The sequence below is a fragment of the Drosophila grimshawi genome, unplaced genomic scaffold (genome assembly GCF_018153295.1).
Source record: "Drosophila grimshawi isolate 15287-2541.00 unplaced genomic scaffold, ASM1815329v1 contig_1377, whole genome shotgun sequence".
NCBI classification, from domain to species: Eukaryota; Metazoa; Arthropoda; class Insecta; order Diptera; family Drosophilidae; genus Drosophila; species Drosophila grimshawi.
Window position 1 is genome coordinate 7,185,962 of NW_025062900.1, and position 127,605 is coordinate 7,313,566.

At 41.2% G+C, this 127,605-nt stretch overlaps 9 protein-coding genes and 1 long non-coding RNA gene across 15 annotated transcripts; 5 read left to right on the forward strand and 5 right to left on the reverse strand.

Annotated features, from left to right (window-relative positions):
* Positions 1–9,063: 9,063 nt before the first annotated feature.
* LOC6562788 (pneumococcal serine-rich repeat protein) lies at positions 9,064–51,522 on the forward strand. 3 transcript variants are annotated; one of them, XM_032736384.1, is made up of 9 exons: positions 9,064–9,136; positions 21,588–21,630; positions 41,810–43,567; positions 43,758–44,520; positions 45,001–45,782; positions 45,858–46,405; positions 46,480–47,165; positions 48,895–49,368; positions 49,414–51,522. In XM_032736384.1, exons 3-9 carry the CDS (start codon positions 41,871–41,873, stop codon positions 51,091–51,093), a joined length of 6,630 nt encoding a protein of 2,209 aa, XP_032592275.1. In that variant the 5' UTR covers positions 9,064–9,136; positions 21,588–21,630; positions 41,810–41,870; the 3' UTR covers positions 51,094–51,522. The 3 variants fall into 3 exon arrangements, with proteins under 3 accessions (XP_032592275.1, XP_032592273.1, XP_032592274.1); XM_032736382.1 differs by lacking the exons at positions 46,480–47,165; positions 49,414–51,522 and having other exon boundaries at positions 45,858–46,417; positions 48,895–49,011; XM_032736383.1 differs by lacking the exons at positions 46,480–47,165; positions 49,414–51,522 and having other exon boundaries at positions 45,013–45,782; positions 45,858–46,417; positions 48,895–49,011.
* A 1,552-nt stretch (positions 51,523–53,074) lies between these two features.
* LOC116805302 lies at positions 53,075–53,955 on the reverse strand. Its single transcript, XR_004365110.1, has 2 exons — positions 53,891–53,955; positions 53,075–53,835 (listed from the first exon to the last, which is right to left on the reverse strand). It is a non-coding gene; the product is annotated as an uncharacterized LOC116805302 (long non-coding RNA).
* A 145-nt stretch (positions 53,956–54,100) lies between these two features.
* LOC6562787 (nucleomorphin) lies at positions 54,101–55,475 on the forward strand. Its single transcript, XM_001988816.2, has 3 exons — positions 54,101–55,061; positions 55,125–55,253; positions 55,320–55,475. The coding sequence occupies exons 1-3, from the start codon at positions 54,204–54,206 to the stop codon at positions 55,371–55,373; spliced, it is 1,041 nt and encodes a 346-aa protein (XP_001988852.1). The 5' UTR covers positions 54,101–54,203; the 3' UTR covers positions 55,374–55,475.
* A 285-nt stretch (positions 55,476–55,760) lies between these two features.
* LOC6562100 (ubiquitin conjugation factor E4 B) lies at positions 55,761–61,684 on the forward strand. 2 transcript variants are annotated; one of them, XM_001988815.3, is made up of 9 exons: positions 55,761–56,118; positions 57,369–57,618; positions 57,696–59,168; positions 59,233–59,804; positions 59,880–60,276; positions 60,338–60,450; positions 60,514–60,838; positions 60,907–61,249; positions 61,320–61,684. In XM_001988815.3, exons 2-9 carry the CDS (start codon positions 57,460–57,462, stop codon positions 61,589–61,591), a joined length of 3,654 nt encoding a protein of 1,217 aa, XP_001988851.1. In that variant the 5' UTR covers positions 55,761–56,118; positions 57,369–57,459; the 3' UTR covers positions 61,592–61,684. The 2 variants fall into 2 exon arrangements, with proteins under 2 accessions (XP_001988851.1, XP_032592262.1); XM_032736371.2 differs by lacking the exon at positions 55,761–56,118 and adding an exon at positions 57,028–57,083.
* A 223-nt stretch (positions 61,685–61,907) lies between these two features.
* On the reverse strand, positions 61,908–70,513 carry LOC6562099 (serine/threonine-protein kinase Tor). Its single transcript, XM_001988814.3, has 5 exons — positions 70,009–70,513; positions 69,725–69,942; positions 68,950–69,516; positions 68,077–68,813; positions 61,908–67,970 (listed from the first exon to the last, which is right to left on the reverse strand). The coding sequence occupies exons 1-5, from the start codon at positions 70,232–70,234 to the stop codon at positions 62,345–62,347; spliced, it is 7,374 nt and encodes a 2,457-aa protein (XP_001988850.1). The 5' UTR covers positions 70,235–70,513; the 3' UTR covers positions 61,908–62,344.
* Positions 70,514–71,116: 603 nt separating this feature from the next.
* On the forward strand, positions 71,117–73,755 carry LOC6562098 (V-type proton ATPase catalytic subunit A). Its single transcript, XM_001988813.2, has 5 exons — positions 71,117–71,134; positions 71,506–71,616; positions 71,696–72,393; positions 72,453–73,430; positions 73,501–73,755. Exons 2-5 carry the CDS (start codon positions 71,541–71,543, stop codon positions 73,591–73,593), a joined length of 1,845 nt encoding a protein of 614 aa, XP_001988849.1. The 5' UTR covers positions 71,117–71,134; positions 71,506–71,540; the 3' UTR covers positions 73,594–73,755.
* Positions 73,756–74,513: 758 nt separating this feature from the next.
* On the forward strand, positions 74,514–81,797 carry LOC6562097 (protein YIPF5). Its single transcript, XM_001988812.3, has 6 exons — positions 74,514–74,710; positions 74,797–75,008; positions 75,100–75,134; positions 77,266–77,376; positions 77,491–77,675; positions 81,072–81,797. Exons 1-6 carry the CDS (start codon positions 74,616–74,618, stop codon positions 81,232–81,234), a joined length of 801 nt encoding a protein of 266 aa, XP_001988848.1. The 5' UTR covers positions 74,514–74,615; the 3' UTR covers positions 81,235–81,797.
* An 11,553-nt stretch (positions 81,798–93,350) lies between these two features.
* LOC6562096 (V-type proton ATPase catalytic subunit A) lies at positions 93,351–96,184 on the reverse strand. The gene is made up of 2 exons (XM_001988811.3): positions 94,987–96,184; positions 93,351–94,484 (listed from the first exon to the last, which is right to left on the reverse strand). Exons 1-2 carry the CDS (start codon positions 96,145–96,147, stop codon positions 93,399–93,401), a joined length of 2,247 nt encoding a protein of 748 aa, XP_001988847.1. The 5' UTR covers positions 96,148–96,184; the 3' UTR covers positions 93,351–93,398.
* An 81-nt stretch (positions 96,185–96,265) lies between these two features.
* LOC6562797 (V-type proton ATPase catalytic subunit A) lies at positions 96,266–100,915 on the reverse strand. Of its 3 annotated transcripts, none has more exons than XM_032736319.2 (5): positions 100,678–100,915; positions 99,170–99,268; positions 98,412–99,109; positions 97,375–98,352; positions 96,266–97,313 (listed from the first exon to the last, which is right to left on the reverse strand). In XM_032736319.2, exons 2-5 carry the CDS (start codon positions 99,243–99,245, stop codon positions 97,221–97,223), a joined length of 1,845 nt encoding a protein of 614 aa, XP_032592210.1. In that variant the 5' UTR covers positions 99,246–99,268; positions 100,678–100,915; the 3' UTR covers positions 96,266–97,220. The 3 variants fall into 3 exon arrangements, with proteins under 3 accessions (XP_032592210.1, XP_001988846.1, XP_032592211.1); XM_001988810.2 differs by lacking the exon at positions 100,678–100,915 and adding an exon at positions 99,876–100,006; XM_032736320.1 differs by lacking the exon at positions 100,678–100,915 and adding an exon at positions 99,662–99,798.
* Positions 100,916–107,156: 6,241 nt separating this feature from the next.
* Positions 107,157–108,187, reverse strand: LOC6562796 (cylicin-2). Its single transcript, XM_001988809.2, has one exon. It carries the CDS (start codon positions 108,032–108,034, stop codon positions 107,162–107,164), a length of 873 nt encoding a protein of 290 aa, XP_001988845.2. The 5' UTR covers positions 108,035–108,187; the 3' UTR covers positions 107,157–107,161.
* Between the last annotated feature and the right edge of the window lie 19,418 nt (positions 108,188–127,605).

A 127,605-nucleotide genomic window follows, 5' to 3' on the forward strand; every position in this document is an offset into this window, starting at 1 on the left:
TTTTATGCAGACAACGACGATGATGAGGTTGATGATGATGACAGTGGCTGGCCACATAAATAAAAGCTGTGCAGAAGGGGTAGAAGGGGCTGAGTTTGGAGCACTTCAAGACGCTGGCTGGCTGACTTTGCTGACTCGTTTCGTTGTCAGTCCAACGTTTGTTTAATTTGTCTGCTTTGGTTTTTTTTTTTTTTTTTTTTGGGTCAGAAGACGAGCAGCAAAATTGAACGCAGGCTACGCAAAAAAAAAAAAAAAAATTATTCAAATAAAAATTAGGAAAAAAAGTAGATTTTTTAGACAGTTTCATAAACGCTCTGCACACTGGCCCAAGTATCTCTCTTAGCCAAGGCGCTACAATTTCTGATACAATATTTGCATTGTGTATCTGCTGGCAGTGGCTGCTTATGCGATAAGCGAAACGAGACGACCGAGTTATCAAATCAGGCCGCAAATCTAAAAGCGCAAAGCCCAAATTTAGATAGCAGACAGCAATCATTTGGCACTCTTGTACGGTCTGGCTGCAGGTTTACAAGAAGCGAACAAAAAGGGCTGCCAGCTATTAGCCATAATTTGTGTTTGCACACGGGCTGTGGCTGTGCAACCAAAAGAGGCCTTGCTTCAAACTGGTTGGCTATCACGAGCACCTGGAGTGATGATAACAGAATATATACCAACCTGCTCCAGGCAGGGGGCCCTCTGCTAGATAGTACTTGTGGTATTTGCTTGTTTGTGGACAAAGTTAAGGGCAATACTCTTTGCTCTATATGCCATTTCCAAATGTGAATTAAAGAATATATTTTATGATATACCATAACATAGGCAAGTAAGACCAGCTAATATATACATATCTGCTGGCATTTAAATTTCTCTTTTATCGATTCAGAGTCTTAAAAAATAACTACTCTCTTAGATAAATAATTGAGCTTTGTATTGATGGAGCATACATATTTTTCATTCCATGCATGTTTTTTATTAAAAGAAAACAACCTGCGCTTTTATTTATATGATTTTATCAGTTTAATTCAGCAACCGGACGTATGCAAAATGTATATTTAATGACTGCAAAACTAATTGGAAATATTTTGCTCATATTTTTATAATTTAAACTTACCTTTTTTTTTATGCATATATAAAAATTCCATAATTTTATGGCATTTACATTTTCCTCAATTCTCTCCGGTGTTGGCCATCAAAAGTACTTATTTAATTAGCCACGACTTTGTCCGTAAATCCACCACGAATCCATTGTTCCCAGTTTCAAGTCAAGCAATTAGTACTTAGTAACTAGCCGACATGCCCAGTTTGCCGCCCACCACTTTGGCCAGTTTCCCATTGTGAGATTGTTGTTGTTGTTAGTTGCTACTATTTGTTGGCTTCTTGATGGCATCGTTGATGTCAACGCCGAAGTCGCCGTCAATGTTGACGTCGTCCAGCAATTAGTCTACGCGCATGCGTCGCCGGCTTCATTGTCAACTTCATCGACGTCGACGACGACGACGACGACGCTTTCCCATATTCAAAGTATCGGGCGTAGTAAAAAAGTTAATTAAATTCAATTAAAATGCGTGGCGAGTCTTCGATAAAATGTTATTCGCATTTCAAGGTTAATTTGACAGACGCTTTGACGCTTTGAAGAAGTGCCAACTTGCTCAAGGTACCCCGGAGCGAGGGGAAGGAATGGGGAGGGGATTCCATTTGGTCAGCTCATTTGTTCCGCAACATTAATGATTAATCTATGCTATAGGTTTCTGTCTTTAAGTCACAAGGTGAAGTACACAAATCGAGACCTTTTCTGTACAGCACAACAATGAATTTTAATGCCAACTACTCTTCCTACTCCACTCCCCGCCTATCCAATCACTTCCTAAAGTCGAGAAATTCAGCCAGAATATCAAACAAAATTCATCGTTGTTACACTTTAATAATTTTGCTGTGCAGCATGTAGCATAAATATGAAATTAATTTTTCGTACTAGCCCAAAAATCATAAAAGCCGAAACCAATGTAATAAAAATTATGTTGCTGCCACAAAATGTCCAGACAGCTGCCACTTCATCTACAGCCACAATTCCCTTACTCTTCTCCTGCCCCTCCTCTTATTCTACAGCGTCGACATCGTCCCGCCTCAGTGGACCGCATGCGGCGTCAGCTGCGATGGCTGCCGCTTGATGAGTGAATGAATGAATGGCCAGCACGTTGCACGATGTGTTTTTCTGGCTAGAGGGTGTGCCATGAGCATGGGGCATGAGCAGAGTGGAGCCACTAACAAAGCATTTAATGCTTTTATTTGCGGGTAGTAGGCCTGAAACTGACGACGTGGCCCAAACAGAACAGAGCTAGAGAGAAACGGTGGTGACGGGAGCGACGGGGGCGACGGCTGTTTGACTGTGCAACATGTTGCTGCGGGTTAGCATTTTTTCTGGTTGGCACTTCAAACAACAAATATTTCATTTAATTAAAGTTATAATTAAATTGTTTAGAAATGCTTCAAAATCTGCGCTAGTTAGTAATTGTATAAGCACTCTGAATAAAGCAGTTAGTTGCTCACAAAATATCACAGCATATGGCTTTCAGAACCTGCTATTTAAGCCAGCTTTAAGGACCTGCTGTTGAAACTGTGCGCCTGGCCAAATAACAAAAAGTTTTCAAAACTCTTTCATTTGCAGAGATGTTTGTTTTTGGTTAAGTGAAGTCTTTTCCGTTTTTCCAGGATGCCAGGATGGCAGGTTCTTAGGTTTTTTTTGCCTAGTAGAATATGTTTTAGGTATTGCAACTAACCTCAATAAAGAGAATAAAGAAATTAACTAAATCGAGTTGTTCACCATACTTGATATAAGCAAATTCTGAGACGAAAGACCTGGTAACTAGTGCTCTTATAATTTAACCATTTCTTTAATAATTAAACAATAAACTGGGTAATGTTTGAGGTTGTTAACTAAATATATAAAAGCCATTGAAATGTTGTGGTCTAAACTCATATAAAGGCGGTTTCTGGTTAAAGAAATATAATTATTTATAATTTTACTGAAAACTGTAGAATCGATCATTCTATTTAAACTGAGCCATATTGATAAAACCTTATACGTATTTATAGTATTATTTAGTCAATTTTAAATTGTTCTGTTCGAAAAGTATCTGTTGTGTAACAGTTTAGCTGCATAAAACGTTTTTTAATAGTTGCCTGCATTAAACAAAGAGAATATTAAGTATCACAAATTCATCAATATATTATGAGTTTGGAACGGGAAACATTAGCTTAATAACTTCCTTAATCGCTTCATAATCCTTCGCTCGGTACACAGACAATTCGCCTAATAATGTTATCAATAGCTCATTCAGAACGATGCCACAGCATACTTTTCTCCTCCCTCGTCTGCAACCCCTTCATTTGACCTGACAATCAGTTTGATTTATGGTTCAACACAGAAACTGCAGTCGAGTCAATATTTTTCGTCCAATCCACATATTCAATTTCAATGTGCTTTAGAGAGCAGCCAGCAGCGATGATACCTCAAGCTGCAATGTACGCTATCAGACAATGGAGGGTGGTGGTGGACGGGTGTAGTAGCAAAGGGAGAGAGGGTGAAAGAGAGAGAGAGAGGAGGGTGACACACACAAGCAGCACACATAGTAGACAGCAAGCAGCAAGCAGCAAACAGCGCACAGCACACAAAGTTGACCTTTGTGGCCAATGCAAGCAACTCGAATCCGATAACGGGGCGACGAACGGCAGCCAAGTGAAAGACAAACCAAATCCAAATGAATTAAGTTATGGTTATTGACATTTAATGCACACAGTCACACAGACAGACACAGACACACACATACAAACGCTTGGGCTCTCGACCATAGAAGCAGACACTCGCAATCGGAACCAGAATCGCTATCGATATCGAAGTGGAGCGCTGCTGTTGACAGATGAGAATTTTGGCCACGCTGTGAAAGTCAAATATGGTTGAATAGGGGGCGGGGGGTGGCGGTGCAACGAGTGGCAAGGAGTGTTTGGCATTAAATATGATCAGAATCGCCGAAACGACACCTGGCATTCTGTCAGTGACTTTTCTCTGCAATATTGTCTTACATATTTGTTTGCGTGATTTTGACTGCTGACAGCATTTTTCATGCCGTTTAAGTCTCAAAGCTCGAATATTATTGGAAATAAGACCCAAAATAGCGCACATTTCTCAGAGATGTTTCAACTATGCGCAGAAGTCGTAATTTAATATCAATAAAAGTGATAACGAAATATTGAAAAACCTTATAGATTAGCATCATCATATAACAAATGCTATAAATACGTTGCCCAGAACTTGGTAGCATGGCAACTAAAAGCATGTTTACTAACTGAAAATTGTGCCTAAAAATAGATGCAGTAAATACGAAAATAGTAAATAAGACGTCTTTTGCAATGTTTGGTATATTATTGCCATGTTAATCAGTGGCTTGTGATTTTATAATTGTTTTGGTCTAAGTCGCAAATATTATATGCATTTGTTAATTATTTGATATATATAGGTGACTACCTAGTTTATTTATACGATTTTATGCGTGTTAAACATAATTTCGAAATACATTTTAAAGAAAGATTTTCAGATTGCTCAAGACAACTATGAAAACTTTATACAAAATAATACATTGTTAAATATTATCAAGAAGATCTTGAGTAAGTTAAGTTACTTTCATCAATAAGATGCCGCAAGTTAAAGTTTCAGTAGCGCCACAGAAATTCCCAATTGGCTGCGAGTAAACTCGATAAATATGCTCCACATGCCAGACACCAGTCCAGGCAGCAGGTAACTAACAGTAGAATGTAATGTATTAACGGTATATAATCCTTGGGGAACATGCAGCTGAAGTTCGCAACTATGCAACACATCGAAGGTAAAATCGAGACCACAGGGGCAAGTAGCCTGGCAACTAAGCAATAAAAACGAGACCATCTCCGAAAATGAAATACCACAGGTGACTGACGCATGCCCCCACACAAACACACACTCACTGACACACACACACACACACATGCAATCTCATGGTTAGTTTTTTTATTCTTCTTTTTTTGTTTGCAACCATAATTTACATATTTTTTGCCAGGCGACCTGAAAAGTAACCGAAGAAAAAAATAAAATGTGGCAGATAAAAACGAACAACAAAAAGCAAACAGAACTTTTTACGTATTTTGCGTTTTTACTTTTGTTTTTTGGGATGCACCTTTTTTCTGTGGAGGGGGTTTGTTGAAATTGAAAACGGCGTTGATTATAATGTCAATACTCATAAAAAAAATAAAATAAACGCTCGCGACTCACAAGCGGACAGCAAAATATGTGCCTTGTTGAGCTGGTGGGTCTCTTCTCTGATTTCGGCTCTTGGGTGCGGTCAAAAAATTGGGCTTATTTTGTTTTGCTTTCTTGCTGGCAATTGGTGTTTGCATTTTTTTTTGTTTTTCAATTTTTTTTATTTTTGTTTTTTTTTGGGTGTTCTCTCGTTGAGATACAGATACAAATGCAAGCAAATGTATGTTTCGTGTTATTCATTGGCACTTTCATGGACATTACTAATGTTTTTGTTGCTTTGCTTTTGTTGCTTTAATATGCCCTAACAATGGGTATAATGATTTTCACAGAATTTGTGAACAGTCTGTTATATATTAAGGATGAGCTAAGGATGAACAAATATTAAAATAATTAAATAATCAACGTTTTTAATTTGTGTGAACACATTTTCTTGGCTTGGTTTTAAAACAATCAAAAAAACATTATTTTATAATAATTTATTATTTATTTATGTATATGTATGTGTATATATATGACATTATATCTATAGAGAGATTTTCAATGTTTTAATTATCTTATTATTTATATATTGGGCATTATATCTCTAGCAAAATTACAAAGGATTTAGTTACTTCTTATAAACTGTCTAAGACGAGCAGTATATTTTAGTAAGTTTATAAGTCTTAAGAAAATGTTTAAATTCTTTTGAACCGCATCCATTTAACAGAGACTGTAAAATTTAGTAAACTTATTCGTTTTTTACAAAAAAAATGGCAAACAAGTTGGGCAAATAAAATCATGTAATGCGTTTGCAACAAAACCTATCCAACAATTTTTTGATATCCAGCAAAGAAAGAGTATGAAGTGTTCGTCCCTTTCAGGATAAGCCTTCAACTACTACCTGTTGTTGTTGTTGTTGCTATTGTTGTGTTGTCCTGTGGCTGTCTGTCTGCTTACCTGCTTTGCTGCGCCAAGAGCCAAAGTCAAAAACTTAATGCGCTTTGGCATGCTTTTAGGCAATAATTCATGGATTAACGCCATTTGGCTTAAGCTGATTTCTTGGCCGCTTTTAGCGCATTTGATTTTTGGAGGAACCTCACCTTTTGGGGTGCCAAAGCATCTTTCTTCTTTTTTTCTTTATTTTTTTTTTTTAATTTTTTCAGTCTTTGGCATTCTTTGGACGTGACTAATCAACTTAGTCGTTGTCGTCGTTGTCTTTTGGGTCTCAATCTGTCTCTATCTCTGTTCCTCTAATGATCTCTCGGTCGCAATTTGTATGGCGATTTGTTGACCACAACAAATTGCATTCTGAGGCGCCCATAAATAACTTCTTCTTTTTTTATTTTGCTTGCCAGGCGTTTGTGTTGTCCTTGTACCTGAATTTGATCCCCGGCAGCACGTGCTAAGTGCCAAGCAATGTGCAACTGCTCAAGACTCATTAATCAATATGCGACTAGCGACAGCGAATGAAAGAGATAGACCCATTCAGAGAGAGATAGAGAGAGAAAGATACATTTGATTTATGCATTAGAACTTAATATTATATTTTATAACTGCCCTTAAATGGTATTGTGCTGAATTTTATACCCTTTGCGCTTGAACAATTCATAACTTTTTGATGGGTGGAGGTTGTGGTGCTACCGAAAACTTACGCTGGCAACCCAATTAGATCAGCGTAAGCCGGCCACTGTTGTCACGCCTGCCACCCCACCCACTGCCCCAATAGCGTAACATTATACGCTCGCTTTGTTTTCAGCAGGCCCCAATGAAAATGACTTACAAGGGATGGGCGGCTGGCATTTTATTTTATTTTATTTTTTTTTTTGTGGGTGACTGACGGCTCCCAAGTGGCAACAAGCGTCGCGTCGCGTCGCATCGTTTGGTTTCCGCAATGCGAATTCCCCGCCATTGTTTTTCAATGCTCGCGATGCTCATCGCCGTCGCTGTCGGCGTCGCCGTCAGCGTCGTCGTCCTTACGGTCGCCATTTTCTATTTGGCTAAAAGTTTATTCGCATTCAGCACATTTAATAAGCGCTTATTGTACTTAAGTTTTGCATTGTTGCCTGTCAGTGGCTTCGTTCGGGGCTTTTGTTATTGTTGTTGCAACTTATGTTGCCGCTATCACAGTTGCTGCTGTTGTTCTCGTTTTTTTTATTAATTATATTTTTTTTGTGATTTTAATGAACAAAATTCGCTTGCGGCCATTTTGTGTTGAGTGACCCGCCCGCCCGTTTGTCAAACTTTGTGATGAAATAATTATAACTGCCAGGCTATTAGTGATGACAATTCCAGCTAATTAAATGCGACACTCAATTCGAAATGGCTCAAAGCTTAGTTGACCACCACATGGCTTTATGGCCACACAACAGCGCTGTTAACCGTCTAACAGTGCTGCCAAATAAGCAGAATACAGAATGTACACTTCTCATATGTATGCAATTTGACTTGGCTTAGCCGCTGTTGGTGTCTCTGGCTCTGTCTCTGCTGCGGCTGGGGCTGCGGCTGCCTCTGCCGTTGGCTCTGCTGTCACATATTTGGCTCGTGCGCTCCACACTGTTAGCTGTTAGTTAGTCACTGCTTAAGTAATCATGGCGCTCTTCGCCCGCGCACGAAGCTGCCCGCCACTCACGAATCGTATTACAATTCGTCTGACTTCGGCTTCGGCTGCTGCTGTTGCTGTTGCTGTTGCTGTTGCTGTTGCTGGTCGGTTCGGCTAGCCAGTGCTTCAGTTCTTCAGTAGCCAACAGCGCAGCACGCGGATGCTACGCTTCGTTGTTATTTTTTTCTTTCTTGTGGCTTGCCTGCGTTTACAAAAGCACAAGCAGCGGCGCTCTCTTGCGTTGGCTCTTTAACTTTGAATTATACTCTCTGGCGCTCTTGACTCACACACACACACATACACACAGCGACGACTGTTGCTGTTGTTGTTGCTGCTGCTGTTGTGTGTTCTTGAGTTGGCGCTGTCGTTGGCTGCTGCTGCTGCTGCTGTTATTGTTGTTGCTGTTGTGTGGTGGTCTCGGTCTCGGTCTCTGTTTCGGTTTCGGTTTCGTTTGTCTGCCTGCTGCTGCTGCTGCTGGTTTGATTTTTGTGCGCTCCGCAGCGTCGTCGTCGCCGTTGCCGTCGTTGCCGTCGTTGCTCTGCAGCTGCGTTCGTGCGCTTTTTGAAAATAGTTACAAGATGTTCATCGAAGTGAGTAGAACGCCGGAGCGGTGAATTGGACAAATACAAAAGTCAGCCGCCATAGAAGAACTGTAACTGAAACTCAATTTCAATATCAGACTGAAACAAACACACAAAAAGAAAATAAAAAAAAATATATATATAAATACCAAACATAAAAGAAAAAGAGTGTGAAAGCTGATAAAAACGAAAACACTGAGCACATGTTTTCCAAGAACCCAAGCACAAGTTCCAAAAAATAATGCGATCCAATTTTTTGTGGCGCGAGTTTTCAAGTTTTAAGTTCTCGCTTGGAGTTATCAACATCTCATCTGCTGATGAAGCATCAGCTTTAAAGTCCATGTCCAACTAAAGTGCAATCCATGCGGAGCTGCTATTGTTATTTTTAAATCGCTGACCGCAGAGAATTTAAACGCTAAAAATAAAACGGACCAAAAAGCAACAGCAAAACACAACAAAATAAAAATAAAAATTATATCGCAACGCGTTGAGTTTTTCCTTTGGCGGTCTATAAAAATACCCCCAAATGCAAAGGGTAAAAACTCGAAAGTGACAAACACCAGCAACTGCAAAAATAACAAAAACAACTGCAACAACAACAACAACAACACCAACTAAATCCAACAACCAATCGAAAACCAACAACAACAAAAATACAAAAAGTGTGTGCAGCGGCATTTTCCACAAGTGAGTGAAAATTTGTAGTTTCATTGCCCGATTCTAAAAATAACGCAGCAAACATTTTTGCTAAAATTTTTACAGACTCCCAAAAAAAAAAAAAAATGGGAAAAATACAAAATGTATTCAAATAAAATTTGAAACTATCAACAAATTGTGAATAGTGTCAAAGTGAAGTGCGAAATGTAAATTGCAAAAATCAAACAAGCAAAAATCGCACACAAACATAAATATAAATATACTATGTGTTTGGAAAAACATAAACAATGCAATCGGATTTTAAAATTTCCATACTGCAATTTTAATTGAAAATTTCTGCTGCACTTTCCGTCACTCTGTAGAAAAAAGCATACATTATTTTTATTTCCTCCTGTGCATTTTCTCTTCGCGCGTTGAGTTTTTTCACGCAACCTTTCGGCATTCGTTACTTTCGAGGGCGTCTCTTGGATATATATACACACACACACACACACACTATATAAATACATATATATATATATATATATATACTTTTTGTATATGTATTTATAACAGGTGACAGTTTTGTGGATTAGTTTCGCATTAAAGTGCATTGAGTGCTAACTTCTTGGACTCTTCTTCTAGACAAAAAGTTTTTCTGTGCTGCGTTTCTGTTTTCTATGGATTATTTTTGGATACATGTGCAGTAGCAGAGAAAAGGCTTACACTCTTTGCCAAAACAAAGAACACTTCGTAAAAAGGTTCGTAATTTACAACTTGAGTGCTGTAAAAATGTTCTTTTCATTCATAAGTGCTTGGCCAAGTTTTTAATGGCGAAAATTATCAAAAATTACGTATACTTTATTACGCATACGTACCGCTTGTTTATTTTGCAAAGGTCTGAAGAAGCCTCGAGTGCTCAACAATTTGATTATCAGATATATAAAATGAGCGTATTTCATTTTTAATGTACTTTTCTTTGGCATTTTGATTTTTATAACAAGAAAATATTTACGACTGAGAACGTATCAAAATTGTCCATTTAAATTTGTGGTCACACATTTTTAAACATGTTTAATTCTAGTAAATTATTAATTATTAAAAAGATATGAAAGAATTTTGTTAGTCTCAGATCAAAGTTATATCTTCTATTAACTGAAAAGAAAAATATATTTAAAGTAGTTTTCTTTTAAAATAACATATTTTCTCAAAGATAAAACATATTCATGCACATATTTAGATAAATTGCAATTACCAGTTTCAATTTTCCAGAGCGACAACTTACAAATCTTAATTCCACAAATCTGCTTCACTTAAATTAAGTGGTGTTTAGCATTTATATATAGTACTATAAGCACAAAATCATAGGCTCTTATTAGAAATTGCCTCTTCAGTCAAATATACAAATAAAAACAAGAATAATAGACAGAAGCACACCTGTGTGCGAGTAACAAAGAAACCTAAAAAATACAAGTATCTATATATATAAATATATATATATATATAAATATATATATATATATAAATATATGTGTGTATAAATGAAATGCTGCTTAGCGGAGTGCCTGAGCATATCTTATTACAAACCCAAGGATCATCGTAATCATCATCAAGACTTTTGTCTTGGTTGCAACAGCACAAAGAAAACATGCGAAATAATGGAAAAAGAACTGTGCAAAAATATAAAAGAACTTTTCTCATTATCAACGCAAGTGTTTTTAAACTTTGTTGCCTTGTCGTGGACAGCACTGCTGACTGTGTAAGGGGGGGGAGGGAACTGATGGGCAGAGGGGATGTGGGATGAGGGCGGCGGTTGGCATGCACAAAGCTCGCCTGTCGCTAACCAGTCAGTCAGGGCCATGGATATGGCCAGCTGGTCACTCATCGGATATGCTCTTCAGACTTCAGTCAAGCGTCAAAAACGTGGGCCATAAAAAGTGCTGACAATTTTTACATCTGTCATAAATTTGCGAGACTCGTAAATCTATTTTCTGCATTTTATTTGTTTATTTCAAAATTCTTGAACAACGAGAACAACGACGAGCGGCAAGTGGGCGCCTGATTGATGTGACAATTTCTTAATTAATTTGGGAAGCGAGAGCCTGAGCATAAAGTACGTAATTAAGTAGATCTGCTGCTGCACTGATCTCTACGGGTAATACATCAAAGTGCCACAGTTTATTCACATTCGACTGTTTGGCCTTTGTCGAACTCGATTTGCCCGCTTATCACTTTGGGCGCATTAACCTTTGCAAAACTGGCCAACAGGTAAAACTGTAATTTTTCCCACGCCTCAGCTAGTTATCAAAATCAGCTAAAATATTTATTTAATTATTTATTAATTTATTTTTTGTTTTTTGGCAATTATTTAGACACGGCACAAATCTACTGATAAGCATGTAAACAGTACATATAAATATATGTTTCTGTGTGTGTGTGTGTGTTGAATGTCTGGGCGTATTTATTGAGAGTTCAGTGACTTGCTTTATCATTTCGCTCTACTGAAATGTTGAAACATTTGGCTCAACATTCCTCATCTTTAGCGCTCTTCGCTGCTGCTGCTGCTGCTGCTTCAAGTTTGATAAGAATAAGACTTTAAAAGACTTTAAATGCCTTTCAAAAACATTTTCTTTTTCTTTTGTTTTTTTTTTTTTTCGTGTGTATTGTCAAGAAGTTTCCGCTCTTTATTATGGTAGATAGGATGAGCTGAAGAATGTGAAGACTCTTGTTTGCGTGTTACTTCTTTTTTTTTGCCGTCTGACTAAACCAGGTTAAGCAAATATGCAGCTGAATTCAGTTGCAAGACGCTTGTTATTCGTTAACTGTAAACAGTATTGAAAAATAAGTGCATATAAATATTAGCTCTTAACTCAAAAACAAAGAGGAGCTACTGTTACGGTTAGGTTAAGTAAGATAGGATTGATTGTCGACTATAAAGCCGACGTACAGATTTGGTCCATTGTGTTACGGTAATTTAGATGCTTTGCAATTCTTTGATAAATCAAAAGTGGGTCCAGCCAAATTTCGCAATCTCACTTGTGTGATATGTGGTTAGACGAGAGCATCCCATGGTGCTTAATCAGAAGTGTTCTGGAAATTCTTCTTCTTCGTCCTCACAAGTGTTCATATGAGTCTTCCAAAGTTAAATACAAGCACATTTTGATTGCCCAAATCTCCTCAAACATCGAATATCATTTACTGATTGCGCAATCCTCAGTAACAAATATGTTCAGATTAAGTTTAATAATAGAAAACACATACGATAAAAGTATTTGAAGTTTAAGTGAGTCTCCGTCGAAACTATCTTTACAAAGAATATGAACACTTCTTCTGCCATTTCTTCCTTTGCTGGAAGAGAACTAAAATACCTTGGACATATCGGAACGATCCGATATCCAGCCAAGGCAGCTGATATGTCTCTACAATCTACAATCCTTAGTATACAAAATCATACTTATATATTTATATAGAACTATCGATATTTTCGACATTTCAAAAACATCACACATCCCTTGGATAAATCAAAAGTGTGCATAATTTTTGTTTTAGCGCAGCAAAATATATTTTATCTTTAATATGCAGAGAATATTGCATCTCTGGGTGTTCTGGGTGCCGCTGCTGCCCACCCACCCAATTAGCTTTTCGCTGTTCTTTTTTGGCATTGTTGTTGTTGTTGTTGTAGACTGCAGTAAATAAGCAAACAAAAATTGTGCGCCATATTTTGCAGCCAACGCACATAAATAAGCTTTAGTCCAAAGCCAACTTGGCCGAGGTTGAGGAGATGGATACAAGGGGCTCTTCTTCTTTTTCTGCCTCTTGTTGGGCGGCAGCCACCAAAAAGTAGCTGGCAAATGGCCAAAAAGGCATGGCCAAATATGCCGCCTGTTGTTGTTGCTGCGGCTGCTGTTGCCATCTTTGAATTTGTTTTCATTCTTGGCTACTGTTGAGGCCAATTTTCCTGCCGCTGTACTTGAAGATGGCAAACTCGAGCAGCAACAGCAGCAGCACCAGCACCAGCAGCATCGTCGCACTAATAAATAATTTTAATTGTATTCATTTGTTGTTGCCCGTTTGGTGCCTGCTCCACTTTATTGCACAGCAAAAAGGCGGTCAAGAATATGCCAAAGATACCAATTTAAAAATGTTCATTGTTTTACAGCACTCTAACACGCAGCACACACACACACACAGCAAATTTGTTGTGTTCGGAAATTGAAAAACGTGTTCAACGACCAAAAATTGCTTGCCATTCCTTGACTTGGCCAGAAACGTTGACTTGCCCTACCCTGCCTAGCCCCACCCCTTTTCCCCTTTTCCACCCGCCCCAGCTTATCGACGCGACGCGTTCAAGCCCTCAAACAAAACGAAAAAAAAAAGCAGACCAGAAAAAAAAAATAGCAGCCAATTTCAGTTTCATTTACAGTTTGGCTCTCGGTTTTCATGTTCATGTTTACAGGTGCCTCGGCTTGAGCAAACTTTGTCACTGATAAGCAGCGATTCAGTGACTGCCCCCCTCGCCCATTCCTCACGCCGTCTGTCTCTTTGTCTGCCCACAGTTTTGAGTCATCGAACACGTCTTGCGTCGACTGCGACGCCTTATGCTGTCATACAGATATGAACAGTGTTGCTGACCAACTGCAAGCATATTGCGCATACGCCACGTTAAACGTCGCTCTTCATTTCTGCTTTGTGGCGTCTTGGTCACGTCTTTAGTATGCACTTTGTGCTCGCGTTTGCCCCATTTGCTGTTGCAGTCAACCGACAGCTGACAATGACGCCAACGCCAACGGCGACGTCAACGCTGACGCCAACAGCGACTGCAACGGCGACTGCATTATACATTTGGAACGTGCAAATCAGGGAACAAAAGCGAAACTATTTATTTAACTTGCTTGCTACGCTCTCTGATTTCATGTGTGCCGTTTACTTTTCAACAATTTTCCACAGCTACAGGCAAACTTCTTTATACTATAAACATTAACTTAAGGCAAAACTATTTAAGACTTGTCTGTGCCATTACATAATGCATAGCATATCAAGCGATCCGTACTTGGTTCAAATTCCAAGAAAGCGAAATAAAAGTAATACATTTTCTTTGAATTATAGACTAGTATAAAGAACACCTTCGCTCTCACTTAGCTTGAAAACTTATTATTTCAATTTAGTTTTAAATAAATGCTGATTTGAAATTTGCTCTTTCAAATGATTCACAATCAAATCATTCTTTTTTTTTAGAAGTGAGGCTAAACAAATTATATTGAAGAAAAATGCATTTCAAACCAAAGTTCGCGCTGGGCGAATAATGAAGGCGCTTTTCTTTTGCCCTTGCAACGTGCACCTCATCGCCGGCAATACACTAGGGAATGTGGAGGGGGTTAGTGGGTGGGGAGGAGGTTGGGTGGCAGCGACGACAATAGCGACATCGTCGTCGTCATTTATTGTTGCTTGTTATTGCGGCTGTTGTTGTTGCTGTTGTTGCAGTGAGCTCAATGCGCTCAATATCTGCTGCCAATACAAGCACACACACACACACACAGACAGATGGACACACCCACACATACAGGCACATACACATATACTGGCAATATAGGTGCGTTGTATTTATTCGCCTCAATTCTGGGCCAAGGTAGTTTTTATCTTTCTACTCTTTTTGTTGTTGTTGCTGTTGCTGTTGCTGTTGCTGTTGCAATTTGCTGTTGTTGCTGGCGTTGTCTGGCAGCTTTAGCTGGCTTGTTTGCTTGCTGTTTGTTGTTGTTGCAATCCTTGAAAAATTGTTTTCACACAGACAAGCATACGCGCAATTACAAACACAAATAAAGCACTCGGAACACTTTTGACCGCCATTTATGCTGTCACGTCTTCAATGCCTGTAACGCCTGCTCCGCAATGCCCCCTTCCCGCATGCCCCCTATGCCCACACACTCACTCACACACACACACACCTACCTCATGCATGCACAATTTGCGCTCTCACTTTACACACATTTATTTATTTAATTTTGGTTTTTCGTTTTATTTCTGTTATTGTTGCTTTTATCTGTGCAAATCGTCGGCCGCTGCACGTTTTCTTCTCTATTAGTCACATATTTTTTGGGAGCTTTCTGTTTACAGAAACACAGCAGCAAACACTGAAAGAAAGAAAACGAACAAAAAAAACCAATGGGATATGTATACAAATTGTATATATGGGCATATGGCACGGCACACAATAATACGTACTTGCCACAAATGATGATATCATATTCTGCTGTTACAAGTGCCAATACAAACATGTCTTTTTTTTCTGATTTGTGCACTGAGCTCTGTAGCGGAATATTATAATGCCAGACTAATTCCGATGCTTTACTGCTACTAATAATTCTTGCTTATATCATCTGAAGTTTAATTTATTTAGAAAAAGAAAACAATCGCAGATGTGATTAAAAGCCACTTATATAACTACAAATTAAGTCTTAGCTAAGCCTTTGCTCTTGATTGCATTTTTATATGGGCAATAAATAAATAAAAAGCAAATGCAAACTAAGCCACAGCAATAAATATTAAGTGATTAAAGATTTTTCAACAGCCTTGTCTGCGGAAAAGAAAGAAAATAATGTGTATAAAATGTTTACATTGAATACGATTTCTAATTTCAACATTTGCAATTGAACTTTGTGCATTTTAAATTTGCATGGTTTGCTCGGCTTTTATTTGAAGACGCCTGCTGCGAATTTCCATTACAACAATTGCCACTTGCAACAATTGGTTGCCAAGTCAAATGAATACAATTGCCATTTCCCCGCCGCTACGTTGCACCCCTCTGACAGCTTTTTCGCATTTGTTCTCTGCACACACACACTCACACTTACACACACACACACACACACTTACACACACACAAAGCCGACTGTCAATGACATTGATTTGAGTGTGCGACTTATGTTTGCCAGCTGAACGCCTTTCAGTTCACAATCCTCTAGCTCCCACTCCCTCCCTCCCCCCCTCGCTAGCTCGCTCCCTGCCTTATTTAGTCGATTTTGCTGCACATCGTCTTAGTCCTTTGGGTATCCTTCGGCCTTCTCTCACACTCACTCAGCCCTTCCTTTAGCTGGTGAAATCAATGGCTTTGCCTCTGTTTCTGCCTCTGCTTCACTCCACTCCTCTCTGGTCTGCCACAACGTTGCCTTTGTCTCTGTCGTTAGTCGCATTCTGCAGAGACGTCAGTCACACACACACACACACACACACACACACTGACACATTCACATACATTCACATCGCGTTCCGCCTGCATCCCAAAAAGTAAAACTGCAAAGTAGCGCAAGAAAAATGTATGCAGCACAAACTTTGTTTGGCAGCTTGTTTTACTTAAATTTGTATTTGTTAGGAACATACGTGTCGCAAGCCACAGCTCCTCTGAACCCACCGCCATCCACCCACTCAAATCTAACCACTCTCCACTCTTTTGCTAACAATTTGATAAGCCTAAGTCAGTCAAGCTAACACGTGTTCAACTTGTAGTTATTTCATAGTGCTTTTTGTTTGGTTTCAGTTTTTTAGCCATAATAAGTCTCCACACAGATTTACTGAGAGGTGAGAGCTATTTTTGCCACTTATTTTCCTACTGCTGAATATATATTCAATTTGTTTTTGGCCATGCATCCAAAGCTGGATATGCAATAGCAAAATGAATAAAAATGAATTTTATGGTTTTACTTGCATATACGCATAATTTAAATCTGTCTAGCTTTGCTCTATCTCTTTACCTGTCTCTCTCTCTCTCTTTCCATCGCCCTCAATATCCATCTCTTTCGCTCTCTCTCTCTATATATATATGCACATATAACTCACATTCAAAGCTTGTTTTGTAGTCCTGTTTGGTAGATCTGCCCGAGTCTCTTGGGGCCTTGTTTAGATTTATTGCTTTTTCGTTCTATTCTCGGGGCTCTTTTCACTTGATAATTGATGAATGCTTTGCGAGTGCTGCATGCGCCCACCGTACACTTACCAAAACTGTCAAACACACATACATATATATATATATACACACACATGTTCAAGGATTTACTCTTCGTTGCTGAATGTGCAAGTTTTGCTTTTAGCTTTTGTTTATTTGCATGACAAATGCTCACAGATCAGCCAAAAATAAACAACGACTTGCCAATCACTGATTCAATTAAGTCAAGTGCAGCTAACACACATACACACACACACACACACAGAGAATCTAATGTCAGCTTAAAGGGAATTGCGTCAGTTTCAATTGCCCTCAGCCTTAAACTGTCATCATTGTGCAGGTGGTGTTGGAGCGTGTGTTCATTGGGCACCCAATGGGTAAGGGGTAGAGATGGAAATCGAGCTCCTGCTGACAACGCGCTCCATAAAAAGCTTGGCAAGAATACGTGCGTGCCAAGTTGGCAGCTAAGTAGGCAACTGAAAATCAAATCCTGTCACAAATGAACGCAACAAAAGCAAACAATTAAAAAGTCTTGTACTGAAAATGGCTCGAAGAAAATATACCCTTTATTAAATATTTATAACAAACATTTTACTTTTTATTCAAGGAAGTAGATAGTCAGAACTTGACATCAGTTGTCTTCAGTTGTCTAACTATTATCTAATAAATTAATTTGACAAGTGATTGAAAGCCCAGTTCATGAAGCAGCTATCTTAGACTGTTTTATTTTATTAATTTTGTAATAAAAATAATAAATATATAAAAATGTTGTATACCTTTTTGAGAGCTTGCTTGCAGGGTATATAAGCAACAGCAAGAAATGGCGACACTTTAATAAAGCCAGCAAAAAAAAACAAAAAAAAAAAAACCAAGAGACGTCTACCAAATGCTGCTCAAAGTCACAGGCAGCTGTTTATTGTTTATGTGTGTGTGTGTGTCTGTGTCTGTGTGTGTTGATGTTGTGCGTGTGTAAGTGTGTTGGTGCGTGAATGATTGCCGGCGCCTGCTGATGACAAGTGTTGCGTGTTTTGAATATAGGAATATGGGACTTATACTTACTTACGCACTTACACAAAAGGCAGACACACACTTATACCCATACTCATAGCCATACTCATTGCGATACTCATACATATGTGTACATATGTTGTCTACTTATACAGTGCTTGTTTGAGCACGCCCCTTCTAATGACAAGCCATGTGAACTTCTCAAGTTGTGGCTTGATTATAATGTGATACTCGTAATACTTTGTGTGATTATGTGTCACTGCAAGAGTCCTCTGCCAGCGCGTCACTTGGCTTTGAGCAACAGCTAAAAATCACCTTAAGAGTGTGTGGAATAAGCGACAATTTGCCAAAATCTTCAAACTTGTACTTTCTATACTTACAACAATATGTTGTATTGTTGCTGTTCGAATTTTTTGGCACTTAAAGTTTGCATTTATTTTTACTTAATTCAATGAAATTGAGTTTCAATTTGAGTTTGAATTTGCCGTTCGTTAAAGCTTTCAATGCCCACAAAAGGAATTATTGTTGTCGAAAAATTGCGTTTCGCCCTTTTAATGGAATTTTCTTTTACGTTGTATTCGCATCAAAATTCCGCTCATTTGTTGCATATCCCAGAAAGGGGGAGTAAATTTGATCAGTTCTGCTTCCCCATTCAGTCATCAATCATCTGCCAAGCAGCCACGCCCCCTAATCAAAGCGAGCGAAATGTGTCGAACAGCAAATATGCAAAAACGGGCAAACCAATTTGGAGGTTATAGCCACCATATGCTAACTGTGCGCCTAAAAGGCTGCAGCAATTTTGTTGATTAGTCCGGTGTCTGCGGGAATTTCCCTCCGGTTTCCTCTTTCACATAACAGACTTTCTCACACGTCCTCTCCCTCTCACACTCCCTGTCGCTCTACATGCGGCCAAACATAAAAACTAAAAGCCATACACCCACAAGGACACACCCAAATACGCATACACACATACACACACACACACACACACACAGAGACACACACACACACAGGCAAACACATAATTGATACAGCAAACACAGCGTTACGTACAATAAAGGCGTACGCCGTTTTTGGAGTTTCTTTCGTTTCTGGAAAACCGATTTTTTTTATACACTCAGAATATGCAAAAAAAAAAAAAGAAAAAAATATGTTGCAAGACTCAAAATAGTTTTACATTTCTATCAATTCGAGCGAATTTCAACCAATGGCCAAAAAGTAAATATTATTGCTCTTAGTTAACACGAATTCTATTTAAATATTTATTGGCATTAGCCAGTCCGATTCTCATTGGTTTGCGAATAAAAGCCTTTAATATCCTTTGAATGACCAAACAGTGCTCCCTTGCTGAAACCATTTGAATTATTTATAAGTGACTGGAACGATTTGGCTTTAAGTTATCCAACTGATTTTGATGTAAAAAAGTGGCATTAATTACTACAGCCATTTTTCAACATATATCGATTAGTTTTTTACTTAACTTTAAAGATTCTTTTTCATTATTTATCTGTAGCAAATTGCATAGCAAAGAGCATTCATGAAACGTTGCCAACACGGTGTCTCTGGCCATTTCACTGTGTGTGTCTTTTTGCAGCTGCAGGATTTTATTATTGCTTAACTGGCTTTAAGGCAACGCAGTGGTGACTCAGGCAAACACACACAGGCACACACACACACACACAGCAGAGCAGCCTTTAGATGATGGCCACCTTTTTAGCACAGGTGCTCTCCTGCTGATGTATGCTGCTGGGGCCAAAGTCGTTTTGTGCTTGGGTCGTCTGATATATGTGGCCACGTGGTGGTGACCGACAGACTGCCAGGTCGAGCTGGCATGTTCCAACCAGCGAGATAGCATCAGCCAAACACCTGCCACTCTCCTCCTCCTCCTCCTAGATTCTCTCTCTTTTTCTCTGCCTGGGTATTTTGGCAGGCGTAGATTTGCGTTTCTAATCAAGGTTATTTTATGTTTGCCAAGCGCGCTCTTAATGCCCAAAATAACATTTTTAGTTATATATTTGCTGTTGTTGTCGGATTTGTTGTGGATGCTGTTGTGGCTGGTGTGGCTGGGCCCTACATTTGGCAGGCATTCGGTATGCTGATTCCAATCCAAGCTGTTTTTTGGCTAGCGTGTCGCATGCGTGATAAATTCAAGTCAAGTTTCGTTTTAGCCTTAATGCAGACACATTTCGGGCAACAGCTCAGCGTCCTCTGGCTAATTAGACCATAGCAGCGGGTGGCTCGTTGTGCATCCTGTGGCGAGGCGACTGCCTTCTAACAAAAGCAAACATTAACAATGCCAATTGTTTGCCAAGACAGCACCATTATCGTTAGCCACGTAGGCACTGGATGGGGGATGAACAGCAGCACAATGAAGCGCGGCACTTGAGGCCGCATTTGGTTGCCTTGACTTGTTGGCTAGACAAATTCCCTGCTATTGCCAGTTGTGGGGCTGCAAATGCATGTTGATGGCTTTCTATAGTCCCTGTCCAAAAATCATCATCATCATCATCATCAACAGTATGTCAGATGTTTTTGTTCTTCAGTTAGCCTGCCTTTTGCAGCTTGTTTGTTGTGTCTCATGGAAATTGCTTGGTTCAACAACAGCGTTAATTTAAATGGCCGCGTTGAAAAGTATGCTACACTAAACATATATTTATATTAATGTATGTGTGTGTATTTGTGTGTGTGTGTGAATTTGTGTGTCACTGTATAATAGACAACTCAATGATACGATTCATTCATCAATCAATACGAGCAATGCGCTGCTGGCTTTGGGTCAAAAGAGTTTGTCAATCGACTGAGGCTGCAAACAGCATGCAATGCATGTCTGTAATATCTGTCTCTGTATGTGTGTGTGTGTGTGTGTTGCCTGTAGAGCACTTAATGCGGCAATAATCGAGGATACGAGAACATGACAACATATGCATATCTGGGTTGCTGGCATTAAAGGCTTGTCAATTTGCATTGATTTGACACTCTTTCGATTATACAAATGATGCATGTGAATGAACCAGCGATTGTTTGGGAGAAAACAAATTGTATCTGAATGATGATAGATTTGGATATATGATAATAATTGCAAGGGTTAAGGATGTTTGCTTTAACCTAGACAGCCAATTTGAAAACAACTTAAATCTTCTTAGATCTATTTTGTATTCAATATGGATCTTCATCATGTAAGGCATCAGAAGTCTGAGCCGATTTAAATGACAGAAATTACCTGTTTTTATTTTATAAAATTTTCCAGGAAGCTTTGATCTGACCAAAATATTGTTCATATACTATTTCCGTTTAATTTACTTTATCAAGAATTCTTAACAGTTATTGACAATTTTTAAAAAAATTCAAGTCATTAAAAATGTAATAAACTACATCATGACTTATTTATGTTTAATTAACAAACCAAAAAAAAAGAGAAATTCTTTTTCGCTGACAAAATACAAATTGCCATAATAAATAATAATTTACTTTCTACTTTCTATATATATATATATATATATATATATATATATTGTGTTTTGTATCTGGGCTCACGTTTTGCTCTCTATCTTTTTGCAGGCTGACATGTTCAAGGCCAACGAGCGCTCCACTTTATGTTTAGGTAAGTTCAGCTCGATAAATAATACATATACTATGTATGTATGAATAAGCAAACAGAAACTCATTAAAAATGAATGTGCTCTGACAATTTAAACTTTGAGGCAACCAAATGGCAGCTACTGAGCAATAACGTGGTAAATGTTTTGGTTGCCCCACACAGCCACCCAGCCAGATGCAGACTTTTAAATAGCTAATCAAAAATACATATAGACAGCAGCAGAAGAAGAAGAAGCATGACCAGGGATTCACTGGATTCACTTACAGGGGTAGTCTGACACAAACCCAAACACAAACAAAACATTACCAAGTGTGTAAAATGAAGAAAATTCATATGTGCATATATAAAAGGACCAACAAGATTTTGTATAGATGGGTGTGTGAGTGTGTCTGTGTGTGAGTGTGTGTGTGTATTTGTGCTTGTGTATCTGTAAATTTGATAAAGTTAACGAGATACGGAAACCGACTGCGGCAAAGCTTAAATTAATCATACGCCATGTCATGTTTAATACAAATTTATTTTACACATATTCGCAAAACTTTACGGCTTACATGGAAATTTCATTAAATTTCAAGCCCTTCGGCAAATGTTGGCCTCAAGTGTTAATGTTGTAATTGTTGTTGTTTCTGCGGATGCTGCTACTGTCCTTGATGATGATCTTGGTAAGAGCACATAACGCCCCTAAACTGTCATTAGTTAAAATCACATATCATTGACAGTGCAAATTGACCCCAAAGCTCCACAAAATAGGCTTTCGTAGGTATGTATGCCAGCTACAGTAGTTGCTCGATAATTGAAACTACTCAAGCTAGAAGTAGCTAGAAGGAAATTCTAATATTTGTTGTGCTCCTTATTTATTATATTTCTATATGTCTATAAAAAATAATTCTTATATTTTTAGTAAATTCCATACACCAATTTTTGAAAAACTTTAAATTTTTTTAATTGAAATTAAGTACACTTAACTCACGAGTCTCAACCGTTGGCAACTCAATTTATTTATGTTCCGAATTCTATTGCAATTTTATGTATGGATATAAAAATGTTTGAAAACAAAAGTTGATCGGAAACTGCTTAAATGCTTTTGCCATCTCCAAATGACCACTGTATATGTGAAGGCATCAAGCATATGAAAACATAATCTATCTATATTCACACTTATGTGTCTGTGTGTGTGTGTGTAGGTTGCTTTCAAGTGTGAACTGCTGTTGTTGCAGATGTTGATTGTTGTTGTCGTTTGTTGGGCGCTTAAATGTTTGCCTACGTGTCAGCTACTGTCAGAGACAGTCGCCTCTGCCTCCTTGTGCCATCCATCCACCAGGCCATCCCCCAGTCCCAGTTAGCTTATCTCTCGCATATGTCGGCGCCAGTTTTATGTCAGTTCATTGATATTCATTTGGTTGTGTGTGTCTTTGTTTATGTGTTTTTCTGTGTGTGTGTGTGTGTGTGTGTGCGCTGAACCCTTTGTACCTCACTTGACTGCCGCTTCAGCTGCCTGAATGGTTGCTAGACAACAAAAGTGAGCCCGCCATACCCCAGGAAATTCAATTAAAAACGCAAATGACGGTGCGCTCAGTGCCACAAATCGGCTTACGTGTCCTGTCCAGCAATTGTTGGCAAAATTGTCCTCAAGTGGCAACCAGCAGCAAACAGTTGGGCAGCAACCAGCTGCAAAGTCAATTTCAGCTGAAGTTGGATTTGCTCTGCGAGCGGTTTCCCCTTTTTTATTGCATACTTTGCTGCGACACCCATTTTCTCGTCTCTCTTCGTGTCTTCCAATCAATATGGCCTTTAGATTCGTTATGGATTCATATCCGGCAGTCCTTCCATTCATTTTTTGTTATTGCTTGCTTTGCATGAATGGTTGTGCTCGTCCATAGATAGATCAACTGCACTTCTTATGCAATTTTTTTCCATGCACACCTCTTTTGCAAGCTAAAGTTTTTTGTGGCAACCGCAACTCGCACAACTTTTGACTCTAGTCCTCGGATATATATGTTTTATATCGTTTGCGGCATCTGCTTTGCCTCGCAGCCATCAAGCCGCAGCTTACTCGACTCATTTTGGACTTTAAAGTTCAAGAGTCTGGCAAAAGTTGTAAGAGCACAAAGCGCACTAAATCTCATCAATTTTTCAATGCTCACCTGAGAGCGTTACGCCCAAATATGGTGGCAGCAACCAAATTAGCCAAGTTTCTGGCCAACTTTCAAGCGAAGCGTAAATTTCATCCTGCCCCCAAAAGTACATTGATATACATCTCTATACACATCTTTCTCTCCTGCTCTATCTCCTTCTCTCTCTCTCTCTCTCTCTCTCTCTCTTGCGCTATCTATCTATCTATTTCTCTCTCGGCTGGGGCCTAGCTGACAGCAAGACACTTAATCCGAACGTTTACACCTCAACGCACACAAAGTGAGAGTGTAGATAGAAAAGGGGCGGCATATGGGGCGTATCCTGTGGCTGAAGTCGCAATAAATTCGTGTATCTACTTAATAATTAACTGGCAAAAGTTTTTGGCGCCACAACAAAGAAGCTCCTCAGTCATTGCTATACACAACAAGTATAAGAATCTGACCCCAAACTGATGTCAAGGCATCAATAGGCAATGGTTGTTTGTGCTGTTTGTATATGTGTGTGTGCGAGTGTGTTTGTATATATATATATGTGTGTGTGTGTGTGTTTAATTTAATGAATTTAAGGAATTCGCTGAAATGGTTTTGTAAACGGCACTAACTGAATTATCGATAGCCCAACAAGTTAATAAATAGTTATCAAACTTAATTAAATCCAACACTTATTGTTAATAAAATTGTTACGAAAAGTTTTATAGGACATAAACTCAGTTAATTTGGTTGTGTTTTTGTGATTGACATTTTCTTAAATTCGAATTGATTGTTAAGCTGTGTACATTTTATTTCTAATTAGAAATAAATTCTGATCAATGAAATATGTTTGGCATTCTATGCGAATAACTCAGGAGTATAGTTAAAATAAAACTTTAAAACATATTATGCATTAATTAAAATACAAATATCTCTTGATAATAACTTATTTTCAGTTTGGCTACACTCAAAAAATAAGAATCGCAGTGAATTTTATCCGAAGAGATAGAAATCAGCATATTTTCAGTTTGCCCAGTTCGAATTTCATGGGAGTTTTGCGTTCTCAGTGGCATTCAAGGATTTTTCCATGACTATTGCGGTTTTTGTTTTGGGGCGAGTGAGTGGAGGAGAAAAAAGTGAAACGATTACAAGCAAAATGCGGCGTTGCTTTAATTGCACTTGAACTCACCTTAAGTTGGACACCCTGCGGACCGACACAGCGCGATGCGGTGAACCCTCGGCTAACCCTTGGCGACCCTCAGCAGTTCAGGTTAATTTGTTCAGCGTCGGCTCGACGATGTTCCAGTTGCTCATTAATTACAGCTAAGTCGTCGTCGGCCCCTAATGATTTACCTGCAGATGTTTGCTGTTGTTGTTGGTGTTGCTACAAGTTTATGTATGTTGTTATTGTTGTTGCTGTTGTTGATGGTGCAAGTTTTGCGTTTTATTATTTCTTGATTCCATTCCTTTCACTGAGCTCGTGCGAATTCTCGCTTTGGCTTGTTATCCTTGCTCGGGGTCCACTATCCTTCTTATAAATGCTTTGCAATCAAATACAACCAGCGACTTTTGCCCATTCACTTCTCAATTTTTTTCTCTCTTTTTTGCTTCTCTCTACTTTTCTTCTTGTCTTCCTTCGGTTGATTATTTTAAGCGCTATCTGACCGTTCTTTTTTTTTGTATTTTTATTATTATTATTTTTTTTTTTTTTGTTGATTACGCCCGCCCTCTTATGGCGCATTTAATTAAGCAAATAGCAACGCAGCTGAGCTTAGTATTTTTTTTATTATATTTTCTTTACTTTTTTCCTTTTTTATTATTTTTTGTATGCTTTTTTATGCTTTTCTTTTGGGGGTTTCGCACTTGTTGCCCATTTTGTGGCATATTTTAGGAGCAATTTTTGACGTCCTTTTGTGTAATTTCGTTTCTGTGGAAGGAAGGTGAAAGTGTGCCTAGACCAAAACAGTTACGATTAGGATTTCAGATTAAATACACAAATTCAAGATAACTTTGGCGTAAATTTTCATTTTCAATATTTTCCAGTGTGCTAGTTTGGCAATTGTAGCTTCACATTAGCGCATCTGGCGCTACCTTTGGCAACTTGTCGCCTGTCGCCTGTCGCTTTCAACTACACTCTATGCCAATTTGCAACTAAATTGCAGAGTTGTCATTCGTGCAACCGTGCGACAGCCAACTAGTAAGAATATTGCACTCGACAGAGCAATACTCTTTACTAACAATAGCAAGAAAAAAATATCAAAATTAAACTCAGTTGTTGCATTTTAAATACTCAATTTTGTACACAAAAAAGAGTCTCACACGAGCAGACAAAGGGGTAAAGCACACAACTAATATACTCCATTTACGCCAAGGAGAGCAGTGTATAATAAACTGACTCACGTTGCCAGCAACAATCTAATACGGAATATTCTACTGCGCGACGTGACAACTGGGAACTGGTAACTGGGGACTGCGAATTGAGAGCCACGCAGGAAGAGGACACCACAAAACCGTTTTCATGTGCAGACAGTGTTGAAGTTAAGTAAATGCCACGCGCGGCTGCAGCAGGCGCTCAACCAGACTCCGAGAGACTCCTGGCTGGGAAAAAACCTTTAGCAAAAGCAGCCGCAAATCTAATTGGAATTGTAATAAAAATGTAAAATCAATTAACTTGAGAGTGCGAACGCTTGTTGCGTCTGCTCCTCCTCCAGCAACTAATTTGCAACAATTAATAATGCATTAAGGAGAAACTGACACTAAGAGAGGGAGAGAGAGAAAGAGACTGCGACTGAGAGAGAAAGAGAGTGAGAGAGAGAGAGGCAATAAGCATAGCTTGAGCCAAAATGTCAAGACTGCATACATGCAGCAAAAGCCAAGCGAGACGATGGCAATAACAAGGTCGCCATGCACACACGGCCAAAGACAACTTAATTAACCTCGACCTTCTCGAGGCGGCCAATACGCCAATACGCGCTGACGTCAGCCACAGTCACAGACACAGCCACAGCCACAGTCAGAGTCCCTCCGCCCCCACCTACCCCCTCCCACTCTCCCGCACAGTGCGGTTTTTTTTTGTTTTTGCCAAACAAGCCACGTTCAATGCCGCTGTGTGTGTGTCTCCAGTCCAGTCCAGTCCCAGGCTAGTTGACCATCGCCACTGCCACATTAAGACATCAATAATAAAAATAGTTGTATATATATATGTAGAGTTAATAATGCGTGTGCGTGCAATGTAAATATGAGCATAAAAAATGACGACGACGACGACGGCTGCTAATTGCCAATTCACTAAAGCGACCAACTTAAATTGGGAGTGCAAGTGCAAGTGGGATGGCAATTTCCACGTTTCATATGCATGCATGTATGAATTGTAGTCGTCATTTTAACAATTTGCGCATGCGCAACACGACTACGAAAATGACTTGTTCGATCTGCTGCGCGCTCTCTTGCTCTCTCTTTGTTACTCTCCCGCTCTCTTTAGTTGTCTACTTTAGCCGGCAGCCAAGCAAATGCAAAAAAAAAAACCCGTTTACCAGGCTCTCTCCCTCTCTCTCTCTCTTTCTCTCTCTCTCTCGCTCTTAATGTTGCACAAGTGACGACAGCTGCTGCTGCTGCAGTTGCCATTGCAGTTTCAAGAACCGGGTCAAGGTTGCTGCTACAGCCGCCGTCGACGACGGCGACGATCATAGCCAGCGGCAAAGTCAACGTCAGCGTCGACGACGACGCCGACATCGCTTTCGCCTTGTTCGCTTTACATTGAAAGTCAAGTTCGTGCACATGTTTGATTGGCATTGGACATGCTAGAGATAGAGGCTTTGGCGTGGACGCTGGACAGCTTGCCATCAAACATGTTTGATAAGTTTGCATTTGTGTGTGAAACATGTTTGCACATCTTAAAACGGCTGATCAAATTTGATTAAATGCATAGCTTAATTAAAGGGACGCAAAGTTGAGCTTCAATTAACAAAAGTGTGCTCATTGGATAAATACAATTCTAAGTTACAAATCAATGAGCTAACCGTAAAGTAAACTAATTTTATCCTCGTCACATGCATTTTTAATCGATTTTTTTAAGCTGCCTTCATCCAGCTAGCTTTTAACTGCATAAGTAAAAATTGTTAGTTCTTCTTTGGCTATAAGAACTGCCATATTAAATACCTTAATCATATTGTTGATTCACATAAAATTATGAAGAACCAATGCAGGCCTTTAACTCTTTGAGTGCAACCTCATTTTAAGGCTATTCTATTACCAGTTTCTTTGGTCAGACAATTAATATAAATGACATACTATAAAGCAATATATTGTGCACTCAAAGGCACCTTTATATAGATGTGTTATATAATATGTATATAGCATTGTAAGTGCGCCATACGCACATCAATTTTCCTTTTACTTATGAAAATTAATAGCATTTCTGTAAAAGTTGCTGAGAAAATAAGCAAAATGAGAAAATGTGATAGCTGGATGGGGGCAACTCAGCGCCCGAGGAAACTCGACCATTAATCAAGCGTTTCACATGGCAACGAAATGAAACTAAAGGTCTGACAGAGCCATTTCATGTACTTGATTTCGCACAGCTTAATTTCAAATAAATAATGATATTTTATTTATATCATTATAGTTGGCCATTGCATGTGCAACGTATACAAAAAAAAAAATAAATGAAAAAATTGCTGTACATTATTTTTATTGTAAATGCATGAAAATTATACAAAATGAATTTCATGTAATTGGATTTTTTTCAATCAAAAGCACTCACAGGCAACAAAAAAATTAATTGCAATTTATAATCGAGCAAGAAATGATAAAATTACGCGCAAAATAAAAATACGGATGAAGGAAACCTTTTGAAATTTAAATTTGACATGTTTGCCAGCTATGCAAAAGTTGAAAATGTCAAAGAAATGTTTTGACATATTGATAAGTTATTATTCATAATTTCAAAACAGTACTGCCGACTGCCTATTATTATTCATTTCACAGACTGTGTAATTGTTTTCGAGGCTGTCAAGAACAAAAAGTGTGTGTTCAAAGTCAGAAAAGCACACCATGTGGCCATGTATGTGCACAACATACATTGTGTGTGTGTGTGTGTGTGTGTGTGTGTATTATATGTGTGTATACTCTATACGCACATTAGTATGTTGATTTAGTATAAAATACTCGAATGCGTTGATTTAGATGCGCAAACTTAGATTTGACCCTGAAAACTGCAGTGACTGAAAGAGTCAGCTGCAAAGTTAGGTCGGAAAAGAGAGAAAGAGAGAGAGAGAGAGGGAGTGAGATGTTGTAAATCAGAGAGAGAGAGAGAGAGAGAGCGGCAGAATTGAGCTTGAACAAGTTGACAGCCTCGATGCGCACTCATCGACACTCGCAATGTTGTTGTTGTTGTCTTCTACGGACTCTGGTTCTAATGTTGATGTTGATTTTATTGTTGTTGATGCTGATTATTATACACATCAAATAGCCAAGTGCAACCACAATTGTGAACAATGCCAAACAGCGACTCAAATGACTCAAAATGTGGGGACGGACAGACTGTAAGAAAATAGTATGCAGCTTACTGCCTTATCAGAGCAACAGTTTTGCAAGAATACAAAACTTATGACTAAGTTGAACGAGTCGCCGCAAATCGCAAATCGCCAATCGCAAATTGCGATTCGAGTCGAGTCGTGAATCGAGAATCGAGTGAATCGAGTGAATCGAGCAACCGCAAACTTTATTGCTTCTAAAGTAGTTCACTTGCCGTTGCGCTCTCTGAGCAGAAATAAATTGTCACAAGGTTAGCCAATGGACAGTCGGACGCAACGACGCCACATTTTAATGCCACACAGCCTGAGCAGAGCAGAGCAGAGCGGATCAGAGCAGAGCACGCAATGCTGCAAAGCTGAAAAACTGAAAAACCGAAAACTGAAAACTGAAAACTGAAAACCAATTCGTGTGCGCTGCTGATCTTGAACCAATTGCAATTGCTAAATGTTGTGCCAGGGTCACAGCAGCCAGCAGACAGCAGCCGATTGGATCAAAGATGCATAAATACATGGGTAAATACAAGCGTATATGCATAAACTACACTCAGCGAAAAATCATATGCAAAATTAAAGTCCAGCTGGCTTAGATTTAGCACAATTTGTTTAACAGGTTGAACCTTAATGTTCCAAAAAATTTAAATACTGCTAAAAACCTAAAATATCTAGATCTTGATCTTTAAACATAATCACTTGATTCTAGCAGATTTAGTTTTATTCTATGGGTACATAGTTCAATAGCTTAGCATATAACTTAATTAATAAACTTTTTAACCTATTCGCATTCATCTTAGAACATTTATATTCTTGATTCTAGCAGCAATAATAGTATTTTATCATAATATTTTAGGTTCGTAAGTTAGTAGCTCAACCAAGTAATAAAGTTCTTAGCCAATTCCTCAGTCTTACAATTAGGGAATTAAAAAAAACCGTTGTTAAATTAAGAACTGTGTTTTTTACTTGATTTGGGTACAGAGTTCATAAATCTTTTTGTCTGAGTGTAGTATATATTAGGACCATGACACTGACATGACAGTCACATAAATTTGAAATGTGTGTGCGTAAGTGCACTTGAACTTGCTGCAATTGCAACTGTTGCAGCTGCGTTGGCCAACGCTGCGTATGCGCAATTTAATGCTCGAACACACACACACAAACACTTTGCCTTATTTGCACATTGCGCATACGCAACGTTGTTGACCTTAAACAGTGCACCTAATTAGACATCGCCGGGCCTGGCCTGGCCTGGCCTGGTCCGTGCTCTCAAGTACAGTCAGCTCCTCAGTTTACTGTTTACTGGCTATCAATTAGGTGCCAGTAACTGGCAGTAAAAGCCAGCGCACAGAATGATGAGCGTTCTCTCAACCTCCCCTCCCATTTGTTGTTGCTGTTGCAACATATCAAGCCAATGTCAAACAAATACAAGCAAACACATTCACACGCGGCTTTCTGCATCTGTTGAGCAATGAGTGAATAAAAAACTGTATTCGCGTTATCTTTTTTTTATATTTATATTCTCTGCGTGCATTTAACGCTTCAAATCTCTCACTTGTGTATATATATAAATAGTGGACACGCTATATATACTCTATATATAGTTGTTTTATGGTCGTTGCTTAGTCATTGCTAATTCTGCATGACAACTTTCGTTGTGTAATTAAAAAAAAAAATAGTTTGCTTTGCTAATAATTTTTCAAACAAGTTTAATGCTTAAAATTGTAATAAATTGCAGATGATAATCAGGACGAACTATTGTGAAATATTTGTTCACATCAAATGTTAGCAATATAGAAATAAAAGCCAAAACAATTTCCGAAAATTCGTTTGTTTTCGCTAGAATTTTTGATGTTCAATACTTTTGTGCTCACATTGGCGGGCTTCATCATTTATCTTGTTGCAGCGCATAACTTATATATTCTACAGAGAGCTGATCTGAGTCATATGTTTCAAGGACTGTGCACCCTCCTTCTGTTGCTCCTCCTGCAACTGGCTGCGTCGGCTGCTCTCTGTTCTCTGCTGTCTGCTGTCTGCTGTCGGGGCACGTTCGCTGGTGGCGCACGTTTTTTGATGTTTTGGGGGCGTTCGGCTGGCTGCCAGAAATTGTCGGCACATTAATCATAATTTAATGATTAGCGCAAGTTTTGTTTATTAAATATTTTGCCAGCCAAAGTGCTGCTTGTTATTGTTATTTACGAGTGCTGATGCCACGCGTCGATTGCTCCCAACTTCAACTTTAGCTTCAACATCGTAAATTGCAATTATTTGAGCCAATTTTCAACGAACGCCTTTCGGCTATGCACAGCTCAATTTATGGCTTACTCTGCATAGAGCACAATTGCAGACATCTCTTTACTCAAAATCGAATATATGAATTCTTATGCCGTATATCGTATGTGCCACACAATTTACCGAATCACGCGCCTCTTTCTGATTGTGTCCTTTGAGTGGCTTCTCCTTTGAGTCTTGCTTCCAGTTACAATTGCGCCTCCCATTTTGGTTGTAAGTATTTATTTATTTATTTATTTTTTTGCAGCCGATGGGGCTTTGAAAGCTTCAGCTGCGACTCATATGTGGCCCAATTTGGGGCAAGGTTTCGCCTTTACAGTGCCACCTGCACCAACTGCTCCCATATGCCACCAAGAGTGTGATATAAATAGGACTTTAATATTCGAGAGAAGTGTTTAATTTATGGATGTGCTGTTTTTCTTGTGCCCTTTTTAAGTTTTACAAATTCAAGGCAATGAAACATTTGAAGCTGTTCCCAGGTTCGTCTTTTTTGGGTAATTTTAACTCGAGTAAAAATTAGGCTTTCAACTTTAAATGTAGTATTGATGTAGAGATCAAACCATTCTTAAAAAGTCCTGGTTTTTGGATGTGGAAAGTTTTAACTCGACCTGAAACTCACTTTTTGAGGATATCAACTGCTTTTTCAGAATATGTATAGAACTCGATGTAGTTTTAATATATTATCATGGATTTGGGGTGAATATACTTTATCCAAATTTAAATTGAACACTTTGTGCGCCATTTTAAATACTCTTCTGTCTTTAAAATTCATTTTCACTATACACCAGACGCTGCCAAAACATACATACTTCAAAATATGTGCACATATTTAAAGGATTTTATATATTTCCTTTTTTTTCGCTTTTGAGGCGTAGCTTAGCCAAGTTTAATGTCGGAGCCAAAGTCAGCTTATTTAATATTAAAGCACTACTATGACTGGGGACCGCTAAATCCTGTGGCTGTCACGGCACGCAGCAAACTCAATTCAAAAGCTTGTCACACATCCTGTCAGCTCAGCTCAGCAATGCCGCAGATGCCTCCTTGAGTTGCTGCTGCTGCGGCTGCTGTGGCTGCCCCTGCTTATGGCGCTGGTGCTGCTGCTGCTGCTGTTGCTGCTGCTGATGCTTTCACCTGCAGCAACTGAATTCAATTTCTCTTCTTCTGCTCCTTCTGCGGCTGCTGCTACTGCTACTGCTACTGCTGCTGCTGTGTCTGCTGCTGCTTTATTCCATTTGCGGAGCGCACAAAGCCAAAGCAAACTTGGCAAGTTAAGTTGCAAGCAAGAAAGAGAGCACTAAATACAAGAAACGCCTGAACAAAAAAGAAAGAAAAAAACAAAAGAAAGAAGAAAAAGAAAATCAAAATCAACTACTACCAAAAGTATTACAATTGCTGTTGCTTGCAGCACCTGCAGGTGGTTTACTTTACTTTGTCACGGATATGTTTTCTCTCAACTTTCCATGTCAGCAGGCGCGCATGACATGGGGTTTCTAAGGTCCTGTTTGTGGGCGCCTCTGTTTGTATGAGTTGTGTGTGTGTGTGTGTGAAACATGCCGGAAGTTAAATAGGAAATTTTATATGCTTTTATAACTGTGAACGTGTTTACAAGGACGCGCCCGCCCACTTGCAAAATTTGCACAAAGCAATATATATACAAATACATATATATATATATACTTGTAGTTGTTGCCCTGCTTTCTTTCAGTGTGTGTGTGTGTTGGTTACCTAGCAGCAAACTTGTTCATTCCTTTTTTCTCCTTTTGATGAAGTGCCGTTCATGGCTTTGTGGCTTTGGCCGCGACTTTGAAGTAATATTTTGATTGCCTACTGCAACAGTGCCTACAAAATTAATCAAATTTTTCGATCGGTTAGCGAAGAAAGTCGTTGCTCGTCTTCAGTCGAATGCCAACTTTACAGCAGTTCAACAGTTCATTATGTTCCTCAAAATCTCAATTATAGCTCCGAATTGGCAATCAGTTAACACTAATTGTAAGATTTGATTGTATGATTTTCTATGAAATAAAAAAAATAGTATTATATAATATGAAAATATTCAAAGCTCTCTTAAGAACAATATAATAATTTTTTCCACTGTACAAATAAAAGTCATAAGTTAGTTTTTGTATGCAAACTTAAACCAAATATTTATTTTGGCTAGCTTCTCTAAATTTTATATTCATAGTTCACTTGCCACTTGTTTTTGTAGCATATTTTGACACTTGCTTAAACATTCAATAGGAATTTATATTCACAGTTGTGGTAATAATAATCCCGGCAAGTGCATTAAATTCAGTGTAAATTTGTGCAGCTTCATTACGCTGCAATCATTTACATCCTTTGGGCAAGAACCCTTCCAGGCCTCATTCATACACACACATAAGCATTATACGTATCAGCTCAGCTCAGAGGATTGACCAGCTCTCCTGTTGCTGTTGCTATTGCTGAGTATCCTAGTTGAGCTCATGTGGCACATGCCTCATCTTTGCCTCACACCCTTTGCGTTGCACTCGAGCAACTTTGCTGTGGCCAAATCGAGCGGCTTCATTTACCAGATAAGCAGGGGCTCAACGGGGGTGGTTTCCGGAGGGGTTTGGGGACTGCAGCAATTTCTCGTCAGTTGGCCCAAACGAAGCAACAAGCAAACAAACAAGTTGAGCTTTGGCTGTAGTTGAACATGCATAGTAGCATATACAATCACATCAAAAACACTCAAGCCACACACATAAAACAAATAATCGACTAGCATATACCCTGTACAGACAGATACGAATTGTACTAATGGATCCGAGTAAAGCTGCTAATGAGGCAATATATATTTTACATATTTAATTTGTGTTTGTTATTGATAAACTTGTTGAGTTCAGTTTAATTTCTAATTAACATCGCTTCGATTTCATATTTTCATGCGCTCATTAAACCCATTTTGTATGTGTACAGGGTATACTGGTGCTGGGTGGTTGATTGTACATTAGTTTTTAGCGGCGTCAACGGGGCAAAATGTTTGATTAGAAAACTTTTGGATGGCGTACGCCGGAAGTACCCAGTCAAAAAGATTTGGCTAGAAACTTAGCTTGTTTTCGTGGTCAATATTTATGGAGGATACGTGTCCGGCAAATTCTCACGTGTGCCACCTAATTGCTATTAAAATCCGGCTATCCAATCTGAAATTCTTGCAAACTGTTTTTCCCTGGGCTATTTTTGCGCATACTTAAGTTAAGTCTGCATTTTGTATCGTGTTGATTTGCTATTTCTATTTATTTGAGAGTCGAGTAAATATATCAAATAACTAAACACACACATACAAACGTGTGGCATAGCCACACAAAAGTATTAGAATGCTTTTGGTCTGTGTCTGTCTCTGTGTGTTTTGTGACACTTTTGAAAATGCTCCTTTTGACAGTCTCAGAATGTCAAGCGATTATGGGTGTGCCTGTGTTGTGGTGACGGCGTGTGTTGGTCTCTGTTTGTGTGTGTGTGTGTGTGTGTGTGTGTGTCTGTCTGGCTTCACAATGTGCGTTGGCTGTTTCCGGGCCACGTCCTGGCCATGGTCCTGAGCCTGTTCCATGGCCTGAACATGATGCCCTGATGTCCTTGCCCGCACGTTTAGCTCGGCTCCCAGACTAAAACGTATAAAAATGCATGACCGCAACACATTTTTCAGCCGGCCATTCAACAAACCCTTCTATCAACCACCACCCACCCTTTCCACCCACACACACACACACACACCCACACACACACACATCCAAGCTTATTTCACGGCTTCGCCTCTCAAGTGTTAAAATGTTGATTGTCCTTTTTTGCCTCTATGCATGTGTGAGTGCGTGTGTGAGTTTGTGTGTGAGTGTGTGTGTGCGTGTGTGTGGGCTAAGTGTTTGTGCTTTGCAACGCCTCAGTCTCGGATATACGGGTATCTCTGACACTCTGGCTAACTCTTTCATATGCCAGCAGCCGCCCTAAACCCCTGTCTCCGGTTCCCTCTCTTTCACTCGTTGGTCTCGTGCGTGTCGCAAATAAATTTTTAAGTAGCATTTGTGTTGATTGCGTTGAAGGAGGACACGAAATCAACTTTATGCCCGTTTGCTTCTTTACTTTTTTTTTTTTGTTGAGGGTTTTTGAATTTAACATTTATCAAGTGGATTTCTTTTTTAGCTGCTTGGTTAACAAATTAAGTACGGTAAATGACGGGCGAATTTGAAAAATAAAAAAACGAATAAGGAATTCGAAATAGACAAAGAAATCACTTAGCTCAAGAGTTATGGATAATAAATAAGGTTCAGCTTAAACCGAAAAATGACCTAAAATAAAATTATTTCAATGAAATATGAACTATTAGTTAAGCGAACGGAAATTGGAATATAAATGCTTGCGTTATTTAACTAATCTGCAAATAGCCATAGCAATATTTTACGATATATAGACTATTTAATTTTCTAACGAACCTTAGAACTTCAGTTTAAGTTAATAAAATCGATCAGCAATTTAATTTGTCAAGCTGCCTTTCACATTAAGGGTCCTTAACAGCAGCAGGCAGTAACAGAACACAACAGAACAGAAGCTGTTGCATGGACAACATAGTCTCTGGCCACTCTTATTTAAGAGAGCGTTAACATAACAGTCTTCATCTGCAATTTAACAACAGATGCTGCCTGAAGAGGACAGCCTACAGCAGCAGCGGTAAACAAATAGCAGAATCACCACGGCGGCCACTTCTTTTGGGCTGCGTCGCTCAGTTGTTGTTGGACCGCAAGAGCATTGCGTTGTGTGGCGGCAGAAAACAAGTGTAAAAAAAAATCGCAGAGATCGAACATAACGGCAAGTGCAAGAGAGTGGTACACGTACAAGAGAGTGTATTGTGTACAGTGTAGCATTGGCTAGAGCAGGCAAGCGTTAGCATTAAGCTTCTTCTTTTTTTTGCTTCGACTGCTGTAAGGGGCGACAGTCTTTGTGTGCGAGTGTATGTGAGTGTGAGTGAATTGCCGATGGCTTTGTTAACGGCCATATGCACTTTGTGCAGACAATGTTAGAGCAGTGCATCAGCAGCTCTGCCAATGGGACGCCGCCTGTTAATTTGCATTTGTGGGTGAAGATTTTTACTGCTTTTGCTGCTGTTGTTGTTGGCTGCATCTTGTGGTTGCCTACTAGAACAATAAGTGCTGATGCTGCTGCCACCGGACATGTACAGCTATTGTTATTGTGGTTAGTGGTTGCTTGTTGGTTTTTTTCTTCTGTTTTTTTTTATTATTACGATTTTGCGTTAGTCACAGCGTTTTTTTTTGTTTTTTGTTTAACGACTGTCGAACTACGAAGCAAACATTCAGCGTATGCTGGCCAGTCATCTCAGTTGTGTGTGTGTGTGTGGTAATTAAGGGTCTGTGTGTGTGTGTGTGTCTATGAGCTTGTCTCGCTGTTTTATATTTTGGCTTCTTGTTGCCAGCATGGCGTATGAGTAATGTCCACGACAACATGTACAAATACATATACACATACATATACATATACATATACATATGTATTGATGTGTGTGTTGTGAGTGTGAATTGTTATTCATGGACGAGGCACAGCAGGTGGATGTATGCCAGTTGCCACTTGGCAACCAAACATATGCTAACATATGTTAATGGCCCGGCAGGACTCGACGGGATGCGGAAGTAATGCAAAGGCGATGTTCTTGTAATCGAAGCTTCCTTCCTTTTTTTTTTTTATTTGTTTTTGCAACTCTATTTTCTAATTGCAGCCATTGGAAATGTAGAAAATGTGCTTGCAGTTGTCCATTAAAGTTTAATAAAAAACGGAACTTCCACACACAGCTTCCGGCCAACGTTTTTGCCAAGCAAATAAGCAGCAGCAACAGCTGCGGAAGAGCTCCTTAGAGTCGAAACGTGCTGTTGCCGTTAGTGGCAGGAGTCACGCAGCCAAATGCCAAAGTGTTCAGGCACGGCGCAAAAATTTCAATTTCCAGACATGTTTCATAGGCGTAAATAGGGGGTGGTGAGGAGAAGCCAGACAGCATATTCAAAAGTCCCGAAATCAAAGTAAAGCATTCAAGAAATTGTTAAAGTAAAGTTCAGTGCTTTTTTTTTTGCTTTTCTGGTGTCTAGAGGAAATACAGTTGTCATTTAGCTTGCAACAGCATGAAAAAATATACGTGACAAATTTTTATTTAATTTTCGAAATACCAAATAAACTTTGACATTTGTTGCGATTTATGTGAAACCAATAGAAGTGTGCACTTCCGCTTCCCATACACACACACACACACACTTACACACATATTTATGACCTGTAGAAAAGAGCAAAAGTTTTTCAGAGCAATGCTAAAAGTTGGAACAGCAAAATGCTAAGCTTAAATTTAATACAATCGAATTGTTTTACAGCCAGTGTTGTTGGCGAAAAGTTTTGACTATCTGGCAATTTGGCTGAGAAAATCTTCAACAAATCTAGGCAAAATTGACAATAATAAGAAGCCACTTTAGTCAGCGTTGGGAAAAGTGCCTGAAATAAACAGAAAAGTTAACCGACGCTTATTAATCTGTTCCTATACCTACGACACTTTCTATCAAATATGCAGAAGGGCTCTATAATGAAAAAACTTTTGATCAAACTCTTCAAACTTCAAGTTTTACTGTGATTTCAACATTTTAAGGCAAATTGTCACAATAAAATCGAAGATATTTTCAAATAAACATGCAAGTGGCTGGAAATTAACTTATTTTATAATATTAAGTATACGCAATCAAAATTGAATAGTTTTCTGTGCATCTAACGAGCTACAGTATTTTTCGGTCAGCACATAAACATGGCGAATTAACAACGCTTAATGGCATTTGTGCAACTTACTTAAAAAGTTGACTGCTTCTGCAACAAAAAAGCAACAAACAAATTGATGATGAATAAACATTTTGTTGAGCACTGAAGCACTGAGTTGCAATTCGCATTCACTCTTCAAACACGCCATTAAGGGCAGCAAAAATTGCGCCACGGGACCGTTAACTGAAATGTTGGGGGGGCGACGAAGTTTTTTGCGTATTTAGCTGTGTACTTTTTGCCCCTGTTGCAATTGCAGTGTTGCCATTGCAGTTAATTTTATAGCAACACATTTTTAATTTTGTGCCGGCGGACAAACGGGCAGCAGTCAGCCAGGATGCGCATCCCAGCGCAGAAATTGGCTTGGCCAAGTGGCCAAAAAAAACAGGCAACGATTTTGTCAACGCTTCTCCCCAAAACGGAAATGGCACAGGACATAGAGTCGCAGTGCGTGTCCTTGGTTACAGCAAGCGCTAATTTGGCTTAAAGATTGTGCCAATTTTCTATTAAAGAACTTGCTTTATTTTAAAATATTAGAAAACAAAATTAACATAAATTTCATATTTATATTTTCTACAATTTCTTATCGTCGCTTTGCTTGTTTGTGACGGTTGCGATGTCTATTTTTTTAAGAAATTGAATTTTAATTAAATGCGAAAAGTCACAAAGAAAAAGGCATTACGCCCATCAATCACAAAGCCGGTTCTGTCCACACTTCTTGGACCATTTTTATTATTTCCGCTCATTAAAAGGCGGCAGAGACAGCCGGCAAGAGTCAACACTGACGAAAAAAGGATAAGCAGCAGACACAAAATTGCAAAAGTACGGCAAAAAAGATATAAAGTAACACGGAACGGAACAGGACAACCAGAACAAACAGGACAACCAGCTCGACGTGCTAAGCCCACGGCAAGATTAATTAAGTCCGCGTAGGCAGCAACAGCTGCATCAACATAAAATAAAAAAAAAGACGTTCGAGTTGAAAATAACCAACTTTGCCATACTCTGCTCAAATGGCAAGCAAGTCTCCATGGTTTTTCTTATGTCCCTCTCATGTGCCACTCTTTATAACACTAATGCTAGCATACTGCAGCAGGAATATATACAGATTTTAGTGCGAATTTTAAACAGCAGAGCAAAATATATCCTTCTATTTCGCTTAGGAACAGAGTATGACATACAAACAAACAAGCAAACAAAGGCAACTTGAGTCGCTGCGGCAACGGATGTTGCGACGCGTCTTGATGTCGTGGCATCGTGGCATCGCACCCGCCAAGTGCGTGTTAATTTTTCATTCTGGCGCTTTTCTTTTCACGTACTTTTAGGCGTCGCGTGAAAAATTAAAATTTCAAAGCACCACCAAACGTATGGCGGCTGCACCGTGGCAAGTTATTGTTCTAGCAAGACATACAAGCAAGTAACAACAACCACAAACGAACATAAACAAAAGAAAATAAGCAGGAAGCATCCAAGTCCTCATACTCCTAATAAGCATATTTTAAATGAGCCTAACACGCGGCTTCAACAATGCTAAAGGATATGTGCTTTTCCCCCTGTTTCCCACCATCTTTTCACACTTCTGCAATCTATTCGCACACGTTGAAGATGCGACAAACAGTCTGGCTGTGATCACAACGTGTGTTTTGTTATTAGTTTGTTAACTAGGCTCTTTAGGAGTCATTTGCAGATAATTTTAAAACGCTTTAATTTAAACCACAAAGTTTTGTCAATCATTTGGAATGTAAATTGTATAAGAGAAAACTGACCCTTAACAAACAGGCTTTGCAAATGAGTATACACATTTCTGCAGGCTGCTACAAAAATAATTGAGCTCAATCTCGAGCGGTTAAGAGTCCACATTAGTTGTTCATTGTATTAAATTTATGCACATCCTCAATAAAAACGACTTAAAAGATAAAATGGTGTAGCAGTTGCTAAAGGGAGAGAGAGAGAGCAAAAACAACGCCCAAAGGATTAAGCGCACTTGACATGCGAGTGGTAGTCTCCTCAGTCGACTGTCAGCACATTTTAACCAATTGTTCACTCATGCAAAATGGCCAACACTGGAGCAAAGACCCGACCCAAAGCCACGACCCCATTTTGATTTTTTATTTATCTGTTTTTTTTTTTTTTGTACTTTTATATATGTGTTAGCATTGGCATTTGCGGATGTCAGGCAAGCAGCAGCAGCAGCAGCAGCAGCAGCAGCAGCAGCAGCCTCCAATTAGCCCTTAAATGGATTTGTGTTACACATTTGGGACAGCCCAGCACATAGCACACATAACAGCTATATAACAATACATTCGCCCGGGAGATTTGTGGCTGACTCTCAAATTTACATTGCTTGCACAATTTACTGTCGACGCCCGACGCCCGGCGCCCAAAGCATTGTCAGCTTTTGTCGAGCACGCAGGCGTTTGGGCAACGGACATTAAAAACGACACATACATTTCATTTTAATATCCTTTTTCGGTCGTCGCAAGCGGAAGGCACGAATGCGACACACACACACACACACACTAATACACATACACACAGACACACAATAAACGCAGAACTCAAATGTTCCTTCGCGTCTCGGAGATGATCATTCGGGCGTTGCTTCTGTTATTCCGATGTGCCGGAACATTAAGCGTTGAAATATTTATGAGCACACAAACACACACACACATGCTTCCATACACACATTCAAGTGCAGAGCAAATGATTGCGTGTGTGTGTGTGTGAGTGCGTGTCCTTAATGAGTATTTGCATTGTGCCAAAATCTGCATTTAAGGCTTCTTTAAGTCTTAATGGGACACTTTGAAATGCGCTTCTTTTCCAGACACTCTTCGCCTGAAATACGCTTCAGTTTTTGTAGCATACTTTTTGGAGCCTTAAATTTGTCCCTCCCTTAAATTCATAACTGTTGTTCAAATAAAAGGAAATTATGTGCAGCTCATAGACAACAAAACTGAATTTTAAATTACATTTTTAATAATATATAAAGGCAAATGAATTGCAAACAACTTAAAAATATATATTTACTTGTCCATATTTAATTAGCAGTTTTTATTTCTAGTCTTACATTTTCCCAAAATCAGTTTTTGAAAATCGATGTGCAGAAAGCACTTTTTGTTAGCGCATTTTTCAAGCTAAGTAAATCACGTAATCAATACATTTTTTTTTATAAAGATGTGTTTAAGACCTTGACACCCAATTTATTACCTCAGGGGGTGGATTCTCGCGAAAGGAAGTAAATCAGGACTTCAATAATTTTTCGCAAAGCTATTTGAAAATCAATTTAAGGCAGGCGGCATAAAAATCGTAAATCATTAGCATTCCACCAACTGGGAATTGAATTTATTTAGTGCTCATTTACAGGCTAAAAGCAAGCAACTTTCCAATCAACCAAAAACAGAAAATAAAATTGAACATTCCTCTAACTAATTTGTAACTTCATCTGATTTCTTGCAGTTAAACAATAATCAATCGACCAGTGAAAGAGACCAATTGTAAGCGGACAAAAGCACCCATCATGGATCTGCCATCGATGGTTCAGCGATCCGGCGATACGCTAATCGTGCGCAGCGTTGTAAGTGGCAATCAGCTCTACATGGAACCGGGCGTGCACAAGGCTGGCAACAACAACAGCAACAATAGCAACAAGATTAGCAACAATTTGCATGGGAACAACAACAGCAATAACAACAACAACACAACGCCACCGTTGGAAACGACAACGTCGCCAACGGCAACAGCTGCCAGTGGACTGGAGCAGCAACTGGAAAGATATCGACTGCAACAGTTGTTGCAGCAACAGCAACAAGCGGCAGCAGCAGCTGTTGCTGTTGTCAACAGCGTGCAGCAGCAGCAGCAACAGCAACAACAGCAGCAGCAGCAACAGCAGCAGCCCCATGTGACGCTGTCGCTGGACGCCAAAGAGGAGGGTCTGCCACAATGCAAAATTAAGCGTAATTATAGCTGCAATCAGTGTGCGTATTTCACGCAGAATCCGCGTTATCATTTGACGCATCTGCGCGACGTGCACGGCGAGAAGATTGTGATAAATAAGTGCAAGTTGTGCCTGTACGCCTCGCGCCACTTCCAGAAGCTGGTGCGCCACATGAAGATGGTGCACGGTTGCACCGATGGCATACCCAGCGGGCATGGACAGGCGCGCGGCAAGCGCGGCATGAGTCGCGAGGCACGCAAGCGGCGACTCGAGGAGAGTGTCGGCGTGATGGGTGGCCAATCGTTGGCCATGTCTGTGCCGGATATGCCCACGCTGGAGCAGGTGAAGCGTGAGCTGCAGCTGCAGGAGCAGAAATTGCAGCGCGACATCGAGGCCTACAATCAGCGGCAGCGCGAGGAGCTGCAGCAGCGCGAACAGCAGCTGGAGCTCGTCTCCAGCTATGGCCGACAATTGCAGGCGACGCTGCGCGATCTGGATGTGCAGGATGCGTACGAGCGTCAATCGTCGCCAGCGGAACCGCCAACGCCATCGCCGAGCGGATCGGCAACACCGCCACCCGCCACATTCTCATCGGGCGGCGAGGAGCCGCAGAATCGTTTGCTCAAGTGCAGCGCCTGCGAGTTCACCACCCTCTATCGCAACCAGTTGCGTGCCCATGAGCTGGCCGAGCATGGCAAGACGAAGTTCTTCCGCTGTGACAAGTGCAGCTATGTGACGCACATCAAGGCGCGCTTCAGCAAACATGTCAAATACCATTCGATGCCGATGATCAAGTGCGTCACTTGTGATTTTCGCACGCCGTACAAATGGAATCTGGATAGGCATATGAAGAATCATGGAGGCGCTGGCGCTTTCAAGTGTGCCGCCTGTGATTTTACGGCAGACATTAAACAGTCGCTGACAGTCCACGAGATGAATCATCATGTGCCGCCAGTGGGCAATGCGGGCTCCATTTGGCCGCGACGTCAGAATAAAGTTGGCGCTAGCGAAATGTGCGATGATTTCCTGAGCGATTCGGCTGAGCTGGAGGATCAGTATAATAACAACAATCTGGATGATGATCTGGAGGATGGCGATGGTGGCGCCTTGAGCGGTGAGGAGCACTACGGCAAACGCAGCAAGTACGAGGATGATGAGGAGCCAACGGATCTCTCACAGAAGGGCGGCTGCTCCTCGGACACATCCAGCGTGGGTACGGCCACACCGCGTGACCTGCGTCCGTTGCCCAACCTGATACCCATCACAAAAAGCCCCAAGGAGTAAGTAGAAACGATGCATAATCATTTAATTCTTAATATACTTTAATTAAATATAAGAGTTACAACAAACATGTAAGCAAGTTTTCTCTTAGCCTTAGTTGAAAACATAATCACAATTTTCATATTCAACTTTTGCACTGCTCTTTCATAAATGTTCTATTTAACATTATTAACTATTTGTTGTTTGCAGCGTGCTAAACTTATCAAAGGATACGAATGCCTCGCGAAGTTCCCTGACCGAGATAGCGTCGATGTTCTTTAACGAGAAACAAATCTCCGAGATGCTGGACAAGTCGGATGTGCCACAGCTCTCGCCAGCGACGACCATCGCCTCAATAGCCTCCTCGCGCAGTCTACTGGCCAAGAAGAGCGGCTCATTCTTCGACAAGCTGAAGACGGGGGCACAGCATGATAATCTCATTTGCCAATGTGGCTATGTGGCCAAATGTCTGTCCGAATCGATTATACACGGCAAGAGCTGTCAGTCCTCGGCGGTGGTGCTGGACGAAGATGATGCCGCCCTGCATGAGGATGATGCCGACGATCGGCTGGAGATTGATGAAGATGACGAAGATCGTCAATCGCATTCGGCGCTCAATTTGAGTGTTTCGGGTTCGACACGCTGCCAGCACTGTCGACATCGCTGCAAATCCTCCACAGATCTGCTGCATCATCTGTCCCAGTGCGCGGAGGCGATTCGCTGCGCTCACGAAATGTACGACTCCAACTCCGGGGAGAGCAGCGAGCGTCGCAACGACGCCCATTCGCTGCAGCAGCAGGCAGCGGTCCAACGACAGCGTGTTTGCATATGGAACAAGGAGGCCAAGCAGATTGCTGCTGCCGTGTTTAAGGATAAGGCCATGCTGCTCAACAAATCACCGAATGGCAGCCAAGCGGCCAGCAACGAGGAGAACAGTTACTATGGCGTGGAGACAGCACCCGGCTACGGCGAGGTAAGTACAACAAATTTAAAACCAACTTCAAGAAAAACGCACCAAAAACACATTCAACTTTTTCTACGAACTTCTTTGTAGTTTTTATTAGAAAAAGAACTAATGTTAAGATTTCATTTCGTTTTTTCCTAGATTCAAAAACAAAATAGACAAACTTTTTGATTTATATCTGCGAATAATTATTCTATTAAATTTGAATTTAAATTAAGTCTATTTTACATTCCTATGAGAGTTCAAAACTGTTCAGCAACTATTTGATTACTTATTTCTTTGACACTGTCAGTAGAATTGTTTAATTTTGATAATTATTAATATCAAAAATCAATTTATTTCTTTAAATACAACAAACGAAATGAAACAGAGCACACACTTACACACACACATATATATATATATATATATACACACATACACACACAGAATGCAACCCACGCACGACAAATGCGTCAAAATGAAATTTGACTCTCTCATGCACTGCAGGTAACCAAAAAGATGACGCCCGAAGAGGAGGCAGCCAACTCGTCACTGAAAAAGGTCTACAAGTGTCCGCATTGCAGCTTCTGGGCATCGACTGCATCCCGTTTCCATGTCCACATTGTTGGCCATCTCAATAAGAAGCCGTTCGAGTGCTCATTGTGCTCGTATCGCTCCAACTGGCGCTGGGATATCACAAAGCATATCCGTCTGAAGACCATTAGGGATCCCTCGCATAAGACCGCCAAGGTGCTGATGAACGATGAGACCGGTCGTCGAAACTACACCAAGTATAACAAGTATATAACGCTGATGAAGGTCACCGAGGAGGATGGTGATCCCAAGCTGATGAAATCTGGCGAAATGACACCCAATCAAGTCGCTTCGCTGGCCTTCCTCAAGGACTATCAGAAAGTGGGCGTTGGTCATGACATCACGGTCGAGCCCGTCTTATCCAATAAATCGAATGCATTGGATGATGCACAGCTGGCCGATAATCTCATACGTTTGCCACTGCTTGCGACCTTTGTGAATGCTGCAATGGCCAAGCAGCAGCACCAGCAAAATCAGCAACTGGAACAGCAGCAGCAGCAGCAACAGCAGCAGCAGCAGCAAGAGCAACAGCATAAACATCACTCCACAATGATAACGCCATCGGTGACCATATCGCCAGTGAAGCGCACACATCAAACGCCGCCTGGCAAGCCCAGCGATGATCTCATCACTGAGGTGCATCAGGAAGGCAGCGAAAAGAAGACATTCTACAGATGCCGCAAGTGCAACTTCCGGTGAGCAAGACAATCAGTCAATCTTTCCTGCACTAGTCAAATACTAAATCACAACTTTCTACTATTCATTTGTAGACATCATAACCGCGACGCTGTGCTGGCCCACGTGAAGATTCACTACCAGGAATCGAGCTTCCCCAAGTCATCAGCGTCGGGCAGCAGCACATCGCCGTTGCAGGTGTCCGTCAGTTCGAATCAACAGCTCTACATGAACAAAGTATTCGCTGCCATGTGCCTATCGCAGCCATCGCCCACATCGGGCGCCACCTCATCCTCCACGGGCAGCAATGGCCAGCAGCAGCAGCAACAACAACAACATTCCCTCATCTCGGCTGGTCTGCTGCAGCGTGCCATACAAGAGGCACAGCATTCACCCACACCGAATGCGAATGCGCTGAGCGGTTTAGCCTTGGCGCTGGCCACCGGTGCTAGCAAATGTCCAACGGGTAGCACAACGACAACGACGACCATGCCCAAAGCTAATGCCGCCTCCATTTTAGAGCACGGTGAGCAGAAAGCGAGTCAAAATGAGGCAAGTGCCGACAGTCTGACGTCGCCCACAATCACCCCAAGCGCGGCCAGATCATTGCAAGATCTGCTCACGTCACCACGAACCAGACACGGTCCACAATATGGTGCGGGTGCAACAACAACCACAACAACAACAACAACATCATCAGCAAGCTCTAATCCTTAGGGGGGGAGTTAATCAATAGTGGTTATGGATACCGCCGGATAAACCACAAGAAGACGCCCAGCGCAATCGCCGCCGTCGATAACGTTGCATCATCAAATACACCCACCACCACCACCACCAATACATCGCATATGCCAGTAACTACCACTCCTATTCCTATTTCTACTTTTCCAACTGGTGCCAAGTCCTTGATTCATACTACTGGTAATTGTAACAGTAACAGTAACAGTAACATCACATCCAATCTCATCGATACACATTATAATAATAATAATCTACAACATAATAATAATCAACTGATCATCACTGGTGATGGGGTCTATGCGGCAACGGGTCTAACCCATGCCATACACAATACTAATCTCAAATCCACGCCAGCCTCGTCCATGTCGTCGTCGTCGACTTCATCGCTATCGGCTTCGGCATCGGCTTCGGCATCCGCATCGGCATCGTCATCATCAGCATCGCCGGCTTCGGTTGCGTCATCGCCGCACTCGTCGCCGCCATCTTCGTCGTCGTATTTGCCACAGAGCCACATGCCACACGGCCACACGGGGACACATTTCCATAACCATAGTCCAGGTAGTCCCAGTCTCTTAACGATGAACGACGCCGATCGGCGAGATCCGTCGCCATATCGTTGTGGCCACTGCCATCAGGTGTCAAATTGGAAGCATGTGATTCAGGTATTTGTTTAAATGCATTTTAATAGTTTGTGTTTTGTCCCAATTCAAAACGAAACGAGTCCCGAAACCCAAAAACAACAAAAATAACACCGCTATTTAGAAAAAGAAAAAAAAAACGAAAACAAAAACAATCCACCAAAGATCCGTCCTTTGCAGCAACATCAGAATCGGAAACCTGACAAGCAAATAATGAGATGGTTGAATCTCGTCAGACTCATATATATATATATATAAGGAACAGTGCTCACTCGCCAGCAAGAAAGTTTACTTAGCAGATTTTAGTTTAATAATTATAACAATTCAATCAGCAGATATTTGTATATTTATGTTTCTATTCAAGTAATCACAATCTGTCATATTCAGAGAAGCGAACTTCTTGTTTTAACTCCCTGCAAACTTCTGAGTTTCTTCAATTTAAGAAATATAACAACAACAAAATACATGTTTCAATTAACATTTTCTCGAGAGCAAGTAAACTTGATGGCTTGTCAACAAAATAAAATGAATTTAAAATATATTTTTTACAAACGTAAAACTAAACATTAATGAATGAAAAGTTTTCCCAAATTACAAAAAACCTTCTCCTTCTGCTCGCCGAGTGATCCACTCCTGTCCGTTAAACCATATCGAGTCGTAGTGTAAACCCCTATTTAGAGTCAGCCTAGAACATTTGTATGTCTCCATCCGCTCAGAAAATCATCTTTGTCTGTAGTCGCTAAGTACCGCTGGTAAATATGCAAAAAACATATTTTATGTAATTTCTCTTTATGACAAGCTCTAATGCTAAATGTTACATGTGTGGTGTCTGGTCTTGCTTTTTGTTGATATGTACGTCTATATACAATACTCGTGTTACACTTACGTTTATTTATAAGAACTCATTGGTGACAGTTATTTATTTTTTTTTTTCTTGTTATTTTGCTTGCTCTCGAAACTAATGTAAAACATTTATGGCGATTCAATGTCAAACCATTTACCCAACGCAATAAGCTAACCCCCCAAGGCAGGGGCTCTTTAAGATCATTTGGTGCGCGAGTTTCAATTGGGTTACCCATGCAATAAATATATACACATACACATACAAACACACTCATATACAAACATACACATACACTTTGCGCACATTCATTCAGGGGTATTTCATAACTCAAGCAAATTATCAGATAAGATTGCCATGTCGATATACATATATGGGTATTTCCACTACTCCAGCATAAATAAAAAGGAAGACAACTTAAAATATATATATTTTTTATGCAAACTTTTGAAAATACTTTTGTTTTCTAATACAACTCATTTTTATATAATTTTGCAGATTGAAATTTTATATTCCTATTTGTGTTGCTCTAAAATTATCTTCGGTTTTTTTTATTATTTATTTAACTTACAACTAACTTGTTTAATATTTAATGGTATTTTTATTTAATTATGGTAATCCATGCATCAAAAAGAAATTCAGGTATTTTTTTTTCATGATTAGGAACATTTTAGTTTGTGGAAATGCCCATCTGTGTCTTTAATCTATTAATGCATAATGATAAACTGCAATTTCGGTGGAATTACAAAAGACTGTCTCATCAACATACACATAAATAAGCACAAACACACATGCAATAATCAATATTCAAATGATCAACAACAATATGCTAATTTGAGCAACATATCTCTCTCTTTCTCTCTCTCTATCTCTTTGTCTCTGCTTCTGGTCTTCTGCACGTGGCAACAACAGCGGCATTGTCGCTTAAAGCATTCCGGGGATATTCGGATCGAGACCCTTGAGCGGAGCAGCAGCAACAACAGCAGCGCCGCCCCAAATGCCCCGCCTATTTACCGTCCACAGGGCGCCGGCGCCAGCAATGAGTCCCACACTCACAGCAACAGCCACAACAACAACAACAACAATAACAACAACAGCAACAACTACAATAACAACACCAACAAGCCCAATAATAACAACAATAATTCAGTGCTGAGCAGCAAGCAACTGGAGCAATTGTTGCATTCACCGCTCTCTGCCAGTGCCGCTGCTGTGGTGAATGCCGCAAATACGCAACAGGATTTGCAGGCAGCTGCTGCATATTGGGCCGCTGCCTGCAAAGCAGCAAGCGTCGTCGTAAGCTCCGGCAGCGCCGAGGAGCTGTTGCAACTGCAGCAGAACGATCAAATTGAAATCACCCGCTTGCCAGCAGCGGCAGCAGCAGCAGCGGCGGCAGCAGCAGCAGCAGCAACAGTTGGTGGCAACAGTGAGCTGCCCAGCAGCAACAGCAACACGAAAAGCAAACAGCAAAAGTGTCCCGTTTGCCCGTACATCTCTGAGAGTAAATCCCAGATGAACTACCATGTCTCGCTGCACAAACCCACACAGTACGAGTGTCGTCTGTGCACCTTTGTCTGCGCCAAGAAGCAACATCTGAGCAGCCACATGCGCAGCGTGCATCAACAGCAGCTGGGTGGTGGTGGTGGTGGAAGTGGTGCAGCAACTGCAGCAGCAGCAGCAGCAGCAGCTGGCTTGGACTTTAGTGTGGCACTGCAGCTGGCTGCTGCCAAGCAGGTGCAACAGCAACTGCCCGCCATCGATTTGAGTCAGCTGCAGCTGGATCCGGCAGTCAACGCGGAACTGCCACCGGAATACCAATACAAGCTAATCAGTTATTGTCCACGGTGTCCCGCCCGCTTCGCCCAGAAGCACAACGATGAGCGCAATGCAAAGTTGGAGCTGGAGCAGCATTTGGCTGCCCATGCGCCCAGCGACATGGATCTGGACGCTGAATTGCTGCACGTTCATGTGTGCGCCTATTGTGAATATCGTGCGGAGGCGGAGACACTGCTCCAGCTGCATCGTGCCGTGCACATGTCGCACTACCAGGAGAAATGCCAACAGCTGTATCGCAACTGCAAGGAGGATGTCGAATATCCATCGCCCAAGTTGCTGCAAATCAATGGCGGACCTGAAACCATTTGGGTGGTGGACAATGAATTCGTTGCACATTCGTTGCGTCAGAGCGCCATCAGTGCGTCCAGCAGCTATAATGGACAAAATTCGCTGCTGAAGAAGCAACTGGAGTCGGCGATTCCGCGTGAGCCAGCCAAGCACACCAAGGAGCCCGATGCTGAAGCCCAGCCTGAGGCTGAGGCTGATACCGAGCCGCAACAGCAACCGGAGCTCGAGGAGGATGATGAGCGTCAGAGCAGCTCAACAACGCCATCGACTAGCGCCTCGGTGGCCACCAGTGATTTGGCAGTGGATGCCAGCAGCGATGCCGGCTCCATGGATATGCCGCAATCAGCATCGGCTCCACAGCGCTGCCAACATTGTCCGTTCGAGACACAGCTGTACGAGCAACTTCAGCAGCATCTGCGGCAACATGCATGCGTTAAACAGCCGCCGGTGGAGGCACAACAGTGTGCCCACTGTGACTATAGCGTCGTGGACGAGGCCGAACTCGAGGAGCACACTGCGGTGCATTTCAATGCCAGTGAGAAGCTGAAAGCTGTTGATTTTTACACCTGCTATGACAAACTGGAAATCAGTGTGGAACAGGAAGCGGAAGCGGATCCAGATAAGCAACAGGCGGAGCACAATAACAACCAGGATAATGTCATCAATGCCAATGTCCAATTGGAGCAGCAGCAGCAGCAGCAGCTTGAAGCAGATGTGGCGCCTGAGGCGTCTAGGAAGCCCAGCACAAAGATCATTCTGTACAAGAACGATGGCGCACTCAGCGTCAAGCCCACCTCCATGGAGGAGGATCTGTTGTCGTCGCCGCGCAGCGAGAATATCAGCGATCGACTGCGAAGGCGTAGTTTGCGTGGCAACGCCTCTGCCACGCCCCCACCAGCATCGCCGACGTCCACGCAGACAACGGAAGCAGGCGATAAAATGATACTGGTCAATGCCAAGACGGGCAAAGTCATTTCCCGCAAGTAGGCGTGGTCCGCAAGTCCAACGCCCTTTTCTCTTACTATTGTATTTTACATAGACATAGTATATAAATTTATTATTATTCTAATTATTATTTTTTGGGGTTGTTAATGTTTTGTTGTTTTTTTTTATATATAAATTTTGGGTAACTAGTTGTCAAGTTTTGTTTTAAGCACCAATTATTATTTAAACTGTTACTAACAAACACACACACACCGTTTGGAACATGTTCCTGCACTTTGAATCTTAACTTTAAGTTGTTCTTTTATATGGAAAAAAAAAAAACACATTAATTAATTACCAGTGGGTAATTGCAAGCATGTCAGCTCTTAATTTCTTGTTATGTTTCAAACAAAAAAATACCCGAGTGCGGTGCAAAATATTATTAACTATAATTTATAGAAACGATGGAATCAAAACTTATATATATATATATATATATATATATATATATATATATTTAAAATTTAAATCGGATGAACAAAAGCATTAGTTTTAGATGCATAATGTGACAAATTGAAAGGTATCCAAAAACGTTTCAAGTAAATCAAAAACAAAAAACAAAAAACAAATTCAAAATTTTAATCTTGCTGCAAACAATTTGTTTTTGAATGGGAACTGTGATTATTAAATATTGTAAATTACAAAAAAAAAAAAAAAAAACAATATATATATATATATATGTATTCAAAAACAAACCAACCTAAATTTAAATATAAAATGGTAAACATTACAAGATATCATTCAATGAATATGGTACTATATACATAGTATAAACATACATATTTACATCAGCTGCTACAAGTAACAAATTTGGAAAAACTAAAAAATTGAATGGAAAATACTGTGTAATAATTTGCAATATTTGCAATATGATTTTGTACAACTGCAGCAAACCGTTAAATAAGTACTTTAGTAATAAATTTGTAGCTTAAATTATAGTTAACGTGGTTTTCTTTTACTATACATCATTGTTTTTTGTAGCACAGTGTAAACTCGTGTTAGCACTAAAAATCAATTGAAAACAACAACAAAAATAATACTAAAACGTTATCATAAAATCTAAGGAAACGAAATGAACACATGTGGAATAGCGGGGCCATATTTAAATAGTTTAAAGCAAACATTTAAACAAACAAAAACAAACAAGTAACAAAACAGAGAATGTAACAAATATAAAGCAAAAAAAAAGCAAATACAGAAATGAAAAAGTATACAGAAACTTATTTGAATATAAACGCAACCGCCTTTGATATACATATACATATACATACATATATGTATCTATATCTACATATAAATAGTCTTTAATAATGAAACACGTCTAATTAGAATAGTGTAAATAACTTAGTTTTGTTTACTACGCACATACTTATATATAAACACACACACACACATACACTCACACATACAGACACAAGCCAACACAAACACACACATTTACGGCATAAATTTAAACAAAGAAAATGTACAAAACAAGAATTGTTAATAAAAAAAAAAATCAAAAATAATAAAAATTCACAAGTTGCATTTACAATTTGCAGATTTTTTTATCGTTGACAAATAAAGCGTTTTTCCATTATCTCAAGCTGATTTAGTGGCAGTTTTTCTGTTCAATACTTGAATAATGCTTCAAAAATTTGGTTTTTTAGTCTTAATCTCTCTCGATAGGCTCAATTCTTTGTCGTTTGTCCTATTGATAACCGGACATCTCCTTGATGCTTTGAAGATTCCTAACTTAAAAGAAGTAGAGAGCTATAACTTATTGTGTCAAACAGTTATAAATCATTTAAAAATCATTATCATAGGTGGCCTTGAATTTCTGAAAATTCTATTCACACCTCTAGAATACAAATACCTAATGTGTATATTCATTCTGATTTTGGTCTTGTAGTGTGCACAACAAAAATTTGTCTCCAATATTGAAATCTTTTGGAGCTCAGTCAGTTCTAGCTGCGAATTCATGTAAATTGTGATTTATTGTTTGTTAGCAGAACTAGTTCGGATTCGAGTCTGGCAGCAGTGCAACACTCAGGCAAAAAAAAAACTTTGCATAACATCGATTCCTTGGTCAACTTACCTCTATCCGTAAGCTCTCAACATGTGCTGGACTCCAGGTGGCTGCTGTGGCGCTCCTGCGGGCGTTCAATGCACCAACTTTTGTTTCAACTACTGGACAGGATGCCCAAGCGCCCTCTGCTGCCGGATCAGCTGTTCAACTGCTTGCCCGCCGTACCGTGGCTGCTGCGGTGGACCTCGTTGCGCGTCCTGCTAGGACATAGCTTAGAAGGATATGAGCCCAGGACCTGACCATGGAAAGTGCCCACCACTAAATCAAATTCAAAATTGTTTCTTCAGACAGTATAGGGTATATCCCAATCGTTAACACTGAAAAATATAATGTAGCTATTATAAGGATACAAATCATTCTACATAATTTGCCTCTTCTGGCATGTTTACTCCACCATGTACACGCACCAGTAACATAATTTAGGTTGCTGCATTGACTAAATGAAATGCTGTAATTTTAATGGCATGTGAGCAACGGAAAAAGAAGAATATTATGCGTTAGAATCGCAAGGGTCTACTCTATCGAACTGGTTTGATCGAATATAAGTTTATTTAAAGCACAAACAATTAAAATTTTCTTTTTTTTGTGAGTCACAATCACAATCTTCTGGTTTTCTCGGAAACTACAATGACGATTTGTACAACATTTCATCAGTTGATAACCCTAGTCAACAGAATCTGAAATAAAATGGCTGGGTTATCTGTAATTTTTCTATCTCGTCAAAATTCTTACAGATTTTTATTGATACGGTGCATTAGAATCACAAGGACGAACTCCATCGAACTGCGTATAAGAATTATCTTGGTGTAGTTATTTTAGCTAGCAGTGACACCCACTGTACATATTAAATCATAACAATAAGCCGATAAATATTTCGACTGCTGCTCCATATCGCAATCGATTTCGAAAAATAAGTTGGCAGAGCCATTTGATAATTATAATAAATACGAATCGATGAAACTATCGGAATGGCAATGCAAGAATTGCTCCACAACTGATTTGTTTGCAATAAAATTTTTGTTAGGACGCATTTAACCTGCCGCCCATGGATACGAAGTCCAACGATGATTCCGGCAGCGACTCTCTCGACAAATCAATGCAGAGCAAGTGCGTAATGGTCGACACCAGCAGCGCCGCATCGTCGGAGCCCGCAGCGGGGACAGACGACTGCAGCAGGGATTCCGCTGCACTGCGAGAGACGCCTCCGCCGCCAAGTGAACCAAAGACTGAGGAGTCCAATACCTGCAGCAGCAGCACCAGCAGCAGTAACAACAACAACAGCAACATAAGTTCAGCAAGCGCCGCTTTCGAATCGAAAGTAAAACTTATTTCCCAGAACCTCAAAGAGACAACGTTAGCCGAAATAGAAACGCCAGCGTCAGCAGATGCCGTCACAGGAGCCGAAGAGCCAAATTCCACGGACGACAGCGATCAGCGTGTGAAAAAGGTGCGCTTCCATCCGGATGTCAAAGAGAACGATGGCGGTAATCGTGTGAAAAAGAAACGACGATCAACGCGAAGCAATGCAAATCACAGCTGTGATGGCATGGATCTAGACGAGGATGATGATGACGACGATGATGAAGAAGAGGATGAGTTTGAGAATGATGAGCAGGATCAGCAGCAGGAGGAGGTTGAAGAGGAGGAAGAGTTCAATCTGGCCAAGACAATTGCCGAAGCGGAGGACTACTTAAAGCAGCATCCACTCACATTTGTCCGCCGCATCGAACAAAATGGCGAACGGATGCGTGACGGCCTCCACAATGTTGAGGAGATGCCACAGCCACAGATGCACCACCGTCGCCTGAGAAAGGAGCATGACAACGAAGATAATTTCTATAAGCGAACCAGGCCAGAGAATGGCATTGAACGTATTTTGGGCAAGGAGACAAAGGCTGGCAAGGTAAGTAAAATTAAATAGTAAATTGGAATAAAAACACCAAATGAATTCAAATTTATTAACCAGGTGGAATTTCTGTTGCGCTACGAGAATCAAGGCGGTCTCTTTTGGGAGCCAGAGGAATACATACGACACATGTGTCCAACGCTCTTAAAGTCCTACGAGAAAAATCGGGAGAGGCGCCAGCAACGTTTGGTAAGCGACTCTCATTGTTAAATGGATGCAGTAATTTAATTGATAACTTCAAATTGTACATTTCAGATGCATCATGTTGCCAAGCGTCAGAGCATGCGACAACGCTACACGGATTTCTAGTAACATAAACAACATCTAGCTTTTAGGTCTTGTATTAGGTTCCCGCAAGTAATTGTAACATTTTTGTAATATGAAGTAAAATAATTTTCTTTTGTTGAACAACTGTCAAGTATGATTTGTCATTCTGCATGTACAAAGCTATCGATAGGTGCTTTTAGTATCGCTCTCGTTCGATGCACAAACGCCTGCCATTATTTTTGGATTGATACGACATATTTGTTGCTATTTTCATGCTCAGTTGTCTGCTTATTTTCATTGCTGGCATAATTAACATTCGCGTGTCAGCGCAAGCATCGATTATTGTTGTATCACATATCGATAAGTCACTCAATCGATATAACATCAACAATCCTAGTTCTAGTTTGACGGACGCAGTCTTAAAAATTAAATGAAATAATTGAAAACTGTGTGCGAACGTGTTAAAAATCCCGCTAAACCCAATTCTCTGTGATTATAAGCGATAAACACGTTTGGTTAGCCACTTGAAAACTGTAAACGTTGGCGCTGTGAGGCCAACAAAAAAAAGTGTTCGACCAGAACAAAAGAGAAATTTTTGTGCGTGTCACCGTCCGTCATCCGCCACCCTCTTGAAAGGCCTGCGCTGCGCTGCGCAGTGCTGCGATCGGCAAGGAAACAACACAAACGGTAAAGGTAAACGTTGTCAAAATGCAATAGACTTTGCCCGATTTTCATGAGTTTCCCATTGTGACGGACGGCAGGTGAAAGTGTCAATATTATTTTAGAGGTAAGCAAGCATCACATAAGTGTATAGGTTAGTGCGTATTTATTTTCACCCTACATCGGCCGTGACTATGCGTTGTGCATGTCTGTCTATGTCCCACATTGTTTGCTTTTGCTCTTGTTTTGCGAGACTTATCAAGGAATTGCGCAGATAGCATCTATTTTCATAAATATGTCAACAAATTGAAAACAACATTTGGCCAGTCAACATATATTTAGGTCTCACACAATGCTATCGATGAATGCCAAAAACTTGCTTTATAAAATGAACAGCAGCTTGAAACCGCATAAGAAACAACCACCAAAATGCAATAGTTACAATTAAAATTTAGATCTAAAAAAATGTAAAAGTACTTTTTGATAAGATTGAAATCATTGTTTACAGAAATCTTTTGATTTATAATCCCATTCTTATGGGCGAGAAAGCTTTCTTAATAATTCGACTTATTGTTAACTCTTGGCGCCTTCATTTGTTTATATATTTGAAATCAGGTCCTTCAACTTTTTGAGATGACTATTCATTTAATTTGTCATGCACGTTTCTATTTAAAAATGCGATATTTTCCCACATTGGGCATAACCAATTTTAACATACCTCTTAATGACTGTTTAAATAGAAAATATATTAAAAGTGAAGTGTAAAATAAGATATAGTTGCGCAATATTTATTATCTGATATATATTTCCTTATTTTGGAAATTTGTAACAATATGGTATAAGGCGATGCCCTCAATTGGTGGGTGCTATGTAATGTGTATCTATGTGTTATCGATGTTGACTTGTCACTTGTTATGATATCGCTTATTGCACTCAATCTGCAGTTGTTCGCCTTTGCCTTCGCCTTTTGCACCCCGTCGCATGTCAATCAGATAACGTATGATTTTGCCTGAGACTATAAATAGTCGCTGCCCGTGCGGATTAGTTGTCTCCTTTTGCTTTTGTCATAGGTCAGCAATCATCTGGCTGCTGGTGCGTAGTAAATCTTAAGATCACAAAGAACAAAAAACGAAATATCCGTCTGCTATATGGCTGTACGGGGATGCTGCGCAGTCAAACGAATCATTGTCTTCTGTACGTGAACTTGACGTTGACCGCTGGAATTTTGTTTATTTGTTAAATGCGCGTGGCAAATTCACTCAAGTCGCTCGCTCGCTCTCATTCTCTTACACATTACTTCTCTCACACGGTCAGTCTCTCAATCACTGTCTCTCTCTCTCTGTATTTTCCTTGTTTGGTTCGTTCACCCGGGAGCAGAAGAACTACGCAACAAGCAAACAACATACGGCAACTGCCAAAAAGATAGCGAGAATAATATACGTAAGAGCTGCCAAACTGAGTGAGAGATATGCCTGAAGGAGATCAGCCACAGAAGGCCATGGATGAGCAACAGGAGCAGTCACAGCCGCCCAGTGATGCCAGCACAGAGGAGGAGCCACTGCAGAACCAGTCCCAGCAGCATACCACATCACCAGAATTAATTGTCACAGAACTTTCCGCCGAAGAGGCAAGCCAAATCACAATTTAAAAAAAACTAACCCTCAGCTGTTTCTTGTCTAACGATTGCCAAATTATTTTATTTAGATACGTGCACGTCGCTTGCGCACTTTGGCGGCTAGAAGCAACGTGTCCCAACCAACTGCCACGGCCCCTTTAGCAGAAGAGAAGGCACCACGCAATCCGCCCAGCGAATCGCGATTGGTGCGCGAGGTGTCGGCCAGCTCGAAGGCAGTGCCCATAACATGGCCAGAACTGGGCAGCAGCAACAACAACAGCAGCAGCAAGGCCGACATGGATGTCGAAATGAAATCGGTTGTATCAACGCCCATACAGGATGTAGAAATGACAGCTGCACCCGTCGCATCAGCATTGTGCTTACCACCCATCGCCGTACAGAACAATTCGGCGGAACCGCCCCAGACGCCGCAGGCCGTGTCTAACACGGAGCCGTCGCGACTGAAGAGCTTGGATGAGCGCAGTGAGCAGCTGTTGTCCAAGCTGTTAAATGCAACGTGGAATGAATATGGTAGTGGATCGATTATTTGTGCACAGACAGCTAGCTTTTTGGAACTGTATCCGGCGCTGCGCTTCAATTTTGAGCCAATCATATCGAGTGTGCTGCTAGAGACGGCCTACAAGTTCTACAATGATGAGGTGGACGATAGCTTCAAGGTCGAGGGCGAGGCGACATTGACGGCCACCGGTCTGGGCGATGCCAATGGTGATGACAAGGAATTCTCCTCAGCCAAAAAGATCAAAAGCGACGATACCGAAGTCCAGGAAATACTCGCCAATGCTGTTGCTTCCAGTGCCACCGCCGAAGAGGATCCCCGCGCCAGCGCCAGTGCCACGCCCAGCCAGACCGAGATGCCGTCGGGCGATACGGGTGTTGCTTGTGTGGTTCCCACACCTCTGAACATCGTGACCACCTCCAAGCACAATGCAATGCTCCACTTGTTGCGCTGCTATCAAAACTATCACACTGAGCGCGAGAGGGGCAACAGAGCTCAAATGGATCCCGACGAGCAACGCATTCAGCAGGTGTTGCGGCTAGCCTTTGATAATATTATGCGGATGGCGGTGCTGATTTTGACGGATCGCATACAGCACAATCTCAACTATCAGCTGGATCAGTCCACACTCCTGGAGCTGATGTATATGGATCGTGTGAGCGAGGCGTTTCTCATCGATCTGGTGGCCGAAACACATCAACAGACCGGCGTGTTTGACACTATTTTTGGCCAATTGCTGCGTGGCCTTTTCAGTGGCATGCAACGCAACATTTGCAACTCGAAGATCAACACCCAACAGATCGAATGGCTGGCCAAACTGATGGTCATCAAGGTGGGCAATGTGCGACCCATAGCCGATTTGTTATCCCGCCAGCCCAACTATATACCGCCCATATGTACCAAGATACCGGGGCGTGAAATCGTCAAATGTAGCTTCCTCGGACCCTTTCTGTCCGTTTCACTGTTTGCCGAGGAGAATGTCAAGTTCGCGGAGTTCAGCACCAAAAACAAACTCGAGGATACGGCCACCTCGCGGCTGCGTTGGGTGAGTAGCCTGATCCACATTTAAACTCCAGTTATTGTTGCTAATTTATTCATTTTATAAATAGGAGCTGCACTCGATGCGCAATCACATGCACACCGTTTTCCATTCGCTGTGCGTTAACGCCAGTAGCCGTCCCAAGACACTGGAGTACATCTCCCAGATCCTGCGATACAACGATCGCCGCGTGCAGTTCGCCAGCGATGAGAAGCTACTCGCTCGCGATGGTTTCGTTATCAATTTGATGAATGTGCTGCAGCAGTTGTCGGTCAAGATCAAACTGGATCGCATCGAGCCGAATTTCCACTATTATAGCAACTCACTGGTCAACATTGAACAGGACACAAAGATCCGTTACAGCGAGGAGGAGTACAAGAGCTTTTTGGCTCGTGATTTTGCAACACCAGTATCGAATGTGAACTTCCAGACACAATGCTGGTTCCTCACACTGCAGGCGCATCATCTTGGCTATCTGCCGGCCATACAGCGCTATCGCCAAAAGGTGCGCGCCATAAAGGAGCTGCAGAAGCTAATTGACGAACTGGATCGCACCAAGCCGCATTGGGTCAACTCTCGTTATGCCAATCGCAACAATCAGTTCAAGGAGCGTTGGGAAAAGCAGCTGCGCAAACTAAATCGGTGAATCACTGAATCACTTGGCAATAATAAATTTTAACTCTTTCCTATTAATATCAATAATTATTTATATTGCAGCTCAAAGACGTGCAGTGAGATAACGCTGCTTGATCCAGCGCTGCTGCAGCGCTGCACCGAATTCTATTCGACGGTGTGCGAGTTTATGCTTTACCAATTTGAGGGGCGTGCCATTGAGGGACCGTTTATCTCGAAGCTGCCGGTGCAGCAACTGAAACCGACTGACGCATTTTCCGCACTGCCCGAGTGGTATATCGATGATATTGCCGAGTTCATATTGTTTGCCATGCAGCATGCCAATGTGGACATAAGGCAGGGCATCGATCATTCGATCATCACGTGGCTGCTGACTTGTGTCTGCGCTTCGCATCTCATCAAGAATCCCTATGTAACTGCCAAGTTAGTTGAGGTCATGTTTGTCTTCTCGCTGAAGCCGGCCAATTCGGTAAATACAGCGGTAAGCAAAAAACAGTATCCCAAATGAAAACCGTTACTGACTATATTCTTGTTGTTGACAGATGTGGAATCATGAGCTGGCACAGAATGCACTGGTCAGCGCACTAATGCGATTTTATGTGGACGTAGAGACAACTGGCCAAAGCACTGAGTTTTACGATAAGTTTACTATAAGGTAAAATGGCGCACTTCAATTATATATAATTTTAAATACTAATTATTATTGCTGCCTCAACAGATACCACATTAGCCATCTGTTCAAATCCATGTGGGAGAATCCCATACATCGACAGGCTGTTATCTGTGAGTCGAGGCAGGGCAATCAGTTTGTCAAGTTTGTCAATATGCTAATGAATGACACAACCTTCCTGCTGGACGAATGCCTTGAAAATCTAAAGCGCATTCATCTAACGCAACAGCTGATGTCCGACGTGCAGAACTGGAGCGGCATGAGTGCCGAGCAGCAGCAGAGTCGCCTCACCCAGCTGGCAACGGATGAACGACAATGCCGTTCATATTTAACGCTTGCCCGCGAGACTGTTGATCTATTTCATTATCTAACTGTAAGTTGGCCTATTGCGCATTTGCTAAACATTTGGATATTAATTGTTTTCTGTTGTTGCACACGCAGAGCGATATCAAGGAACCGTTTATGCGCGCCGAGCTGGTTGATCGCCTGAGCTCAATGCTTAACTTTAATTTAAAACAATTAGCTGGACCCAAGTGCAACGATCTGAAAGTGAAGAACCCAACCAAATATGGCTGGGAGCCGCGCAGCTTGTTGGCCCAAATCTTTGACATATATCTCCACCTGGACTGTGATAGATTCGCGCAGGCTTTGGCCGCCGACGAGCGCTCATTCGATGTGCACATTTGCAACGAGGCGGCGTCCCGCATCAAACGCCTAGCACTACGCTCCGGCGTGGAGGTGGAGCGCTTCAAAGCGCTCACCCAGAGAGCTCATGAGATTTACGGTGCGTCCTCCACGTTAGCCTGATTCTCTTGCAGCAAATAACTAATGGATTTTGTAAATTTGTATTGCAGTTTCAAATCAACAGACTGAGGATGAATGCGCCGATGCGCCCGATGAGTTTAAGGATCCGCTAATGGATACACTGATGTCGGATCCGGTTGTATTGCCCTCTGGCACCATTATGGATCGTGCAATTATCACACGTCATCTGCTCAATAGCTGCACGGATCCGTTCAATCGGCAACATCTCACCGAAGACATGCTGGTGCCCAATATTGAGCTGAAGCAGCGCATCGATGCATGGCGCAAGGAGCAGCGCGGCAAGCGGCAGAACAATAGCTAAGCTAATCTACAGGCATACGACGTAGTAGTTTAATGTGCAGTTTTAGTGTCTACCTATATCTCTATACAAATATATATGCTATTATTAACTGAATGTATATGCGAATTAACAGCAGCTAAGATTTAGTTGATTTCCTTTTGTTTTGAGGGGGGGATAGTCGCAGTCGTTTCTAAATATTCTCTGTCAGAACTCTTTGTATGTTTGGAAGAATGCAATAATTGATAAAAGTGCAAGATGTTATTATTGCTTAATTAATATTATTATTATCATTTCGTTTTTTTTTTTTTTTGTATAATTTCATAAAAACCAATTTCACTGCATAAATTCACGTTCACACTTTGCTTTAGTTATTATAATAAATATATATACTTTGTAATTTGAATTTCATGTGGCTGGTGGTTTTCTGCTTCAGATGCTCGATGTTCCGAGCCACGGCTACGCCAGAAAGTGTTTTTTGTTTTATAAATGTTTAGATAGATGCCAGTGCTTGGCTCGGGCTTAACAAAAAGTTTGGAATTTAATTGCAACTTGGAATTTACAATAAAGTTTTAATGAAGCGTATCTCTAATATAAATTATACATACATATACATAATATAAATGTGTGTGTATTTGTAACTGTAACTGTAACTGCATGCATGTATTTGTTGTCTCGCTCAGTCTCAGATGGGTGCATGGGCCTGGAGATTTGGATTGATTGGGAGGAGGAAGAGGAGGAGGAGGTGGCGGATGGAGGAGGGGACAGTCAGGACAGTTACCAGAAGGGGCACCAGCCAATATAGCACTGGCAGAGGTTCTCATTGTTCGTCGCCTGCTGTATGAGCAGCTCCACCTGCTGCTGCTCCGTCATCTTGCTCATTTGGAAATCGGTGCCGGTCAATTTGCGATTGACCCGCTGTATGACCATGCTGGCCTTGCCGCTGGTCACATCCGCCACATTGGATAGGGCGCCGTGCGGCAACTGTGGCTCATACGTCTTGGACTTGGCCATCGGATTGCCCTGCAGCAGAGACTCCTGTTCATTGGAGTTGCTCGGACTGCCGCCACTTCCGACAGCTGCCGCCGACGACGTCGTCGTCGTCTCATTCGCCTTCTTGTCCACATCGAGGAGTCGCCAGTTGAGCAACGGATCGTAGACGAATGCCTCAAGCACGGCCATCAGTGAGTCCTTGTTGCGTCGCAGCACGAGCATCACACTCTCGCAAGTGCGTCGATAGGTGCCCTCAATGCCCGTCACCTCCATCGCCTTGATCAGCATCCGTGTCAGCCGGAACGGTATTTTCTCCGGAAACTTTTCACGTGTCATTGCCACCTCGAAACAATCACCGAAATCGATGTGTAGAATTTTACCACTCATGCGATCCAACATCAAATTGGATGGATGTCGATCCCCCAGGCCGAGTATATAGCCCACCATGGACATGACCGCCAAGGAGCGTGTGTAATTGTTGCGTCGCTCGAACCACAATTCCGATGACGGTGACTTTAGCCAGAGCAGCATGGCCAGATCATCGCCTTGCGTCTGTCCCAAAGCATATTCGAAGACCTCAACCTTTTGCATGAGCGTCAGATGATCGTAGTCGGGCGCATAGTTGAGCATGGTGCGATGCTCCTGATTAAGCGGCACCTTCTTCTTGTCGCGATAATCACGGATCAACGTGTGCAGCGTATCACAGTGCGGCACCCAGCCAATCAGTCCGGAATTGGTGCTCAGCGGAATGACCGCATAGCGTTGAATGGCCAGATTGCGCCGGAACGTATCCGGATCGTCGAGCAGCAGTGTGTTGACCAGCGAGAATAGCTGCATTACACGCTCATCCTGCCGCAGATCCTCGTGCCCCTTCAACAGATACATATAGTCCTTGCCGTTGGAGCCACGTATGCAAAGTTTGCGCGGCCGCTGCTTGGACGTGATCACCTGCAGATTGGTCTTGATATGGCTAATGCGTATCAGCTCCTGGCCGGGATTATATGAGCCCGGCACAGCCAATTCCAGATTCTTGCACGTCATCAGCTTGGGCGACACATAAGGCAACTCCAGCGATGTCAGCTGCGGCAGCTGTCGCGAAATCTTCTGAAACACATGATAATAGATATCCCAGGCACGATCCAGATCCATGAGCACCGCTGAAGTCTTGTAGCGTTGCGTCCACTCGTACGCCTCGGTCAGTTCACGGCCGTACGCCTGCGAGAAGGATGTCTCCTTGAGGGTTTGCGGTCCGCGGTCCAGCATTGCGTGCAACGGTTCCAGAATCTCGAACATGCCCTTCACATTGCGATCCCCAAAGTAGAGACGTGATGCCTCCTCCAATCCTTCGTGCCACTGCTCGTGCCACAGTATGGCCACACGAATCAGCTCCTCGCTGCACATGACCGCCTGCTCGACGAGAGTCGGTGAATGTTTGCGCATCGAATCGAGCACTTTGAAGGCGGCATTTTTACGCGATAGCGATGCCGACTTGGAGGCAACGGTCAGGGGATAAACGAGCGCCTGCGGATGATTCTTGCCAACGTCGATGAGCAGCGTATGGATGAGTTGGCCGACCAGTCGCCGATGTGTATCGATGCGTGCAATTAACTGTGGTATCACCTGCAGCCAGGTATTGATCTCGATCACCTTCATGCCAGAGTCGAGCGCATGAAAAACCTCAGCATGATGGCCATAGTCAAACCACAGGGTCAACAGACGCAGCGTATCCTGCAGCGAATTGCCTTGGATCAGGCTAATCGAACGGAAGAAACCCTGCACCGCCGGCACCGCATATTTCTGGATGATGGAACGATCGCTGTCCAGACCAGAGGGCGATTTCTCGCGCACCACCTTGAAGTTCATGTAGGCCCACAGATGCCAGGCCTTGTACCAGTTGGGATCATAGGATGTCGCCTGGGCAAAGCACTCGAGAGCACCCTTCACCGCGTCCTGATTGGAACGATTCTCGTGCTGTTTGTTCTGCCACGTGGCCAGGCGCAGATAGCAGCGAGCCATCAGACGCTGATCCTGCGGCTTGCGTGCCTCTGGCGGCAGGCAAGTCAGTTGGGCACTATACGTATTAACAAAGTCATCCAGCTGCTTGTAGGCCAGCTCGGGCTCGCCGGACCCAGCCAGATATTTGGTATATGCATACGTGACCTGGGGCAGATTGCAGGGCAACGGTTCATCCGGCGCCAGCTGCGGATCGGTGCCCAGCAGCATGACCAACGTCTTGTGCGACAAATACAGAGAGCCGCTCTTGCGACAGAGACTGGCATACTTTAGCCAGGTGTGTATATCCTCGTGCGGCTTGACGACCAGCGAATGCACCTGGATGATGCGACGCCAATCCTCAACCAGACGCTGACCGCCCTGCAAACGTTTCCACCACATCGCTTTCAGCGGTTCGCGACGATCCGGTATGAGTTTGTATTGGATAACCTCCTCCAGTTCGGCAAGCATTTGGACACAGACCATGGCGCCATAGGCACGTTCATAGGATTCACCCGCCATGGAGGTCAGTTCGGTGTCCAGCAAATCTCGCGTCTCATCGATCAAACGCTGTGCCGTCTCGTACTCCTCGCGGTGAACGGCCAGCACGGCGCGATAATAGCTGCCATCCTGGGTGTCGACGGGAATGCAGCGCACATACTCCTGCATACCCTCCCAATCCTGTAGGCCCCAGGCGGCAACGGCGGCCAATGGACTCGCCCTGGCCTTGTCCTCGGTACTGAATTTGGGCCATTCCTCTTTGCACTTGCTACTCAGCTGCGACCAATCGCCGAGCGCCTCCAGGCAACGCATGTGACCCAGACGCGCCTCCAGATCATTTGTGTCCGCATTCAAATTGAGCTGATAGTGATGCAGAGCCTGATCCCAATTGTGTAGCTTCTCGTACCAGCGTCCGTGGACATTGCCCTTGTTCGCCGAATTGCGATAGGTGGTGAGCAATCCCTCGGCTGCCTCGCGCTGCTGCAGCTTGTTATTGATGAGGATTAGCGATTCGAAGACGGGCGCCTCCTGGCGCTCCACAAACTCCTTCTCCTTGTAGCGCAGGGCTTTCGCATAGGCACGACACGCCATCGCCCGGGTGCCCAGCAGTTGGGTCTCAAACGGAATGGGATCACGATCACAGTGCTCCATAAATTCGGCCAGATTGAGAATGGTCTGTGTGATCTCTGGCATGTCTGTGATCTTCAGTGCCTGGATCAGCGATTGGGTTAGTTCGTCTTTATGCTCTTTCGACAGTTTCGTCCAGCAGGAGATGAAGGCGGCATTAAAGAGATCCCGCAGCAGGGTATCGTAATCCTGGGCGAGGACACAGCAGGCGCGCAACGCATGTGACGGCGACTCCTTGAGCAAACCGACGGACAGACGCTTCAGCCACTCGACCCAGTCATCCTTGGAGACGCGACGCGACACTTGCCACGCAGTGCGCAACGCTGTCGTTGAAACCTTTAGATTCTTACTGCTGCTATTGCTGTCCAGGACAAAGGGTTCATTGTATTTGGCTTGGCGCTGGCCAAAATGAATGCCAATGCCAAAACTAATGCCGCACGGATCGGCCAGGGTGCTATTGGATTGGATGCGGGTAAGTAGCTTCTCATATTCGGGGTCCACGATCCGATGACGACTCATGGTGCGTTGCACCATGGGCACAAATACCAGATACTTTTTGCCCAGCTGTTTGACTAGGGAACGCAACGTGGTCATTGCCTGTTCCCGCAGCTCTGGTTCGGTTTCGAGCACACGCACCAACGGATGAATGATGCGTGACGAGTAATCGGAGAAATCCAATTGACCGGCCAGCACACTAATGGTCTCCAGGGCAACCAGCGAGACCTGCTGCGGCACATAGGGTGAATCAAAGAACTTAATTATGGGCGGCAGAATCAATGGTAAATAGTAGCCCAGAGTGCTGCCAAATTTCTGCAGTGCCTGGAGCAGTCGACGTGTGTCCATGCGATCCTTGGAGCTATCCTGTTGCAGACCACGCAAAATTTGTGGTATTAACTGCGCCAGATAATCCCGAAACTCGCAGCCCAACGCGAGGGCAATCTGTTCAATCAGATTGATCAGCGTGGAGTGCAGCGGCGTATTGATTGTCCAGAATTCCTTGATCAGCTTGAAGATGTCATCCATGTAGCTGATGATGTGCAGCTTGACAAAGGCCACAAGGATGGCCAGCTGCTGGAAGAGGAACTCGCGCAGATTATTGTCAGCCGTGCGCACATTGTCCAACAGATTGGGCAGCACCTGGGCCAAATAAGGCACACATTTGATGCCCAGCGTGTGAAAGATAAAGGTGACGGCCTGCACAACACTGGTGTGACGGGTGCTCAGCGTGGGATCGCGTAGGATGCGCATGAGTGCGGCAATTGCCACGGCCGGATAGTATTCATCTAGGGCATTGCCCATATTGACGAGCAGTTCGGCCGACGAGATGTCCTGGCTCTCATCCGATTTGCCATCGGAGTAGGCAATTAGCACATTATCCTTTTGGCTATCGATCAGACCCTTGTTCATCTTGTGCTTGTACGGATCCATAGCGCCAAGCAGACCCAACACACGAATCGTCTCACGTCGTATGGAGCGACGCTGTTCGGTCTTCAGAAAATTGATGAGTATATCGATGAGAACCGGATATTTGTGATAGGGGCTAACCACACGACCTGTGGCGCTAATCAGCTGACCCAGTGTCCAGAGGGCCACGCCCCGTTTGTCTGGACTGCCCGCATCCCCGAGCATCTCGAGCAGTATAGAGAGCAACTCGTCTGCCCACAATTCCATTTCATTGGAGCCACCATTGACCTCGGCCAAATCACCAATTGTACGCAGCACATTGAGCACCACGCCCGGATTCGATTCCGGTTCGTGCAGCTTGGGCACTAGTGCCTTCAGTATAGGATTCATGTAGGATGAAATGAGACGCGGTGTGCTAATGACTAGATGATCCAGCATTCGTGCGCTCTGCTCCTTGTTGCGACTCATACCCGAGTACTTCAGATCCGTGAGCAGCTCGATCATTGTGGTGCGCAATTTGGGCATCACATAGGCGGGATTCATGGACGACAGTCGTCCAATGGTGACCATGGCCAGTTCACGTATCTCAAAGATCTCATCGTGCAGCGTAATGAAGAGCGCATTAAGCGATTCCGGCTGCGCCAGTTTCGCATCGAATGTCTCATCCAGCGAGCGGAGAATGCGGATGCGCACATTGTAATCCATATCCGTGATGGCCACCGTCAGCAGGCGTTCAATCACATGCGACACCGTATCGCTCAACGTCTTGGAGTTCTCCATGCTCTCCGCCGAATCTTTTACGGCCAGCTTGAGCAGACGCGTGCACGTTTGCACCGCTTCCAGGCGAATCTCCTGCTGCTCGTGCACAATGAAAAAGTCCGCACAGCTGCAAAGGATCGAGTTAATTATATATATTAGTCAATGTTATCATTTATATATTATATATAATCTAATAATATGCAATCTACAAAATAATCTTTAACTTTACTCACCGTTGCACAAAGTCCAGCATATTCTGCTCCTGGAAATTGAAGGTGCCCAGCGTGCGGAGAGCGAGGACAATGGTTGGACTATCGGCACTCTGCAGCATCAGGGAGGCATCAATGCTAATGGGTGGCATGGTGGCATACGGAATGGCCGCCGGCTTATTCATCAGCACCTGGAAGAGCACACCAATCAGACCTTCGGTAATGGCCGACTTCAGTTCCGACACATTCTCCGCCAGTTCGCGCAGGCAAACGGTCAACGCCGGCGACAGACCCGTGTGGAACATCTGCTCAAGTATTTCTCGTACATCCTCCGCGATTTGGGATTTGACAGCATGCGCCAGGAGCGTGATGCACGCAAAGACTGTCGCATCGACGGGCACTTTACGTTTGCTGGCTAATTCCTTGAGTGGCAGCGCCTGCTTAATGTTGCTCATGATGGGCTTGAGCAGATTCTCAATGTCGCTCTCGACAGCGACGGCTATGTAGCCAATTGTGATGTAGGCCACATTGCGATCCTTTTCCTTGCCACGCAATATCGCCATTAAATGTGCCACACACCTATTTAGATATTGCTCCACGAACACCTCACGATTAAAAGCGGCCAAACGTGGCATTATCTGCAGCAGCGCCTGCTGCACATACAGTGACTTTGACGAACGCTGCTCCAGCACATTGTCGCAAATTTTGATGAAGTGCTTCTTAAGTATCTCGTGCGCGTAAGCGGATTCCAGCACATTGTGCTGCAAGCAAAGAAGGGAGTTAATCAATATCAGCAAGCCAATCAAAATAATCAATATAAATATGACTCTTTTCATGAAGCAGTTTGGACTATTCCAAATGCGATTAGAGAATACTCCGCAATTCTTTAATACTCACGCTTGCCAGCTTATTGCCAATGCCATTGTGCTGCTCGCTATCCATGTGCATCTGTGTGCTACCCAGCTTATCCACAAAGGGCACCTTCAGGCGCGGCACAATCGTGGTTAGCTGACTGCCCACAGATGAGGAGCTGCCCGCCTCCAGAAACTTGTTGTGCTGCGACTTTGGGAAGAGCTTCTTCAGCGTTGTATATTGTCGCTCCCATTGCGCATTGGCGCAACGGAAGAGCTCGTTGAAGACGATGAGGCCGCCGTGTATGCGATCGTCGCGCGTCATTCCCTTCTGCTCCTTGCCCGTGAGCACTTCGGTCTTGAAGCTGTTGCTCGCCTCCTCGTAGCAGATGTTATACCATTGCGGCTCGCTCGATTGCTTGGTGCTCTCGCGCTGTGCCGTGACGATGAGGGCGGCTCGTAGTGCCTCGCCAGCTGATTTGCGTATCGCTGGCTTTGGATCGAAGATCGCGTTGAATATGTGCTCGAAAAACGTAAGAATCTGCTGATAGAAATACGTGGGCAGCGCAATGGCCAATTCTCGTAAAATGAAGACGGCCGCATGACGGCGATACTGCAAGAATAAATTAAGAATTACATATCAAAAATGGTTAAGAGTAAATAAACGATAAGATATCAAGTTTAAAGCACATATTTTTGCTTCTGTCTGTTAAATAAATTAGAACAGCTTTATTTTTAGTTGTTTACTAATTTGTAGTACAGAATTTAATTAATCTGTCTCTGTAGAGATTTATCAGTTCACAGCTTAAATAAGTACGCACCTCTTGTCGGTCGCCGCTGAGCATCTCGAAGGCCTTTTTGATGTCAAAGTCAAAGGATTCAGCTCCCTTAGAGCCGGGCATATTAGCCAGTTTGACCAAGGAGCGAGCCGCTATTTCCATGATGGACACATCGTTAATGAGCAGTAGATCACGCAAGCGATTGAGGTAGGGAGAGATACCTTTGCGCGTTATCAAGGCATCGCCGCTAATGAGGCACTCTAAAACAGAAATCAGGCGAAAATTAGCTTTTTCCTGAAATTGTGCTGCAGAAAAGCGATACTCACTCATTGCGAGGGCGCCACCCTTTTTCTCGTTGATGTCCGGTGAGTTGACCATGTTAAAGATGTGATGATCGAAATCGTCAAAGAATTTCATTAGCTCCTCCTGAGACATTTCACGCAGTTCCGTTTTGACATACAGAAAGAGATCCTGCGCCGCCTTGTTTTGCACATTGCGATTGCGGGACTTGAGCCCGTTAACGAAGTGCTGCACATTCGATGGTGTCGACATGTTGATGCTACAATTCAATCTTGGGTCAGGGGAGAAGCCCCAAGCGCCTGCAATGCGAAGCAGGTGCACCCACGTCCAGTTGAGACTTTGAGGTTATAGTTCGCTTGCCCGGAATCGGAGAGTCTGTCTGGGCACGTCACGCAATAATCCACAGCCTGTGTTCGGCACTCTCACATGTTTCTTTTATGCGTTGCAGCGCGACAATCTTAACCGAATTGGCTCTATACTTATATTTTGTTCCCTAAATTTCTTGTTTTTCTGTTTTCGCTTTGAGTTTGTTTTGCAGGCGAGAAGGTAGTAGAGATGGGTGTACGCATTTAACTAGCTCCGTGCTGTGCGATAGTAAACCTATCGATTATTGAGTGTAAATGCTCGTTGCATCGATAGCACACATTGTGTCCCTGCACGAACCAACATACAGCAGCTGTTCGGTTTGACAAGCTTACTGAATTATAATCGTAAAATGCACAGATTTTATATGTGCGTCTATTTAATTAAAATGTTATTGCATGAAATATTGTAAGATTGCTAGAAGCTTGGTAGAGTTTAATGAAAATTAATGAAATTCATATCAATAAGTATAAGTATAATTCAAGAAGTAAGAAAACAATTAAGTATTTATACATTTATAAATTTACATATATAAATTTCGTTTAGACAAACAAAATGCTTATTCATGTCAGTTTTAGTCTGCGATGCACAAAAAAAATAAAATAAAACTAATTGGCGCAAATTTTCGATTCTATAAATTTGCGATTTTAGAATTATCGAGTTTCGATTGTAAGCATCGGAAATAAACCGATAGTCATTTTCTCAAAGTATTGGAAAACTTGAGGCGCTGCCAATCTATTAAAATAGAAACTCAGTCTGCTGAGAATTTTCATAAGAGCTAAAACAAATGTGAGTAAAAGCAAGTTTCCAACTAGAAAACCCTATTAAGCAAGCTTTAAAAAAATAAATAATGCAAAATCGAAAGTGCTTGAAAGTATGCAAGACTTCCGCTCGACTCCAAATGCAGTTAGGAAAAAATAAATAACAAGCATTTACATTGTGGGTGGTAAGCGTGAAAAGTTGTGTGTGGGAAAAATCGATCGGTGTTGGCTGCTGCGGGGGTGTGTAGCTTTGACTGGGGGCTGCCCACAGCAGCGCCATATAGTTTTCTTTTTTCTCTCTCGCTCTCTCTCTCTCATTTTCCTACTCTTTGTGCCATAAAACACAAAGCATGCAAAATGTTTTTATTGTTGTTTTCTTCTCGTTTTTCTTTTTGTTAGCGAGCGAATTTTGTTGAACCGAACGCACCTCAAACATGTCGAGCCTGAGGAAAATGAAAGACGAGGACCGCGAATCCGAATACGGGCGCGTCTACGCCGTCTCCGGTCCAGGTAAGATTTCAACTTTGTCCTTCAACTGCTGACCTCAATAAAAACTACACACACTCTTCTTTTTTGTCTCCCGTGTTAGTCGTTACGGCGGAGTGCATGTCCGGCTCTGCTATGTACGAGCTGGTGCGTGTGGGCTACTATGAGCTGGTGGGTGAGATTATCCGTCTCGAGGGCGACATGGCCACCATTCAGGTGTACGAGGAAACCTCGGGCGTCACAGTCGGTGATCCCGTCCTGCGCACTGGCAAGCCACTGTCCGTCGAACTGGGTCCCGGCATTATGGGCAGCATTTTCGATGGCATTCAGCGTCCGTTGCGCGACATCGGCATCATGACCAGCTCCATATATATACCCAAGGGCGTTAATACACCCGCCTTATCCCGTTCCGAAATGTGGGAGTTCAATCCGTTGAATGTGCGCGTTGGATCCCACATCACGGGTGGGGATCTGTACGGCGTGGTGCATGAGAACACATTGGTCAAACAACGCATGATTGTGGCGCCACGCGCCAAGGGCACAGTTCGCTATATTGCTCCGGGTGGCAATTACAATCTGGAGGATATTGTGCTTGAAACGGAATTCGATGGCGAGATCACAAAACATACGATGCTGCAGGTGTGGCCAGTGCGTCAACCGCGACCCTGCACCGAGAAACTGCCGGCTAATCACCCACTCTTTACGGGACAGCGTGTCCTCGACTCCCTGTTCCCCTGTGTCCAGGGCGGCACCACTGCCATTCCCGGTGCCTTCGGTTGCGGCAAGACTGTCATCTCTCAGGTAAGATGAATCATCTATGCCACTACTAGAAACTAATTTCACCTAAATTCCATTTAAAGGCTTTGTCCAAGTACTCCAATTCAGATGTCATCGTCTATGTCGGTTGCGGTGAGCGTGGCAATGAGATGTCTGAGGTATTGCGTGATTTCCCGGAACTGACCTGTGAAATCGATGGCGTAACGGAGTCCATCATGAAGCGCACGGCTCTGGTGGCCAACACCTCCAACATGCCTGTCGCTGCTCGTGAGGCTTCCATTTACACTGGCATCACGCTCTCCGAATACTTCCGTGACATGGGCTACAATGTGGCAATGATGGCTGACTCCACGTCCCGTTGGGCTGAGGCTCTACGTGAGATATCTGGTCGTCTCGCCGAGATGCCTGCCGATTCCGGTTATCCGGCTTATTTGGGCGCACGTCTGGCCACCTTCTACGAGCGCGCTGGACGCGTCAAATGTTTGGGTAATCCCGAACGTGAGGGCTCCGTGTCGATTGTGGGCGCTGTCTCGCCACCCGGCGGTGATTTCTCCGATCCCGTTACGTCCGCTACTTTGGGTATTGTTCAGGTGTTCTGGGGTCTGGACAAGAAGCTTGCGCAGCGCAAGCATTTCCCCTCCATCAACTGGCTCATTTCCTATTCCAAGTATATGCGTGCCCTGGACGAGTACTACGACAAGAACTTTCCCGAGTTTGTTCCACTGCGTACCAAGGTGAAGGAAATCCTACAGGAGGAGGAGGATCTTTCCGAAATTGTGCAGCTTGTGGGCAAGGCATCGCTGGCGGAGACCGATAAGGTTACCCTGGAGGTGGCCAAGCTGCTCAAGGATGACTTCTTGCAACAGAACTCCTATTCACCGTACGATCGCGTCTGTCCCTTCTACAAAACGGTGGGCATGTTGCGCAACATTCTCGCCTTCTATGAGACGGCACGGCATGCCGTTGAGTCGACCGCCCAGTCGGACAATAAGATCACATGGAACACCATTCGTGAGTCGATGGGCAGCATTATGTATCAGTTGTCCTCCATGAAATTCAAGGTGAGTATCAATTCACCAGACAATAGGGGATACAAATTTCAAACGTGTATTTTTCTCTATCTCTCTGCAGGATCCCGTGAAAGATGGCGAACAAAAAATTAAGGCTGATTACGATCAGCTGTACGAGGATGTGCAGCAGGCCTTCCGAAATTTGGAGGATTAAAATGTGTACTTGAACCTAACATGGAACCAAGAAAAACATAACAACAAATTTAAAACAAATACCAAAAAAATTACCAGAAACAAAATAAGCAACCCAGTGTTAGGTTATTATTCGAATTCCCCCATCAAGCTAGTCATATTATACATAATGCGTAATAAGATATTTGAAATCGATTTAATTTTTAAGTTTAACAGTTTAGAGCGTTTGCGTCTGGTTGGACGGAAGCTTCAGTTGTAGAGGATCTTGGAGAAATTAATGAAACAATGAACAAACAAAACACGACGAAGTTGGGAAATGGGTTAGAAAAGACGAACAATAATTAGCCAATAGCGCAAAACAAATTTAAAAAAAAAACCAAAGGATGTTTTCCACTTAAACCAGCCATATAAATAATATACATCATATATATATAAAAATATAAATTATCTATGTTGATATATGTATACAAAACATATAATTATAATTCACAGCTATTTATTGTTAGTAAATCAAATTCGTAAAGTTATCTAACTGTGTTCTCTATGTAACTGTAACTCCAAACTACTACTAACAATTTATTTAATTTTTTGTCATTGCGTGTTACAAGTTTAAAATACAAATACGAAAAATTCTAATATTATAAATATATATATATAGATATATATTATAGACCTTTACAAAACGCAATAATTATATGGCCCCAATTGACGAAAATAGTTGTGTGCGTGTTGCAAATGGAGCTATGTAAAAATAAAAAATAATGTATTATGAATGTTAATATTATCAAACTTCTATTCGTTTTTTTACTTGACAAAATATTTCAACTTTAGGCGGGGGCTGCTACTATTCAAATGGCGCGCCTAACAGCTGTAGTAAATTGTAGCGTTGCACAGCACTGGGCCTCACTTAACAGTCACTTTACAGAAGTCTAACTTTACATACGTGTCGGCGTCACCTGTGAATACCAATCAGCCGCTCTTCAGTGACGTGTTGCACTGAATTTCTAAATTAAATATCTTAAATATTGTGTTAAGTGCGGCAATATGTCTCAATTTGGTAGACCCAATGAATTTTACGCTTCCGGTGCGTCAGCCGAAACTAGCTACAACTTTGATATGCCCGAATTTGGCCAAGAACTGTAAGTATTCCTAAACACGCGTCCCGCACTGCAATTTGTTTAACATTTTGTTTGCGTTGTTTTTGTTGTTTTGGTTTTACCTACAGCAACTTCCAAAGCTTTGACAACACACAGCCGTCGGTGCCGCCGAATTACGATGCCGCCTACAGTAATGCGCCAAATCAAGGTCTTGGCGGCTTCTACGATCCGACCGCATACACAGACAACAGTTATGCGCCGGACCAGACCTTTAAGCAGGGCGGCGCTGCTGGTGGCGCCGCTGGTAACGAGTTTGAGGATGAGCCACCATTGCTGGAGGGTAAGCGACATGGGCACAAACACAAACACAACAAAGTTCTATTGTAACCTAAATGCATAATTAATAAAATGTTTTCCTCTTTCTTTCACAGAGCTGGGCATCAATCCAAATCACATTTTCCAAAAGGTAAGCACTCGAATTGTTTTCCTCTTAGAAACCAAAGACAACTGGGACAAAATGCATATCTTAAGGCGCATAGGGCGCATCTGCAATGGTCCTCTCCCAGTGGCAGCGAGAAGATTGCCGCACTTTGTATTCCCAATTACTCTTTCTGTATTCATTTTTTGCTTCTACGCATTTCGCTTTGTTTTTGGTGAGTTTTCTAATTTGTACACCACTTGAATATAGTCAGCGAGCGGGGAGTGCAGAGTGCGGAGTGGAGAGTGGGAAGCAGCAGGAGAGTTTGTGTCCACTTTAGGCCGGGCTTTTCCATTGCGGTCATCTTTGCTTTGGTCTCGCCGCGCTCAGTTTTAATTGAAATTTAAATGTTTTTGCATTTCGCTTTTGTATTTATTTATTGCACTCTTGTTGGGTAACCAGTTTTTTGCGCATTGCCCGTTGTTTCATTGCTGTTGCTGTTGTTATTGTTGCCGTTGCATTTGTTTTGTCGTTAATGAAGACATATTTTTTCATTGCTGTGTTGTGTTTTATTTATCTATTTTTTTATTTATTTTTTAAATAACACAACTTTTGTGTTTTTAATTAAACTTTTTCTTTCGTTTGGCTCTGTGTAACTTTTCTCACATTTTTCCGTTTGTATAATTTTTCCACGCTATTTTCAATTTTATTCCCGTTGTTTTTTTTTTCTTTGCTTGCGGAATTTATTACATTTGTGTTAATTGAAAAATGAAAACGTTAATGAGACTATTGCCATCATAAAAATTAAGTGAAAATCCAATTATATTGTTAAGAATATAGTATTCTGTAGCTGCTATATATATATAATAAAGGCAAATTACCTTTCAATTAAATAAACTGAAAGCAACAGCAGTATTCCTTTTCAAATGAAACCAAATGAATGTATGATAGATAAACGTGCAAATTCGATATATTATTTCCATTTAGTACACCAAAATAATATATTGAAAACTTGTCTACGTTCATAAAAACGAATCGCAAAGAAATTCGTATACGTTCATAAAAATTTAAAATTCTTTAACTGTTCCACTTTATAGCCTTGCAGAGCGAATTAAAATTTTGTGATGCAGTTTGTGGCGCATATTCCGAGGGACTGCGGGTGGTAGCGAAAAGGGAGCATAGTCTGTGCGGTAGCCAATTATGGTCCATGTGGACAATTGGGAAGGGAATTCTCTCCAATGAAAGAGGCAGGCGATTTCTGCGTACATTTGTCAGGGCATAGCACATTTCCTCGTTTTTATTTCATGCTTATTAATATGATCTGATAAAGTGTTAGTTTATATTCATAGTTATATCATTAGCAGATCTTGTTTAGTTTATTTTTTTTATGAAGCCATTATAGTTTAGGTGAAATACATATGTGATGTGAGATATAAACGTTGCGTGTCAAATACATGAAAACATGGCTTTAACGACTTACTATTTGAGATTTGGTGCCTTTAATTATGTACCTAAACTTTTATTGCACATGAAAGCAAACTTTTAATATGCTCTCATTGCAAAAGCTTCATTCTAAACTAAAATAAAAATTAAATAAAAGTCATAGAAAACAGAGATTTGCTTTTAGTGATGGAAGTGAACGATTTGATAAGACTCCGCCTGTGATTTAAAAGCATATTTTGTGCTAATTCATAGCTAAAAGGATTTCATGTTTAACTGAATGTTTGCTGAGCCGATTTTCATTTGGTCGCATGTGTGTTGGCCAACAGCTATTGTTGTTTTTATGGGCACTGTTTCAATTCAAATTTATATTTGTGGGTCAGTTGGTCTAAATTCGGGTGCGTCAAATATGTTGACAGGCTCGTTCACTGCTCTGCTGCTCCGCTGCGTCTTCGCTTGCCGGCTACCAATATCATTTATCATCAATTTCCATTTTTCAAACTTTTCACTGCGAATGTGCACCCAAACATGAAACACACTGAAACAATAACAGAATAAAATAGCAACAACTGTTGCAGAAACGGAACTCTGGCTTAGTTTTATGTGCGCGAACAAATGAATTGTGCTGTGTCCTGTCCGCATTTCCGCAGTTTGTGTGAATGATGATGGGCTGCTGACGTTGCTGGCTTTAATTCTAAAAACAATGTGTGTTCAATTACGATTTTTGCTCGCTTTTTAGACACTGGCCGTGCTTAATCCGTTTCGGGGCACGGAACAACAAATACTTCAGGACACGGATATGGCTGGACCGTTGGTGTTTTGTCTCACACTTGGAGGCATCCTGCTGCTGGTGAGTGTCGTGGCGACCCATCAAACAACTTCTAATTACATAATGCCTCTGTTTTGATTTTATCATTGTGCTCTGTTTTTCTGTACCTATTTTTTATTTTTATTTTTTTCGCAGAGTGGAAAAGTTACATTCTCGTACATTTACGGCATTGGCGTGATGGGCTGCATTTTCTTCTACTGTCTGCTCTCGCTAATGGTGACACGCTCGCAAGTGACCTTTGGCGCGGTGGCCTCTGTGCTGGGCTATTGTCTGCTGCCCATGGTCCTACTCTCTGGCATCAACATTTTAATCACCATTCAGTAAGTAATTGTTGACACAACTCGCTGGCTGCTGCTTCCTGCTTGCTGGCTTATCCGCTCCCATCCCCCACTTTTTAACCGATTTGTATTTATGTTTTGTAATTGAAAAGTTGGCAATGCATTGTGTGCCTCGGCCGTAATTAAAAACTTTGCGTAAGTCAGTACAGCTGCGACTGCAGCACGTTCAACTACTTAGCCCAGTTCGATGATTTGACTTCAAATGACTTTCAGTTTGATTGCATTAGCCATTTTTCACAATTGTTTACCCATGAAAACTCACAATTCATCATCGAAACAAGTATTTAGGGCTGTTAGTTGACCGCAACTTGGCTCAAGAATTTCATTTAAAGCCAATAACACATAGGAATGAACATTTTCGGTTGGTTGATTATTAAACAGTGCAGTAATCGGATTAAATTCAATAAAAAGTCGAACATGTTTCGAAAACAAGCTCTACACTCAATTTTCATATGCAAGCTTAATGTTATTATTATTTTTTCATGCTTAGTCAAGGGTTCAGGCTTGCGCGTCCTTATCTACTAAATTATGAATATATCTGTTTAAATATTTATTAAATTATTAGTGGTGTGGAAAAGTATTTTCAAAATCCAATTAATTACTTCTATTCAAAAGTTATAATTAAAAGAACTAATTGATTAATATGATCATCAATTGGCATGGGAAAAGAGTTATAAAAATTGTTTGCATTATTTGCAGCTCAAGTTTTATGTATGTCCCATTGTTTATTGCTGTTGCATTTTAAGAGTAGCAGCATAAAAAATGTGCAACTTAATTTGTACATTTAGTGCACCCTGGGGCTAAAAACTTGAAGCAAAAAAAAAAAAAAATAATAGAAGAAAAGGCAGCGAGGCGCTCGGCTATGCACCGTTTAATTTTCTCACCACTCTTTCCTAGTGGATACGGAGAATGGGGGGAATGTAGCCGTGTCCGGATATTCGCAGTAGTCCACGTATTTTACTTTTCAAATATGTGTTCAACACTTGGTGTGTATGTGTGTGTGTGGGTGTGTAGTCACTATTTTGCCTTTTTCCTTTACATTTTTATTTTCATTTCTGTTTTTTTTTCCCCTTTTTTTTTGCTGAAGAGCATCATGCAAATGTTGCGTGTGCTGTACCGCAAAACCCATATGCAGCCACTGCACCTGCTTCCCAACTCCCTCACCTTCTACGGCGCGTGCCTCTCAATCGAGCCTTTGGCCAGAACTCTCTGGCACATCATAATTTCAACTGGCCCTGGCCCGGCATGAAAAACAACTATTGCCCAAGCTTATTCGACACCAGCAGCGTTTTGTTTACCACCACGCTAACATACCAGCCTCGCACAACCCACCAAACCACCCTCGCTTGTGGGTGTGTACATATGTGTGGGTGTGTGTGTGTTTTTTTTTCCGCCAGCTGAAGCTGCCCAATTGCCATTTGGTTGCCCGTTTGCTTGCATTTTTTATTTGTTGGTTTTAAACGCCTGCACTTTGTGCGTGTTTGCATGGCTCTGTGTGTGCGGATGTGTGCGAGTGTGTGCGAGCGTGTCTGATGTTCATATACTCGGACTCGTAACCATAGTCGTAACCCCTTTACCAACTAACCCCACCCCCAGCCCATATTCACTCGTACTAGTTTACAGTAAATATTTTTGCAATTTTTTTAGACAGACTTTTTAATTGAGTTTGTTTGGTGATGCAAAAGTGCACAAAAATTACACTCGACAGCAGTTGGCCGTTGCGACTGTCTGGAGTGGGAAGCGAGGGGAGGGTGGGATGTGTGTGTGTGTGTGCGAAGGGAAATGGGGAGAAAAGCAGCTAACAACAGCATTGGGTTGATTGGTTTTAGAGGCAAGGCATTGTCGCAGTCCGTTTAAGCCAAGCCAGAAATCACTTTGGCACAATCAACACTCACATAACAGCAGCATTTGCCAAGCTTAGGCCATAATTTTTGCACAGTGTAAAAAAGGGAATTTAAACAGTGCCACGCAAGGGCCAAACTGATGTCTAAGGGGGGTCTAAGGTTACAGCAAGGTTATGGGGTCTTCATGTGGGTTAGATGAAAGCGAATTGCGACAGTTTTGGGACCAGGTGACCTCAGGCACAGATACAACCACAATCCAACAACAAAAAGAAATATAATAATAAAAAGGGCAATCCATTAAAACGGAACCGTCAACGCTTTGAGTCCTCAGACATTGTGAATGATTGGGATTGTTGTGATGAGAACCGTTGAGAGCATTACAATTATTTATAGATTAAAATTCGCACATGCTGTCTGCAAAAGAACCATTTAATTTTATTTTTATGTTAGATACGATACTTTAAATAACAAGTCTATTGTGAAGAGATTTAAAATATTTAAAGAATGTTCAGAAAAGTATATATTCTTAAAGGTTATTTATGCTTGTCAGTTATTGTATTTGTATTTAATATTAATAAGCTAAAAGCATTTCACAAAAAAATTAACTCAACAGTGAAACCATCCAACAAATATTGAAATAAAAGGCTTTGGCATTTATTGAGTATTTTAAAGGGTATATTTAAATAATATAATCTTTGAAACAGTTGAATCAGATTTTTCTATTTCTGTATTGGTTTTCAAAACTCGTATCACTTCATATCAGAGATTTGTCTATATTTTCTTTGCCTTTGTGTAATCAATTTCAATTTAGAAATATGTTTTTCACTGGCTCCAGGTCAACACATCTGTGCAGTTTTGAAAATGTGTGTACTGTTTCTATAACACATTAAATAAATATAAATTTAAATTACTATTCAAATTTGACCAAATCAAACTTGCTACTTGATGCTTATCAATATAGTTTTCAATGAAGCCGTGAAAATAGACAAGCTAAAGAAGTCTTGCGGCAACTGATTTAATCAATTGTTTTGCATTGTGTTATCCGTCATAAGCTGCAGGCCAGATTAGATTCAATTCCAAACGTACTTTTCTTAGTCTGGAGTTGAGATACGTTTCGGGGCTTATGGGTAAGCTCTTGGACGATACTCAAATATAAGAGTATTTCAATTTCCATTCTGTCTGCCTACACTTGATGCTTTGTAGTTGGACTGTGTTTGCACATCCTTTGCACATCGCCTGCTGCCTTTGTTTGCACTGCTCATTCATTCACAAAATACACACTCACACTCTAAAACACACACGCACACATCGACTGGCAATCTTTTTTTATGGCACACAGTCAGTCAGCCGTATACCCTTTCTGCTGCTTCATGCATATGCATTGTTTATTGATTTTGCTGTCGTTGCTTTTCTCTTTGCATTTCGCTCGACTCGCATTTTGTCTCGCTTATTCTCAGTTTCCCCCTCTCTCTCTCTCTCCCTCTCTCTCGTTCTCTCTCACTCACTCAGACTTTCTAAATCTTTCTCTTTACAGGGGCACACTCGGCCTAATTGTGAGCGGCATCTCCATACTCTGGTGCGCCATATCAGCTTCGAAACTATTCGCCACGGCATTCTCCATGGACCATCAACAGCTGCTGATTGCCTATCCATGTGCGGTGCTCTATGGAGGATTTGCGTTGATTACCATTTACTAGGCAGCCCCAAGGCAACCACGTTGCTATCCGTGTGTCTGTCCTTGCTGTTTGTGACTATGTCTGTGTTGTGTGGCTGTGTCTCTGCCGTATCTGTAGCTTTGCATGGTTTTAATTGTCCTGCACACACACACACACACACATATATATATATTTATATACACACGTACACATAAGGACATATGGACATGATAATATTTTAAGAAAACAAGCGCCGATTGCAGATTTGTTTTTCACCTCCCATGTGTAATAAATTTGATTGAAAAAAAAACAACAAAAATTTTTAACAAATTGAAAATTGGATTTTTTACGATGCTGCCATAATCGTTGAAAGAGCGAAAATATTTTTTATATAGTTTCACGTGGCCGATTCGCATTATTATCCTTGGTGAGAGGATTTAAAAAAATTTGTTGAAAAAGTATGATACATTTAATAAGGAAACACTTTTAAAATGGTTTTGCAAATACCTTGAAGTACCAAACAATAGATGATGGGTATAACAATAATATTAAGAATATCTTATGCCTTTTTAAGCTCCTAATAATAAAGTTTTTAATAAAAGAATAATAATTGCTGGGCATTTGGACTTGTTTGCCTGAGAGTTTTTGAATGGCAGTCAGTATTCAGATTTTGAACAGATGTGACTGCGCTTGAATAATGCAAAGTGTTAATTGAATTAGTTAATGGCCGAAGTGAATAACAGGCAAATAAAAAACACTCAACAGAGAGTGCTCGACTAAAAAAATACCCTAGATGCGATTCAAAGGTTAAAGAAATTGAAAATGTACAAAGTTTATTCAACATAAGAAATGTTGCTCATTAAATAATTAAATAATACAAAATAAAATAATAATATGGTCGCACCACGGCTTAAAAGATACTGATTTATCAAATTTAAAAGTACTCTTTACTTGCATTTTGACGACAACAGGGTATACCTGAAAAAGGGTCCGGCATTCCTTCTCGCCTGCCTGCCTATTTACCATATGCAAATAAATCGGTCTTATTCGGTATCCCGGATTCATGTCCTTGTCCCTGACGCTGCCCTTGTTGTTGTTGTTTTTGCTGTCGTCGTCGTCGTCGTCGTCACATTTTCATATTACATAATTAGCGGCATTTGGGTTGCTTTTTGCGATTCCTTGCTCTTTGTACCGCTTTACCAGCCCGCTCCTTGTCGCCTGCATGAATAAATTTCAAAATGCGTAGCATACTTTGTGCTTTGCGCTTTTTGATTTCCGTTCGCCGCCCTCTATAAATCCCTCACATCCCACCACCACGCCTCGTCGGACTATGCAAATTGTTGTAATTACTACAATTCGGTTGAGCATTTTTATGGTCGCTTGGCAAATGAAACAACACAAAAAATAAATGCGAAAGAAAGAAATACATGCGGAAATATTTGTGCGCTAATTGCGAGGCGGACGCATTTTGAAAGAGGACATGGCTATGGAGGATCTGTGCGAGCTGTGTGCGTTGTGTGAGTCGTGTATGCTTAAGCGGACGCTCATCAAAAGGCGCAGTTTTCGCCATTAGCGCCATTAATAAACACTCGTTAGCAGCACTGTTCTGCTGCTGCTCTGCTCTGCTGCTGTTAAAAACTCACCTCGAATGTGTTGGTAATAATTTGAATTAGCGCACAATTACCAGAGCAGCAGCAGCAGCGGCAGCATCAGCGCATATAGAAAGAAGAAGACACGGGGCTTGGCGCGCTAAGCTTATTAGCTGCGCTCAATTTTTGTATTAATAATCAGCTTGGACAGAACAAAAAAAAAAGAATATATATATATAAATGTATACAAAAATATACATCTAAATTTATATATAAATATATGTATATATGCGGCACAATCATTTTTAAGCGTTAAGCCAACAAAAGCAAACACCTGCGGACAAAAGCAGCTTAACAAATGCGCAGCCAGAAAAGAGGCAAAAGAAGCGAAAGCAGAAGTAAAAGCAAAATCTGCTAAAGCAGTCGCCCAATGCCGAGCGAGCAGCATCAGCGGATTGGGCGAGGCCACAACAAGAGTTATTACATTTTAGCTCTTCCGTATCTCTTCTCTCTTCTCCTCCCTTCACTTGCTGCATTTTAATAAATATGCAATATAAGTAAAAAAAAAATAAAAAAATAGAACGCAACTACCGACAAAGCCACCACGCAGCATAGGTAGATGGTTGGGGGTGTGGGTGTTGCTGGAGGCATCTGCCAGGCGTAGCAGCTGCTTTTTAGATGCAGCTCGAATGCCAAAAGTGAAGGCGTTAATTGCGCTGCAGGAACAGCAGCATCGCTTGTGTAAAGAGTACGCAATAGAAAACGGGATGGCAACGCCATTATGGATAAATGACAAGAGGGAGGTTGCCACAGGGTGGCGAATCTCGAAGCTTTCATTATGCGGCGAGGTGAGTTGGTGGTACCAACCAAAGGAGCATCGTGTGCAGTTGCCACATTTTTAATTAGCGCCCTCAATAGCGCATTTACTAGATGAAAATTTAAAGTCACGAAGGCTGTCAGAATGTTGAAGATACGCACTGCCATACGCACAACTGAGTGTGTGTGGTGTGGCTGTAGCAAGAAATTAACCCCAACAACTTGATGAACAACTTATTGCTTCCAGCTTCAAAAGAAAAGCCGTTATTGGAGCAGCCAAGCAAACCATAAGTCAATATTATTATATTAGAATTGATTTTAAAGGGATTTGAAACTTGAGAATGTTGTGTCAACATCTTATTAAATATTAAACATATTTCGTAGCACAACATTTTGTAAGGAAACATAAACAAAATTGTTTGGCAAATATTGGACACCAAAATGATACTTTTAAATTTAGTTGCTTATAAGTTGTGTTATTTTATATGGATTTAAAAGACTTGTGTTATTTTACAGGGTATACACAGACTCAACCACTCAAACTTCTGCTTATCTGTGAACATGAGTGGCAACTGGTTGGCATGTTGGCAGGGAAGGGAGACGGATTACTTTAGAGTTAGTTGCTATAAGCTGCCTGTTGGCTGCGTAATTCCCTCGGCGTTGACTTTTCAAAAGCCATTCCAAATTGCTGGCTAGCCTCAGCTACACCTATCTGCCTGCCGGCTTACTACCTGTATGCATTTTCATCCCTGGCCCGACTCATATTAACGTTTATCGCTCGCTAAAAGCCAAATGTAACATTTATGGCAATGCTTCAAAATGCCCAAAACGGGGGAGAGCTTTGCGCTGCCAACTCACCGCGTTGATTGCGGCGGACGCCGCTTGTTGCATACATCCGGTAGCCAGGCAGGAAGCCACAGCAACTGCGAGTCTGAAGGAGGCTCCTACGCATATAGAGCAACATTTTGGGTGGTCAGGTCAGGTGTGGTCGAGTGAGGTCGGGTCTGGTCGGGTCAGATCAGAATCGGCAGAGGGGTACTCGCAACGTATGCAAAACCAATTACCTGCAAGCAAGACACAGTGAGCACAACCTGGACAAGTGGAATACTGTAGTATAACAATAAAGTACTTGAGTTTAGGTTTAGGAGAAATGTGCTAAGCATGTTTACTGTTTTTCACATTTCATGCACTTCAATGAACAACGACTATCAGCTACAAATTCGGTGTGTGTGTGTGTGCTACGCAATGAGAACGCTGCAGGACGTTTGGGGTTTAGGAGATGAGGCCAAGTCGATTTCAACTGAACTGTAGATAATCCCCTGACAACAGCAGTTAACAGACAACGATTACTTGGCAACAAGTCAATTACGAGTTGAGTTGACGCAACTCGCGCTGAGGAGAGGAGAACTGCCGAGGACGTTGCAAGGCTCGACCAGAGTCGACTCAAATCCTGTGCCTGGTTGCAGCGATAAGCGTCTAACACACACACACACACACACAATTCGGCCTGTTAACACAATAAATTCGGTTTGGCCTCGCCGCTGCAGATCCCATTTAATGCGCCAACTAATTGGGCGGGCCATCCTTGATGCTCTTGCGAATGCGGGCACCTCAATCCACACCTCGCCAAACCACCACAAAAACACCCCAGACCCCATCGAAGCCAAGAGCCCAGTCGACCTGCGCTGCCCCTTATCGTCAGCTGGCCATCGGTTGTAAGCTGCTCGCTGACTCATTCAGAGAGTTTCACAACTTTGGAGTGTTGTTTGTAACAGGCAAGTCGAATGACTCTATCAGGTGGGCATAACTCGGCATCTTTTGGCTCTTTTGGTATTTTAAATACAAGCAGCTTTATATTTATTAATATGTGTGTGAGTCAGCTTGTTAGTTAGAGAGTTATTTAAATTGCTTTTAAGTGCAATCATTTAATATTTATTGCATTTTCTTTGCCTTAGGAACAGATTGCACAATTTTCTACTCATTTTGCGATTATCTTATTGTAATTATTTTCCATAAGGAATCCGATAAAGTAAGACGAAACTTAACAACAACAAAAAAACGTAATAAAATTAATATTAAATATTAAAAGTTAGCTTTAATCCAAATAAGTCTTCCAAGTCAGTTTTCTGGTTCACCCAGCTGAGATTTGTAAGTAAAATGATTAAATAAATTAAAATTCCCATGCACTTCGATGGCCTTTCAATTACTTTATAGGGTATTTTAAATTCGACAAATTGAAATTCCCTTCGATATCCGGTTCAAATTACTTTTTGCGATTCTTACAACATTTTTATTGCCTGTCGAATGGCAAATGGCGATTGTCTGTGGTCTGGATCTGAGTTTCCTGGTCAAGATGTGGCTGGCTTAGCAGAGATTTCAGTTATGCGCTCTCCATCCAGAATTCAATTAAAAGACAACATAACATTTCTCTTGTTGGTTGCAAAACTTGGCTTTGACTTGCACTTTTGGACTTTTGGACTCGGACTTTGTAGCTGAGCCGAGTGCGATAAAACGATAAGGGTGAAGTGGGTTAGGGTAAGTTTACTTCACACACACACACACACACTAACACACACACACACAGACACAGAATAAAAGTTTTAAGCACGTGCTGCAAATTTGGCTGGCAAATGCTCAGCTACGAATCATTCAGGCGGCAACAACAAACAGACAGAAAAACAATGCGGCAAATGGAAAGAGTTCATACCGATAAGGGTTGCAGCACGTCGGGAAGCGGGGTGAAAGAAGCACAGATTGTGTTAGGATGTGGGCAGGGGTTTAACGGGTAGGTGTTGGGGGGGAGGGTAAAAGCTCATACGCTTGGCTGCATTTGCATATTTTGTTGCGAATTGTTGCTCGACTGGCAGCTAATAGGAAAATGCGGCACAGACAAAATCGGAGACAGCTTTCAAGAGAGAGAGTAAAGGACAGCTAGAGAGAGGGAAAGAGACAAACAGATAGAGAGAGAGAGAGAGAGAGAGGAGCAGAGCGTGCGTGTTGGCACGAGTTGTTTTTCCATGTCTAATACGTTTTGAAGTCGCTACTGCTGCTGTTGCTACTGCTGCAAAGAAATATGTATGTCAAATGCTTAATCAGCCGCACACACACACACACACACACACACACACACACACACACACATATATGCACAACACGCATACCTTCATGCAGAGAGCCAAACAAAGCAGACGAGTAAAAGAGCGATGCATAAATATTTCAATAGCATACTTTTCAGCTACGTGCACCGAGCAGCTAGTCTCCATTGCCTTCCAATACTCTCTTCTCCCTGATACCGATCTTAGAAGTGTATATTGCTTTTTAAACTTAAAATATATAGTTGTCCATGTTTGTGTCAGGCAAAGATTCCTAGACAGCAATGACTAGCGAAGAATCGACGACGATTTTTAAGGACGAAGAAGAAGCCCGATTACGAAAAAGCGAGTCTCAGTTCGTCCTTTGATGAAAAAGATTGTTCCCAAACAAGATGGAAAATGAGAAAGCAACGATTAAGACACTGCTGCTGCAATCTACAATATAAAGTTGTGAAATTATGAATTACATTCTATTGAGTGCCAAAAATTAGATCGCACAGAACTCAAACAGTTATTGATATATCTACGAACTCGATTGTCGTTTTTGAAGGATACTAGTTCGTGCCACGCCCACACACTGCCGACCTTTTGTTTGTTACCACAACAGTGTATGCCGCAGTCCGTCAATGTCAAACTGGTTCAGCTATTTCCGCCTGCCTCTGTGTGTGTGTGTGCAACGGATACTCTACATGGCATTTTATTTAACGTAAATAATTGAAACAATTTTGCAGACAAACGCTGCAAATGCAAATGCTGTGTGTTATTGCACTAGGAATGCATATCAAGCTCAGACGCACAGTTTAGTTGCTCTATTAAATAATTGATTTCGTTTGACTGTGTAAACAAACTTAGGCAATGTATCCTTGTTGTTATCGGCACACTTCCTGTTTGCAATGTGTTTATTGAGCCAAATTTAACTTCATTTCATAGCAGAACGATCTCAGTTCCATGCTTTATCCTGCCATCATCAAATATAAATAAACTGCTTTCCTTAATAGGAAATTTGTTTAACTAGTGTACCTAAATCATTTCCAACATCTCTAATTATACCCTGTAATCATTAAAAATTGTTGATGATGGTATTATTGATCAGCTGTACAAATTGCATCAAGATCGGAAAAGAAACACCCAAGTTATAGTCCAATATTTATGCTCATATTAAATTCATTAGTATCAGCTGAAATGAGAGCCCTTCCTCACATGCTTACAATTGAGAATGTAAAACTTTTTAAAGGGAAACTTGGCAATAAACCTGAATTAGTATTAGTAGTTACGTTCAATGTATCTCGTAGTCAAGTTGACTCACTCTTGCCTGATTTTATTAGGGTTTGTGCACTTATTTTTTATGTGTACAGATTTTCAGTTCTGAATTCAAATTTATAATGAATATTTGCCATTAGGAGTACGAGTGCATATCCCATTTCTTATCTGTGATTATTTGGATTACTACGCAGTTGGAGATTTGAGCCCAGAGATAGGTAATTCCTAAAGTTAACTTAACTTACACTCAATCTGATACTCCACAATTTCAATGGCGTATCGCAAACAATTAAAATGCTTTGCCAGCATGACGACGAGTCATGTCTTAAAGTAGGATATTCCGCTGTTAAAAATAACTGGCTTAGATTGAAATTTGTTTTCTATTTGCATATACATACATATGTTTTTACATATACAAATATATATATGTATATATGTATGTATATATGTATGTATATATGGCTGTGTGTGTGCGTTGTCGTAACAACTTTGGCTTGTCTCAAAGTATTTCAAACTCATTTAGCTTGGGAGTCGCCTGAGTTGCAAGATGTTATTGTTGTTGTTGTTACTGTTGCCGCTGCTGTTGTTGATGTTGCCTGGCGTGGCTTTTGCTGTAATTTCGTTGTCATTAAGTTGGCATTATAACAAAATGCCTTTTCAATCACTTTTGACTAAATGCAGTGGCTGCTGGGAGTGCCGTTACTACTGCTACGGCAACATCTACTTGCCAACCTCCTCCAACCTCCAAATACCGTCCCCTTGCCGCAACAAGGACGCGCTCCAGCAAGTTTCGGCAATTTTTCGACAGGGATAAGTAAGCACAACAATGGCAGGACGACCAAAGAGACAGGCACCGAGAATTGAAGTACAGCACAGAAGAAGCAAACCGCAAAGTTAAAAAAACGTAGAGGGAGAACATTTAGCTTCAGGTTGCCGAAATTCAAATACCCTAAAAATAATCTGTATTACAAATTTGTTAAACTCACATATATATATTGTCATATATATAAAATGCCTACACTCAAAAAAAGAAAGACAGCCTGAAAACCAGAATTAAGAAAAGAATAACCCTGTTTCTGTCTTAGAAATATACTTTGTGAATAATAAGCTTCAAAAGTAGGGCACTTTTTCTACAATTTTTCTAAGATGTCTCCTAGAAATCGTTACACACTTTATATAAGAATACATAATACCCACTGCAAGGTATACAAAATAGAAACATGTGCCGGGAGTGACTTTGACGTGGTGGTGGGCAACGCCGGTGGATGAAAAGAACGCAGTAAATTTGGAGCGTTTCGTCAATGTCACTGTAGCTGTCGTAGACCAAGGATCGAGGACAGACCGCGAGCAGAGGACTGTAAAGCTTTAACGTCTGCCCACGCATATCCTTTTGTATTTAAAATGTTCGCCTTGCCTGATGAACAGACCGAAACTTTTCTTTTTTCCTAAAATAAATATATACATATATATATATATATATATATATATATATACATAGGGGTGCACAACAATTTCATTAACTGCGTAGCAAGGACTCGAAATGAAGCAGCGTCTCTGAGCGATGGACCTGTCCTCTCAGTCAGTCTGGCTGACGACAACGCCGCCAAAGTAACTGTTTGCAAATTTTTATGACAAAACTTTTACATAGCATAGAGAACGCACACACACAAACACACACACACACACACCTACATGTGTATGTAAAAGAAGGCGTGGCAAGTGATAATGCGGCTTCAATACTAAGTGAGAAGTGGTGGGCTGAACAGGGTGTACTTGAAATAGGATACACGTGCTGCAACAAAAAAGCCAAATACTAAACAGCAACAGCAACAGCAACAGCAGCAAAACAGCTTGAGGCGCATTTGCATAGGCTTAATTTAAATTCCCTTAATCAGAAGCATATCAAACAACAATAACAACAACAGTACGTTAACAGTGGCCAAAAAAGGACACTGAGCGACAGGACCCTTTTCGCATGCACAACTTAGGAGTGCCAAGCGAATAAGAAGCGGCCAAAAAACCAAAAAAAACAAAGGCATCAAACAATGGATATGCTAAGCAAGCCGCAGCTTAAATACTCTTACAGACCAGTGTGCATTTGCATCTATGATTCATTATAAATGTAAAAATCCTACCGATTCTGCCAGATGTTAAGTATGCTTTGTACAATTGTTAGAATCAAAATCATATTCAGTGAGTCTATAATATATACAACTCTATTATGATGCTAATCAGAAATGTATATATATATATATATATATATATTCTATGGCTTGGTAGACGGCTCCTTCAATGAGTTACACATGCCTCCACAAATTTGAAATATCCTCTGCAAGTGTAGAAAAAGGTTTGCTTAACTTTGGCAAATAACTGCAGGCGTTGTAAATCTGCGCAAAAGGACATATCGTCATCAAGCATAACAATAGCAACAACAACAATAACAACAACAAGAACAGCAAGAACAGGAGCAGGCATACACAAGGGGCAAGGACCTCGCAGCGCCTGCTCAAAAATAACAAAATCAAAAGGATTTTACGTATAAGTTGCAAATTAAGTTGCCGCCACCCATCGTCACTAAGGACTCCAACGTCCTTGTCTTTCCCAGCTTCTGATAATATCCTTTTTGGCCTCTTGGCTACAGCAAAAACAAAAACAACAACAGCAACAATAACAACAAAAATATGAGCTCAGTAACGAGCAGAGCGACATATCCTTGAGTGTCATATATGTGACTGCTTGCCATTTGTATTTGGTTTACACTCATATACATATAAATGCCGTTGCTTTGCAAATATGAAAAATATTATTGTCTTCTTGATATGCGTGTAAAAACCGTCATTAGAATGCATAATTATCTCATATTTTATATGTGAAGTCAATTAGTTGAATGTTAATCTCATATTTGATTTGAATTTATTTTGGTTTTTAGTTGGTCTTTAATCAAAAAATATGAATGAATACTTGTTGCAACACAAAGCAAGAAGTCCTGAAACAGATGGTGACTTATTAAACAGCCAATTATTGTATCACAAAGTAAAATGTTGTCCTTGTTAATTTATTATTGGTTGTGTAAGGTTGTATTTTATTATTTTTGGTTTTTATTTGTCTTTAAACACTAAAAGACTTTTTGTATTTAGTCCGTAACCAGATACTTCTACTAACATTTCTACTAATACACATTTAGAAGTTTTATGTGGTAGAAGTCTTGTATTGCACATGGTATATGTGTATATCGCTAGAGAGCAAATAGAATATCAAATGTGAAATTCAAGCAGATTTGCACAAACATATACAGAGATATATTCTATATCTAAACAGGGTATAAACTGAAATCAGGATAACTACGAATTGATTTTCTTTTTGCTATGACATTCATATTTATTTCGTTTATTTGCTTGGCCATTCGTTTTTAAAGCCGCTTAAACCCGAGAGAGATGTGTGTGTGTGTGTGTGTGATGACAATGGGCTGTAGGGTAGCAACTTGAGGGAGCAACATCAACGGCCGTTAGCCTGTGCCCCCAAAAATCCTTTAATTGAGTACACACTTATGCCAAGCAGCGCTCAACACAGACTCCAAGCAAGCACACATACATATGTATATATATGAGCCATATATATATGAGCCACTGGAGTTTTCCATTGCTTGGCTTTGGCTGCTTGCTGGCTTTTTATGCGCTTTTAGCGCCATTATCCTTTTACGATTATCGCCGCTAAAGCGAATTGACTGTTTGACGTTCAATTGAAATTTTTGCATTAAAGCTCAATGGCTTAACCCCTTCAAATTATGCAATAACGCTCTGCAAGACCAACCCAGCCTGTAGTAGTGTATAGTGGCTGAGTGTGGGCTGGTTGCTTACGAGATGCCTGATGCCACTATCAGAACGAACGGAACGGAATGGCAAACGGCATCGCAACGTCGGCCAATTAGTGCGCATTGCTGATACGCCACTGTCTGTCATGGAAACTGAGCGGGCTCAAAACCACACAGCTCCAAATTGTAGGTTTACATTTAAGAATTGACTAACATTTTGGGTTTTACAATTAAATATTCATCAAGTGGGCCTCAAACAATTTAAAAACCATAATAATGCTTTAAAAAACAATGTTTATTGACGAAGTCTTCTTACCATTTTGTTAGGTGTTTGGATTTTTATATTTTTTGTATACTTTTATATATTTTGAAACCCGTCCGGATTTGTTTTCAGGGAGAGACTTACAGCGTCCATTTAGTGTTGAAACTTTATATGAATATATATTTGGGGGAATGGAATTGGTAATTGAATTTAGTTTATTTTTTGCATCTGGCAATATCAATGGTATTAAAACTAAATGTTATTGGCAATGGCATTAAATATTCATATATATTCCAGTGCATTTATTTTCCACTGTGTATCCAAACATGTGCATATCTCTGGCTCTCTCACTCTCTCAATCTCCCCCGCTCTATTCTACAACTCATGCACTGTCTCCAGTCAAGGCCCTAGCTATAGCTTTTCTCCCTTTCTCTCTCTCTCTCTCGCCTGCGTTGAGCTCGCCTAGCGGAAACGGAAGTTGTAAGGGGATTTTCAATTTGCAATTGAACTGATTTTTGGCTTGCTTCTCTTCTCTTCTTTTTTTTTTTTAGCTTGACGTTTTTTTATTTTTTATTTTCTCTGTGCTCATTTTATGGCTGACTTGGTTACTTGGCTGCGGTGCCGAGCGTCGAATGCGGAAATGTAATCATCGCAATGCCTCTTAGCAAGCCCCCTTCCCACGCCCGCTGCTCTGTGCGCTTATCGGCAAAGTCAGACGTACAAACACAGATGCATATGTGTGTGTGTGTGTGTGTGTGTGTGTGTGTGAGTCGGGATACATACATATATACATACATTTAATTTCCACTAATTGAATCGAAATCGATCTCTGCATTTTTGAGCGCTTGGGGATTCAACGTTTGTGGGGTGAATTGTGTTTTTTTTTTGGATGGGATGGCGCAGTTGCCATCGCTTGCTAATAAACTTTTCGTATAAATCAACGAATTTTTGTCGACACTTGGTTGCCGTTGCGAAAATTATCGAAAACTCCCTCGCAAAAAGCGTGAAACGCAAACATGGCAAAAAGGATTAACTGCTCCTGACTTTTATGCTAGTGGCAAATGGTGGTAGTAAGACGCAGCATGCAAAGGCCAAAGTGCGGTTTAAGCTGATAATGCTTGATGGGGCAATGGGGCAAATCCAACTAATTTTAATGAGCAGGCGCCAACCAAAATCAGTGTCGATATGGAGACTTTGTTTGATCTTGTTTTCAGTTTTCATCAAGAGGAAAATTCTCAGAGATAATCAATCAATCTTAATTGACCTTAACGTTTTACGAAGTTCAAATTAAGCAGATATAATATATATATATAATTTTCAATATACATGTATCGTTCGGTAACTTAAAATAATTTTGTACAGCAGTCGATGATAAACTAAATATAGGCGGCTACATTCTCTGCTAAGTCGCTTAAAGTGCTGATTATTTTCTCATGAAGCTTCTCAAATTCCCTTTCCAAGACCTCTTGGCCATCTTTGGGATTGAGGAACTTCATGGTGCCCAGCTCGTAGAGGACATCTGTCGCCCGTTCACGTATCAGACCCCAAGTGACGTGTGCCTCCTGACCGCTTGTTTGTTCCACCGCCATAATGGCGTGATTGTAAAAGGTAATCATATTTTTCAGCATGCCCACCGTCTTGTAGAAGGGACAGTAGCAGTCGTATTGACTGTACGAGTTCTGCTGCAGGAAATCATCCTTAAGGATGCGGGCAACCTCCAACGTTATCTTGTCCGACTCATTGAGCGACGTTTTGCCCACCAGCTGCACAATTTCGGCCAAATCATCCTCCTCCTGTAATATTTGCTTGGCCGTTGCCCGCAACTCAACAAACTCCGGACTTTCGGTCTCATAGTAGGTATCGAGGGCTCGGATATACTTCGAATATGACTGCAACCAGTTGACTGAGGGAAAATGTTTGCGCTGCGCCAGCTTCTTATCCAGACCCCAGAATACCTGCACAATGTTCAACGTGGCCGAGGTAACCGGATCGGAGAAGTCGCCACCTGGTGGTGAAACAGCGCCCACAATCGACACCGAACCCTCTCGCTCCGGACTGCCCAAGCATGTTACGTGACCGGCACGTTCATAAAACGAGGCGAGACGTGCACCCAAATAGGCTGGATAACCAGCATCAGCTGGCATCTCGGCCAAGCGACCGGAGATCTCACGCAGTGCCTCAGCCCAACGGGAGGTGGAATCAGCCATCATGGAGACGTTGTAACCCATGTCACGGAAATATTCGGACATCGTGATGCCCGTGTAAATGGATGCCTCACGAGCAGCGACAGGCATGTTTGAAGTGTTGGCCACCAGAGCCGTACGCTTCATTATAGACTCCGGGACACCATTGACGTCCACGGTCAGCTCGGGGAAATCACGCAATACTTCGGACATCTCATTGCCACGCTCGCCACAGCCGACATACACAATGACATCCGAGTTGGAGTACTTGGACAGAGCCTGTGTGAGGAAGGCAAACTTAGATACCTTAGATTGGTTTGATTGAGTTTTTAGCTGGGTTTCCTCAATCCGTGCAATAAATGTTGAATTATTTTATATCTTAATATCTAAACAGTTATTAAATAGGTTTTATCTTTTAATTTTTTAAATTTAACATTTTATTTTAAGCATTCACTTTTAGTTGTATATTATTTGATATGCAACTCTTCTTTTAATTTTAAATCTAGTATTTTATTCTTATTATTTTATATTTAAAATGCAAAAATGTACTGAAAATTCTGGCAAACAAATTTTAAATACTAACAAAAATTCAAAATATCGATAAAAGATGGATTAAAATGATTTAAAAGTATTAATAACAGAAAAATGCATTTGTAAACAACTTTGCATACTTCAGAAATACTTTGTAAATTTAAAAAAATCTGTTTTTTGTTTGCTGTTTCTTGTCAGTGAATATATTTTATTTCGAATTTTGTTTTTTTTTTTTCATTTTTTTACGTACCTGGGAGATGACAGTCTTGCCGCAGCCAAAGGCACCCGGAATTGCTGTGGTGCCGCCCTGGACACAGGGGAAGAAGGCATCGAGAATACGTTGTCCAGTTAGCAGAGGATTGACACCAGGTAACTTTTCGACAACTGGACGACATCGTCGCACCGGCCACACCTGTAGCATTGTGTGCTGGCTGATTTTGTCGTCGAATTCGGTTTCAATGATCACATCTTGTATGCTATAGTTGCCGGGAGGCGCCACCCAGGTGATTCTGCCCTGATCACGAGGTGACAGCATCAGGCGGTGCTCCATCATGCTATTCTCATGCACAGTGCCGTAAATGTCACCACCCGAGATCAGATTGTCGACCTTGAGCGTAGACGGCTGGAAAGAGTATTGAGCACTGCGTGATAAGCAGTTCACATCGATGCCCTTGGGCACATAGATGGAATTGGTCAGCTTGTTGATGACGCGCAACGGACGTTGAATGCCATCAAAAATGCTGCCCATAATGCCGGGACCCAGTTCGACGGACAGTGGCTTGCCGGTCTGGTAGACGGGATCGCCAACACTCACGCCAGAGGTGTCCTCATACACCTGAACGGTGGCCATATCGCCCTCCAATCTAATTATCTCTCCAACAAGACGAAAATGTCCAACCCGGACCAGTTCGTACATTGCGGACCCGGCCATCTTCTCGGCATTTACAACGGGACCGGAGACGCCAAAGACGCGTCCCCTCTGATAGTTTTCCAGATCGGAGATTCGCCTGACTTGAGTCATTCGAACATCGAATACAGGTTTTGCATTACTTCTCGATTTCTGTACAGAATTCCTAGACATCGTGTTTTTAGCGGCACTTTCATTATTCTTTACAACCATTTCTCGCGAGACATCGGTCTTATCGATCTCACCCTTATCGATCTCAACCTTCTTATCGATCTCATTCTTCTCATCGATCTCACCCTCATCAATCTCATCCTTCTCATCGATCTCATCCTTCTCAGCGATTTCATCCTTCTTATCGATCTCATCCTTCTTATCGATCTCATCCTTCTCATCGATCTCATCCTTTTCATCGATCTCATCATTCTTATCGATAAATGAGGTATTCGTAGTGCAATCCACTTTTCTTGGCACCTGCTTCCTTCCACACTGACATCGCTTATCCATTTGATAAATAAAACGAACAATTTAGTATAAACAAACTTAACTTTGCAGAATTTTATATTATATTACTGACTATTGTTTCATAGACTTCAGAAAGTGACTGAAAATTACAACTTTTGAGTATTCAAATTGTAATTGTAACACATAAGATTATGTAAGGAAGTAAAAAAAAATCGCTAACAGCAAAAAAAATATATTACTTTTTGTCCAAACACTGCGGACAGCAACCAAATTTAAAATTTTGGTTGCTTTTCCAGGTTATAAAAGAAGTAAAGAGAACATGATCTGCACTGTGAATATTTCTTTGTTGTTGCTTTTGGTTCCCATTAGTATAAAATAATTGTTGTTGTTGTGGCAAAAGGGTACAGAGAAAGAAAATTAAATTGTAAAAAATTGATGTGTTGCGCGCTCAAAACAGATTTAAAGGAGAATACAAAAAAAGGAGGAGTATAATTATTTGGAATTACATCACTGGAATTAATTTTTCATTCCACACATGCCATAAGAGGGCACTATATAAACAGAGAGAAAGGAATAGAGTGAGAGTGAGAGAGAGAGGTAGATAGGTCTGCTTTCAATTACATTAAATGTATTTGTTGTTTGCACTTTATTCGTACATTTAATATTTCATACTTTAAATATTTACATAAGTTTAAAAACAAACAAACAAAGAGAAAACATGACTTTTTTCACAAATAAACAAAAGAATTTCCATTCATTAAACAATAATACTATGCATGCATTTGTAACTGCGTGTGTGTGTGTATGTGTGTGTATGCGTGTGTGTGTCTCTGTGTATGTATTGGCAATGGAAGTACATAGAAGGACGTTAGTTAGTTGCTGTGGCTGTTGTTGTTGCAAGTAGAGTGGGGAAGTAGCAACCGCAGGCTGGAATGTTTTCATATCTCTGACTTTTTAAACAAGGAATGTTAACAATAGATTTTTTTTTTCTGGACGCTTGGAATCTTTTGTTGCGATTGCTGCTGTTGTTGCACGGAATTGTTTTCTGTTGCAATTTGTAAAAGTTAACTACATAACAATATTAGATTAGGGTGTAAAAGTACGGACAACGTGCTCTAATCCTCCAGATTTCTGAAGGCCTGCTGCAAATCCTCATGCAGCTGCTCGAAGTCAGCCTTGATCTTGGCCTCACCATCCTTGACGGGATCCTAAAATAAAATTAGTTGATTAACATCATCATTTCATTGTCAGTTCAGTTTCTTAACGCACCTTGAATTTCATGGAGGACAACTGGTACATAATATTGCCCATAGCCTCACGGATGACGTTCCAGGTGATCTTGTTCTCGGATTGGGCTGTCGATTCGACAGAGTGACGGGCCATATCGTAGAAATCGATGATGTTCTTCAGCATGCCGACGGTCTTGTAGAAGGGGCAGAAACGATCATAGGACGAATACGAGTTCTGCTGCAGGAAATCATCCTTGAGCAGCTTGGCCACCTCGAGGGTGATCTTGTCGGTCTCCGCCAACGATGCCTTGCCCACAAGTTGCACAATTTCGGATAGATCCTCTTCCTCTTGCAGAATTTCCTTGACCTTGGTACGCAGTGGCACAAATTCGGCGAAGTTCTTGTCATAGAAATCGTCCAGGGCACGCATATACTTCGAGTACGAGATGAGCCAGTTGATGGAGGGGAAATGTTTGCGCTGGGCCAACTTCTTGTCCAGACCCCAGAACACCTGCACAATACCCAGAGTAGCGGACGTAACGGGATCGGAGAAATCACCACCGGGTGGTGAGACAGCACCCACAATGGACACGGAACCCTCACGCTCGGGATTACCCAAACACTTGATGCGACCGGCACGCTCGTAGAAGGAGGCGAGACGTGCACCCAGATAAGCCGGATAACCGGAATCGGCAGGCATTTCAGCGAGACGACCGGAGATCTCACGCAGAGCCTCAGCCCAACGGGAGGTGGAATCAGCCATCATGGAGACGTTGTAACCCATGTCACGGAAGTATTCTGAGAGCGTGATGCCAGTGTAAATGGAAGCCTCACGAGCAGCGACAGGCATGTTGGAGGTGTTGGCCACCAGAGCCGTACGCTTCATGATGGATTCCGTTACGCCATCGATTTCAACAGACAGTTCGGGGAAATCACGCAATACCTCAGACATCTCATTACCGCGCTCACCGCAACCGACATAGATGATGACATCCGAATTGGAGTACTTGGACAAAGCCTTTAAATGGAATTTAGGTGAAATAAGTTTCTAGTAGTGGCACAGATGATTCATCTTACCTGGGAGATGACAGTCTTGCCGCAACCGAAGGCACCGGGAATGGCTGTGGTGCCGCCCTGGACGCAGGGGAAGAGGGAGTCGAGGACACGCTGTCCGGTAAGCAGGGGATGATTGGCGGGCAGCTTCTCGGTAACGGGACGTGGCTGACGCACCGGCCACACTTGCAACATGGTGTGCTTGGTGATCTCGCCATCGAATTCTGTCTCCAGCACAACATCGTCCACTTTGTAGTTGCCTGAGGGGGCAATATAGCGCACTGTGCCCTTGGCACGTGGGTAGACGATCATCTTGTGCTTGACCAGTGTGTTCTCGTGCACGAGACCGTACAGATCTCCGCCGGTGATGTGGGAGCCGACCTTTACGTTTAGCGGATTGAATTCCCAGCTGGCCACACGTGACAGAGATGGCACATTGACACCCTTGGGTATATAAATGGACTCGGTCAGTTCGTTGATGTCCTTCAACGGACGCTGGATACCATCAAAAATGCTTCCCATAATACCGGGACCCAGTTCGACCGACAACGGCTTGCCCGTGCGCAGGACGGGATCACCGACTGTGACGCCCGAGGTTTCCTCGTACACCTGAATGGTGGCCATGTCACCCTCTAGACGGATAATCTCACCCACCAGCTCATAGTAGCCCACACGCACCAGCTCGTACATAGCAGAGCCGGACATGCACTCCGCCGTAACGACTGAGGAAAGGAATTTCGTTAGTTTAGTCAACAGAACTTTATCTTTTTCTTTTTACTCACCAGGACCAGAGACGGCGAAGACGCGTCCATATTTGGACTCCTGCTCCTCGTCATCGAAACGCTTTAAGTTGGACATGTTGCTTTACTTGGAATCTACAACTGAAAAGAAAGAAAATTGAATTGAGCTATAGCTTAACAATAGATTTAAATGCCCTGTAAGCATTGGAAGAGATGTTAGTCTAATAGAGATGTCTAAATATCATAACTTGTCTTTATATTAGTGGTGAATAGAGATAAATGTTTCTTCTTCTTTTTTAACTCATTTACAAAAATATTAATAACTTCTACAGTTTTAGTTTTTTTTTTGTTCTTTTTTATATTGCATGCACATCTGGCAACTCTTTTATCCAGTCGATCAGCACTTTTCGTGTTTGCACAAAATGCAGCGTGATGAAAATTTTCTTATCGTTGTCAGCTGACACACCGAAGAGCGCATGTTGGCCACAAGCAGCATTTACTTTAGCGGATTGAAACTGTTCTCATGTGGCGTACTTAAGCAGTTTTTTTTAAAGTTTATATGTTGGCAAATAATTGATTTTAAGCAACGTATTGACGAAACTCCCCCGCTTTACACTATTATTATGCTTAGTGAATAGTTGACAAGCTTGTACGCAGAGCTTTTCTTTCACGTGACAAAGCTTTAAGCAAGTTCGAAAATCTACATCCACGATACTGATAACTTTTAACTATCGAAGAGAGAACTTACAAGCGAATTAAAATTGAAAAGAAAATAAGTGTTTAGTTTGCCGCTGTAGTTCTTTTCTTTTTTAACTACGTTTATGATTTACGAAAAAAATACGGGCGATTCCAGATGTGTTATCTAGCGGTGAGAGTTCCAGACTGAGCGGATAGCGGAGAGTGAAAGAGCGAGTTGCCTCCTCTCTCTGACACTCAAAACACGCTCTGCGGCTCTCTCGCATTCGAGTTCGAATTTCTGACAATTGGCTTTTGACGTTGATCACAAGACTGCTGTCATGCTGTCAGCTGACAAATGGAAAAATGCAAAACGGAGCCACAAGCGCGACTGTAGCCGAGCCACCATATTGAATTTTAGCCACTGCATTTAAATTGGGAGTTGTCCCCCACAAAATAAATGAGGTGTGTTACTCCAACTACTCTCCAATATGAATCCGGTCATATGGATCACAAGACCAGCAGTGGGAAGGTCAGCTGACTATCCAATTATTTTTCCACACAACAACCCACTTTTTTTTTGTAAATTTTTTTTTAAGTTATGCACACTTTTTGCGTTGCATTTTTGCTATTCGTGTGTTTATTTATTTTTCTTTTATTTGTATTGTGCTTGATTGCATTTATTATCTAACACGCATGTAATTTGCATTAAGCTTTTTTATCACTTTTTTTTTTGCCGCTTGCAGTTGTTAGTTTTTTTAATTAGTATAGAAACCTACAGTTTTGTCGGTTTTATAAGTAGCGAAAAAAATGGTTAACTGCTTTTATATTAATTTTTCTGTGCTCTTATTTTGTAATTGTTTGCTTGTGCTTACTTTTCTATTTTGGCGTTCCACTTGCGTTGAACGTTGCTGCTGCTTTACTCCAACAGAACTAAAACCGACTGAGCAGCAGCGCTGGCCAACTTGTTGCTCGTAGTTCGAAAAGTTGTTCCAATGCGTCGGAATGGAAGTCGATCACAATGATCACAGTACAAAGCACAAGCACATACGATTGAGCTTTCGTGTAAAGCTTTACAGTTGTCAGCTATGCTATGTGTACGAGTTGTGAACTGCTGCTGCTGCTGGCTGCTGTTGCTTCTGCCTGTTATCGTTGTGAAAAAGAGCTTTTGAAATCGAACCGCAGCGCTTACTTAAGCAAACAGAGTTGCCAGACAACAGTGTTACCGTATGGTTTGTGAGGGGAGGGGTGAAAACAGATGTTCGTAACCAAGAGTTGAAGTTTGATTTAAATTATTTTATTTTAAGTGATCAAAACTTATGCTATATATTTATAACTAAATGTAAGTATATATTTAATTTGAATTTAACTTAACTTTGAAAAGAGATCGAATTCTTAAGCTTTTTTGGAGTTAAATATTGGATTATGGTTTTCCCAATAATGAATTCAATTAAAATCGGTGCTATTCATAATTATTCTAGACACGGAGTATTTTATATTCGACCGGTCTCGAATCGAGCATTCTTTATTGTTCTCCTTTGCGTGAAATCTATGAAAGTTTTTTTTGTTGTTTTTTTTTTTGTTTTTTTGTTTCTGCGTCGAAAGCAAAAACTTTGATTAAAAATCGCATTGTAAAAAGATATGCATGCAACAATGCATTGTTGTTATTTCTTGTTTGTTTGTTGCATGCACCGTTGTGCTGTAGTTTTTTTCTTTTTGTTTGTGTGCAACCAATCAGCAGTAGCAGTAAATAAAAAAAAACCAACAACATTCTAATTGGGAAGCTGAGCAAACCGGGGCCAAGAGATTGATTTGGCTAAAAACTGCTGATTGCAGTCGGATGGGTTCGTTGCGGGTAGGGCAACTGTAACGGGAGGGGTGGTGGTGTGTGGGGCAAGTACTGGTAGTAAAAGCCATTGCTTACAAAGTAGTCAGCAGCCAACAGATACGAAAAGATGGTGAGATTGTGAAATTCCGACTCTTGCATAACTTATAAATCGATGACGTTGGCATGCAGCTAAAAGATAGCTCGATAGCTGAATATTGCTTTGGCTTTGGCTCGATAGCTGCTCAGTTTTGGGGCATTTGCATAATAAGACGCCAGCTGAAAGCTTGGCTGCACTTGGCTGCCATCATTCCTAGCCTGGCCTGTCTTGGCTTGACTTGGCTTGGCTCTGAGTGCGCTGCGTCAATGAGTCGCAATGAGTACTTGGCCACATCTCTCTCCGTCTGTCTGTCTGTCTATCCTTCGTGTTGCCCGTCGGGGATGAGTGTTGGACTCTGTGTCAAAGCGACGCAGCAGCGCGAAAAAATATTCCAGAGTGGCAACTGTAGAGAAAACTTTCGAGTGCTTACAAAACTGACTAACAGGCAGCTGATATATGGCCGACTTATCAGGTATATCTGTGCACTTTTAGCCAGACCTTTGCACTTCAATCACTTTCCATTTTCTATTTAAGACTTGACGAAACCTAAGCATAATAAAATAAATCACGTTTATAGCGAAAACTGTGTGAATAACTCTTGTATATTTTTAGGGCTATGGGTTATGAATCACTTAGAACATAACAATATCAGGAATTAAATTAATTAATTTAATTACAATTAATTTTTAATCTATCTGAATCGAGCTTATTCTAATATCTTACTTTAGTAGAACAAATTTGCAAAACTCGGGAAATAAAAGTTGAGCTGTATTGATTTGTGTCGAGCATGCAGGATATAAAATTGAAGAGGTTTTGTTTGATGACTTTGTTTTATACTCTGATACTGCAGATAATAGAGTATATTGAGACTTGATACTTGGAATATATACTCCTCTGTCTTTATTTAATTTTAAATGTATTTAGTTGAGTAAGAGGTGCAGCAACTTTAAAGTAAAACAATCCAAAGAAAATGTCTATTTGTATACTTTGCGACTAGACCACAATGTTGCATGTGTCACTCGTATTTTAGCCATAAAAAAGGAGAAACGAATTAAATGTGTAATTTCTACTTGTATTCTTGTGTTTTATGTAGAGTACTGTCCATAACTGAATACATTAAGTCATAACTTTGCCCGGTCACTCGTTCATTCAGTTTACGCTGGCTCCGCCACGCGGAAGCAGCGTCAATAAATTCATTTGTGTGTGAGTGTGAGAGAGAGTGTGAGTGTGTGTGTATGATACACACAGATGCAAGGATAGTAGTAACGTATATTAGAGGTTTGGGTTATGTACCCTGTCTGAGCTAATCTTGTTGCGCATTGCCATAATTTTCAATTTACATGCCTCCACCGCCCCTTGGAATCAGCACTCCGCCCCACTTCCCCTCAGCAACAGTGTATGCTTGTACTTCTTGTTACTCCTTGCTGCTCTGCTCTGATCCTGGGGCGTTATATTGGTCACAATAAATTAACTGCAATGGGCGAGCTCTGCTCATGCATGTGTGTGACCATTGGCATCCATTCGCTTGATTATAGCACGCCATGCTGCTCTTTACAAGCCCGGCGTCCCCTCCACCCCCTTCTTGCACCCTTTCAACGCATATTGCAGTTGCATTAGCTTGTTATTGTTGGTCCATTGGGGTTTGCTGTCACTGCTGCCATAGCTGCCACTGGCGCCACAGCTGCCAACTGCTGCAGCCTGCCTGAGTGCAATATTTACATTTGCGCCATTATTTGCCATTGTCCAGCTGCACAGGGTGACTTTCTCTCTCTCTCCGGACATACTCCGGCCACTCTCCGGACACTTTCCCGCTGGGTATTCGCTGCCTAATCATTGACACATTCATTGATGCATCCGGGCGCGTTTTGGGCATATTTACGAGCCGGGCTAATTGCTAAATGTCTCGCGTTGACTACCAATTTTTTAACTTCACTCATTTGCATTTGCCGCATTGGATTGCATTTTTAGAGTTCGATTCGGATTCGCTTTAATTAACACAAGTTAATTAAAATGTTTCTTCAACAATTATGCAACAAATTAAAGCATCAAACATGTGATGCACATTGCAGCTTGACCAAATCCACTCAAGCTACCGCAAACAACAGCATGGAAAGTAGAAGCAGCAACAGCAACTTGCAACAACAACTTGCAGCAAACAACAGCATCATCAGAGGCTGCAGCAACTTTTAGCCCCGAAAACAATAAACTTTTGCCATCCACATTGCACACACACACACACACACATACAATGGATTAAACTAATTTGCAAGAAAATTCTTTAAAACTGCTGCAACGCTCTCAAGCCACAAACGAGTGCAGAAGGAGAGAGACAAAGATTTAAGGTGGACGGAGAGCCTGAAGTGGGTTTGGGGGCAAGAAACCCCAATGGACGTTTAGCAGCAGGCTTCTTAGACACTGCATAACTGAACTTTTTAATTTTTTAACTGCTATCAGCTCAACAATCTCAAGAACAAAAATGCAAAATTGAATAACCAAAATGAAATTAGGCTATGAAATTCTATTTATTCTGATTAAAAATCACTGAAATTCTAGTTTGAACTAAAATTGTTTTTATTTCTATTTTTTATTTTTTTTACTTAATTTTACCTAACAATAGCGCAACTATTTCAAATCTATATATCTATAACTGTATATATTTATTTATAATAACATATTTGATAATTTATTGTTTTAAGTATCTTTTTTAGATGATCTAATAATTTTGTGGACTTAAAGGCTGATTACGTACCAAAGAGCACCTTCAATGTTTCTTGGAGGAATATTGAAATTCGAACAATTTAGAGTATTAGTAAATTAAACAAGAAATATTGCCAAATGTCAATCTAAATAGTAATGTTTAAACTCTATAAATAATAAAAATGCTGCTGTACAGTTATAATTTATACGATTTCAATTTTATTTTTCTGATTCGACAAAAGCGGTTAGTGTTCTAAACAAATAAATTGCTTTTGAATAACCGAATAAAGTTTTTATTAAAATAATTAAATTGCAATTGGTAATTGCTGTGAGCCACAAGCAGCGAATGAAACTGAACTGAACAGCAACCAGAAACCAGAGTTAAAGTAGATATGTGTGTGAGTGTGTGTGTGTGAGTGTGTGTGTGTGTGTGTGTGTATGTGTGAGAGCACCACTCCTGCTGCTGCTGGCTGCTACTCGTGTACAGCGCATTTGAACTTAACTGAATTATTAGCCGAGTTATGTGAATTATGATCTCTTAGTGCTGATACCAGGCGAGGAATCCTTGCTGCTGCTGCTCTTGTTGCAGTTGCTGCTGTTGCTGTAGCTGTTGCACTTAGCCATAACCTTCGCTTCTGTGCACCAGCTATGCCTCCGTCTCCGCCTGCGTCTCTCTGTCCCCAAGCACTTTGGCTAATGCATTTGCCCACTGGCCATGTGGGATTGTTTGTTGTTGCTGTTGCTGTTGCAGTTGTTGTTTTTGTTGTTGTTGTTGTTGTTGTGGAGGGAGGTAATTTCAAAACAATAACAGCAACTAGAGTGGGGCGTTGTTGGGGGCAAGAACTGTTGACTGCTCACCTGGTCTGGCTGCAGTTCTCACTCACCACACACACACACACACACACACACACACACACACACACACACACACACACACACACACACACACACACACATACACACACACACTCTAACACTGAGTCGCATGAAGAAAAAATAAGCAAATAACTTTCAATGGCTGGGCTGGCAAAGCAGCTTTTGTTGTTTCTTTTGTTGCCAGCCTGTTTGCTGTGAGAGAGCAGTTGATGCTGAATCTGGTTGGTTACTGGTTTGCTGGTTGCTTTTGTTATATTCATGTCATTGTTATTGCTTTTGTTTTCGTAGGCATTGCAGCCACCACAAAATCCCAGCAGATTGCAACGTTGCTCAGCCGGCAATAATACAAAAGCGAAGCTTTTAGGCCGCAAAGACCTCGTCGCCTTGATCCCTGATTGAGAAACTGTCTCACTCTCTTTCTCTTTCTCAATCTGGAGCTGTCTCCTTCTATCTGTGTTGCTGTCTACGTCTGTGTGTCGCATGGACAAGGATGATTTATGACGCAGCTCGTAGGATTAGCATATGGAACCAAACAATGATGTTTGTCCTTTTACCTTGGCCAAAGCGAGCAAAGCGAGTCCTCTGTAAAATCGAACCGGAAATGGCTTAAGCAAACATAAACACACACATGCATATACACACACAGACATGCATAAATCTGTGTGTGAGTGTGCGTTAAGCGATTTACGGACACAGCCAAGGACGGATTCGAATCGAAAACGGAGACGAGCTGGGTCGAGCTGGGACGAGCTGGGACGAGCCGAGAAGCGAACGAGCTTGCAGCATGCGTAATTAACCTTTGACACGGCCCAGAGTGTGTGTACGTGTGTGTGTGTGTGTGTGTATATACGTATATACCCAAGCATACAATCATATTTCATTTGTCTGTCCGGCTCCTTTAGCAATTAGGACAATGCAGGTGGCAACGTTGACTGCGACAGCGACTGCTACTGCGACTGCGACGTCGACGTCGACTGCGAAACGTCAACGCCAGTGTCCTGGCAATTGAGCTTTGAACTTTTGAATACAGTTGAATTCAATTGAAGGCACAATTTTTGGCAGAGCGTAAGGCTGAGCAGTCAGGCATTGAGTTGGAAAAACGAATCATATTCACATTTCTAGCTCACCAAATTGCATTTTATTATTATTTATCATATGCATTCTCTAATCAATATTTTATTCAAACGACACTAACAGAGCACACATGTGGAGAGAAAATGTATTTAAAATTTAAAATTGAAGAATAAATGTCTTAAAGATCGGTATAAGAACTTTAATTGGGTCAACAATTTTTATTATTATTTATGAATATTTGTTGATATTTTTCTTTGACAGTCCTACAAGCTTCAGTTTATTAAGCCGAAGGTATAATCTGTCACTTATGAGTATTATGAATTTATAGACATTAAATATTGACGATTTGCACTTAATTAAATATCTAAATTTATAGATTAGAATAAAGTGCTTTAAGGTTTAAAGTTTTGCTTTCTCAAAAATACACAACCCAAATTTAATAATCTTAAAGTAATTAAGCGCTTTTAGCGATTTAAAGAAGCCAATAATAAATTATTGCATTAACTTCAAGTTGAATTGAAATTGTGTTTTAAATGATTTTTAAATCAACACAGATTTTAGCAATAGGAAAAAATCTAGATTGAGATTTATAAAGCAAGTTGTTTGAGTGCTTGCCCACAAAAACTCATTTGAACAACTTAATTACACCGACTCAATTCAATCTATTTGGAATGAATCAATAATAAGTTTAAACTGGTACTGGGTGTGTTTGTATGTTTTATTTATAAAAAGAAAATGAAATCAAAAATCAAAATTGAACATAATTTGCATTATGATTGTAATCGATTTAATGATGTCCTCCATGATCGTGTTCGCTGCTCTTCTTTTCGGACTTGTGCCACTTCTTCTTGTGCTCCCCGCCGCCCTTCTTGCCGTGCTCCTTTTTGTGGCCCCATTTTTTGGCCTCTTCGTGCTTCTTCTTGTGGCCTTTGTGTCCCTTTTTCTTGTGTCCCTTTTTGCTGTGACCCTTTTTGCCATGGTGCTCCTCGTGGCCGCCCTTTTTGTGCTCGCCCTTTTTATAGCTGCTGCCCTTTTTGTGCTTCTTGCCCTCCTCGAAGCCGCCGTGCTTCTCCTCGCCGCCCTCGACATGATCCTCATCATAGTATTTCTTTTCCTTTTTGTCCTCGTTCAGCTTGTGCACATTGTGCTTACCCTTAATGGAGTGGCCCTTCTTGTAGCTGCCATGATCCTCGAACTCGCTACCCTTTTCACCTTTTTCGCCCTTTTTCTTTTTCTTGTGATGACTCTCTGAGTGTTTGTGTTTCTTTTCGTGGCCCTGCGCCTCGCCATGCTCACCCTTCTTGCCCTCCTTGTCGTGATGTCCTTTCGCTCCCTTCTCGGACTTTTCGCCATGTTTGTGACCCTTTTTGCTCTTCTCCCCATGCTTCTTAAAATGCTCGCTGTACTTTTTCTCCCCAAACTCGGACTCATCCTCTTCGCCATGCTCCTCATCCTCATGCTTCTTGGATTCGGCTGTCTGCAGGTCATCCAAGTGGGCGTTGAAATCGTTCAAATCCGCAATGCCCAGCGGCTCTGCTATCACCATGGCATTGTCCTGCGTATACGGCAGGATTGCCATTGATGCCGCCATCGCTGCGAGTGTCGCAAACGCTCCCAGCCATGCCAGTTGCCAGGGTATCCTCCTTGGCCTGGCCACCATTTCAGCCTAGTCGTTATTCTTTAAGACTTTGAGCTGCTGCTGGTGCTGGTGCTGCTGTTGCTGCCCCGCCTTGCTGTCGTTGTCTGGTGAGCTGCTCGCTGGACAGCTTTGCTTTTTATGGGAGCCCTTTCTGTTTGCCTTGCGGCCACGCCTCAATAGAGCCAAGTTATTGCTGCTTGCTGCTTGGCGCTGCGGCTGATTTGGCAACATTTCTTTTGGCTATTGGCTCGTTGTTGTCGTCTAAGTGCATAACGTTGTTTCCAAGCTAAAACCAACAAAAAAAAATGGCCAACTTCTTGCGGTTTTTGGCTGCTGCTCTTGCCACTGTTTCTTTGTGTTGCCGACTTATGTTACGTGCGCATTACCAAAGAGTTTTTCTCTTCTGCGAGAGATCAACTAAACAGAGCATGTACTGTGGAGCAACATTGTAGTCTGATCTTACTTACTCACCAGTGAAGTTAATCAATTGTAATTAGTTCACGGCTAAAAGCGTTTATTTAAAATATCTTTGTTTAAAAGAATGCAACGGAAATAAAGAAGAAATTAAGGCAGAGTCACTAGATCTACGGAATGCCGCTGGGTTCTTAATGTTCTGAAATCCTAAATTTAGTTTATATTAATGTGGTAATCAATGCGTTTATTTAATTAACTACGCAATTCTAAAAAGGCAGAATTGATAGCACTGATGAAATTAATTTTTGAGTTCATTCCAATGCAACTTACTTATACAAAATAATATGAGAAAGTATTCAAAATTTAAAATATGTATAAATAAATTTAAATAGTTAAAAAAAAAATGACAGCCTGATGACAGCTGTTCTGCGCTGATTGAGATAGTTGCAAATAGTACGGAATCATATATTTGTTTATTTACATCGCGTGTCAAAGATTTTCAACACAAGTTTTCACAACTTTCCGCAACACCTCAAAGCAACAATTCTTTTCTTGTCAAACTTTATGCATGTGCATGTGTGTGTGAAGTATTTATAAGTTGAATTTTCAGCGCTGTCGTCAGCGGTTTTGATATTTATAATGCCCTATGTATTGTTGGACGGCCGACTATAAAGCTCTTGTGGGCCGTTATAAATACATGCTTTAAAGCCATTTACCTTTCAGTCTCCGGACAAACAGAGCCGGGCCCGGCACTGGCCACCAAAGTGCCGGAGTGTGAGTGGCGGAAAGTGCGACAGGAAATGCATTTTAAATGTTGAGCATGGCGTAAATAACCCGTTAATGTTAACATGCACACACCAAGGCAGCGAGGACGGCTTCGATTGCGGGTCTGGGTCGGTGCGCGGGGCCCGTCCGAGCTCGTCCCGGGCAATGCGTTGCTTTAATTTATGTGTCACGGCAATAGCGACAACACGAAGGACGAAGAAGGGAGAGCAGGGGGAGGAGCAGGCGAACTATTCCGTTCCATTTCATTCCATTCGGCTCGATTCGATTTGCTGGCAAAAGTTTGACAGCCACTTGGCACCTTGGAACTTTTGCCGGTGTGCTCAGAGCCCAATGGTTGCAACCTTTGCATATATACATATACATAAGCACACAAACACACACACACACACACACACACACACACACACACACACACACACACACACACACACATACACACACACACACATATTGACAAAGCTACAAATACAAACACGAAAAGTTCAGTAGTTGGCCAAAAGTCACTTGGCATGCATATAAATTGTCAGCCATTAAATTTGCATTGACATTTTGGCCGTGCAGCGTCGCCGCTATTCAAGCACACCACACCCAACCAACACCAGCAACCCCCTTGCACCACACCCACTCCTCTACTTTTGGCTTAGTTTTTAGCTGGGTGATTTATTTGTGCGCTCCTTGATTGCATGACCGTCGCATCGAGAGAGAGAGAGAGAGAGAGAGGGAGAGAGAGAGAGAGAGAGAGGGCTTCATCTGCCAAGTTGTTTGCCATGTTGTGATGCTCGTTTTTATTGAATTTGCTGAATTAATTTGAATGCAGCAGCATCGGCATCAGATGATGAGGAAAAACTTGAGAGAGAAAAGAATTGGCCAACGTTGATTAAACTTTGCTTGCCATTCACAAGCAGCCGCCAGTGAAAGCAACCAGAACCAGGACGAGGACCAACAGTCAAACCGTCAATGGTCCACTTCAGATTTAGTTCCGATGCTGTCCAATGCTGGGGACATCTTTGCAGATGCTGTTTGGCCGTTTGGGGCAACAATTAGCCTAATACCAAGACCGGGCTTTTAGCCTTATTGGGTCAACACGGCAATGATTGTGACCGTTGCTGACCGTTGCTGCCCCTTCACTCATCCCTCTCTCTCTCTTTTTTCCTCTATCGTTGTCTTCCGCAACGTAATCATAATCAAAATGCAAACGACGCGTTTGCCGGCAACTTCAACGATTTTTGTTTGGGATTTACGTAATAACAACAAGACACTAGACATAAATCCATTAATGCACTTCCAGTAGCTAGGTAGACAGGCAGCCAATAGAGGGGATGAAAGAGGGAATCAGAGAGAGAGAGAGAGAGAGAGAGAGAGAGAGAGAGAGAGAGACGATTGACTGGTGAGGTAGTTGCAGCTCTTGACAGAAAGCAAGAGATAATTGTCTGAATTGTCAATATATGTTTGCATATAAATTATAGAACAGTAGGATAAGTTGAATATAGATAAATATAAACCTGAGCAGCACCACGGTGAGGCAGGGGGTGTGGACCTGCCGCCCCCTAAGCTCAACTTTACATCGACAGATTAAAATCTGTCAGATTTCACAATTCAGTCCTCCTTTAATGATAGAAAAGGACTAATGTAACCAGAAAAAACGAGGAACTTTCGCTCGAATATTTAATTATTCTATATATAATATATATAATATAATAAATCTTTTGAACGATTGTTTCTCTATCAGCTATATAATATAGTGATCCGGACATAAGTTACCGAAACCTAAAAGCGAATATATTGGAAGTTTCATTTGATAATATAAATAATATATTTATATAAATATATATATTTACTCTATTATTCTCTATTATTTTGTGGGGATTATCGAAATACATCATATTGAGCAATTGACGAGTTGACTGCTGATTGATGCTTATATTATTTAGTCATGCTTACGACAATTATTTATTTTAATCGGGTTTAAAACGAAAATTAAGTGAAAATTGAATTTGATTGCTTGAAGACTATAATTAAACGTGATTATATATATATAATAAGTAGCTTATTACCAAATATTCAGCACAACCAATAGTAATTTTCAAAAGCTATTAATAATTGTGAAAGTTGCAAATTAAAGACCTGCTAGTTTTGCACAAATGTTTACGCAGTTAAAGTATATATACATTGATTATAAAGGACAATGTTTGGAAGATTTGTAAAATGTTGTTGGCTGTAAGTAAGAAATGACATTGTAAATGTGAATCTTTGTGTTGCGTTTGCCCCATTCGGGTGGCACTCAAAGTGAGAGGAGAGTGTTTAGTGCAACTCGCAATGGCAGCTTATTGCCCATTTTGACAGTTGAAAGACATTTGATGCTGAATGAAACTTAAGTTTTGTGAAGCTGACATTATCGCTAAGTGTTATTTACCTGCAGAACGCACAGCTTGCCGCTTGCTGCTTGCTGCTTGCGTCATTGTCGTTTCATAATGCTGGTGGCAAGAGAAAAGCCACAACTGCACACCCAGTTGGCATTGCCTCGTTTATTTATGGTTACGTTTTACAAGCTTTAAACTGTACGCGCCAAAATCCGCTAAACTTTGATTGCACTTTTGCGATGTGTTGGCAACGGCAACGGCAAAGGCGGCGTCGGCAGCAACGACAAAATCTGCCCCAAATCCCCTCACGCAGCAACAGCAGCAGCAGCAGAAGCAGAAGCAGAAGCTGGAGACAAAACATAAGCTGCAGCTGGTGAACGTGCAGCACCTGTGCGTGTGTTTGTGTGTGTGTATGTGTGTGTGTGTGTGGCAAATGCAGCATGGCAGCAGCGTGACAGCTGCGTGGCTTTTTCACTCAACACAACATGAGGCTAAAATGTGGGGCATGTGGCATGTGGCATGTGGGGCATGTACACTAGGGTGATTGAGTGCTGCGTTGCTGGCGGTGGTTTTGTCTTGTAAGGTTTACTTGCAGCGATTTTTTTAAGGATTCAATAAAAATCTTTTGTTTTCGCTGTGCAGCGCATTGAAAACTTTGAGCCAAGTTTTTATTTTATTTTATTTTTTTCTTGGCTGACGGGGCGTATGACTCACTGGCAGCCCATCATCGATGCCACTCGCGCCTTGCTTGCCACTTACAAGCCCCCCCTCCCCATCCCCCCATTTCCATTGCTGGTTGTCACTATGCCAACTACTTGTGGTAAATTTACACGTACGATGCATTTTTACTCGCTTCATTCGAGCAACATTTTCTTTTGGTTTTCCATCAATGTGTGTGTGTCTGTGTGTGTGTGTGTAGGTGTGTGTGTGTAGGTGTGTGTGTGTGTAATGGAGATGAGTAATCTAACGTGTGCGTTGTCTGTACAATTTTAAATGATTTGCTCTGCTCTGCTGTGTGGGACTTTTCATTAAACTCGCATCCGAAACCGTCCTCAGATTCCAAGCAGCTTTCAAATTGACAGCAGCCATGGGAGCACCTGAAAGTTATGCAACATAAGTCACTGGGGCAACATCAATTGCTGTTGCTGTTGCTGTTGTTTTTACTAGACTTTTACCGAATAAAGATAATTAATTCACAAGTACAAGGCTACAATTACACTGAAACGCAAGAAAAGGAAACGCTTAAATTCAGTGTAATTTTATTAATTTTTGTTTAAAAAATTTAAAATTTATATGTTATTATTATTATTGTTATACTAATTGTAATATCTCTCGAATTAGTCTGCTTTAACCATAAGCTGCGCATAAGAATGCTTAATGTCATTGTGATTTATTAAAGTTTGTCTCAATCTAGCACTAAGGAGAAGTAACTTAAAAACAAAACATATTTTAATATATATATTTATATGTATACATGTTTACAACAAATACAATTTGTTGAGCAGATCTGCTATGTTCAGCTTCGACTTCGGAAATGCCAGCAGAGTCAGAGTCTAGTTTTTATGTGTCAAATGATATTTTATATGATTGGATGTGGGGGAATAAAGCAATCTTACGGGTTTATACCCGCTGCCAAGTTGCAAGTGTATCTGCAATTGGCCCAGATGCATTGACAAGCGGCGCTAAATTATGTGAATGCGGATGCCGATGTGGATGTGGATACGGATGCGGATGCGGATGTAGTACTTACACCTGCACACACACACACACACACACACACACACATACAAACACAAACTCGAACACCGGATTCTATCACATTGTATTTGTTCATTGGTTTTTCTACCTTTATTCTTTATGTGTATTGATTTGAAATGAATCTCCGTGTAAGCTGTCCAGGCGCAGCTTTCTAGCTCCGCCCAAGCGCCCTGCACTTCCCTCGCTACCACCATCCCCCCACCACCCACAAACATCTGGCTCTCTGCAACGTTTTTACCTTGTAGCACTACAAATTGCAATGTTTGTTTGTTTTTTCGTTTCCCCATTTCTTTGTTGGGGAGCTTAGCATATAACTTACTGTCATATTTTCATCTAGCTGGCTTTGGTTTTCGGTTAGGACGTGGGGAGTTTTTTTTTTTTTTTTTTTTATATTTTTTCTGCAAGGCGGTTCGAGTTTGTCCTCGTTCTACGTCCTGGATCGTATCTAGCTATGCTCCACGCTTCAGCTTTTGTGTTATTATTGTGCATACTTCTTTCTATTCAATGCTTTTTTTCGTATTACTTGTAAAAGTTTTTTTTTCATCTTTTTTGGTGATTTTGTTTTTTTTTTTGTTCCTGCTCGTTGGAAATATTCGCTGGGTTCTTTGGATACTTTTGTTTCTGGATTTTGTTAACTTTGTTATTTTTGCTTTACATTTATGTTGTTGTTGTTGTTGTTGTTGGTGCTGTCGCTGTGGATATCGCTGTTCCTGCTGCTGCTACTGCTGCTTCTGCCTTGACGCTATTCAATTTTCAATAAAATATGTAAATTTATACCGCATTTCGTTCTGCTGGCTGCTCTGCTCTGCTCAGCTCCGACTGCTGACTGCTGACTGCCTCTGTTATCTGTGCCTTTTATCTCTGTCGGCCGTTTCTCATCGAACAACATTTGATGGCTACAAGTTATGGCCGTGCAACTTCTCCTCGCTTCTCCTGCCACCAGAAGCGGCAAAGTATGTTATTAATTTCTAATTTGCTTATGGTTTATTTGTGCACAAATCAAAAGGCAGAGATTGAAACTTTGACTGCGTCGACTTCTTCGACTTTTGTGAAGTGGCTGCTCACCAATACTCTGATTGACAGTAGAAGTTTTTGTTGATGGCCCTTCTAGTTTTCGACGAGTTTTTTTTACTGTGTTACCAAACACTTTAAGTCTTTTGAATGACAAGTTGACCGATATTTATTTAAGGACAATTCTTTTAATTCAAGTGTCTGTTTAATAGCCTGTGCAAGCCAACCTTCACTCTTTATCAGTTCAAAATGTTTACAAAATACTTTAATCATGTAAAACTGTAAACCTTTTTAAAATTAAAAGAGGGAGCCCTTCCATACAAAATACGTATCCAGCTGATTCTTCCGAGCTTAAGCCATGTTTCACTAGGCAACACAGTCCCTTATCATGTGCTTTGAGGATACCTGATCATTATCACAAAATCGACAGATTCCAGAAGTCTGTTCTTTTTCATGGACATTAATTGCATAAAGTGTTTTATAGATACTATATGATTATAGCTGCAGAAGCGACATTTGGCATCTGTTGGACCTGGTGCCTTTGCCAAGCTCGACTGTTGCAGATGTCTTTTCTCATTTCACAGTTGTTGCCGCATTTTGTATATTCCTATGCCATAATACGGTTACGGTCCTATTATAGGACTCTCTGCTCCCCATCTTGCAGCAGTTTACTTACTCAACTTTTACTTTATACCATTTTTTATTATTATTTGTTTTTTTTTTTGTCGTAACAACTTTGTAACTTTTTTAAATAACCACTAATAAAGAAACACATAATCTTAATAATAAATTGATTATTTTTATTTGTCCTGTTACATATTGATTGATTTGCTTTTTATACAACAAATTGTTTATTTCCAAAACAAATTTCCCAAATAGTCGACAGAACTAAAAAATTAATGAATTGAGCTTGAAGTTTAACTCGTATAAAAATGTTTCTTTCGTGGTTGTCTCCTTTTCTCTTATTTTTTGTGCAGTGGCATCAAAATAATCAATCATCAAACCTCAATAGTCATGTCAAACAATCAAATCAAATGAAACCAAATGGGAACTTCATTCCCTTTGTCAGACAGTTAGTCAGTTAGTCCGTTTGCTTGGCTGTGCATATTTGAGTTTTTCATTATTTGAAGCAACGCCTTCACAACACTCACTCACTCATTCATTCATTCATTCATTCATTGTCATTCGCTCATGCATTTGTTTGCATTCTGACGCATGTTTTTGAAAAATTATGTGCAAAAGTTGTATATAAAAAAAAAAAAACGAAATAAAATCTAAAAACAAAACCAAATAAAAATGTCAAATAAGCGCAAAGTCAAACAAAAGCGTTTCTGAACAATATAAATAAATAAAGCAACAACAACAAGCACAACAACAACAACAACGGCGCAACAAGACACACACACATGCAAAAGCAATTTAATTGCGCAGCCAAAAACAAAGCGACTTTTTTGTTGTTTTGTTTTCATATTGTTGTTGTCAATGTTAATTTTGCCAGCACAAGGCACAGTTCATAAATAAGTATGCATATAATTTTTTCTTTTATTCTGCGCTTTGTAACTGCTAGACCCATTGAGTAAAAGTGGCATGCAAAAGGCAGCAACAGCAGCAGCAGCAGCAGCAACAGCAGCCCCCAAACAACAGAACTCTCAAGTTGCTTTCGACTTACTAAAACAAAAGTTAATTAGAATGCCTCATCATAATGCGAGAGGCCAACGGGAACACGCACACAACACACAGACAAAAGTTGAAGGCAGTAAATTAGATTAGCAACAACAATAACGAGAACAACAACAACAACAACAACAACAACAACAACAACAACAACAATAACAATAACAAGAACAATAACAACGTTGACAAACAATCACAAACGCAACAAGCAATTAAAAATGTAAAATTTTTCTCTGTCCTTAAAAGTTGTCTTTTTTTTTTCGTTCGCATTTTATTAGCTGGCAAGTTGAATAAGGGCATTGCTTGCTTTTGAGCAGCTTTGTTTTTTTAAAGTGTCATCCAAGCAGTGCAAGCAAGCAGTGCTCATGTGAAAGCAGTGCAAATGCTCGTACACAATTCAAGCTTATTTTAATGATAGTTAATTTGATTTCCTCTTCAAATAAACTAAGAAAATTGCCAGCGTTTTGAATTTAAATGATTTTTCTTGCTGATGCATTTATGACTTGTAATTGTTTTCACATCAAAATTTGTACGCCCAGGATATTTGTTTGTAGTATGACCTCCCGACTCGAGCTTAGTTAATTGTTTAATTTTATTTTTTGATGCCTTATTTAAGGTCTCGACTAATGCATTCGAAATTCTTCAACTTGACATCAAGAAATTCAATTGTAATCATATTTACAAAAGTCCATTTCAGGTTTGACAACCAAAGCAAGCTAAGACAATTAAATACAATTAGGAAATGCTTTTGACTTGAAGTCATTTAATCAATTAAAACGTTTTGATTTCGAAATGCTCAAAGACAACACTTAATGGACTTACTAATAAACTACTGAAAATGTGTTGGTCTCCCAAGAGAATCAGCATTAAATTTGTACAATTGTTGGAATTAAACTTAGGATTGGACGGCTAAATGGAATGTGAGGAATTTTAGTATGCTTAGTGTTTGTTAATTAGATGCTTTATATCAGCAGTTTATATCGATTTGCTGTTGAGATGCTTTATCAACTTTTAACTAACCATAATTTATGATACTCGGGCAGTTTGTAAAAGTTTTGTGGCTTGCCCAGGCACTTTTGGGACGCAGTTGTTGCAGATAGTTGTTACTGTTTTAGTTTATGTGTTCTGTCTTAAGCTATTTTTAAATGTGCTTGAGCAAACTTTTGGCGGACTGGCATTTTGACAAATTTTTGGCCAACATCATTTGCCTGTTAACTGGCGACTCCGTAAACTGTGTAAAAGTGTCAACTGAATTTCTCAGTTGCCGCCGACGTCGCCATCGCAGTCGCAGTCGCCGTCGCCGCCGCAGTCGCCGTCGCTGTTGATGGTGCCTGTAATGATAACCCAAAACAAAGTTGCAAGTGACAATGGCTTTTTAATGAAGCAGGCAAATGCAAACAAATGACTTTAAGTCAACACGTGGCTTTAAACTAGACACGGTGTTTTTTGGTCATATTTTCAACACGGCTGCAAAATAAATAACAGCACAAACTTTTCAATAAATAAAATTGAAAACTTTTCTTCTTTTTTTTTGTGCAACGCTACGGTCAAAAGTTGGTCGCCAGGCGGTGCTATTTCGAGTTGGCCAAACAAACCAAAACTGAAACTGAAGATAGACAGACAGCATAGATAGGTGGACGAACGGAGAGTGCTCTAGCAAACGGCAATTGACCGTAAAAATGTATATGTGTGGAGGCCGTTAAGCCGACTACCAACAAACTTCGAGTTCGAGTTCGGTTCGTGAAGCGCTTGAGGTTCAAAAACAATCACCTTAACATAGGGGTCTGGGCTAACTTTTTTTTCTATTTCTATTTCTTTGTTTTTTTGTTTTTTTTTTTGTGGTGGTGGCTTGCGCCGATACAAGGGATTTCATTTAACATTCGGCTAAAAGTTTTCTCTGCCTGCCCAGCAGCAGCCAATCAGTCGAGGAGTCGAATAGTCGAGTCAACTGCGCGGCTAAATCAACTGAAAGTTGGTGCGAAGAAAAACAAAATCAGATTTCTAAGTGGACAAAACGGGGCGGAATTGGGCAGCGTGGGAGGGGGGGGGGGGGCTAGCTGGTTTGCAGATGCGGATGCGAATGCTCGAATACTGTGTGAAGTGCGCAAAATGAATTGGTCAAGTGGAAAAAATTGGCAGAGGTCGAACAGCAATTGTGGGTGAGGAGTGTGGGCTGCACTGCAAAAAAAAAACTGAAGTGAGCGGGCAGGGGGAGGGGGTGGAGGAGGGTTGAGCTAAAAGTATTGAAATATATTTAATGAAAAAGTTCGACGAGGTCGCGGCACGCGGTTCGGTACGGCAGCAGTAAAAGTCACCCCTCAGCGTGAAAAGTGGACGAAGCAATTGAGCAAACACAGCAAAGTTGATGTGATTTTGCTGTGGCCAACAACAGCAACAAATAACAACAGCAACAAATAACAACAACAACAACACCAACAAGTGAGCACTGCTAAACACTGATTGCGTTTTAATGCCAGTTATGGATGATAGATGAGCACAATGAATAAAGAAAAGTCTTTGAGTGTGTGTGTGTGTGTATGTGCAGCGTGTGCTTTGATTAGCACTTAGTAAGCTACACAGCGGGAAGTGAAATGTCGCGACTAAGAAATTATAATACATAGAGAGAGAGACAGAGACAGAGAGTGAGAGAGAGAATATTGAGTATTTATGTCGCCGAGTCCTTGAATAGCTTCTGTTGAAATCTTCTTTTTCATACTTAACTCTTAACCCTTTAGTCGCCCATTTTGTAAAACTTACAAAAAGTTTGTCAAAGCTTTTCTTTTGCATTCAATTTTTTTTTTTTTTGGCTTTCAACTTTAACAGCAACATGATAGTAATATGTATTTTCAACTGAGACCAATTTCAATATATTTTTATTTATTTTTAAACTTACAATTCTTTTTTAAATAATTGTATTTTATGATTTTCAATAATTAGTAGCTTAAAACCCGAAATTCCGAGATAACTAATCAGTTACAATGGGCCAAAAATTTATTATTATTTCTATTATTTCAACTAGCTGCTCTGGAAGCAAACTATCTGTTAAAACAGACCTTTCTTGAGTTGCTTTAAAATTAATTATCAATTTGATTTATGATTTGATATTGATAAAAGATATAGAACTTTAATAAATTGCATAAGCTATGCTAAGACTTGTCTGGAAAATGCAGACTAAGAGAACACTTAGGATTGATGGAAGAGCTATGTGCTACAATGGTAGATTCAACTAGTCGCATGAAACCCCGCAATAATAATGATGCTAAGACTATTATGATAATAATTTTATTGTTTCCATATTTTACTACCTCGACCCCAAAAACTAACCCTTAACTGTGCTCCTACTCAAGAGTAAATCAACAATTTCGACTGCTTGACATAAATTGTGACCAAATAATAAGTCCCCCCTGCTGAATACACATAAATACATACGTTCACACATTTTGGATACCCTCTTTGGGTGTTACTTGGGAGAGTATCATCACTTAGCAGCTGCTAACTGCTCCACCCGCCTGGCTCGTTCTGACCTTCGTGCAGACACTTTTGCTAAGCTCTTTTGCTTGGCTGATAACAAATGGGACAGCTTCTTGCGTAGTTGCGCTACACAGATATTCTCATTTTTAACTGCTTGGCATTTGCAAACTGCAGCATCATTTAAACTTTTCTCATTTGCTGGCAGCGCAGCAGCAAAAGCATCAAAAGCAGCGCGTTGGGGGCAAAACTTTGCCCTAGATTGGCAGCGGTCGGCAATTGGCGGTCGCCAGCTCTCCAAGTGCTGTGAACTGAGCGAAGGAGGCTGGGGACAGATGAGATGAGATGGCCGCATTACCAGTACATGGACAGCTTTAGTTCGCTGCTCGATGCAGCTCGTCATTGTTTGGCTAAACATTTTTAATATGCGACTAATTTGGCAGGCAGGAGACGACGCATTGCGGCAAGGATTGCCCAAGCTGACGCAGGTGCAGTAACCGAAGCGGCAGCAGGAGCAGCAGATGCTGCTGCATTGAGTTTGAGTTGTGTCCCGTGACAACGGCTATTGTTTAAATTCAATTCCCGCCTTTGTCGTCTCAACTACTTTCAAAAGTTTTCCAATACACTCTGAAAAATAAATACGGCCTTGTAAAATTGTTTATAGTTTGTTTTAGGTTCCACAATAAGCACTTTTTTTTAAAGTAGAATCTTACTTCTATAAAATGGAAATAATATTTGTACATTTCAATGAATTTTAAGACATTTTCAAATATTTTTCGAGTGTACAAAATAAAGTTTCTAAACAGTTGAAGAACTGATTTGTCTATCAACTTAAAAATTTTTTAAATAAAAAACATCATTTCTGATTTTCAGTGCGATAATTTTTTAGTTGTATCTTTTTTAAGTGTATCAGCCGCTTCTATTTTGAACATAGCAGCTATTGCTATGGCTGCTGTTTGACTTTCAGTCTCGAATGATTTACCTTACAAGATAAACAGACGAAGCCGGCAGCAGCAGCATCGTAGTCGCAGCGCAGCAGCAGCACAGCAGCACAGCAGCAGCAGCAGCAGCAGCAGCAGCAGCAGCAAGAAGGCTTTGGGTTTTGTCTGAATAGCAGCCGAAGTTTGACTTTGGTCTTTTGTATTCGTTCTCAGTGAGCTTTTGGATAATGCGCTTGAAATTGTTGCTAAGCATTGCGCCTCTATGCACTCAATACCCCCGTTCCCCACTTTCCCTCTCCCCTAGTCTCAATCTCATTCCATTCTGTAAAGTTCTCTCACTCTCTTTCTCCATGTCTCTTTCGATGCGTCGAGGTTGGCAATGCAATTTAAACTCTTTGATAACTCCGAAAAGTGCATTTGGCTGACGATGCCTTGACGCCTCCTACCTACCTCCCCCATCCCGCTCCCCCTGACACGTCCTGCATTATCAGTGGCTGGCGAAAGACAATGGGGACGGACCGAAGACACATGAAAATACAATAGCCAAAAGTTGATATGAAACTGCAGTGAAGACAAAGTCGCGCGTATTGCAAAAGTTTTCAATTGTATATTATTTTTTTTAACTCACATTTTTGTTTGTTATTTTTTTTCCGCGCTGCCTTCGCATTTTTTTTTCTTGTCGGCACTTTTGCTTTTTCGGATTGCGTTAAGTTTTGAACCGCCATTAAACTGCCAAAGCATTTGGATTCTTGTCCCAAAACCAAGCAGAAACTGCACTTAGCTTGGAGCCAAAATTTGCTCTTAACAGGTTTGATTAAAACATGTCTTAGCTTGGTTCATTAATACATTTGTCTTATTGGTAAATGATATTATAGTTAACATAGCTACCACATCAGCATTAGATAAAATAAGATTAGCAGACTTAAACTTAATATTTAAAAACAAAATAAAATTTGATAAATACATTCTTACATATTTACATAAAATTAAATATTCTTTTGATGGCAGCTTAAAACTAGACTCTTTTAATATTGTTATTACATGAATAACGGATTGATTGGATTTCTATCGGAATACAAATTTGTCAATGTGTCTGCGTAATTGAACAAATTCAGTTGCATTTATTTATTTACGGGTTGGTATGTTTTACATAATGTCTAAAACCAAATTGATTGAAATACTAACAATTTGGCTGTAATTAACGAAAAATACATACAAATTAAGCAATGTCAGCGATTTGTTAAATTCGCCACCAATTAAAATTTAAATGAAACTACTTTACTTTATCAACACATGCATTTATTACTTTGTCACAAAATACATACAAATATATTTACATGAAGAACAGATTGAAATTGCTTAAAAAGGGTATCATAGTTTTATGCAAAAGTATGTAACAAGTAGAACAGGATCAGAATCAACAGCCGAGTCGATATGGCAATGCAAAGGCGCAGATCGAGTTTATTTCATTTTTAACGATAGCCTCTCCAATCTCGCGAATATCAATAAAAGGCATAGCCTTCCAATTGATACCTTATACCTTATTGATTAGATCATAGTCGAAAAGGTCTTCTCATATTGACTATCAGCAGGAATGAGAGTAATGTTAAAAAATAGGCGAGATCAGGGTATCTCGTAGTCTAGCTGACTCGACTAGGGTATTCTCACTTGTTTTTATTTGCACACGTCGTATGCAATGGCATTTAAGAGCTGCACCATCTCAAGTATGAACTATGTTTTATTTAGTTTTGAACTTATCACGCCTCACACACGCCGGACTGACAAATGGAAACCGAATAGCTGTCATCACAAGTCACAGCTTTCTCTTCCGCTCTGTCAATTTTTTCTGCAAAGTTATTTCTATTTCTTGTTATATTTTTATGCTGAGTCCTTCTTGGTGCGATGCTGTTTGCTTAACTGTCGCTGTTTCAAAATATGTCACGTGCCACAATGTCCGTAGCCAAGAAGCCAATAAGTGAAGGGACACATGTTCCAGTTTGAGCTGCTGTGCCCCCAAAGTTGCCATCCCATATCATTCACCCCCCACCCGCCTGGCTCCACATCTACTGCATGGGCAGCCGCTGTTGGCATCATCATCATCTTCATCCCACCCAAAACTTGTCACTTTTTACGCGCAGCTGCAGTTTATTTTAAGATTGGCCGCGCACTTTGTTGTCTTGTTTTGGCGTCATTGACGCTTGGCTTACTTTCCGCTTTCATTTTGTTGTAATTGTTGTTGTTTTTGGTGTTGCTGTTGCTGTTGTTTTTCCCACTGTCTCCTTTGGCTGGACACAAAGTTTTGTGCCAGGTTATCCCTCCACGCGCTCTTAACACTTGTCGCTACTTTTTAGCTATTTTGATTTTTTCAGAAACAAAAACTGAAAACTTTTGTTGCTGATTTCTTTTCAAATTTTTGGCGAGAAAAAGAGGGACGGAAAGAGAGAGAGAGAAGGAGAGAGAGAGAGGGAGAGAGATAAGGACAGCTCGAGACCGGAACCAGGACTAGGCGGTGGCACTTTTCCATCATGTGCAAAATAAGTTTCACACTTAACGACATAACAAGTTTTCGAGAGCGTCCACAATGGCGACATCCTTGTCCAGGGTTGTCAACGCATCCGTCACGCCGTCGATTTTAAGGTCATTACAACAAGTTACAAATTGAATAGGGACTGCAATTGCTGCAGCTTAAACTATTACATAAAATCGCTTTTATTCAGTTCATTTATTTCCTTTAATAGCTAGTGATTTTTAATGTTTATAATGTTTAGAAAAACAGTTTGAAAATTAAAAATTTTATTTATTTTAAATAGGTTTTTGTCAGCCAACATTTGTTGCATGGATTAATCAATCAGATCAAACATAAGAAATAATTTGAATGATTTACTATAAATTATGACAAATTACTCATTGATTGATTTATTGATGATCTTTTTCTTTACTTATTTTAAGTGGACTAAAACAGCAAATCTTAAAAAATGTATTTAAACTATAGAAAAGGTGTTTCAAAAATTTAAATTTATAATAAAATAGTAATAATACAAAATCTTAAATATTGAGAACATTAATATTTGTATTGCAAAGATGTTCCCAAAATTATCAAACGTGATCTTTGAAAAACTAGCTAAAATTGAAATTCTTCCAACCCTGGCGAATTTTGGGGCGACTATAGCCTAAAGTGTTATGGTCATTTTGTGGGCGAAAGCTGTCTAATGAATATGGCGGCCATTTTGTGTGTCGCCTGCATATTACAAGGGGGAATGGGCGAATGGGGGAGGAGGGAATTGGGATAGGCATGGTAGTTTTGGGAGGTGGCTGATGCTTTTTCGGTTCGGTCATCAACGAGTACAATATGTAATTTAATTTCATGCATTGCCTGGCTAATGCGCTTTCGCGCTTAAAAGTATGCTATAAGTAAGGAAAGTGCGCAAATGTGCTTAACAAAAAATAAAAGTTTGCCTGACATGGGTGTGGGTTCAAAACCATGCAGGGGGCAGCCGCAGTGGAGGTGGTGGGCGGCTGGATGGATGTGGAAGACGCGCCCCGTTTGCTAGTGTCGTAAGGCATCGGCGTGGAAACAATGCGCGACATTCAGGCGACATTGTTGCCAAAGCTTTTTACAACTCGCATGAGTCCCCTCATGGTGCCCCCGTCCCCGTCCCCGTTCCCGTCCACCCCCAACCCCTCCCCTGCCCCGTTCGAAGCATACTCGCTCATTGTCATTTGTTTGTGCCGCAGCAGTTGTAGCATATTATCTAAATGTGTTGCATGCGTGTTGGTGTTTATATGCGTGTGTGTGTGTATGTGTGTGTGTGTGTGTGTGCGTGTGTGTTTTGCTCCAGCTTTCTATGATTTGTTGTTGTAATGTGCTTTAATGTGAAAAGTTTTTAATGCTTAAGCAGCGAGTTGCCTTCTTACCAATTCCCCGCCCCAACCCTATTCCATAAGCGACTCATGAAAAATCCAGAGAGAGAGCGAGAGAGGGACAGATGACGACGCTACTCATATAGCTACTCACACACACCCAAAACACACACATTCAAACACACACATTTATACACTTATTTTCTTTGCTCAGTTCTTCTTGCTGCGTTAGTTGGCAACTTTTATTTGTGGTTTTTTTATGTAAATGCGCCCAAGTGATAAGGCAACTTTTCGGCTACTGCAGCGAGTTTTGCGGTATGGAGTGGGTGGCCGGGGGCTAGAGGGGCAAGGGAGCAAAGGGGAACGACTGTTGCTGTCATGTATCTGAGAACATGTTGCCAAATGCCATTCTTGTTGCCGTTGTTGTCGCCAGTTGCTGTTGTTGTCGTTGTCGTTGTCGTTGCTTGGAAATTAAATTTCAGTGACTTTGTTGTTTATTTGCAGCATGGGAGTTGGCAAAGAGATTCCAAGGAAAGGGTATTGTGATTTTCGAATTGGCTTGGTCAAGTTAAGTGAAAACGTTAACATATAATAATTATTGCATCATCGAAAAAGTTATATTAATTTCATATATCGAAGCGAAGCAGCTATTTTGAAAACAGAATATTCAAAATGAGAACTAAAAGTCCCTCTTCGAGTTTAATTTGGGGAGTACCCCTAATAAATTAGGCTGACAGCCAATAAGTGTAAAAATAATTACAGATTGTTACAACTTTTTATGTTTATATCACTCCAAACGGAAATACAAACTATATAAATAATACTAAAAATGTAAATGTAAATCAAAACTGTTGCCTCAAGTAAATATAATTTGCAGGGTATAAGAATTTCGTTCTTTTATGTGTGGCCTGCACAATGCATGACTGTGCCTCATGCGGCTGACTGTGTGCGTGTGTGTAAATTAGAGAAATTTACGTTTATTATTATTTTTAGTGACAGTCGCTCGTCATAGACTGTGCATAGTTAGAGCCGCCCCACTTATCTCGCCCAAGTATACTGGGGCTAGTCCATTGTGTCGAGGGCTCATCCCCATCTCATCGGGCTGGGCATCTGTGTTATATTTATGTACGTTTTCCCAGCCAGCATTCAGCACTCGTCGTCTTTTGTTTATGCCGCTCATGTGTGGACAAAGATAACATGGCAAACGCTACGTTGTGGGACGCCCGGACTCACGAACTATACCCGGACTTCCGGCATCGAACCCCTGGGGTGCCCAGAGACAGCTTTGAATATGAAATGCTAGTGCAACTTAGGACTCTTTGCGTGATAATTATGGGCGCTGCAGGCGATAATTGCCCACTAAATGCGCCATAATCTCATGAGTGTATTGTGTGTGTGTGTATGTGTGTGTGTGTATGTATGTGTGTGTGTGTATGTGTGTGTGTAGATGGCACAGAAAACCGCAAAACCTAAAGCGTAACCGGAGCAAGTAACCGCATTCGAAAAGTTTTACTCAAGCCTATGAAAAAGCAGCCTATAAATCTCCTCACTCGCTCTCTCTCTCTCTCTCCCTCTCTCTCTCTCTCTCTCTCGCTCTCTCACTTACACACATACACTCTCGCTATCTCTTTCGCACTACTACGTCTGCTGCTTGGTCAGAAATTATTCATGCTGGCTTCGCCAGGCACTTGAAGCGAACTTTTGCTCCATGTTTAATTGCCGAGCGCCGCATTAAAAACACAAACAACAACGAAAACAAAGAAGAGACGAGCACCAACAGCAGCTATAACAATATAAAAGATATTAAAATATTTTGAGCGGTGCTCGGGCAACAGTTGAGTAACGATTTCCATCCGTCTGCCACAGCTCCCTGCCCCACACCAACTCTCTGCTATCCACAACATATACGAGCTGCTTCCCGTTGGAGCAACTTTATTCACTTTTATTTTTATTTAATCCTTAAGTTCTCTCCCTATCTTTTTCTTTTATTATGTTTTCCCTTATTGTGGGCGGCAGCTTTGTCATTTTAAAGGGAACATTATTGGCTTCAGCAGATAAGTCCGGACCGTAAACTATTTTTCTTACATTTACGTGACGAGCTGCTCTGCCGGCCACAAATGCGAAAAATATTATGCCTTATCCTTTTTAATAGTCAATCGTTTTGCCATTTTCCTCTGCTGCAAAACTGGGAAAAAAAAAAAAAAATACAAAAGACCTGAAAAGAAAAAGGGAATTAATTTTATTTTAATGCTCGTTGCGTTTGTTGGGGGGATTTGCGAAGGGTTGCGAGATTACCAATCCGCTCGACACTTGGGCCTGAGCCTTATCAGCGATGCAGCCTCCTCCACTGAATCCATGCACGGCAGCGGCAACGTAGCATGCTGGGGACGTAGGTGTTGTCAGGTGTGTCGCCTGCGCATCTATCTTTTACCTTTTTGCGTTATTTATTGCAGTTTAAGTGAGTTGTCAGCCAGTGGCCAGCAACTAAGAAGCGATCCTGCAGTGTGTAGTGCGAGAGATGGAGAGGAGGTTGGGAGGGAGAGAGACAGTGACACAGAGCGAAAACTACGACCACTTGACATGCGGGCATGTTGATGCCACACACAGATACACACACAGATACACATACACTCACACATGTGAGGTAGATAATGTGTTTTTAATTGAAAGTTAAGGCTGCTGAAAGTGCTCTGGCAAATGGCATTTATTTTTGGAGATAACCAAACTGAAAAGCGCATCAAAATATAATTTGCATATATTTGGTAATAGCAAAATCTCTGAGTAGTTGCCATTTGTTTAAAGTACAAATTTAACTTCCTAATAATGGGCTATAATCAACAAAACAAAAAAAAAAACATTACTGGCTTCAGATTTTTAAAAGGTTGGGCTTTTTAATCATCGTTTGGCATTTATTTTATTGCTACATTCAAAGTTGAGGACGCTATTCTGACTTGAAGTTCATAATAAAATGTAATTTTAGAAACAGTTCATCACTTTCTACAGCCATAACTTTGTCAAAACTAGTCCAATTTTCAAAAGCAATGATATTTTTATCATGGCTAGACCTCTAAAAATAATGCGGAATATAAACTTGCCATCATGATTATTCCTCGACATTTGTGTAAAAATGCAGCAATAAAAAAACCAAATTTAGGGCTTGTACAAAACTTTTCCAATAGTTAACCGATTTGTAAAAGCAATATCTTCTTCAATGTGGTTTGACCTCTAAAGTAATCCCACCCTTAAAATCGATGCCTCAAACCATGATGTCAACTTTAATGTCAACAAATTTTTTGTAACTTTCACAACCATAATTCTT

What these genes read in the sequence shown, in the direction of transcription:
- LOC6562098 (XM_001988813.2), top strand. Translation starts at nt 71,541, where the DNA reads ATGTCGAGCCTGAGGAAAATGAAAGACGAGGACCGCGAATCCGAATAC. An exon ending in CTACGCCGTCTCCGGTCCAG is followed by an intron (nt 71,617 to 71,695) that starts GTAAGATTTCAA and finishes CTCCCGTGTTAG; the next exon opens with TCGTTACGGCGGAGTGCATG. An exon ending in TGTCCTCCATGAAATTCAAG is followed by an intron (nt 73,431 to 73,500) that starts GTGAGTATCAAT and finishes ATCTCTCTGCAG; the next exon opens with GATCCCGTGAAAGATGGCGA.
- LOC6562796 (XM_001988809.2), bottom strand. Translation starts at nt 108,034, where the DNA reads ATGGTGGCCAGGCCAAGGAGGATACCCTGGCAACTGGCATGGCTGGGA.
- LOC6562096 (XM_001988811.3), bottom strand. Translation starts at nt 96,147, where the DNA reads ATGGATAAGCGATGTCAGTGTGGAAGGAAGCAGGTGCCAAGAAAAGTG. An exon ending in GCAAGACTGTCATCTCCCAG is followed by an intron (nt 94,485 to 94,986) that starts GTACGTAAAAAA and finishes TTCCTCACACAG; the next exon opens with GCTCTGTCCAAGTACTCCAA.
- LOC6562797 (XM_032736319.2), bottom strand. Translation starts at nt 99,245, where the DNA reads ATGTCCAACTTAAAGCGTTTCGATGACGAGGAGCAGGAGTCCAAATAT. An exon ending in GCAAGACTGTCATCTCCCAG is followed by an intron (nt 98,353 to 98,411) that starts GTAAGATGAATC and finishes TTCCATTTAAAG; the next exon opens with GCTTTGTCCAAGTACTCCAA. An exon ending in TGTCCTCCATGAAATTCAAG is followed by an intron (nt 97,314 to 97,374) that starts GTGCGTTAAGAA and finishes ATTTTATTTTAG; the next exon opens with GATCCCGTCAAGGATGGTGA.
- LOC6562099 (XM_001988814.3), bottom strand. Translation starts at nt 70,234, where the DNA reads ATGTCGACACCATCGAATGTGCAGCACTTCGTTAACGGGCTCAAGTCC. An exon ending in GGGTGGCGCCCTCGCAATGA is followed by an intron (nt 69,943 to 70,008) that starts GTGAGTATCGCT and finishes TTTCTGTTTTAG; the next exon opens with AGTGCCTCATTAGCGGCGAT. An exon ending in ATGCTGGACTTTGTGCAACG is followed by an intron (nt 67,971 to 68,076) that starts GTGAGTAAAGTT and finishes GATCCTTTGCAG; the next exon opens with CTGTGCGGACTTTTTCATTG.
- LOC6562788 (XM_032736384.1), top strand. Translation starts at nt 41,871, where the DNA reads ATGGATCTGCCATCGATGGTTCAGCGATCCGGCGATACGCTAATCGTG. An exon ending in GTCACCACGAACCAGACACG is followed by an intron (nt 46,406 to 46,479) that starts GTCCACAATATG and finishes TCTAATCCTTAG; the next exon opens with GGGGGGAGTTAATCAATAGT. An exon ending in ATTGGAAGCATGTGATTCAG is followed by an intron (nt 47,166 to 48,894) that starts GTATTTGTTTAA and finishes TGGCAACAACAG; the next exon opens with CGGCATTGTCGCTTAAAGCA.
- LOC6562787 (XM_001988816.2), top strand. Translation starts at nt 54,204, where the DNA reads ATGGATACGAAGTCCAACGATGATTCCGGCAGCGACTCTCTCGACAAA. An exon ending in AGGAGACAAAGGCTGGCAAG is followed by an intron (nt 55,062 to 55,124) that starts GTAAGTAAAATT and finishes TTTATTAACCAG; the next exon opens with GTGGAATTTCTGTTGCGCTA. An exon ending in AGAGGCGCCAGCAACGTTTG is followed by an intron (nt 55,254 to 55,319) that starts GTAAGCGACTCT and finishes TGTACATTTCAG; the next exon opens with ATGCATCATGTTGCCAAGCG.
- LOC6562100 (XM_001988815.3), top strand. Translation starts at nt 57,460, where the DNA reads ATGCCTGAAGGAGATCAGCCACAGAAGGCCATGGATGAGCAACAGGAG. An exon ending in CCACCTCGCGGCTGCGTTGG is followed by an intron (nt 59,169 to 59,232) that starts GTGAGTAGCCTG and finishes TTTTATAAATAG; the next exon opens with GAGCTGCACTCGATGCGCAA. An exon ending in CCAATTCGGTAAATACAGCG is followed by an intron (nt 60,277 to 60,337) that starts GTAAGCAAAAAA and finishes TGTTGTTGACAG; the next exon opens with ATGTGGAATCATGAGCTGGC.
- LOC6562097 (XM_001988812.3), top strand. Translation starts at nt 74,616, where the DNA reads ATGTCTCAATTTGGTAGACCCAATGAATTTTACGCTTCCGGTGCGTCA. An exon ending in CAAATCACATTTTCCAAAAG is followed by an intron (nt 75,135 to 77,265) that starts GTAAGCACTCGA and finishes CTCGCTTTTTAG; the next exon opens with ACACTGGCCGTGCTTAATCC. An exon ending in TTGGAGGCATCCTGCTGCTG is followed by an intron (nt 77,377 to 77,490) that starts GTGAGTGTCGTG and finishes TTTTTTTCGCAG; the next exon opens with AGTGGAAAAGTTACATTCTC.